General features: G+C 41.0%; 1 protein-coding gene across 3 annotated transcripts; it reads left to right on the plus strand.

The window, feature by feature from the left end:
- Positions 1 to 66,557: 66,557 nt before the first annotated feature.
- On the plus strand, positions 66,558 to 119,531 carry syt17 (synaptotagmin XVII). Of its 3 annotated transcripts, XM_063057456.1 has the most exons (9): positions 66,558 to 66,780; positions 67,011 to 67,081; positions 67,802 to 67,819; positions 68,207 to 68,355; positions 72,744 to 72,889; positions 77,068 to 77,687; positions 84,030 to 84,150; positions 84,339 to 84,494; positions 118,081 to 119,531. In XM_063057456.1, exons 2-9 carry the CDS (start codon positions 67,067 to 67,069, stop codon positions 118,275 to 118,277), a joined length of 1,422 nt encoding a protein of 473 aa, XP_062913526.1. In that variant the 5' UTR covers positions 66,558 to 66,780; positions 67,011 to 67,066; the 3' UTR covers positions 118,278 to 119,531. The 3 variants fall into 3 exon arrangements, with proteins under 3 accessions (XP_062913526.1, XP_062913525.1, XP_062913527.1); XM_063057455.1 differs by lacking the exon at positions 66,558 to 66,780 and having other exon boundaries at positions 66,891 to 67,081; XM_063057457.1 differs by lacking the exons at positions 66,558 to 66,780; positions 118,081 to 119,531 and adding an exon at positions 86,175 to 86,304 and having other exon boundaries at positions 66,891 to 67,081.
- The last annotated feature ends 2,365 nt before the right edge of the window (positions 119,532 to 121,896 follow it).

A 121,896-nucleotide genomic window follows, 5' to 3' on the forward strand; every position in this document is an offset into this window, starting at 1 on the left:
GATCTGATAGTGATAGGGATGTAGACATAAACAAGATCCATCGAATAATGGGATGGCAATGTAAATTAGCGGTTAGCATAACGCTATCACAGTGCCAGTGACCTGGGGTTCAATTCCAGCTGTTGTCTGTAAGGGGGCTGTACGTTCTCTCCGTGACTGTGTAGATTTCCTCCACGGGCTCCGATTTCCTCTCACATTCAAAGATATATGGGTAAGTAGTTAATTGGTCACATGTACAATTGGCTGTGCAATCTCCTTGGGCCAGAAGGGCCTGTTAGTGTGCTGGTTCTCTAAATTTTGTTCTATATATACCACCACATAATCAAATTTTATTTTCTTTTTATTTAGAGATACAGCATGAAATAGGCCCTTCTGGCACTTCGAGCTGCTCTGCCCCAGCAATCCCCAACAACCCAGTATAGTACAGGATGTACCTAATAAAGCAACTGCTGAATGTATATCTCTGGGTTCATGAAATACACCTTCAAACATAAAAGGCCTTTACTTGGCTTTTGTCATTATAATTAGAGAAGAGTGGCTGGCTGATCCCAGACAGGCCCTGATTTTGTATTTTCCAACATGTGGACCTTTGCATCTTCAAGTTGAAAGAGCCATGTAATGTAAAAACAAAATGGAGATGAATCTAAAATCCCTTGAATGTACAACAGTATCCCAAAGCAATTCTTTATGATAAAGATAGATCCCGACTAATCATAGAAGAGATTTAGGGGAAAACAGTTTATGCCGTGAATGCTTTTAGGCAAAATGCAAAACAGCAGTAAGGAAGAAATCCTTTGTGCAAGAGTATGGGACCATACTCTTCACACGAGAAATTCTGTTCAGATTCTGTCTAGTGTGTAGAGATTCCATCTGCACACTAGAGATTCTGCAGATGATGGAAATCCAGAGTAACACACACAAAATGCTGGAGGTACTCCACAGGTCAGTCAGCATCAATGGAAGAGAATAAAGAGTCAACATCTTGGACTAAGACCCTTCAGGAAGGGTTCTTGAAGGGAGGGGAAGCAGTAGAACCTAGAAGGTGATAGGTGGAGCTGGGTGGGTGGGGGAGGGAGGTTGAAGTGAGAAACTGGGAGGTGTTAGGTAGAAAGGGTAAAGGGCTGAATAAGAATGAGAGGGAAGGAGGAGGGACACCAGAGGAGATGATTAAGCAGGTGAGGAGAAGATGTAAGAGGGGAGCCGGAATGGAAGAAAAGAGGGGGGGGGAGAAATTGCTGGAAGTTACAGAAATCGATATTCATCCCATCAGGTTGGAGGGCACCAGGATGGAATATGAGTGTGGCCTCAGCAAGTCAGTAGAGGAGGCCATGGATTGACATGTCTCAGTGGGACTGAGGATTGGAATTAAAATGGTTGACCACTGAGAAATCCTGCTTGTGGTGGATGGAGAGAGGTGCTTGACAAAGCGGTTCCACCCAATCTATAAAGGGTCTCACTGATGTAGAGGAGGTCGCACCAGGTGCACTGGATACAGTAGATGACCCCGACGGACTCACAGATGAAGTATTGCTTCTTCTGGAAGGACTATTTGGGGCCCTGACGGGGGAAGTGTAACACTTATTCTAGCTGCAGGTAGAAGTGCTAAGAGACAGATTCGTGGGGAGAGATCAATGGAGAGGGGAATCACAGAGAGAGCAATTCCCGCAGAAAGCAAAGGGTGGGAGGGGAGGTAAAGATATGTCTGAGGGTAGTATCCCATTGAAGATGGCAAAGTTGTGGAGAATGATGTCCTGGATGCCAAGGCTCTTCAGGCGGTAGGTTAGGACAAGAGAGGCTCATCAGGTGGTAGGTTAGGACAAGAGGAACTCCATCCCCGTTAAGGTGGCTAGAAGATGGGGGAGAATGTCAGGGAAATGAGGGAGATGCAGGTGAGGACAGCATCAATGCTGTAAAGGGAGATCCCATTAATTGAAGAAGGAGGAACGCCTCATCCTGGGAACAGCTGCAGCACAGACGGAGTCCTGATGATTGGTCTCAGTCTGAAATGGTGATTTTTAAAATTCTTTCCATAGATGCTGCCTGACCTGCTGAGTTCCTCCAGCATTTTGTGAGGGACAATTAGCTGGAGACTTCCTCAGGGTGGGGTACTATCAGGGATAAATCCTGATCAGAGATGGTTATGCAGTGGCAGTCGGGTGTAGAGGGCGTTAGACATGAGGAGAGCCAACACTGAAGAAAGAGTTGAACATCAAAGTGGTGATTTTAAATCCTGAAAACCAATAAAAGAGAGGACATTGGACAGTAAGAACTAAAAGTCATGCACAATTACATTTATTGAGGATGAAATACTGACTCTTGATTCTCAGGAGAAAGAGATGCAGATGAGGATTGTAGAAGCAATGAAAGAAGACAAGGGTGATGCCTAGCAATATTCTAATTTTGACATTAATAGTTTACGTTGTTTGAAGTAAGCTAAGTTAAGAAAGGAAGAGAGACCTTTATTTATATAGTACCTTTCATCACCATAGAATACTTTAAAGCACTTTGCAGCCAGTAAACTTGGATGTCTTCCATCTCATTGCATTTTAGATCCGTATAGAGAGTAGATGAATTCTGGTTCAAATCTCATCCAATAACAGATTTTGAGTTGACACAGTCAGATAGAGAAAGCTTTTGGTAATCTGTGGCAGGATCTTGAACAAATAGCCATGAAGGACAATGGCGATAATAAAGTTGAGGATAGCAGTGAAGATACAGACTGCCAGGAGCACAAATGGAAGTCGACCCTCTGATTGTGAAAGCTTTTGCTGAGAGGCGTTGTACAGATAATTATTGTGGGCGGCCAAGAAAGGAATTATGGACTGCTGTATAAATCTATCAACAACTTCATGGGAGTCTGTTAATTTAAGAGAACTTTAGAAAGCTAAAAACCATTAAAGAGAGAAGTAGGGGTTTATCTTTCAACTGCAAAACACAGGAAATCCTCTCTCAGTATTATGCTTGAGCCACCCTCTCTCAAAGTCTGGTGATACTAAAATATACAAAAAAGCATTATTGAAATTATTCCAACTGCATTAACTGTGTACAATTTAAGACTCCCTTCTGCAAAGGGAAACATATGCACCCTGCTAGGATAATGGTTATTTACTTCATAAGTAGATGATATATAATGTAAATTAGAAGCCACCACTTGTGTTCTCAGTGTGTGGTTTCATATTAGTTCCCTTTTTTCCTAAAAGAATCGCGCAGGAGGAACAGATCTATGACACATTATCTGAGGCATTTCTGGCTTGCTGAAATATGCCAAATGTACTCACAGTACAGCCAACACATTTTCTTGAAGCAAACATATTTTCTCCTCAATATTTCTACCAAATCTCCATATATTGCAAGAGATTGAACAGTGCAGCCTTCATTGAGAAGTTAGCACACATGGGTAAACTGGATCAGTCTCAAAAATAAACTATTTTTAAAAAAATGAATGCTTATTTGTCTGGTTGAAAACTACAAAGTCGTGATGTGAGCCGACAAAAATACAGCAGATTACATGTTGGACATGAAAAGAGCCGCTTTTTCCAGCTGGACCAGACTTCATATCATCTGAGATGCACTGTGAGACTTGTGTTTATGTGTAAGTAGAGATTCTGTATTTGAAAATTTAAGGTTTCCAGTGTTTAACTTATTTTCATTTGCATTTCAATTGTCTCTGGTGGAGACACTCACAGTGACTGGATCTTGTCACTAAATTTTGGAACACTATTTTCAGCACTTGTCCACCAGTCAATGTTGATGCATTTTGCTCGTGGCCTCGCAATCTTGATATCACGTGACTCAAAATCAATTCCCTTTATGTCCAGAATTGCAATCGTTCTTTGTGTGGACGTTTCATTCTCCATCCTGTTTCCTGAAATTCCAGGGTCGTGTAGCTCAAACGCTGCGTGGGCACCTTGATTAAGCAGAGGAAAAACCTTTGAAATAACTGTGAAGTCACACTGCTTTTGAAGCGTAGACACACCGCACATTGGCCACAGATATGGTCATAATCGGGATTAGTTTTTGCAGTGTGAGCATTATAAACAATGGAGTATATCTTACGGCAGCACAGTGGCGTAGCGATTAGCACAGCACTTTACAGTGCCAGTTCCCTGCTGCTGTGAGAGGTTTGTGCGTTCTCCCTGTGAAAGCAAGGGTTTCCTCCAGCTACTCTTTTTCTGAAAACATACATATTAGGGTTAGTAAGTTATCAGTGGGCTATGTTGGCACCAGAAGCTGCCAGCACGTCCTCAGACAGTGTTGGTTGTTGACACAAAGTCCTGACGAAGGGTCTCGGCCTGAAACATCGACTGTACCTCTTCCTAGAGATGCTGCCTGGTCTGCTGCGTTCACCAGCAACTTTGATGTGGGTTGCTTGAATTTCCAGCATCTGCAGGATTCCTGTTGTTCACTGCACGTTTCAATGTTTCTTGGTACACATCGTTAAAGTTCATCATTGTCTTAAAATCAGCTGGTTCACATTGATTTGCCTGGTTTATGTGTTTAATTGGACAGAGGCTTACAATTCATGAGCACATGCCTGATTTTAGTCTTCTGCTCCTGTTAGCTATCATCCATGATGGTCTCCTCTTAGAGCGTAACAGGGCACCACAAGCTTCCTCAGATTTCCCAGCTCACAGATGCATGAGACCCTCAACACCTACGAGCTGCCTTCTCCAACTATCCTGATTAAAATACATGTTTGTTACTGTTATTGAGCGCTGTCGAGTTGTCGTCAATTGATGGCGACCGTATGGATAGTGCAGTTGTCCATAGGGTTTTTGTGGCAAGATACAGAAATAGATTGTCATGTGTGTCTTCCACGCAGATACTACTGCTGCCCAGGCTGGGCAACGACGTAAGGGCCAATATATATTATTAGCTCTTATTCATTTTTGGGTCTGAATTGTAGAATTTCCAACTCAACTACTCTGAGGGAGGAACATCACCAGAGTATCCGCAGGAGTTCATCAAGGTAATTCATTGGTACCTTCTCAGGGGTGGTTAGGGAAAATCAACATAATTTTGGCAACACTGCCCATATTATGAAAAAAAAACAGATATAGAAACATAGAAAGCATACAGCACAATACAGGCCCTTCGGCCCACAAAGCTGTGCTGAACATGTCCCTACCTTAGAACTACCTAGGCTTTACCCATAGCCCTTTACTTTTCTAAGATCCATGTACCCATCCAGGAGTCTCTTAAAAGACCCTATCATTTCTGCCTCCACCACCGCCGCCGGCAGCCCATTCCACGCACTCACCACCCTCTGCGTAAAAAACCTACCCTGACATCTCCTCTGTACCTACTTCCAAGCACCTCAAAACTATGTCCTCTCTTGCTAGCCATTTCAGCCCTGGGAAAAAGCCTCTGACTATCCACACGATCAATGCGTCTCATTATCTTGTACACCTCTATCAAGTCACCTCTCATCCTCCGTCGCTCCAAGGAGAAAAGGCTGAGTTCACTCAACCTATTCTCATAAGGCATGCTCCCCAATCCAGGCAACATCCTTGTAAATCTCCTCTGCACCATTTCTATGGTTTCCACGTCCTTCCTATAATGAGGCGACCAGAATTGAGCACAGTGCTCCAAGTGGGGTTTGACCAGGGTCCTATATAGCTGCAACATTACCTCTCGGGTAATGTTTTAACAAATCTGCCAGATAATTCTGTGCTGGTTAACCTTTCGTGAGTATAGTGGACTATTGAAATAAACAGGAAGGAACCGCTGCTGTGATAATGGTGGATAGACCTATTTTGATCAAGAGACTGCAGAGATGCTGGAATTCAGAACAGCAAACAAGGTGCTGGAAAAACTCGACAGGTCAATAGACAATAGGTGAAGGAGTAGGCCATTCAGCCCTTCGAGCCAGCACCACCATTCACTGTGATCATGGCTGATCATCCACTATCAGTATCCAGTTCCTGCCTTATCCCCATAACCTTTGATTCCACTATCTTTCAGAGCGCTATCCATCTCTTTTTTGAAAGCATCCAGAGACTTGGCCTCCACAGCCTTCTGGGGCAGAGCATTCCATATATCCACCACTCTCTGGGTGAAAAAGTTTTTCTTCAACTCCGTTCCAAATTGCCTATCCCTAATTCTTAAACTGTGGCCTCTGGTTCTGGACTCACCCATCAGCGGGAACATGCTTCCTGCCTGCAGCGTGTCCAATCCCTTAATAATCTTATATGTTTCAATAAGATCCCCTCTCAGCCTTCTAAATTCCAGAGTATACAAGCCCAGTCACTCCAATCTTTCGACATATGACAGTCCCGCCATCCCGGGAATTAACCTTATGAACCTATGCTGCACTCCCTCAATAGCAAGAATGTCCTTCCTCAAATTTGGAGACCAAAACTGCACACAGTTCTCCAGGTGTGGTCTCACCAGGGCCCTGTACAGCTGCAGAATGACCTCTTTGCTCTTATACTCAATTCCCCTTGTTATGAAGGCCAGCATGCCATTAGCTTTCTTCACTGCCTGCTGTACTTGCACGCTTGCTTTCAGTGACTGATGTCAGGCAGCATCTGTGGAGGAAAATGACCATTCGACATACTGGTGAAGATTCTTCTTCCAGACTGAAGGATAAATGGAGGTAGCCCGAATCAAAGGTGAAGGGAAGGGGTGGAGCAAGAGCAAGCGGGTGATAGGTGGATCCAGATGAGGAGAGGTGATAGGCATATGGAGAAGGAAATGAAGCTGAATCTGAATAATGTTTCAGGTCTTGAGATCCTTCATCAGAACATAGACTCTTCACTTTGACAATGGGTCTCAACTTGAAGCTTTAATTCTGTTTCTCTTTTTACAGATATTGCCTGACCTGCTGAGTGCTTCCAACACTTGCTGTTTTTATTTCAGATTTCCTGCTCTTACATGTTCTTTTTAATTTCCCCATAATAATGAAATGTTTATTTTGGAATTGTATTCATAAATCTCAAATAAATATGCATTGAAATTCACCAATGAACATATTTATAAAGTTAATTGTGAAAATTAATGAGGTCTGCTTAGAAGAGAAGCTATAAAAACTGAGATAAGTAATCAGACGAGGAGGAAATAAAGATTGTGCAGAGGAAAATGGTGATAGGTATGAGGAAGCAATCAGCCAACAAAAAGCTATTGAAAAATTATTGAGGATAACCACAAAGTAAAACAAAAAAATAAACATTTGAAAAATATAATCCTCATAGCAGGGAATATTAATCAAATGATACAGCTGCAGATTAAATACATTTGAATCTTCACAAGTATAACATTTCTTATTTTAATCATTGTGGTCATTGTGCCTCATCTGTTGAAGTTGTGCTGCATTTCATTCGACATCTCATTGTTGTTTTAAAGGAGTATGCTAAACAGGAAAGATTTATTGTAACCATATGCCACAATTGTTTTTTTTAATGCTGAATATTCTCCCAGTTCAACTTCATCAGTTAAGTGCAGTATATTTTACCATCCCCGTTAGCATGCATGTGTGTTTGCTGCCTTAATATCAAATTAAACAATGCAGTGGCTCCATAACTCCTAAACAGAAACCTTTGCCTTGCAAATTGCTGCTAGAAAGTGTTTTGATAGATTATAAATTAGTTTTATTTCTATTAACATGCATGAATGGTGCATTTCTTTCACAGAGAGAGCTGCATTTTTCTGCATTTAGTTTCCAAAAAACAAATGGGCCAGATTGTGTTTAGATTTATCTGGTACTCTGTAAAGAATCACAAGCTATATTGCCCCTGACTTCACTCACAGTGCAAAAAATGCACTATTTGGAAACAAATTGGAAGTCAGATGCCAAAGCAGCTGCAGTAAAGTGAGAAACCAGATGTGAAGTGCTTCAGCTTTAGGTAAGTAATTAGCATTTAGTGAAGAATTTACATAAATAATCACGCTTCACTTATTTTACTTAATTCTAGTTAATGTCCAGAACTTGAAGTTGTTCTCATTCTTTTTTTTTTAGCTTTTAATACTTTTTCCTTTCTAAACTATTTTTGTCTATACGAATGGTTTATATGAAAGGATGCTCTGACTGTCAGTGGTCTTTAAAAGCAGTTCAATGACCTATGACAAGCAATATGGTCGGTGGGGCGAAGGGAATGAAGAAGATACCCCCTGAATCCTTGTTTTCTCTCGCAGCCTTCTCCACTTTGAGGGATGGTTCTCGGGCATGGAGGGTTACGCTTGGCCTGGTCCTCTCTGTCCATAAAAAGGAAGTAGGGGCAGGCAGGCACCAAGGGCAGTGAATTCAGGCAGCAGGCCGCATCCAAGATGATCAGGCTATTGTAAGTACAACTTAACAATCTATAAAATCAGCCACTGTGACAAAAATTACCAACTTTAGCTTGCCACTTAAACTAAAATGGATGATCCTTGAAAATTCAGACATCTGTTTCCCGTTGGTTGCCAAACCATAGACTGTGACAGTAACTGGGATTGTGAGATGGTGCCAGGACGTCAGTTCTTTTGAAATAGATATGTGGAGTCTCTGACCATTGATCTGTCAAGGTCTAAGGGGTCAGTCTGGGGCCTTTAGTTAGAATTGCTGGCAGATAACACAAATTGTGATTCAATTAATTTGGAATGAGTATTCATTAATATTAAATGAAAACATATTTTCTTAGATGGCCCAAAATGCTTGACAACAAATTTGTGACTCTCACTGGGATACGTTCTCTAACCTGCATGACCATGCCTTAGTAATGTAATGCAATAACTAATGATCTGGAATTAAATTGCTGTGAATTAAATTGAAAGCACAGCAGCACCTCTAATTTCTTAGGAGTGTGTGGAGATTCAGCATTACATCTAAAACTTCAACAAACTTCTATAGATGTGTCTTGGAGGGTGTACTGACTGGCTGCATCGCAACCTGGTATGGAAATACGAACACTCTCGAACGGAAAACCCTACAAAAGGTATGGACGTGGCGCAGTCCACCACGGATAAAACCACTGAGCACATCTACTTGAAACGCTATTACAGGACAGCAGCATCTATTATCAGGGATCCTCGCCACCCAGGACATGTTCTCTTTATGCTGCTTTATCAGGGAAAAAGTACAAGAGCCTCAGGACTCACACCAACAGGTTCAGGAGCAGTTACTACCCATCAGTCATCAGACTCCTGAACCAAAGGGGATAACTTCATTTGTCCCACCATTGAAATGTTCCCACAATCAACGGACTCACTTTCAAGGATTCTTCATCTCATGTTCTTGACATTTATTACTCACTTATTATTATTGTTTCTTTTTCATTTTGTTTGTTGTCTTCTGCATGCTGGTTGAACACCCTACTTGGGTGGTCTTTCATTGATTCTGTTATAGTTAATGTTCTATAGATTTGTTAAGTAGGGCCACAAGAAAATGAATCTCAGGGTTGTACATGATGACATATATATGTTCTTTGATAATAAAAGTTACTTTGAACTTTGATTATCAGTGCCAGTTTGAAAAGTCTTGATTAAGGTACATTGTTGATGTTGGCAAAACAGAATTATTCTCCGCTAGAAATTCTTGAACTCATTAAATTACCATTATAAATCAGAATCTTATCTACATTGTGTGGGGCCTAGAAAAAATGACCTGGTACCACAACATTGTGGGCTGAAGGGCCTGCAATGTGCTGTAGATTTCTATTTTCAATGTTCTACCTATGCACAATGTGCAACGGTTGCATATTATGCATGCAAATTTTCATTTATAGATTAGATTTATGCAAAATATTTCAGGTGTTGCCTCAGCAGGGTACTATATAATTTCAATATTTACACTTGCAACATTCAGTGACATTAACATTGCCAAGCTCCCCTCCATTAATATTCTGGGAGTCGCTATGAAGCAGAAACTCAACTTCACCATCCACATAAATTCTGTTGTCATGAGAGGAAGGGTATCCCTTAGAGCATGATTCACTTCATGACACCCAAATCCTTTCCATTGTCTATAAGGAAACAAGGCAGGTATATGTTGGAATACCATCAGTTGTCTGAGTGAATGCAGCACCAACATCTCTTGAGAAACGCCAGAAAATAGCAGTCTACTTGCTAGGCACCCCATTAATAGCCCTAAATATTCGGTTTTTCATGACTGGTATGCACTGACTGCAAAGTACGTCATCTGTAATATACACTGCAGGCATTTGGCCACAGCATCTGCCAAACCCAGTAGATCTACCATCAGGAAAGGCAAGAGGGACAGAAATGTGAGAACACCACAAGCTGCAGGCTATTCTCTATGTTGCACAACATCCTGACTTGGAAATAGTTCACAGGCCTTTAGTTATCGGTGGTTCTAAATCATGGCATTCTCTACCCAGCAGCAATGTGAGATTTAGCATGCAGAGTGTTTGCCCGAGGATTGTCAATGTGATTTTGCTGATTTTGTAAGTAGAAATTTCTGGAAGAAATTAATCCGTTTAACAGGAAAATAAAAGGAAAGTATGCTTTTCAATAGTTCAATAACGCAGTAGTATCCAATTGCTCAGAAATACAATTGTTTTGGTTGCTGCCTTACCGGGTGTGGGTTCTTGCATTCTATTCACTCACCTGGAGCTTGGATCCGATGCTGCCTTTAAGACACCAAAGTCCCAGTCGCTGCTCCCCCTTTAAACTTATCAAGGTCTTCTTTCTCTCACTCCCTTTAATCAAGCAAATCTCGAGGTTGTATAGTTTATGTATTCTTTGATGATAAATGAATCTTGAATCTTGCTAAAAATTGCAAATTAAAAGTATCTTGGTGTATAAATGTTGAATAACAGCTAATAATCTTGAAAATCTGGCTGTCCAGCACCACCAAGGCCCTGAGCAAGCCAAATTAATAGGTTTTATAGTATATAGCTTGTGGCGCATGGTCAAGTGCTTAGAGTGTTGGACTAGCAATCTGAAGGTCGTGGGTTTGAGCCTCGGCCGTGGCAGCATGTCTGTCCTTGAGCAAGGCACTTAACCACACAGTGCTCCAGTCTACCCAGCTGAGAATGGGTACCAGCAAAAATGCTGGGGGTTAACCACATGACAGACTGGCGTCCTATCCGGGGGCGGGGAGTCTCGTATCCTCAGTCGCTTCACACCACGGAAACCGGCATAAGCACCGGCCTGATGGGCCACAAGGCTCGTGACAGACTTTAGTAGTACATAGCACATTCATGTGCCCAGGACATGCAGGATGCTTTGTAACCAACTAATATATTTTTATGCGTAGTCACCATAGTAATACAGGAAACTAATTTTCCCTAATAACAGGAACACAATAATTTCCAGATTGCTTGTTTTTAGCAATGTTGATCGAGGCATAATTATTGTGCAGGATACAAGGGTAACTCATTTGTACTTTCTTATATCACCATGAGATCTTCTGTATACTTAAAAGAACAGTTGAAATGTCTACTTAATATCTGATTCAAAGAGCATTTCTCCCACAATACACTAATAGATGGTTAATGTTATTTACTCTTTATTGTATTCAATCAAGTATTTATTTGTGCTACCATTCTCCTCCAGTGAATTTAGTCTAACCATTCAGATATTTTTTGAATGTAAGTGACTCTGAAGGTCATGGAAAGCAGTCAAATCTCAGACCAGATGATGAAGTTTTAACCGTTAAATGCTGCACTGTGATTATGTCGACCTGTGTGTTAATGGGATTATCCACCACCTCCATGCTCAAACTTTGGGCTCTAGGCTCTGTGCAAATGCCTGCAAATACTGTTTTGTTTCGTAACTTCAGAACATAAAACTAGTTGAAAGAAAAACATGGAGCTAGGAATAATGTGTGTTCTCTAGTTTTGTTTTTACTTTAGTGAGGCGCACACATAATGGTGACATAATGATATATGCCATTCACATACTTGTATATATAGCCTGTAATGTATTATGCAAACAACAAAGAAGACTTAATCAAATGATACATTTATAATATTACTCAAATATTACTGAAATATTAAGTAATGCATATATACAAAATACTATATAATGCAATTACAATACAACCATCCACAGCATAGTAAATTTAAAATTGTCCCATTCAGACCGAAAGATTTAATCTCTGTGGACAATTTCTTACTCTGTGGGATAACATTGTTCCTGACTGGGGGAGGGGAGTGGCAGGCGGTCACTCTGGTTGACAGGTGAGACTGTGGTTGTTGAACAATCTCAGGTTCTGGTGCCTCCTCCGTGGTGGCTGTAGGAGTTGACTCTGTGACAGCAGGAAGGAGTTCTGACAGCTCTGGACATCTCTCTTCTCTAATAATTGACTCTGCTCTCCTCAACTGACTGATGTGTTGCCTCCAGATGATATCAGGAGAGCCTCCAGTTCCATCCTTAATCTTTACAAGTACCCACTTTTCATTACTGTTGCAGTCCCTTGCCAGGACTGCTTGGCCAGGAGTGGAACATCAAGCCTTCTTGTTTGAGGAGCCCTCAATTTGTCTCAGCTGTCTGTCCTACAAACTCCGTCTGAGGCCTGGTTTGACCAGATTCAAGCATGAGCGTAATGAATGACCCAGGAAGAGCATAGCTGAAGAATTGTTGGTTGTGGAATGTGCTGCATTGTGATATGCAAGGTGGAAATTGGTGATCTTCTGATTCGATGCCAGTATAGTGCATTCTGCTAACATTGCTCGCAGTGTGTTCTCTTTACTCTGGACAAACCTTTCCCACCAAGCCACTTGTAGCTGGGTGGTACAGTGCAGATGTAATATGTCTTATTCCATTCATTTTCAGGAATGACTGAAATGGTTCCCTAACAAACTGTGGTCCATTGTCACTGACTAGAAGTTCTGGAACACCAGCTCTTGAGAAGAAGCTTCTCAACATATCAACAGCGTGCGAGACTGCAGTGGAGGCTATTGGGAACACTTCTGGCTACTTTGTAGCTGCATCCACTATTACTAAGAAAGTTGTGCCCATGAATAGTCCAATAAAATCCACATGAATCCTCCGCCAGGGTAATGCAAGACTTTCCCAGGGATGGAGAGGCGCTGCTATTGTTATCATCGGGACGTGTTAGCATCCCAGACAATGCATGGCAAGCTGCTCGGTCTGCCGATCGACCCCAGACTTTTTATTTTGAACAGGCCTAGATGACTGGCATGTTGCTCCTCCAACACTGTAGCTCTCATCTTGTGTGGTACAACAACTCTCAATCCCCACATAAGGCAATCTCCATCTAGGGCAAGTTCACTGGTAAAAATGAGGGGACTGGAATTTCTGCTGCACACTTCAGCCATTTTGGGTTGCCATGTAGACCTGAAAGAGTGTGGCATCTTTTCTGGTTTCCCTTTGGATCATCTCTGCTGTAATAGGGAAACATTTGATCTGCATTACGGAGAATACTTCAAGGTAAGTGCCCTCTTTTGTAAATTTTTCAGTTACTTTCTCTTCCAAGAGTAAATGAATTTGATCTTGCTATTGTGTCCTCCAAGAAATAGAGCCCATCTCTAATTCATGCTGCTGTTGTTAGAGGAACACCATAATGTGGATGGAAAATGGACACCAGTGCTTGATACACACAAAATGCCGAACGCTTCATTAGGACTGCCTTATCTATTCATCAGCAGTCCCGATGATGGGTTTTGGGTTGAAACGTCAACTGTTTACTCTTTTCCATAGATGCTGCCTGGCCTGCTGAGTTCCTCCAGCATTTTGTGTGTATTACTTTCATTTCCGGCATCTGCAGATTTACCCTTGTTTGTGACCAGTGAATGATGATCAGTAGTGAGAGCAAACTTCTCTTCCATCCAGTTACTGAATGAAACGTTTTACACTACAAACCAGATTCAAAGTCTCTCTGTCTATCTGTGTATAATTTTTCTATGCAATGGCAAGGGAACATGATGCAAGGGCTGTGGGATTTTCACTTCCATCACTCATAACATGTTACGTGATTGCACTTATACAATAAGGTAACCTGAGTGCAGGTGCAGATTTTACTCCAGAAATAAGCCTGTTATAGTGATAAAGCCCTTTGTGAGACTTTATGGTGAGAAACACTTTGGACTCTTCTTCCATCTGTAGGTAGGCCTCAGCTAAGTCCATTTTGTTGAAGCGTTTCCCTCCAGGAAGGTTTGCAAAGATAACCTCCATCCTGGGCAGATGGTATTCATCTACTTTCAATACTGGGTTGATGGTGACCTTAAAATCACCAGAACATCCATTCGTCTTGACTACTGAGACCACTGGCATTGCCCATGGGCTCCACTCATTCTAGAAAGAACTCTGCCAGCCTCCATGCATTTTAACTCACTGGCTACATTATCATGGATGGTATAAGGAATCAGATGGCCTTTGTAAAACTTGTGCGTGGCATTTTCATTTAACATTATTCTACCCTTGCTATGTTTTAGTTTTCCAATGCCATCCTTGAACATTGCTGTGGCATCATCCAGTACCTTTCTTAATTCTTTTTCATTGTGGGGGTGTAGCATGCAAATGGTGGATAGATCTCCAATTAAGTTGTGGTTTATCAGCCAATCATGTCCCTACAATGCTGGCCCACCTGCTCTTACCACATGCCAGCTCAATGTGGCTTGATGGTTGTTGTATTTCACTGTCACAAATGTCAGTCCCACAGGAGTTGTCTTTTCTCCAGTGTAAGTTCTTTGTTGGATATCTGCAGGCTTCAGTTCGGTATCTTTGAATTGTCCTTCAAATGCATTTTGTGGAATGACTGAAACAGCCGAATCAGTGTCCAATTCCATTTAATTAATTTGCCATTCACTTCTGGTGTAAGCCATATTGCTTGTCTATTGTTAGTTTTCACATTGTAAATCTTAAGACTATCCAGTTCTGTGTCATTTTCTGATTTTTCATGCTCACCATTTTCAGAGTTTTCATCAACAGCAAGCAGATTAGTGCTCTTTTTGAAACTGCAACTTGACTGTTGTCCTTTATCTCTTCCCTGTGCAATCCATTTATTTTTGTCTGCCTGATATGCTCTGCGTATTTGTGCTACTTTGTTGCATTTTCTGCAAGTTCCACCTTTAAATCTGCTTTGGTTTGGTGTAGGTGAGCCCTTGGTACAACAGTAACACAACTCGTTTGGCAAGGCAGATTTGTGATTAGACATTGCAATTTTGTTCATGCTCACATTCATTCTTGATTGCAACTCAACTGCATCTCTGGCTGCTGATTCAGTGATTTCAACTGCTCTTTTAACTGTGATTTGAGCTTCAGTTAGGAGATGTTCTTGAATACTTTCTTGTAAGATTCAATAAACTAAGCAATCTCTCAGTGCATCACTAAGCCCATCACTGAACTGACAATGCTTGGATAATTTCTTCAATTTAGCTACATAAGTTGAAATGGACTCTCCTTCCTTTTCATCTTCTTATGAAATCTGTAATGTTCTGCAATCAACAATGGTTTTGGGGCTAAATGTTCCTGCATTACTCTCATGATATCAGCAAAGCTCACTTCGGCTGGGTTTGGTCGGAGCAGTGAAACCTCTAAGTAAACTGTATGCTTTTCTACCTATTGCACTCAGCGAAACTGGCATTCACTCATTGGCTATTTCATTTGCTTCAAAATATTGCTCAATTCACTCATTACACATAATCCATTTATGTGTTGCAAACATATCTATCTTTCTGAAGTAGCCAGCCATTCCTGCTTTTTCTTTTATTTATTTATTATTATTATCATCTGTGAATTTCCTCACTCGTGAATTTTGTCCATTTTCTTTCTTTTATTTAACTCAACTTTCTTACTGCGCTTCTGAAGAAAAAAAGTGCTTTGCTTTTTAAAAAAACTTGAATGTCTCTCTCTCCCACTGTTGAGGAAAGATCATGTTATGCTTCAACATTTAGGTAGTCTTGGGTTGCTTTTAAACTTACTCATTGCCACTGCTATGTTTTGTAAAATATAAAACTAATCAAAAGAAAAACACGGAGCTGAAAATAACATGTGTACTCTCGTTTTATTTTTACTGTAATGAGGTGTGCCATTATGACATGATGACGTAATGACGTATGCCATTCACGTGCTTTTACATATAACCTATAATGAATTATGTCAACAAAGAATGCTTAATCAAACAATATATTTACAATATTACTGAAATATTAAATACACTGTAGTTTGGTTCAGACTCATTCAATATTCATGCATTGGATGGAAGCACTGTGGCTAAGCCTGGCTAAGGCTTTCATACAACCTAGAGCACAGAATAGTACATCAAAGGAACAGGCCCTTTGGTCCATGATGTTGTGCTGAACTAATTAAACTAGAATTTAAACCTGACTAAACTAATTTCTCCTGCTCATACAATGCCCATATTCCTGCATTCCCTGCTCATTCGTATGCCTAGTTAAGAGCCTCTTAAACACCTCTATTGTATCTACTTCCACTGTCATCAATGGCAGTGCATCCTAAACACCACCACTCTGTGTGCTAACAAATTTCCCCTCAGATCTCCTTTGAACTTACTCTCTCTCTCACTTTAAATGCATGCCCTCTAGTATTAAGACATTTTGACCCTGGGAGGAAAATATTGGCTGTCTATCATACTCTTTCATACTCTTATAAACTTCTGTCATATCTCCTTTAGCCTCTGCCACTCCAGAGAAAAGAACCCAGTTTTGTTCAACCTTCTCTTATAGCACATGCCTTCTTATCCAAGCAGCATCCTGATAAATCTCTTCTGCCACCTCCAAAGTGCAAAGTCTCCAAAGTCTCCGCATCCTTCCTATAATGGGGCAACCAGAACTGAATGCATTACTCCAGATGCAGCATAATTATAGCTTCATAAACCTTCATTAACTTCCTAACTCTTGAATTCAATTCCTTGACTGGTAAGGAAAGCACGCCCAATGACTTCTTTACCACTTACAGTATCAACCATTAACAGAGTGCAGGTTTGATCTCGCAAGGTGGAACACCTCAAATTTGCTAGATTAAACACTAGCTGCCATTTCTCCACCTCTAGCTGCAAATGTTCTATATTCCACTATATCCTTGGGTAATCTTGTACACTATCTCCAACACCACCAATCTTTATAGTGTCTGATTACTTACTAACCCATCCATCTACATTTTCATCTATAGTATTTACTTATATCACAAACAGCATTGGTCCCAGTATAGAGCACCTCTAGTCATGGTTCTCCAGCTAGACTAACTCCCATCGACCATTACCCCCTGTCTTCTCTGGGCAAGTCAGTTCTGAATCTAAGCAACCAAGGCTGCATGGATCCCATGCATCTTAATTTTCTGGATGAGCCTACTATGAGGGACCTTGTTAAATGCTGCTTTTATCATCCTTATCTTGTAAGAAAAGAACAGGGAAATCACAAAATCAAAAACCACTGTTGATGCTAGAATCCTGAAATAAAGACAGAAAATATTGGAACCACATCCTTCAGGTCAGGTAGTACCTGTGGAATATGAAACAGAGTGAACATTTCAGTTGATGACCTCTCACCACAAAAATAAACTCACCCTGTCTCTCACATGTAAGTTGGAAGGATTAGTGGAATAAAGAGGTAGTGTAATTGGAGGAGAATATTTCACCATTGTAATGTTTCATACCTCTGACTGGCTAGTCTTTAATAATGGTAGCTCTAGTGTTGGAAAGGCCTATCTTCTCCATGGTGGAAAGTTGAATCAAATGTGTTGGAGATCTGGTATTTACTCCAGCATATTTACTTCTACTCATCCTTATGGTCACCTTGCCTTGAAAGTGAGAGGCAAGTGTATTCATCGATGTTACATGATACATTTGATACATTGATGTGTTTTTTATGATTGAATGGCTGGAATTTGTCAAATCAGTGAGAAATGAGTCTGAGGATCACAGTGGATGAGAGTGCAGTGGAGGACATGGATGTTTGATATGAATCCTGACTCTAAGCATTGCTGATAGGTGAGTGATGGGTAATGTGTATGTTAGATGTGCTGTTAATGAGATATGGCAGTTGAAGTGCACTCACTGACCTTGACCGTTAGTCTTCCTCTAGCTCTGTATCCAAGACCCAAGAGCTTGACTCCTGAAAACTAACCTCCAGATATTTCTCCCATTGCTTTTTCTGTGTGTGTGTGTAACCTCCCAATCCTTGCAGAGATGTTACTCTTTTACCTTTTACCTGTGTCTCAAACCCACGCTGATCTGTGCAGTACTATTCTTCATTGTTTCACAAATCAGAAAGAATAGCAGAATGTTTGCCATCACCTGTTATAGCTGAATGAACATCTCTTCTTTAAGAAGTGTAAATTGTTTGTACGACACAATAGCCATTCAGGATATTAGATTCTAGTGTGCAGTATGGTAATAATTAGCTACGGACAGCGATCAATAGGAAAGCAACACAAAATTCATATGCTGACTGCACAGAAGTATTGAGTGTGGTTTGATTACAGATCACAGTCCCAGCTTTTGTTATCTACCTAATACAAATAACACTTTGTTCAGAAAAGTCCATTTGTTGTGCCTTAAGCCACCATTTGTGCCATGTGGAAATACCAAAGGTGTACATCATGTTTGATTGCTTCATATGCACAAGTAGTACAAAAGATACTCAATCACCACTTTATTAGGTATAGGAGTGCTGCTTACCGGATTTTTTTTGATTTTTTCACACTATTCTCTGTAAACTTTAGAGAAAGTTGTGCGTGAAAATCTCAGCAGATCAGCTGTTTCTGAGATACTGAAACCACCCTGCCTGGCAATAACAATTATCCACGGTCAAAGTCACTTAGATCACATTTCTTCCCCATTCTGATGTTTGATCTGGACAACTGAACCTGTTGAGGATATCTGCATGAGTTTAGGCTCTGAGCTGCTGCCGCATATATTTGGCTGATTGGGTATTTACATTGTGTGTGTATGTGTCATAACAAATACAAGTGATACTCTCTTAGTAGTTGTACTAAGTTCTGGTTTAAGATGGTGCTACTGAACGTGGGTGACAGCTGGTTCTCAAAGCAAGAAATTCAACTAACTGCTCTGTTACTAACACTTTTTATATGGAAAACTGTGGTAAATGATCACCGCAAACAAAGAAGGGGTGAACGAAGGTGAGGCTGATCCGAGGGTCCAAGTGTGTGGGTGCGAGACAGAGCTGGACCGAGGTCGAAGCGTGTTCCAGGAGAAGATGGGGTTGGAATTGGAGATGCAGTTGGAGTGGGCAGAATGGAGAGAAGCAGGAGTGGAGCTGTTCTGGAGCCTATCTGCTGAAACCGGAGGCGAGGTTTGATCTAAGCACTGCACCGATTTGGAGAGATCAAGTACAGATTGGAAGTGGCCCGGAGCATTTCGTAGTGATGGGGCCTGGGCCTGGGCCTGATTTCGGGGGACGAGCTGGTGCTGACAATTTAAACACAAGGCCAGATGGACTGAAAAGGCAAAGTGTTGGGACCGGAGGTAAGAATTGAGCTGGTTCTACTCTGCACTCTTTGGCGCTGAAGGCTGAGGCTGCATCATACCTGTGAGCTTTGCAGCAACTTGCCTCTGTGATAGTGAGACTGAGACAGACTATGAGCCTATTCTGGCTGCTCCTGGTTTCGGGTTTATGGACTCAGTTTCATTCTGGATGCTGATGCTTGATTTATTAATTTTTTCTCTCTCTGCGCATCGTGTGTTGGTCCTTTTTTAAAAATTGGGTTCTATTGGGCTTCTTGTTTGGTGGCTGCCTGTAAGCAGGCAAGTTTCAAGGTTGTATAATTTATACATACTTTGTACTTTGAACTTTTGACTAGTAATAACAGTGATGGTAATAATAACAACAGGACAATCCATAACCATCCAGATATAATATTTCAGGATAAGCAAGTAAGAACAACTTATTTAATAGATTTAGACATTCCACACATAACTTACAGAAATCACTAAGTGTACAACACCAGAAATATGCTGAATTAAAAGAGGAAATTGAAAGACTACGGAAGATGAACAGTGTATAGATTGTCCTGATAGTAATATTTAGAAGTGGTATTCTCCCAAAGTCACTACACAATAGCATTAAACAATTAGGCTTAAATCTCCAGAGCACCATGATACTAAACACCACTAAAATAACCCAAAAGTTTCTAGCTACCGAAAAATACGTGCGCTTGGCTATGTTCTTACTTCAGGTTTTACCAGCTTGAGTTGAGAAAAATTAAAAATACAGTAATAATAATAATGTCATTAAACTGGAAAGGGTGCAGAAAAGTTCATGAGGATTCATATGACTCTCACAGTTATCTTGACTATATCTCTTCCCACCCTGTAATTTGTAAAAATACTATTCCCTTATCTCAGTTCTTCCATCTCCACTGAATCTGTTCTCTGGATGAGGCTTTTCACTCTAGAACATCTGAGATAGCCTTTTTTTCCCAAGAACAGAATTTCCCGTCCACCACCATCGATGCTGCCCTCACTTGCATTTCCTCCATATCCCACACAACTTCGCAGCAGAGATAGGCTTCCCTTTGTCCTTGCGTACCACCCCATGAGCCTCCGTATCCAGCACTCCATTCTCTGCAACTTCCACTATCAACATCTTTCCCTTCCCGCACCCCGCCCCTGCAGGGACTGCTCCCTACATGACTCCCTTGTCCATTCATTCCTCCCACTGATCTCCCATGTGGCACTTATCCCTGCTAGCATGACAAATGCTACACCTCCTCCCTTAATGCTACTCAGGGCCCAATACAGTCCTTACAGGTGAGGCAATACTTCACCTCTGCGTCTGTCCGGGTCACCTGTTGTAATTGTGTCGCTCCTGCAACACCTCATATTCTGTCTGAGTAGCCTCGCCCTAATGGCACGAAGATTGATTTCTCTAACTTTCGGTTATCTCTGCTCCCTCCCTCCTTCTCTCTTTTTCTGTTGCCCTCTCATCCCTTATCTTCTCCTCAACTGCACATCTTCTTCCAGTGGCTTCCCCACTCCTTCCCTTTCTTCCATGGTCCACCGCCCTCTCCTACCAGATTCCTTCTTCAGCCCATTATCTCCTCAACCTCTCTGAGGAATGACCATACAGAGGTATAGATGATCATGTAAGACACAGGTAAAGTGCATGGTCATAATCTTTCACTGCAGGAATAGTGGGGTCTCTATCCAAAGAGCAGAGATTTAAGGTGAGATGGGAAAGGTTTAAAAGAGACCAGGGAGGAGACTTTTCCATCGAGAGGATGGTGGCCATTTGGAAAGAGCTGCCACTAGTGGGGACAATCACAATGCTTAAGAGATATTTACATACTGTGGATAGAAAAGGTTTAGAGCAGGGGCTCTCAAACTGGGGTCCATGGTGTAAAAAAGGTTGGGAACCCCTGGTTTAGGGGGATGTGGATCAAACACAGGCAGATATGACTATATCAGATTGATATTTTGGTCAGCATAGATAAGTTAGACTTGGTTCTATACCATACCTATTTATAACTTTAAAACAGTAAAAAATAGTGGTTTAATATGAACATAACTTCTACGAGTCTGTGGTGGCCAGTGCTATCATGTTTGCTCTTGTGTGCTCGGGCAGCAGGCTGAGGGTGGCAGACACCAACAGAATCAACAAACTCGTTCGTAAGGCCAGTGATGTTGTAGGGATGGAACTGGACTCTCTCACGGTGGTGGCTGAAAAGAGGATGCTGTTTAAGTTGCATGCCATCTTGGTCAATGTCTCCCATCCACTACATAATGTACTGGGTGGGCACAGGAGTACATTCAGCCAGAGACTCATTCCACCGAGATGCAGCACTGAGTGTCATAGGAAGTCATTCCTGCCTGTGGCCATCAAACTTTACAACTCCTCCCTTGGAGGGTCAGACATCCTGAGCCAATAAGCTGGTCCTGGGCTTATTTCATAATTTACTGGCATAATTTACATATTACTATTTAACTATTTATGGTTCTATTACTATTTATTATTTATGGAGCAACTGTAACAAAAACCAATTTCCCCCGGGATTAACGAAGTATGACTATGACTATGACTAAAACCTGGAACAGTACAGCACAGAAACAGGCCCTTTAGATCATAATGTCTGCACTGACCATAATGTCAATTTAAGCTAATTGCCTCTGCCAGCTCGTGGTCCATATTCCTCTAATCGCTGCCTGTTCACGTGCGTGTTCATCTAAATTCAAGGCCGTTATTAAGTCATTTAAAGAGGTTCTTCTTAGAATAACCTTACTCACATGGATAAATCTTAAGGCTGGTGAAAGGAACAGCAAAGATTCAACTGACTACCTACATGATTAAATTTCAGCAACTAGCTCCGTAACTGAAAGATTGATTTTAGAGAGGAGGATGACTTAGACCAGCAGGCAAGCAGATTGTATTTACCATTGGTGACTCATGAGCAAATATATTCCCACAGCTTTGCTGCTGCAGACAGACAGTATCAGATTGACTTATCGGAGATTCATGAAAATCTAATCTCTGTAGTAATGTAGTATTGTATGTGGTAATCATGGAAGCTGTCATTCTGCTGCATGCCCTAATACTTCCTCAAATTCAGAATTAGGTTTGGTATCCTTGTCTTATACGATGTGAAATTTGTTGTTTTGTGGTAGCAGTACAGTGCAAAGACATAAAATTACTATAAAGTACAAAATAAATAAATATTGCGATAAAGGGAGCAACGAAGTAGATTTCCTGGACCATTCAGAAATCTGATGTCAGAGAGGAAGAATTTGGTTCTGAATCGTTGAGTGTGGGTCTTCAGGCTCCTGTATCACCTCCTTGATGGTTAGTGATGAGAAAATGGCACATCCTGGGTGGTGAGGGTGCCTAGTGATAGATGCTGTTTTCTTGTGCTCCTTCTTGAAGCTGCCTCTGATGGTGGGAAGGTTTGTGCCTGTGATGGAGCCGGCTGCATCTGTAGCCTCTTGTGATTTTGTGCACTGGAGGTTCCGTTCCGCTAATATGGTGCCAGCAGTCAGAATGCTCTCCACCATACATCTATAAGAACTTGCAGGAGTCTTTAGTGTTATACCAAATCTCCTCTAGCAACCGGCCCCGTGACTGAAAGATTTTAAAGTGGAGGATGACTTAGACCAGCAGGTGAGCAGATTGTATTTGCCATTGGTGACTCATGAAGTAGAGCCACTGGCAAGCCTTCTTCATGATTGCATCTATATGTTGGGTCCAGGATAGATCCTCCAAGGTGTTGATACGTGGGAACTTAAAGTTGTTCACCCTCAACAACGACTGATGCGTGTTCTCCCTCCTTCCCCTTCCTTTAGTCCACAATTCCTTGGTTTGGTTGACGCTGAGCGCAAGGTTGTTGTGACCACACCATTCAATCAGCTGATCCATCTCGCTCCTGTATGTCTTTTCATCGCCATCTGGACTTCTACCAATGACAGTGGCAAACATTGCTTGTTTTATGTTGGGAAGGTGCATCTTACCAGATAATTCCCAATAAAATAACAAGCAAGGATGTTTTATTCATGTTGTAATTTTTTTTGCTTAGTCACTTATGGAATGTGGAATGGTGATGACAAGGCTAATAATTAATGCCCTATTGACCTTTGAAAGAGTAGTGATGAGCAGTCTTCTTGAATTGCAGCAGCCTGCTGGTTATGGAACTTGCACACTGTTGAACTTCTAGCACTATATTCATTGAAACACCAGTACATTTCTAGCAAACTATGTTTACATTCTCTTCCACACTATTGAACTTGGACTATGCTGATCACATTTTGCAGCTAGTAAACAGATGTGAAGAGGTCCTATAAAGAGAGCTAGCTACTGTATCAGATTAGCATCAATGCAGTCATCATATCAAGTCAGTGTACAGAGACACTTGAACATGTTAACAAATGGCCTGCCTTGCTCTAACTAGCATTCTCGGGACAAGTGTACACTGACCAACAGTCCTTAAAGGGATTATTGAGAATTTCCACCAAAATATTAAGCACAAAAAACTTCCAAGAATGTGGTAAAAAGTAAAAAGTCTACAGATGATGAACATCTAAAGCAAAAGGAGAAAAATCACCAGGTCAGGCAGCATCTGTGGAGAGAGAAAGAGAGTTGATGAGAACCTAGGTTCCTGTGTTCACCTCTGACATCTGAAATAATGCCACTCTTAGCTCACACTACTGTCCCTATCAGCCACACTAATCTCTAATCCTTTCACACCACAGAGAACTATGCTGTAGGGAGAAGTCAAAACAATCTCTACGCATAAGAAGAGTAAAATAAGTCTTTGAAAGCCAAATAGGCTATGCCCCCTGATTTAGTGGAAATCATCAAAGATCAATGCCTAAGAACGGGATCACATGTCACCATACTTGAATATGATACACAATTTGATTTCAATGAAAAGTACACATTAAAGGACAATTGGATCTTACAGCAAAGTGTAAAAGTTTCTGAGGAGATTTTCTTTCTAGGTTTTATCTGCCCAACATTTTCATTGATGAGGAATTAAAGTCACTGCTAGCTCTCATATTGTAAATTGATCTTGGCAATTAAAAATACCTTGATTATCAAATGCCCACTGGGTAAATAAATATCCCAAAAATTCTCTTTATTCAGTTACAAGATAAAGCAATTACTGGCAAGCAACACTTGTTGTTGCCCACTTTAAATGCACTTGAGAAGGTGATGATGAGCCATCTATCAAATTGCTGATGTATTTACCCCCCCCCCCCGCTGCTATGATGCTAGCTAGAAGTTTTCAACTAACACAGTGTTTTGCCAAATCTTCCCCACCTTCATGTGTGTCTTTGTTGTTGGTTAATGGTGACTTTTGCTGTAATTCTCTATCATCCAAAGACAATTTCTTGCTCAGCCTCATGCTGAAAACAGCTGCTAACTTAATGTCTACTACCCTGTCTCTGCTTTACTGCAGTAAGCTACCAGGCAAATAAAGAAATCATTAATGGTGTGTTCACGTAATGTTCCTAGTGATCTCACGGTCTTAACTCTCCTCCAGCAGCTCCGGCATCTAAAATTAAAAAAAAAATCTGCCCCGTCTATTAAACCAACATGGTTTGCTAGTTAGACAAATGAGGAAGTACCTATCCACCAACTCTGAATTGTTTTGATATTTCTCTAACAAATCCAACTGGTCCACATGATTGAAAGTGGGTGCTCTGCAGATGGTCCCTCCCTGAAGGCATTCAGCTTTTGAGAATAATCCCATGTTGCTTATTGAGAAGGTTAGTCACTTGATGAGAAGTTTTGGTCACCATGTTACAACATGACTGAGATTCCCATGACACAAAGAAGTCATTACTTAACTGCAGCTATCAGAATAACACGCTTAGCTTCTTCTTCCTCTTAGTGGCTCAGGATTGAGAATGACTAGCTTCTATTTTGATTTATGTTTTCTGAAATGGCTAATGAGGCAAATGTGGACTCTACAGACTTTCCTGCATAGGTGGCACAGAGGAGGCTTGATCGACCAAGCAGGTGGATAGTTTAACAAGTGGTATTCCCCTTCTGCCATTTATGCTGCACTCCTGTGTGCACACAATGGATAGGACTCATGATTCTGAATGTCCTACAAATTCGCTCTCCAATTTAAGCTTTCATTGGTTAAAAGTCAGTTATAATGTTTTTATTATCTCAACGAGGCATCAAGAATACCCTGAAATCTTTTCCTCTGTCTGCTAATCTCTTCCCATGACAGATTTGGAACAAAGAATCTGCTTTAGGAATCTGGTCAATTCACGCAAATGCCGTGGTCCTCCCTACCGAGCTGTCTGAGTGAGATTGGGATCTCAATACTGAGGGTGTTGACCTAGGAGAGGAGGTTGAAATTACAAATAAACTGTACTCGGGCTTCCAGCTGGTTGCCAGATCTCAATTTTAACCGACATTTCAGTGTTAAGCTCTGCCATCTTCATCCGTGAAGATGCCTAGACATGTCTAGTCTGGTGATACATACAGGGGAGGGGGGGTGATTGATAAGTTCATGGCCTAAGGTAGAAGGAGTCAATTTTAGAAAACCTAACACATTTATTTTTCAGCATAGTCCCCTCCTACATTTACACACTTAGTCCAGTGGTTGTGGAGCATACGGATCCCTTCTTTGTAGAAGTCGGCGTCTTGGACCTCCAGAAAGTGGTTCACAGCAGGGGTGATTGATAGGTTCATGGCCTAAGGTAGAAGGAGAAGAGTTATTAACTTCAAACTTTCTGCATAATCACTCAAAGAGTTGATCTGCATGTGCATGTAATGAGAGCTGTATAACTCATCTCCTTCCTACATTAGGCCTACTGTTGGCATTTTCTGGAGGTCCAAGATCCGTATGCTCCACAACCGCTAGACGAAGTGTGTAAATGTAGGAGGGGACTGTGTTGAAAAATAAATATGCTAGGTTCTCTAAAATTGACTCTTTTACCTTAGGCCGCAAACTTACCAATCACCCCCCCTGTAAATCCCCATTGTCCATCCCCCCCCAATTGGTTAGTCCTCATCTAATCAGATTTCTGCTGTTGCACCTTATTTACGGTCGAATTCCAGTTCTTACATAGAGCGAGACTTTCTTCTTTGTTAAAGTTCTTTTTCTCTAGTTTTATTTCAATGGCTTCCTTCACCAGATGGTCGGGGAAGACTTTGGTGTGGCACAGTGGTTTTGTGCCATCAAGGTCAATCCTACAGCCATTGCAAATGGAGTGTTCTGCTACTGCTGATTTCTCTGGGTAACCCAAATGGATACACCTCCTGTCCTCCTTGATGCGGGTTTCCTGGCCAATGGATGTTGCTCCGCATTCACACGGAAGAATCGCCAGGGTCCTGAAGAAATACCAGATTAATTCCATCCAGAAATCCTTAAGGAAACTCAAATCCCAGCCTGTCGGGCACACTGTTTCAGAGCCTGCAGCAGAGAATCCCTGGCTCGACGCCATGTGCACTTGTAGCATTGGAACAGCTGTTCAGCAGCAGGAGATCCCACATCAATCTCCTGGTCAGGGAAAGACAGTAGCTGGAATCCCTTCTGGCTTTCAAAAGGGGACATACCAGTGGAGGATGACTGGAGGTTATTTTGGGTGATCTCTGCCTAAACCAAATGGGAGCTCCAGGACATGGGTTGGAAGAGGCAAGGCAGCACAGTCTCCAACTCCCGGTTCACTCTCTCAACATACACTATGTCCTGAGGGAAGCCATACAGCCCAAACATATGCTGAACCATGAAGGCAGCAGTCTCACAAGACGATGGAAGCTTTGGGAAAGCAATGAAGTGGGTAACCTTGGAGAATTGATCCACAATGACCAGAATGGAAGTGTTTCCAATAGACAGGGGCACCCCAATGATGAAATCCTCCAAGAGGCGAGACCAGGAGCGGTGGAGCACAGGCAGTGGACAGTGCCAACCAGCATGATATCTTGTTCTGAGCACAGGTGGGAAAGGCAGAGACAAAGTCAGGGATATCCTGGGACGTCGGTAGCTACCAAAAGCATCTCGTGATGAGCTCCCAGATGCACTGAATTCCCTGATGGCCAACCAGATGGCAGGAGTGACCCCATTCAAACACTTTGGAGTGCACTGTAGCAGGTCGGTTGGGAGGTCCCCCATCAGGGCCTGGGTCCAATTGTTGGGCAGTCTTTACCTCTTCCTCTATTTCCCAGATCACTGGAGCATCAATGCACAAGCTAGATGTTGCTCCGCATTCACACAGAAGGATCGCCAGGGTCCTGAAGAAATACCGGATTAATTCCATCCAGAAATCCTTAAGGAAGCTCAAATCCCAAGCTGTAAAAGCATCATGTGAACTGCTACACTACCATGGTGTTTTCCCATTCTCCAATTAAATAAGTAGGAGAATCTTCAGATGCTGGAAGTCCTGAGTAACACACACAAAATGTTGGTCGAACTCTGCAAGGAATAAAGAGCTGACATTTTGAACCAAGACCCTTCATCGGGTCTGGAAAGGAAGGTTCAGTCTTTACCTTTTCCACCTATCATCTCCTAGCTTCTCTCTTCATCGCCTTCTCCTACCCACCTATCTTCCCCCTCACCTGGCTTCATCTATCATCTTCCAGCTTGTACTCCTTCCCCTCCTCTTACCTTCTAACTCTGTCTTCTTTCCCCTTCCTTTCCAGTCCTGATGAAGGGTCTCATCTCAAAACATCGACTGTTCATTCCTTTCCCCAGATGCTGCCTAACCTGCTGAGTTTCCCCAGCAATATATGCGTTTCTGTTTTTGTGTATTCAATTGCCTCATTTGTATCAGACACATAGTATTAAAGTTGAGGAAATATACTTTCAGTGGGAACTACTAAAAAAATATACAAACTTCAAACGTGGGGAAAAAGAAATAATTTCCAAAACAGGCTTGTTCTGAATACCCTTGTCTTTTGATTATGTTCCAACCTGAACTGGAGAAACACAGCAGGTCAAGGAGCTAGTGTGGGACAAAAGGAATTATTGAGGTTTTTGGTCAAAATCATGCATGAGGCCACTTGCTGCTACATATTCAAGCATCTGAGTCTCTTGTGACTCCATCACTTTCTGCGTAATCTCCTGAGAGACCAAAAGAAACAGATCATTAAAAAAAATGTCCTTTAAGAGTAAGCAAACATTTTGGCCATTTCCTCTCTTGAAGGCAGACAGCTCAGCCTAAATAGACAGCAATGCATGATATCAGAGATTATAGCCAATTTTCAGAAAACAGAGATATCCCCTCTTATCAGGAACATGTAATTCCCTTTTAAAGAGCTGCTGTCAATCTGTACTTAAGGACAAGGCTAGAATTCCAGAGTTCTATAATACTCAATAAAAATAAATGCTTCCTGGAAGTTTACCAAGGTTTAGCTAAATTATATTTGGTGTTCCTATGTTCTTAGTACATTTGTTCTTCCACGTTCTCTGATTCTCATCTTTTTTCAGATCTTTCTCCCTAATTTTCATTACCAGCTTTCTTTGCTGGGATTTCATTACTTTCAACGGCTTTTGTTATTAATTGGATTATTTTATACAATTAATCTGCATACAGACCACTATGATGTCAAAAGCTCTTACTTATTTTCCAATGTAATGCTGTAAACCAGAATTCTCAGCATTTTCAAAAATTAGTTTTTATTTGCTGAGAGACTCAAAAAGGATCTTGTTGCTGAAATGTTCACCCAGAGATATCAAATTACTAACTTTTTTTCGTATTTTCATTCTTCTTTTTATACTTTCAGACTGTTCCTTATAGATACTGTTGTATTTCAATAGTCATTGATAAAATAAAACACTTTCCAAAAGTAAATTTCATGAAGGAAATGTAGCACTTCTCCAAGTAGTTAATATTGCATAGGAGCAAATCAACTTACAATTAAGAAATTTTTTTTTCCAGCCCTTCAGTATCTGTGTTGAAAATCTTAAATGGCAAGGAACAGCCAAAACCTACTCAGTGTCCCTGATACCATACTTGGCATCGAAAAGACTTCACACAGAAATGTTGTTAAGCACATTCATTCATATTCCAAAGCATATACAGTATATGGGGAATATTTTCTTATCACACAGTGAAGATCTTAAATCTGTATTTACTGATAAAGTCAATTTGCACTAGTGCCTAACAGCAGCACCATAATATTCTCAAATTTGGAACATCCTGACATTCTATGGGCTACTTTTTTCAATCTGTAGGAAAATAACTTATTTTGTTGTTGTAATTTGCTCTGACATATGATATATCCTCTGAATAAATTGAAAATAAGACAGGTTCTCTATTAAAAGCTAATCCATCCATTCATTGGAATCCTGGAGGATCTTCTAGTTCTTAACATCTTTATTTAACTTTTGGGGACTATCTCCCAATCACCCTATCTAAGATGAGATCAGATGAGATATTGTAATATGAAGAATCTCGAACTTTGAGTACTTTATCTTCAAGTTGTCTACATTTATTCCAAAAGGCATGCTAGGCGCTTGAAGGAATTACAGCTCATCACCCCAGGAGTCATATGGTACAATGACTTAGATGATGGAATTGATGTCTTTGTTGCAAAGTTTGCAGACAATGTGATGATAGGTGGAGGGGCAGGTAGTTTTGAGAGGCTACAGAAGGACGTAGACAGATCAGGAGAATCAGCAAAGAAAGGGCAGATGGAATACAGTGTCGGGAAGTGTATGCTCATGCATTGTGGTAGAAGAAATGAAAGGGTTAACTATTTTCTAAATGGAGAGAAAATTCAAAAAACCTGAGGTGCCAAGGGACTTGGGAGTCCTTGTGCAGGATTCCCTAAAAGTTAATTTGCAGGTTGAGTCTGTGATGAGGAAGGCAATTGCAATGTTAGCAATTGAGCACTAGAATATAAAAACAAGTATGTTATGTTGAGCTTTTATAAAGCACTGGTGAGGTCTCACTTGGCCTACTGTGAGGAGTTTTGGGCCCATTAGCTTATACAGGATGTACTGAAACTGAAGAGGGTTCAAAAGAAGTTCATCAAAATGATTTTAGGATTGAATAGCTTGTCGTATGAAAAGCATTTGATGGCTCTGGGCTCTATTCCCTAGAATTCAGAAGAATGAGGGGTGACCTCATTGAAACCTATCGAATAGTGAATGGCCTTGATATCGTGGATGTAGAAAGGATGTTTCCTATGGTGAGAGAATCAAAGACCAGAGGACACAGCCTCAGAATAGAGGGGCATCCTTTTAGAACGAAGGTGAAGAGGAATTACTTTAGCCAAAAGTGATGAATCTGTGGAATTCTGTGCCGCATGTTTCTGTGGAGTTGCCAGATTCTTGGTTGGTCAGAACATGAAGGGATACAGGAAGAAGGCAGGAGATTGGAGCTGAAAGGAAAATTAGATCAGCCGTGATGAAATGATGGAACAGATTCGGCTCCTATATCTTATGGTCTTATGGGAGGAAATATTTCAGTAAAGTATCTTCCCCAGAATGTTTACCTGAACTTCCCAGGTAAGAGCTGGAAGAGGTTGAGTGCTTTCTCAGCTATGCTTGTGATCGGCATGGTGGTGGTGGTAGGAATGTGCTTTCCCCTAGTTCCTAAAGAAACTATTGGGGACAAACCTTCTCCAATCAAAATGTCTACAGTTGTGACCCAACGCCATGATCATCTATCATCTATTCTGGCACTTATTGCCTGCCGACTTACCTCCAATCATCTTTGCATTCCAAGCTATGCCAGCATCAGGCACACTTGCACCTGATCTCCATTCCTCCAGACCATTTGGTTATAGGATATGATCTGTTCTGAAGAGGAAGCGTTCAACCAACAGGTGAAAAACCTTTTGAAAAAAATGGCTGTTGTGTATTTAATAATTTAGTAACCTTTGAGTAATCTTGATATATATCATAAATATTCTTATATAATCTTGAATATTTGAGTAATCTTGGTTGAATAAGCATTCTTGTTCATTCAAATAATTAATTACCGGTTATATATATAAATACATGAACTGCATAGGTCTTCATGCCTCGCTTAAAGTAAACACAAAGTTACACCTGCATTCCTGGTCGTCCAAGTCATCCTCCAAATTAGTTTCATGTTTTGAAGTTATAATGAAGCAACCAGGTAGTTTTAAAATGAACGCGAGACGGCTACCAACCCATAGAAGCACAAGTTACACAGTGAGGAACGGCAAGTAAAAAATGCCGTCCAGCATGTGCAGACTGTTGATTTTTAAAAAATAGCAGCAGGAAGTGGAAGAATTTATGAGTTCAAAAAGAGTGAGTTGATAATAATCATGAAAAAAATCAGAAATGGCTGGCTACATTGGAAAAAAGTGATGAGTTTAAATACACAATGGGTAAATGGCTCATGTATACTGAGCTAATTCAACAGTATTTTGAAGCAAATGAAACAGCCAATGAGAAACAAGTACTAATTTTGCTGAGTACATTGGGCCTAAAGGGATATAGTTTGCTTCGAAGTTTAACCGCTCCAACTGACCAACAGAAATGAACTTTGCTAATATCATCAAAGTAATGCAGGAAATTTTAGAACTAAAACCATTGTTGATGTGGAAGGGATGTCCACTTGAGCATATGTGGTTGAAATTATGCTATTGTCTGAGCATTGTCAGTTTGGTAATGATACTCTAAGTCAGGGGTAGGCAACCTACGGCCCACGAGCAAATATTGGGATACTATGCTTATCCGGCCCACGAGCGATTTTTCCTTATTTGTTTCACATGTTTCACATGACCACACTGATGGACATGCATGGAGTCTTGTTTCACTGGCCCCAGGTTCCGTTTTGTTCCAAACCAAACACTGGTATATACGAATGACGGGAAGGCAGGCTACCTTATTAATATGTATTAGATACTCTCCGTGCATGCGCAGGTTTTCAGATGGGATCGTACAAATTTGTAAACAGAAACAGCGTCACTGTGTTTTAACAAGAAATCCATGCTAAATATCCAGATGTTTACATGTGCTAGGATACTTGTTGAGTAACTCGCGTTTCAAAATAAAATCGAAGAAAAAAATTCCAATGGCAATGGATGCAAAACACAGGAAGGTAGACACTGAGTGCCAAGATTTCCAAAACACTTGGACATTAGATTACTTCTTCATCGAGCAAGCTGGGAAACCAGTTTGTCTCATTTGCCTACAAAATGAGACAAAGGTCCAAGAATTGAGAAAAGAGTTTTCATCTCGTTTTGCTGATTTTTGCTTGCATGCAAATAAGTTCAAGCTGTTTGTTACTCCATTTGATGTGGAAGTGGACACTGCATCAGAAGTTTTTCAAATGGAATTGATTGAGATGCAGTGTGGCGCCATTTCAAGTTTGAAATTTCATTCTGAAGATGTGTCAGTACTTGACTTCTATAGAGAATATATTCATCCAAGTGGGAAGTATCCTAACTTAGTGGACCATGCAAAAAAGATAGCATCATTGTTTGGCAGCACTTACCTGTGTGAGAAATTATTTTCAAAAATGGAGCACCCCACGAACCATTTGAGAACAAGGATTGACTGATGCCCATCTGGATAATGTCTTGTCTTGGCATCAACAAGTCTGACACCCAATATTGAGAGGCTTTCAAGCAACAAACAGCATCAAGTTTCACATTGAATTATCAACTGTTTGCATTAAAATTCTCTTTTTTATTATACTTAACTTACCACCATTCAATGCATCATGTTCATACATTTTATGTTTAAAGATTCTTTGTGTCCTTTTAATAGATCAAAAGATGCCTTGATTGAAATAAATTGCAACTAAACTGAGTTCTTTGATTACTAATTGGCATCCCTGGTTAAGCACAAATGATTTTCTAGCATGGGTTATTCATAAATTTGAGGCAAAACATAACTAGATGTATTTAAATGGATAATTCCCATATTTCAATTTTTTATGGCATTTATCTGGCCCACTGTACACTCATTAATACGCGATCCGGCCCACAGAGGCAAAAAGATTGCCGACCCCTGCTCTAAAAGATCGTTTAGTTTGTAGAATCTTACAAGAAAGCATTCAAAAATGATGACTAGTTGAAGCACAAATTACATTTAAAAGAACAGTTGAAATTGCTGTTTCAATGGAAGCCGCAGACAGAGATGCAATTGAGTTGCAGTCAGGAATAAAAGCAAACCTGAACAAAATTGCATTGTCTAAACAGAAACCAGACTGGCCAGACAGATTGTGTTATTGTTGTGACAGGGGCTCACATTCTCTAAATAAATGCAGATTTAAAAGTGAAACTTGCAGAAAATGCAGAAGAGAAGGATACATATAAAAAGCATGCTGGGCAGACAAAAATAAATGGACTACACAGGGAAGATAAAAAGCTAAAAGGTCAAGTTGCAGTTTCAAAGGGGACACTAATCTGCATGCTGTTGATGAAAAACAGTATAATGATGAGAGTGCCACAGGGCTGTGGAGTCTTAAGGTTTACAGTGTGAAAATTAACAATAGACAAGCAATATGGCTTACACCAGAAGTGCACGGCAAATTAGTTAAAATGGAATTGGACACTGGATCAGCTGTTTCAATCATTCCACAAAATGAGTTTAAGAGGCACTTCAAGATACTAAACTGAACCCTGCAGATATCCAACTAAAAACTTATGTTAGAGAAAAGATAACTCCTGTGGGAATGACATCTGTAACAGTGAAATACGACAACCAACAAGCCACACTGAGCTTGTATGTGGTATAAACAGGAAGACCAGCATTGAGGGGATGTGAGTTGCAGAGACAACTACAACTTGATTGGAGATCTGTTGACCATTTGCATGCCACATCCTCTGCAATGAAAGCAAATTAAGAATGATATTGGTTGATGCCACAACTCTCTCCATGTTGTACACCATAAATTGTTGCCCAACAGGGGATAATCAGGTGCTGGTGCCAACCTTTGTGCCTCTGTTGGAAAGCACATTAGACCAAGGAAGGACTATGCTGCTTAGTGGAAGCGTGAAAGTGACAAAAGCTCTGTTCTGACTACAACAATGTATCTGAGAAAGCTTCTGATATGCTAATCAGGCAGTTACTTGCAAAACGTAGCTTGGTTTTAAGTTGGAAGAAAATTCAAGGAGCTTTAGGAAAGTTGAAAACATTTCGCTTTTGTGAGCATTAAGAACCAGAATCTTCTACTCTGCGTGCATTAAGGTTGTTGCATAAACTTCAAGTAGGAGACAAAAAGCTGCTTGCAAAAGTAGGTGAAAGATCAAAGCTCAGCTGGATGAATGAAAGGTCAAAAATAAACGAGTCAATGGAGATATAAAAATGGGGGATTCGTCAGATGATGTTGTGGATGAAGAAACCAAGAAGAGATATCAGATGGTAAAGGGAGCGATAGAAGGATTAATAAGAGAATTCTCCGGTGAACTAAATGCACTTTCCCAAGATCAAGATTCACAAACTAGAAGAAGAAAAAGGGAGCTCTCCAGAGCTGTCAGAGTCACTTCTCAGAATCAACTCCTGAGGAGACCCCAGAACTTGAGACTGCTTTCACAGCCTTAAGTCTCGCCTGCTAAGTAAAACACATATTAGATTCAATTCAGAATCATTGCTCACCTGATTGTACTGATACCATTGGTTATTCTCATGATCAGTATTAACCAAGCTAATGCACACATGCAATATTCCATAATTGTGCCGTGTACAGAGTGAACTCGTGGCGCAACGCTAACTTAACAGTGGTAAACAATAAACCTACTTTCTTCAAAGTACATCTAATAAATGTTTACCAATACTAAGAAAGCTTAAGCCTCACTGATATTGCTGTTTCAAGGGCAAGTAAAGAGAGGATGGAGATGGATGCACTTCTCGAGGCCAGAACAGATAGCACTTTCGTTGGTTTTCAGTGTGCCAAAATAGATCTGTTTACATGGAAAATAAGCACAGGAATTATTTTATTCATTTATTTATTTATTGAGATACAGCATAGAATAGGCTCTTTGAATCATGCTGCCCATGCAATCTCCCAATTTACTCCTAGCCCAATCACAAGACGTTTTACAATGACCAATTGACCTACCAAACTGTAAGTCTTTGGACTGCAGGAGGAAACCAGAAAACTAGGAAGAAACCCACGTTGTCATGGAGAGAATGTACAAACTCGTTAGAGGCAGCAGTGGGAATTGAACTCGGTCGCCTGTACTCTAAGATGTTGTGCTAACCACTATGCCACTCTGCCACCCCACCGTCAATCAGATTAGATCAAATTATGTCTGAAACAGAAGCTGAATTGCACTTAATGTACTATCATGGCTCATGATCACAAACAGGGTGTGGAGAACACACACTTGATGCAATATTAAGCCCTGCAAAGTACCTGAAGCGAAGTTCACATCCCAGAATGTACGAGGACCAAATAAGTCACACTCCTGGTCAGTATTTACAGCTGTTAATCTATGTTTTGACTTTTGTTTGTTTGCCTCTGCCCTTCGGTCTCCATAGAAACCTCTGCTTCTTGACCCCATTCTGCTCACTGATACTTTCCCATACCTTGAGTGTCCTGAACACACTATGCACAGCTACCTAGTTTTACCCAAATAGGCAGATCATTATTATCCAACACAGTTACTTAACTTCAGTATCAGGAAAGTGGAGCATGGTTCAATTGATTAGTAGTGTAGTGCAAATTACATTAAAGATTAATTACTGAAGCAGATTCTTTGATGGGGTTTTTAAATCAGCATAGAGATTTGATTTGTGTGAATTATTATGATTGCTAATTTATATGATAAAATATATTACTAGTTAGCATAATAGTTAATATAATAATTGTTCCCATTATTGGTTAGTGTAACCAGCATTTGCTGATTACTGCATTAATGGCTAATATCACGTAACTAAAACTTAACTGATACAAACGAATAGCTTTGATTTTAAGAAACTTTTTTTTTAATTTTTGGAAAATACAGACATTTGATTTATTCATTATTAAAATCTTGCAGCTGGGTTTCAGACACACTTCTTTACAAGAGAAGTAATCTATAGTAGATTTGCATGCAATATGATCTATTGAGAGGTGCCGGTAATCATATGCAAAAATGTAGACAGATCAGACTTCGAACCAACCCAATGGGAAATGGCTAGAACACACAAAATGATAGAGGAACTCAGCAAGCATCAATGGACAGGAATAAGAAGTTGGTGTTTCGGGCTGACACCAGGAAAGAAGAGGGGAACTGCCTTTGAATAGTGTGTATGCCAGCCTGTGTATTTTACTGCCACATTTCTGTTTGTGCCCTACAGTCTAATGTAACGAGAGTTTATTATTCCAGTTTAGTTAAGAAGACTAAGCATTCTTTTACCTGTGCTACAACTGTATAAAAATAAAATGAAAAAGTGAAGGTCCTGATGAAGTGTTTCGGCCCAAAACGTCAACCGTCTATTTCCCTCCATAGATGCTGCCTGAGCTGCTGAGTTCCTCCGGCATATTTTGTGTTGCTTTAGATTTCAAGAGGTTCAATAGGTTTCAATAGGTACATTTAATGTCAGAGAAATGTATACAATATACATCCTGAAATTCTTTTTCTTCGCAAACATCCACAAAACTAGAGGAGTGCCCCAAGGAATGAATGACAATTAAATGTTAGAACCCCAAATCTCCCCAGCTCCCCCCTCCCACGCATAAGCACATAAACATCAGCAAAGCAATGACCCCCACCCCCACAACCAGCAAAAAAGGCATTGGCGCCCCCCCACTGGGCACTCAAGCATGCAGCAAAGCATCAATAAAGACACAGACTTGCAGTACCCCGAAGACTACTCATTCACCCAGTAAATCGACAAACCGCAGTCTCTCTCTCTCCTTAATAAGGGAAAAAGAGGTGTTCCTGTTTCACAGTGAGAGGGGAGACATAACAAAACAACTCACTGATTTATGGTGCTCAAAGTCTGTTGCGTCACTTTTTCCAAGCTCTGTGCCCAAAGAACTCGGGTCTTCGGACACACAGCCAGCAGCCAGCTCGCTTCTTTCGATCTTCCATGTACTCCCACGACACATCAGGTGGCGGTACTGGCTTCGAATCCGCCCGCCTCCAGAGCCATGAAAATCCGGCACCCTGAAGGTGCGCTACTCTTCCAGGCCACGACTTTGGGATTTTGAAAAGCGGCCGGTCGTGAGGCACTGAGAGCGGGCCCTGATTCCACAAAGAACCAATGTCAGCGTGTAACTCCAGGTCAGGGTCTTCAAAAGAACCCTGAAAAGGGAAAAAAGAGATATTAAAGATAAAAATAGAGCTGTTTCCAAAGATGCAAACAAAGGAGTCGCCGTCAGGTGCCATCATCCCAAGCTCCGCCCTTCAACATTTGTAGAATATCTTCTGTTTATGAAAAAGTGAAGTTGGCAAAAGTCAATCATTCAGCCCCTCAAATCTGCCCTTGTATTTATACATGGTCTAAGGATGAGACAACAGTTCCAGAAGCCATTAAAAATTCAATGAGGAAGGTGTGCCCGAATGGTAAGAGAAAAGAATTAAGTCAGCAAAGGGGTGAAGAGGAAGGGTGGTGAACTAAGGATCTCCAGGTGAGATAGAGGAAATCAAGTGTACTGAAGATTTTAGATGGGATACACAGAAATCCAGGTTACAGTATTTGTTGTATTTCCTTATTTGGCAGTTCCTCACCCAGGCACTGGCCTGATAGAGAAGCTTCATCCTAGTGTAGTAGGGAGGACCCTGGAGCCATTTTCCAGAGCAAGCAGATCTTTTCCACTGTTGTAGCATGGATGAAATCACCAGAGAGACAGTCACTGGTAGATACAAAGCAGCTTTTTTATTCGACACAACAAGGTACAGCAGGCATCATACAGACGGAGACGCTTTTGGGAGAAAGGTCTGCTAGCTCAATGTGGGCTCGATATTTATATGTTAAACACAAAGGCAATCGCTACTTAAAAGGTTATAGACAATACATAGACAATGCTTCCTATTGAAGCTACATACAAAATATCACACCATCCTTTCCTTCCGACGCCAACATGTCTGGGTTGGTATCCACAGCCTTTAGAAATGTAATTTAAGTCTACGATACATTTATTTGGTATTTCCCATGCTAACATAGAAGACAATTAATATTTATAATGTATAGATACTACTGTCTTCGAAACTACAGCGTCAGGTCAAACTACGGCGTCAGAAGTATCTGGTATTCACACCCTTTTAGGAAGCGCATTGTCAAACAGTTAAAATAGAAGTCTGGTGGCCAAAGTCATTTAAGTGTTATCAAATCATCTACCCAAAAAAACTCACTCTAACATCCACCTGTTAGTCATTCAATTCCAACCACTGTGAAGGCAGAAAACACACCTCTATAAAAGGCCTAAAATAATACTGTAAAGAAGTAATACTGAACGTGTTGTATTTGAATGTGTGCAGTATATGGAATAAGGTAGATGAACTTGCAGCACAGTTGCAGATTGGCAGGTATGACACTATAGGCAACACTGAATCATGGCAGAAAGAAAACTACAGCTGGGAGCATAATGTCCAAGAACACAAGTTGTATTGAAAGGAAAGTGGGTGGGGGGGGGGCATTGCTCCGTTGGTAAAAAATGAAGTCAAATCATTAGAAAAAGGTGACATAGGGTCAGAAGGTGTTGAATCATTGTGGCTAGAGCTAAGGAACTGCAAGGGTAAAATGACTCTGATGGGAGTTGTGTACAAACCCCAAACAGTAGTAAGAATGTGGCCTACAAATTACAACAGGAGATGGAAAATGCATGACAAAAGGGCAATGTTACAATTGACATAGGGGACTTCAATATGCAGGCAGATTGGGAAAATCAGGTTGGTGTTGGATTCCAAGAGGGGAATTTCTAGAGTGCCTATAAGGTGTCTTTTTAGAGCGGCTTATGTTGAGCCCCTAGAGGATCAGCTATTCTGGATTGGGTGTTGTGCAATGAACCAGAATTGATTGGAGAGCTTAAGGTAAAAGAACCCTGAGGGGAAAGTGATCATAATATGATCTGTGATGAGAATACACATAAATTAAGATGTTAGCTGGCCTGGGCTGGCACCAGTGGGATCAGCAGTTGGTCTGCCACCTGTCTTCAGGAGAAAGAGAGATAAGAAAAACAATGGAGCAGCATTTGGAGATGTTAATGAAGGGACGGGAGAGAGTAACGGAAGGAGAGCTGTCAAGATCGGCTCCCCCTTTGAACCCTGAACTGTTTGAAGTGATGGACAGGCGATACCCCAGCAGGGGGATAAAAAGGGACAGGTTCGCTAAGGGAAGACACACACGACACCCCGAGGTAACGAGACCCTGGAAGCGGTGCGTCTCCCACAAGTTGGTGGGAAGTTTTGGACGGCTGGTCGTGGGATCAAGCCATAGACGCACAGGGTGGAAAGGCACGATCGGCGGAAACCTGGTGTGTGTCCACCCTTGCCTGGGTGCCAGGTTCACTGCAGAGAAACGATCGTATCTGGAAACGGAGGGGTCACAGTCGGTGACCTCAGATGACATCACAAAGGGCTCGCATGAAAGCTGACTGCGAAGAATATCGAAGGTCTGTGTGGAAGCCGTTTTGAATATTCATTTGTTTTGCTCTCTCTCTCCTTCCCCCCACTGTCCATCTCCCATGGCAGCGATTACTGCAAACTGAACTGAACTAAATTGAACTGAACTTTGCGTCACTTTGAAACTGGTCATTTACCCCTAGACAACGATAGAGCTTGATTGATCCTGTTATCTTAATTCTGTGTACATGTGTGTTTATCATTCTGAACTGTTGCATTTATTATCCTTTTGATTAGAGTACTGTGTTGCTTGTTTCTTTAATAAAACTTTCTTAGTTCTAGTAATCCAGACTCCAACTGAGTGATCCATTTCTGCTGGTTTGGCAACCCAGTTACGGGTACGTAACAGATCAAATTCACCCTGAAATTTGAGAAGGAGAAGCTAAAGTCAGATGTATCAGTATTACAGTGGAATAAAGGGAATTACAGAGGCATGAGAGAAGAGTTGGCCAGAATTAATTGGAAAAGAACACCGGCAGTGGTAATGGCAGAGCAGCAATGGCTGAAATTTCTGGAACCAATTGGAAGGCACAGGATATATACACCCCAAAGAGGAAGAAGTATTCTAAAGGAAAGATGACACAACAGTAGCTAACAAGAGAAGTCAAAGTGAATGTAAAAGCCAAAGAGAGAGCATACAATAGAGCACAAATTAGTGGGAAGTTAGAGGATTGGGAGGCTTTTATAAACCAACAGAAAGCAACTAAAAAAGTCATTATGAATGTAAAGATGGAATGGAAAAGTAAGCCAAAAGTTTCTTCAGATACATAAAGTGTAAAAGAGAGGCGTGAGTAGATATTGGACTGCAGGAAAAATGATGCTGGAGAGGTAGTAATGAGGGACAACAAAATGGCAGACAAACTGAATAAGTATTTTGCACCAGTCTTCACGGTGGAAGACACCAGCAGTATGGTGGAACTTCCAGGTGACAGGAGTCATGAAGTGTGTGAAATTGCCTTACTGTAACTAGAGGAAACGTTTTTGGGAAACAGGAAGATCTAAAGGTAGATAAGTCAATTGGATCAGATGATGTGCACCTCAGAGTTGTGAAAGAGGTGGCTGAAGAGATTGTGGGGGCATTAGTAATGATCTTTCAAGAATCATTAGATCCTGGAATAGTTCCAGAAGACTGGAAAATTGCAAATGTTATTCCATTCTTCAAAAAGGAAGAGAAGCAGAAGAAAGGCAACTATAGGTCAGTTAGTCTGACCTCAGTGTTTAGGAAGACGTTGGAGATGATTATTAAGATGATGTCTCAGGGTACTTGGAGGCTCATGAGAAAATAGACATAGCATGGTTTCTTCTTGGGAAAATCTTGTTTGACAAATCTGTTGCAATTCTTTGAAGAAGTAACAAGCAGGATAAACGAAAGAGATGTTGTGTACTTGGATTTTCAAAAGGCCTTTGACAAGATGCCACACACGATTCTTAACAAGCTATGAACCCATGGTATTATAGGAAAGATCCTAGCATGGATAAAGCAGTGGATGATTTTCAGCAGGCAAAGAGTGAGAATAAAGGGAACTCTTGTCTGCCAGTGACTAGTGGTGTTCCACAGGGGTCTGTGTTGAGACCAATTCTTTTTATGTTATATGTCAATGATTTGGATGATGGAATTGATGGCATTGTTGCAAAGTTTCCAGACGTTATGAAGATAGGTGGAAGAGCAGGTAGTTTTGAAAGGCTACAGAAGGACTTAGACAGATTAGGAGAATGGGCAATGAAATGGCAGATGGAATACATTGTCAGGAAGTATATGATCTTGCACTTTGATAGAAGGAATGAAAGGTTGACTATTTTCTAAATGGAGAGAAAGTACAAAAAAAACTGAGGTGGAAAGGGAATTGGGAGTCCTTGAGCAGAATTTCCGAAAGGTTAATTTGCAGGTTGAGTCTGTGGTGAGAAAGGCAAATGCAATGTTAGCATTCATTTCAAGTGGACTAGAGTATAAAAGCAAGGATGTAATGTTGGGACTTTATAAAGTACTAGTTCATCCTCACTTGGAGTATTGCGAGCAGTTCTGCGCCCCTTATCTCAGAAAAAATGTGCTGAAACTGGAGAGGGTTCAAAGGAGGTTCATTAAAATGATTCCTGGATTGAATGTCCTGTCACATGAAGAGTGTTTGATGGCTCTGGACCTATATTCGCTGGAATTCAGAAGAATGAGGACAGACCTCATTGAGATTTATTGAATAGTGAAAGACCTTAACAGAGTGGATATGGAGAGGGTGTTTCCTATGGTAGGTGAGTCTAAGACCAGAGGACACAGCCTCAGAATAGAGGGATATCCTTTAAGAACAAATATGAGAAGTAATTTCTTTAGCCAGAGAATGGTGAAACTCTGGAATTTTTTGCCACAGGCAGCTGTGGAGGCCAAGTCTTTATGTATATTTAAGGCAGAGATTGATAGATTCTTGAATGGTCAGGGAGTGAAGGGATATGGTGAGAAGGCAGGTGATTGGGGCTCAGAGGAAAACTGGATCAGCCATGACGAAAGGGCAGGGCAGACTCAATGGGCCAAATGGCCTAATTCTGCTCCTATATCTTATAGTCCTATGGTCATGGTCTAAAGGCTTTAATTTCTCCTTGAAACTGTTTCTGCGTCCCTTCACTTGCTACATTTCCATACCCTGGGAAGAACCATCTAACATTATAAAACCTATACTGCTAGTTATATCAGAACTTAACAGACTCAGTAAAATGTTTAAATTGTTAAACTGATTTGCTTCCAAACAAAATCCTGGAAACTGACTGGGTACCTATTTCTTGTCCTCTCTCAGGTTAATCTGAAAGTTGAGATGTTGGAGATGGTTTGATATCAGTTTTCACTTTTGTTTTTGGAATTTCAATGTGACTTGACTCCAATTTGCAGAAATCACTTCTGGCTGTATATTTCTGTCTCGGGGCATTTTCACCTAGTTGCTCTGATAACCTGTGAGGAAGCTGCCTATGAATCAGCCCTTTCTCACACCCCTGTAAAAGGGCAGTGAACTCTCTGCCTGTACATGGACCAAGCACATGAGTTCCCTTTTGCCTGACATGTCTTTCTCTCTCCCCTTCAGCTCTGCCAAAGACAAACACCTAATTAAAGAACCTTAACGTTTCCTGATACTTTTGGTCTTTGATTGTTTACATTTGCATCTGCTGAATTTGTCTTTGCCCTTAGCTCTTTCATCTCCCTTATTCTCCTTCTGAAATCTGAAATCAAAATGGAGCAAGTTCAAAATATTAGGTTAGGTAGAATCCATAGAAAAACAGCATATTTCTCCAACTTCTTTTTCATTGACCAAAATGCAAATTCTGTTTCCCTCTCCACAGAGACTGGCTGGCTTGTTGAATAGCTCCAGCATTCTCTGTTAATCCTTACTTACGGAGCTCACAAGGAATTAGCTTATTTTTGATGGAATTTACAGAAATAGCCTCCAAATCATTTGAATGGATTATCGCTGATGACAATTTTCAGATATTTTTCCATGATTTTAAATAATCAGATTTTGCTGCCAGCAATCACAGCTGCCTTTGCCAGGAAACCAAATTGGCAGGAGGCAGAAATTCATAGTCAGTAAGCAGTAAGATAGTCTTTTATGGAATTTAATTTTGATCTCCTGAACATTTTGTCAAAGGCTTGTGAAAAACAATGGATGACTAAGTTCGTCCGTGATCTTCTCAAGATATTGGGGACAATATCTCAATTTTATTGTTCAATGTATAGCTTGGTTTGGCTGATATTTGATTGGCATTTGAGTTGATTGATAGCTCTAGCCTCTTGAAGTTGATTTTTATAAGTTGTCCATATATTTCAGCTAACCTAGGTATTAAAGGCTAGAGTAGGATTTTCCTTTAATAACCCACTGAAAATTTGATAGGGTAAAGGTCTAAAACTGGGCAGCAGAGGGTGAGGTTTGCTATCACTTTTCCTCTTAGCTTTGAACACCTTCTATCTCTTTTATCTACTCAGTAATGATGGAGAAGCTCTAGAAGTAATGCACAATGCCTGCCTCTTGTTCTTTCTACCTCCATCAATCCAAGAGATTACCAGATGAAGAGCTGCACTAACTCCTTGGCCGTGGCAGTGAGTCCCCAAACTTGGTGAAAGATTATCCTTTTAAGGATAGTGGATGAAAGTTTAGGGGAAATATCAGAGGTGTTTTTTTTTAACACAGTGAGTGCTATGTACCCGGAACACACTGCCGGGGCTGGTGGCAGAGAATGATACATTAGGAGCATTTAAGAGACTGTTAAATAAGCACATGGATGTCAGAAAGATGACGGGTTATGGGTTGTGTACGAGGGAAGCGTGAGATTGATTGTGAAATAGGTTTGTATAGATCAGCACAACATAAGACATGGGAGCAGAATTAGACCATTTGGCTCATTGTGCATGCTCTGCCTTTTTTTCATGGCCGATTTTATTTTCCCTCTCAACCCCATTCTCCTATAGTTCCCCTGTAACCTTTAATGCTGTTACTGTTCAAACACTTATCAACCTCTGCTTTAAATATATCCACTGACCTGGCCTCCATAGCCGTGCATGGCAATGAATACCACGGATTCACCACTGTCCAGTTAAACAAGTGACTCCTCATCCCTCTTCTAAAGGGATGTTCTTCTATTCTGAGTATGTGCCCTCTGGTCCTACACTCTGTTAGACTATTTGAAAAATCCTCTGCATGTCTGCCCTGTCTAAGCCTAATTCACTAAGTTTCAATAAGGTCCCCCTCATTCTTTTAAACTTCAGTGAGTACAGACCCAGAACTCAATAATGAGTATACTGCTTTGGATATTGTTCTGTGTGTGGGCGGCAGGGGAGGACGACCTACCAGGGGAAAGCCGCAGTGACCAGGTGTCTGGCACCGAGTCTGGCTCTGTGGCTCAGAACAGCAAGGAGGGAAGAAGAGGAGTGTGCAGCAGTGATAGGGGAATCCGCAGTTAGAGGAGCAGACAGGAAACTCTGTGGACGTGAACAAGACACCAGATGGTATGTTGCCTCTCAGGTGCCAGGGTCAGGGATGTCTCAGTTGTCTTTTTTGCGATGGTCACCAAGCACTAGTCTTATTAGATCTTGGTACCATTTTCGATTTTTAAGGACACTATTTCTATCAGGGCTATTCGCTCCTATTTATCTGGAAAACTGCTTCTTCTGGTGCTATAACAACAGGAATTCTGCAGATGCTGGAAATTCAAGCAACATACATCAAAGTTGCTGGTGAACGCAGCAGGCCAAGCAGCATCTGTAGGAAGAGGTGCAGTCGACGTTTCAGGCCGAGACCCTTCGTCAGGACTAACTGAAGGAAGAATGAGTAAGGGATTTGAAAGTTGGAGGGGGAGGGGGAGATCCAAAATGATAGGAGAAGACAGGAGGGGGAGGGATAGAGTTAGAATTCCAGCTGATGGAGAATGATTGCCTAATATCTATTATCTTTTGTTTCACAAGAATTCCTTGGTGCTGCACATAGTTTAACATCATCTAAATCATCTAGGGCAGCATGATAGTGTATTGGTTAGCATAACACTTTATGCTAACCAATATGCTATCCAGTTGTAGGACTGGGGTTCGATTCTCACCACAGTCAATTATGAGTTTGTACGTTCTCACTGTGACCCCATGGGTTTCCTCCAGGTGCTCCAGTTTCCTCCTGCATTCCAAAGATGAACATTTAACGTCAGTTGTGGGCATGCTATGTTGACCTCAGAAGTATGGTGATACTTGCAGCCTGCCCAGCACAATCCTCATTGATTTGACTTGATGCAAATGACACATTTCACATACATTTTGATGTATTTGTGACCAATAAAGCTAATCTCTAAGTGAACCAATCTTGGGATACATTTGGTCTGAAGCTGTAATGTAGGTAGGAGTCAATTGGTTCCAGCAGAAGCTAAACTGTAAGTTACCATGCAGGTTACCTACAAGGGCTGCTGTGGACTCTTTCCATTGCGGTGCTAGTGATGAAATGTAAGCTGATGAAGTGGTATATGCCCAGGTTGAAATTACCCAGGCTTATGAGCAATTTTCCTAATTAAAGGGTAGATTTGAATTGCAACTGCATTGAACATTACCTACTGTTGGCTCAGCACATCTGTTACTCAAGATCCCCAACAAATATTTGCCATATTCAGATATGGATCACTGTTCTGCTCTTCTAGCAGGTGTTCACCTTACAGAATCTTTACATCTGAAACTCAATTGTCTATATCAGTAGCACTCCACTCGCTCTTCTAATCATCTCCTGGTCAACTTTGATCACCAGTTATCCAATATTCACAATTAAAATACTAATTCTCTTTTGACATCCTTCCTTTTCCTCAATCTGAAACCTTTTATGATCCCACAATCCTCCTAGAAGTATGGTTTCTAGTCCATTCCCCATTCCTTTTGATTTAGTTCTGGTACCTTGAACATTTCATCTCTCCATAAGATTCATCTCCTTGGCTTCAGGTTTTAGAAATAAGTTCCCATTTCCCTAGTGGCTGAACAACTTCAGATTTCACATATTTCTGTAAAGCTCCTCAGGAGGTTTTTTTTCAAAGAGGGAGGTATTATGTCAATGCATGTGACTGCTGCAGTTATTATTGTCCACCTTGGCTCAACAGCAGTACTGTCCTCTGACATGTAGGATAAAGTTTTGCTCTGCACTCTTGATAACTAGAATAACATTTCAGCACAGTACTGAAGGTATACTGCACTTTTAGACATACTGCCTGTTGAATTAGCTGCCAAACTGGGCTATGGTTTGTTGTCAGTTGGAAGGAAGAATTCCAGAGCATTGATGGATTTTTCTGTTACCCTGACTAATGCTTACAACAAAAGGAACAGCAGAAAAGCAAAATATATGATTCTTGGTTCTCTTTATATTGATGGCTGCTTGGATCACAGAAGCAACCACACTTCAGGACCTATTTTATTGAGTGTAAAGCACATGATAACCTCCTGAGCTAACAAATTCACATTACTGAAAGTCTTTTCCTTCAATGACTATTGCCTTGGAGAATAACTGCTTAAGATCCTTCAGACTACCTACAATTCTAGGCTACTTCAATGAAAACAAAAATACCATATAGCTTAAGACAGACAATTTAAGTAAAATTGCCCACTATCTATTGTGAGTTATCAGAAGATCGATGCTGATGAGAGAGATAAGAGAGACAAAGGGAGAAGCGTTCAAAATGTTAATGAGAGAAGAGAGATTAATGAAAAGAGACACAGTTCCGAGTATTGACAGACCGGTTGCTTTGAACCTGAACTGTTTGAAGTTTGATGGACAGGCGATACCCCAGCAGGGGGATAAAAGGAACAGGTTCACTAAGGCACGAGAGACACCACGAGATCACGAGATAACGAGACCCTGGATGTGCGGTGTGCCCCCACAAGTTGGTGAGAGTTTGGAGGTCTGATCGCGGGACCGACCATAGATGCACAGGGTGAAAAGGTACGATCGGCGGGAACCTGGTGTGTGTGTCCGCCCTTGCCTGGGTGCCAGGTTCACCGCGGAAGAACGATCGTATCCGGAACGGAGGGGTCACAGTCGGTGACCTCCGAAGACAGTAAAAGGGCTCGCCCGAAAGCTAACATCAAAGGTCTGTTGAATCGAAATTTGCATTTGCTCTCTCTCTCTCCAATGGCACAACAGCGATTACTGCGAACTGTACTCAGCTGAACTGAACTCTGCGTCACTTGAGACTGATCATTTTACCCCTAGACTGCGATAGAGCTTGATTGATCCTATTATCCTAGTTCTGTGTACATGTGTGTTTTATCATTGCTAACCTGTTGCATTTACATCCTTGCGATTAGAGTACTGTGTTACTTATTTCTTTAATAAAACTTTCTTAGTTCCAGTAATCCAGACTCCAACTAAGTGGTCCATTTCTGCTGGTTTGGCAACCCAGTTACGGGGTATGTAACACTATTATAACACTGGACTAAAATTACCCAGTTTTGGCCAAGAAATTTTACTTGAAACAAGTAAGTCCTGTTAAAAGATGAGAAGAGAAACTGAAACTTGGAATGTAAACTAAGACCAAAGCGCTGGATGTTGGATTCTGATGTCCATACTCTCTTTTGCTCGTGTTCATGTAGCATCTACATTTCTGTTTAAAATGCAGCCGTTATTTAATGGTTCTGCCTGACTGTATTTGGTTATGAAAATTGGGTAATAATGTGGAAAACTGTGCAGAATTTCCACTTCACAGAAAGCAAGGCAAATCCAATTACTACCCAATCAACCTCCTCTTAATCATCAGGAAGGTGCTCAACAGTATCAAGCTCAGATTTCAACAAGACTGCTCTGGTCTGCTCTACACCAGACATTATCACAATTTTGGTCCATAGAGCTGAGGTGAGAGTGACTGCCCTTGACACTGAAGTCAAGGGGCATCAAAGGAAAAACAATCCAGAAATTAAAAAGAAAGATGGTTGAAGTTGTTGAAGGGTAATCATCACAACACCTGGATATCACTGAAAAGTTCTTCATGACACTGTCCAAGGACAAATCATCTTCAGCTGATCCATCCATGGATCTTCTTTCTAGCATAAGGTCAGAAGTGATGAAATGATTGCATGTTATTCATTCTTAATGGTAATATCAAAGTTCATATTCAAAGTTCAAAGTAAATTTATTATAGAGCACATGTATGTCAACATATATGCCTGAGGTTTACTTTCTTGTGGGCATTCAGTAAATACAAAGAAACACAAAAGAATCAATGAAAAAAACACTCACAAAGACAGGCAAACAACCCATGTGTAAAATACAACAAATTGTGAAAATACAAAAAAAAATAGGTAAAATAAATTAATTAATACAGTACATACAAAAATACATAAATAAATGGAACATGAGTTGTAAAGTCCTTGAAAATGAGTCCGTACGTTATGGAATCACTTCAGTGTTGGGGTGAATGAAGTTTCCCACACTGGTTCAGGAGCCTGATGGTTGAGAGGTGATAACTGTTCCTGAACCTGGTGTTGTGGGACATATGACTCCTGTACCTCCTTCCTGATAGCAACAGCGAGGAGAGAACATGGCCTGAATGGTGGGGGTTCCTGACGATAGATGCTAATTCCTGTAACAGTGCTCTTTGTAGATGTGTTCAATGGTGGGGAGGGCTTTACCTGTGATGAACTGGGCTGCATCTACTACTTTTTGTAGACTTTTCAGTTCAAGGGCATTGGTGTTTCAATACCTGGGCCTGATACAACCAGTCAGTATACTCTCTACCGTGCAGCCATAGAAGCTTGTCAAAGTCTTGGATGACATGCCGAATCTTCACAAACTTCTGAGAAAGTAGTGGCACTTCCGTACCTTCTTTGTAATGGTACTTATGCGTTGGATCCAAGACAGGTCCTCTCAAATAATAAGATTGAGGTTTTTAAAGCTACTGACCCTCTCCAATTCTGATCCCTTGATGATGACTGGCTCGTGGACCTCCATTTTCTTCCTCTTGCAGTCAATGTCAGCTCTTTGGTTTTGCTGATGTTGAATGAGTGGCACCACTCAGACAGGTTTTCAATCTCCCTCCTATTTGCTGATTTGTCACCACCTTGGTCTGGCCATCAGCAGTGGAGTCATTAGCAAACTTAAATATGGCATTGGAGTAGTAGTTTGCCTCACTATCATTAGTATAAAGCAAGCAGAGAAGGGGGCTAAGTACACAACCTTGTGGTGCATCTGTGCTGATGGTGGTTGTGGAGATGTTGTTGTTCATCCAACAGTGCACACACGATGCTGCTCATACCTTAGGCGCAAGACCAAGACTGCATTTAACCATGGCCTGAAAGGTGGCAATTAACAGAGGTGTCACAACATACCAGGGAATGACCAGCCTCAACAAAGGTGATACTAACAACCTACCTTTGACATTCAATGATATGCTTATGCTCATTCCCCCATCATTAACTTCGTAATGTCACGTTGACCACAAGTTCAAAATTAACTAATAGATCAGGCAAAGTCTGGGCGAAATGCAGCAAATAATCCACTTTCTGACATCCCAAGGCCCTTCCACAATCTACAAATATACAAGTCAAGAGCATGATTGAGTGCTGTACACTTGCCCAAATAAATGCAACTCCTAAAAACTTTTTAAAAATTTGTCACTATCTATGTCCAAGCTACACGTTTGATTAGCATCCTATTCACCATCCTGGGCATTTCATTCCCTCCAGTACAGGAACACAGAGGCAACATTGTGTTTTATTTACAAAAGACAGTGTGGTCACTCACCTCATTAACTTTGACAGCCTCTCTCAAATCCTTAACTGCTTTCACCAGGAAAGACAATGCCTACTGCTGCACAGACACACCATCACCTGCAAACTCCTTCCCAGGGTATATACCACCCTGAATTACAAATGCATCACCAGAATTTCATCATTGCTGGGTGTAAGTCCTAGAACCTCTATCCATTACCTTCACCAAAAAGCTCTGCAACTGTTCAAGAAAGTAGTTCAAGAATTCTTTTAAATAGCTTTGTTAACTTTTGACCAGTTCTATGTCAGTTGCATGAATTATGACCGAAGCAGACCGTGATATTAAAAGTGATCAACAACTGGTATAAATAAATCAATACTTAGTTTATTTGACTGTTGGTAAACTGATATTGGATTTTTAATACTTTAAGCTGCGGTAACTGACAGTAATTGATTTTGTAAGTAATTTTTTGACTCATGAAAAGAGTTTAACCCCAGGCTGCTGGCAAACTTCCCTCTGCCTTCTACAGGTCTACTGATGATATTGAACTTATATCTGAAAAAGGAGGAGGAGATTGAGTCCAGAGTCTCACACGGAGAGATGAGGCAGGAAAGTCTTTCCTATGGGTCTTTCTCTCATAATGATACAGCAGATCATTCAGGCCATCAGATTCATGCTAGCCCCCAGAGGAACAATCCCATCAGTTCTATTTTCTCCTTACTACTTCCCTGTACCCCTGCAATTTACTCTGCCTGAAATATGCCCATAACTCACATTTGGTTTTCTTTTTGCCTTTAGCCTACACTCAAAGTGAACTTATAGTCACCAATCTTGGAAGTTCTTTTGCAAGTAAACTTTGCACTAGTTAATGGCATAAATTCCCAATACTAGTTGGTGATCATGGGCACTGACCTGAGATGAAGAAGTTTGCTGGACCCCTCCCAGGTAAGGTACCTCAGACTATCTTGGCTAGTAAACCTGGGCCAGAGAAAGAGCAAGGACAGAGAATGATACCTTGCTAAATTTGCTCAGCAATGGAACATTCATAGGGCTAGGGGATGGGACAGGCATTCTGATGAGATACTGATAAGAGGACAGCAGACATGGACCCACCACACTGGAAAGAAGCCTGCGGAACAACACACACAAAATGCTAGAGGAGCTCAGTAGGTAAGGCAGCATCTATGGAAAAGAATAAACAGTCAATATTTTGAGCCAAGATCCTTCTTCAGTACTAAAATGGAAGGGAGAAGACACCAGAATATAAAGGTGGGAGAGGGGACAGAGAATAGCTAGAAGGTGATGGGTGAAGCCAATGTGTGGAAAGGGTAAAGGACTGGAGAAAAAGGAATCTAATAAGAGATAGGAGTGGACCAGAAGAAAAAGGGAAGAAGGAGGGGGCCTGGAGGGAGGAGATAGGCAGGTAAGAAGAGGTAAGAGGCCAGAGTAGAGACTAGAAGAAGAAGAGGAGAGGGAAAAAAAGGAGAAATCAATATTCATGCAATCAGGTTGGAGGCCACCCAGACGGAATATTGCTCCTCCACTGAGGGTGACCTCATCTTGGCACAAGAGGAGGCCATGGACTGACGTGTAGATATGGAAATGGGAATCCAAATTAAAATACTTGGCCACCGGGAAGTTCTGCTTTTTGACAGATGGAGCAGAGGTGCTCGACAAAGGGGTCCCCCAATTTACGATGGGTCTCACCAATGTAGAGGAGGCCGCATCAGGAGCACCGGACAAAATAGACGACCCCAGTAGATTAGCAGACGAAGTGTTGCCTCACCCGGAAAGATTGTTTGGGGCCTTGAATGAAGGTGAGGGAGGAGTGAATGGGCAGGTGTGGCACTTTGGCCATTTGTAGGGATAAGTGCCAGGAGGGAGATTAGTGGGGATGGACAAATGGACAAGAGGATCACAGAGGGAGCGATTCTTGCAGAAAGTGGGGTAGGGTGGGGGGAGGTAAAGATATGCTTACCTCTGTAATAAATACTCAACTTTGGAAACTGTGGAGGGGAGGAAATAACAGGGGGAGGGGGAGGGTGAGGGGAGCCGCAGTGACCAGGTGTCTGGCTCTGAGTCTGTTGCTGTGGCTTAGGAGAGAAGAGAGGAGAGGAGGTCTGCAGTAGTGATAGGAGATCCTATAGTCAGAGGAATAGAGGCGAGATTCTGTGGGCGTGAGAGAGACACCTGGATGATATGTTGCCTGTCAGGTGCCAGGGTCAGGGATGACTTGGATCGGGTCCACAGCATTCTAAAGGGGGAGGATGAGCAGCCAGAGGTCTTGGCACATATTGACACCAATGACATAGGTAGGAAAGATAAGCAGGTCCTGAAGAGAGATTTTAAGGAGCCAGATAGAAAGCTGAAAGAAAGGAACTCCAGGGTAGTAGTCTTTGGATTGCTGCCTGTGCCACACACCACTGAGGGTGAAAATAGGATGATTTAGCAGATGAGTGTGTGGTTGACCAAATGGTGCAGGGGACAGGGGTTCAGATTTCTGGATTAATGGGATCTCTTCCAAGGGGAACCAATATCCTTGTGGACAGGTTTGCTAGAGTTGTTCAGGAGGATTTAAGCTGATTTGGCAGTGGAATGGGATGTAAGATTGCTAGCAAGGTCAGGTTGATGATAGGGCAAAATTGGAGTCAATGGGATGAATTGCAATGTAAAAGGGAGACAAGATCAAAAAGCATGATGAATTCAGGACTGAAGGTGCTATATTTGAAAGCATGGAGTATATGAAAAAGGTAGATGAACTTTTAGGGATTGTAGAGGTGAACAGTAACAGATTGACATGTATGACATTGTGAGCATCACTGAATCGTGGCTGAGAGAGGATTATAGCCGGGAGCTTAACATCCAAGGATTCACATTGTATCAAAAAGACAGGCAGGTAGGCAGAGGGGATGGGGTGGCTCTGTTGAAAAAAAATGAGCATAGGATTGGAATGTGTAGAATCATTGTGCATCAAGCTAAGAAACTGCAAAGGTAAAAAGACCCTGAAGGGAGTTGTATACAGACCTCCAAACAATAGCAAATATATGGTTCATTAACTACAACTAGAAAATGCATGACAAAAGGGCAATGTTACAATAGTCATGGAGGATTTCAATATGCAGCTATATTGGGAAAATTAGGTTGGTGCTGGATCTTAAGAGAAAGAATTTGCAGAACGCCTACAAGATGGCTTTTAGAGCAGCTCATGGTAGAGCCCACTAGGGGATCAGTTATTCTGGATTTTGTGTTATGCAACAAAATGGAATTGATTAAGAGAGCTTAAGGTAAAGGAAGATGGGGTGAGTGCAAATGTTTGGGAAATGGAGGAGATGCGAATGAGGGCAGCATCAATAGTGCAGGAAGGGAAGCCCCATTCTTTGACGAAGGAGGACATCTCTGATGTCCTGGAAAGGATGGCTACATCCTGGGAACTGATGCAGTGGAGACAGGGAGGGATGAGGTATGTTCAAGATAATCATAGAAATCAGTAGGGTTATAAAAGATGTTGATTGATAGTTTGTTTCCAGAGATGGAGACTGAGAGATTGAGAAAGGGAAGGGATGTGTCAGAAATGGACCAAGTGAATTTAAGGACAGGGTGGAAGTTAGAGGCAAAGTTGATTAAATTGACAAGCTGAACATGGGTGCATGATGCAGCAGCAGCGCAGTTGTCAATGTAGCGGGGGAAGAATTGGGGAACATTACCAGGGATGGCCTGGAATATGGACTGTTCTACATAGCCATTGAAGAGGCAGGCATAGCTGGGGCCCATGTGAGTGCCCATGGCTACACATCAAGTCTGGTGAAACTGGGAGGAGCTGAAGGAAAAATTGTTGAGGGTGAGGACCAGTCTTGCACCAAACTGAAAAGGGGAATGGTGGAGGGGAACTGGTTGGTTCATTTATTGACAAAGAAGCGGAGAGCTTTAAGGTCTTCTTGATAGGGCATAGAAGTGTATAGCGACTGGACATCCTTGGTGAAAATGAGGCAGTCAGAGCCAGGGAATTGAAAGTTACTGTGCAGATCGAGTCTATAGAAAGGTCTATGGAGCTGCCCTGATCTCTTTGTATAGCGTGAGTGATGAGAACACGGGGTCAGCCAACTTCAGTGTGCTAATACAAAGCTGCCAGAGAATTGTTGAATTAACTCAATTATAAACTGCAAAGTTATTACTATACCTGATACCGTGATTCCATTCCATGCATTGGTTGGAAGAACCTTAGAAAAATAGAGGGCTACTTAGAAAAACAGAGGGCTATGGGTAACCCTCGGCAATTTGTAAAGTAAGTACATGTTCGGCGCAGCATTGTAGGTTGAAGGGTCTGTATTGTGCTGTACGTTTTCTCTGTTCTATGTTCTAAATTCACTACATGCCCTAGTAAGGCATCTCTTCCAAGTATTTCACTGGCTTATAGGTAACTCTATCTTTTTGAAAACTAGAGTTTTATAAGTTTTTATTTCTATTCTGAAAAATGGTTAGCCTGTGAGCTTCAGCTAGCTAGACTGACCTCTCTTATTTTAGTTCCTAAATACCTACTCCATGCACCAGCCAGTGAAGACTGATTAGGTCTTCAGACAAATGTTGCAGGGGCGGCGGGGGGAGGGAGGGAGAATGACAATTTCTAGATTGTTGCTTCCCGGTATAAATAAGTAATGGTACATTTTCATAAACTTCTCCATTGTTAGTGTGCCCTAATTGTGGGTAATAGCAAAGAAAGCAATGAAGATAGAAGGGAGGGACATTGAAAATTATTGAACTGATTGGACGAGAGAGATTTGAAGTAGGTGAGGTCAAGTTTTTCATAGATATTATTATAATAAAGTATTTTAAGATTGTACTGAATGTGGCAATAAGACCATTCATAACAGACTTATTTATGGAGCCTGGGCCAGGACATTGAACCTTATCAAACACTGTTTCTTGGTACCAGGACCTAAGGAATTAATATTTACATGCTTCTTGGTACATACTATCTGCTGGTGGTAAGCATTTAGCTCTTCCATGTTTCCTGCATTAAAGCCAATCAGTAAGTGACTGTGCATCAGGGGTAGCCAAGACTGGGCATTATATGTCTGCCAGTGCACAGAAACTTCCTTCATTTCACATCCAACATGAGTACTCAATGCCTTTTGTGAAAGTTACTGGTGAGCAGGAACCGATGCAAAACCCTTCTTATCAAAGCATGAGCTGCTCAAATTCCAGTTTTTCAGATTCCCTATCAAACTTTAGTGAACTTGCAAAGGATTAATGACTTGCCCTGACTACTTTGCTCCTCATTTTGAGTGCAGGTTGAAGATTCAACACACTCTCCATGTTGCATAGATCCAAGTATAAAACAGTAGCTTGCCTTCACTGGTATTAAACATTGTTTGAATAGTCATGGTGGTGGGTTGATTATACCAACATATGTTGATGGAGGTGACGCTTTTATGCCTGCGGCAGATACAATCTGTGTGTGCTATTTTTATTAGTACTGTGGATGATGCTCTGGAATTAATAAAGTTCTTCAATACAGCAATGTCTTATCAAACTTTACTTACCACGTCTAAAAGGAAATGTTTTCCATGAGTGTGGAATCTCTTTGCTCTTACAGCTCCTGAGGGGGCAGGACATCTGGGTTTCTAGCACAGACCTTAGCTATTCTCCTCGGTCAAGGTTGTTTTATAATAAGGAGCAACCTCCTGGTAAGGACCCTGTCACCAAAGGGAAGTTGGTATCGACAAAGCACTCACACTGCCATAGCACCAGAAGCAACATACATCAAAGTTGCTGGTGAACGCAGCAGGCCAAGCAGCATCTGTAGGAAGAGGTGCAGTCGACGTTTCAGGTTGAGACCCTTCGTCAGGACTAACTGAAGGAAGAATGAGTAAGGGATTTGAAAGTTGGAGGGGGAGGGGGAGATCCAAAATGATAGGAGAAGACAGGAGGGGGAGGGATGGAGCTGAGAGCTGGACAGGTGATAGGCAAAAGGGGATACGAGAGGATCATGGGACAGGAGGTCCGGGAAGAAAGACAAGGGGGGGGTGACCCAGAGGATGGGCAAGAGGTATATTCAGAGGGACAGAGGGAGAAAAAGGAGAGTGAGAGAAAGAATGTGTGCATAAAAATGAGTAACAGATGGGGTACGAGGGGAGGTGGGGCCTTAGCGGAAGTTAGAGAAGTCGATGTTCATGCCATCAGGTTGGAGGCTACCCAGATGGAATATAAGGTGTTGTTCCTCCAACCTGAGTGTGGCTTCATCTTTACAGTAGAGGAGGCCGTGGATAGACATGTCAGAATGGGAATGGGATGTGGAATTAAAATGTGTGGCCACTGGGAGATCCTGCTTTCTCTGGCGGACAGAGCGTAGATGTTCAGCAAAGCGGTCTCCCAGTCTGCGTCGGGTCTCGCCAATATATAAAAGGCCACATCGGGAGCACCGGATGCAGTATATCACCCCAGTAAATAGTAATTGAAAGCAATTCATCTCAGATATTGCTCCAGCAGTTCCCCGGTGTTGTCTTTAAGCTCAGTCATTGCTTCATCATTAACCTTCTGCTTAACATGTCAAAATTGGCCCCACTAGTTGATTATTCCACAATTCTTAACTCTATGTTTACTTCTTCAGATAATGAGGTAATCTGCATAGCTCATTCAATGCAGAGATTTGAATCAATAGGTAGCATCAAATAGCAGTATAATTTTCAATTGGCCACTTGCAACATAGACTGTTTATCTATCCCCTAGATTGGGGGTTCCCAACCTTATTTATGCCATGGGCCAATACCAGAACGCCAGATTGGGAACCCTTTGCCTAGATATTCAATTATCAGCGACATTCACGTACAGTATCTCCAATATCAACTTGCACCTTTCCCCAAAAACTCAATTGAACTATTTTATTAATGTTAATGCAGTTTATTCATAATACCATAAGACATAAGAGCAGAATGAGGCTATTTGGCCCATCAAGACTGCTCTGCCAGTCTATCATGACTGATTTATTACCCCTCTCACCCCTATTCTCCTACTTTTTCCCTGTAACCTTTGACACCCATTCAAATCAAGAACCTATCAACCTCCGCTTTAAATATACACAATGACTTGGCCTCCACAGCATCTGTGGCAATGAATTCCACAGATTTACTACCCTCTGTCTAATGAATTTCCTCCTTGTCTCTGTTCTGTTCTGAGGCAGTGTCCCCTGGTTCTAGACTCCCCCACTAAGGAAACATCTTCTCCATGTCCACTCTAACTGGGCCTTTCAATATTCAATAGATTTTAATAAGCTCCCTCAGGATTCTAAACTCTAGTGAGTGCAGTCCCAGAGTCATCAAACGCTCCTCATAGGTTAACCCTTTCGTTCTCAGGATCTTTTTTGTGAACTTCCTCTCGACCCTTGCCGATGGCAGAACATCCTTTCTTAGACAACTGGCCCAAAACTGCTCACCATATTCCAAGTGAGGTTTAACCATTGCCCTATAAAGTCTCAGCATTACATCCTTGCTTTTATATTCTTGTCCTCTGGAAAAGAATATTACCATTGCATTTGCCTTCCTTACCACCAACTCAACCTGCAAAGCAACCTTTAGGGAATCCCACACTAGGACTCACAAGTCCCTTTGCACCTCTGATTTCTGAATTTTCTCCCCATTTAGAAAACAGTCTGTGTCTTTATTCTGTCTACCAAAGTGCATGATTGTACACTTTCCCAGACTATACTCCAGCTGCTACTTCTTTTCCCATTTTCCTATTCTGTCTATATTGTGTGTATGCTGGCTCCACAGCAACTATCTGCCAAATCCATGATGCAAAAATTAATGTTGGACCATAATCCGCTTGTGGGACCATCACAATGTTTAAGAGATCAACCATTTTCCAAGATAATGTCATTCAATTGACTGGTAACTGATCTTTAAGCCAAAATGTCAGCAGAGCGCTAAGTGTGGTGAATCTATTGTCCCCTGGGAAGTCATGCAGTAACTCATCAAGAATCCTTTGATGGCACCTTGCAAACCTGTAATTCCCACAATCTAAGAAGACCTAATCAGTAGAAGATGCAAAGGACATCTTCTACTTTCACTCAAATTTCACTACATTCCACTCTAATCACATACCATCTCGATCCCTGACCTTTATCGGTGTTCCTCAATTGCTGTTCAATGAAAGCCTGGAATTTCTAGTATTACTGCACTTAGGAGCATATTCGTCACATAAGCTCCTGCAACTGAATAAGTTGGTCTATGTCATAATCTTGGGAGCAACAAAGATGGGAAATAACTGAAGGCCTTGCTAGAGAAATCTACCCCTTGACAATTAATATTGTTTTATATTTGTAATGAAAGAAGGTAGTTGTTATGATAATAAACACAAGAAATGCTGCAGATGCTGGAAGTCCAGAGCAACACATACAAAATTCTGGAGGAACTCAGCAGGCCAGGCAGCATCTATGGAGAGAAATAAACAGTTGATGCTTCTGGCCAAGACCCTTTATCAGTTCTTGTGATCTAGAGGTTATAAGGTTAGAAGTTGGCATTGAGTTCAAATACAAATCATTGTCAACCATTTGGTCCAATCTAAGCATACAGCAGAATTAATTTGCTGATAGGAACATGACATTTCTGGGAGGTCTGGACAATATCACTTTAGACCTCTCGGATTTTGACTAGAGAAAAATATGGTGCAAGTTGGATGTAGAACAATCAGTCAGATGACACAAAGGCCATGGAGAGTTCTTTCAAGCAGTGGAAGGTAAACCTGTGTGCCATCAGTACACATGTGAACATGTCTTTGGATATATCAACAGGCGCAAGAGTAGCTGATGAAAAGAAAGGACCTGAGGATTATGCTGTTATGGATTCTGGTGAAATGAAGAGGAATGGAACTGAAGCAGAAAGAAAAACAAACCATTGCTAAAGATGCTCTAACTGTAGTTACATTGATAAAAACCAGGAAGACTCTCATCAGCTCCAGACAGTGCAAAAAGTTCAGTAGTAGGCTTAGTCAAGGGAAGAGAGACTGTTGCATCCCATTTATATGCAGGGAAATGAGATTTGTAATTTTGATTACAATAGATTCAGATTAATTTATATATCACATGTACATGGAAACATACAGTGAAACCCATTCAACAGGAATTCTGCAGATGCTGGAAATTCAAGCAACATACATCAAAGTTGCTGGTGAACGCAGCAGGCCAAGCAGCATCTATAGGAAGAGGTGCAGTCGACGTTTCAGGCCGAGACCCTTCATCAGGACTAACTGAAGGAAGAGTGAGTAAGTGAGTAAGCAATGAAACCCATTGTTTGCATGAACAACCAACAGAACCTAAGAATACGTTGGGGCAGTCCACAAGTGTCACCACACATTGCAGTGCCACATAGCTCATCCAAAATGTTCAGGAGAACAGTACAATAGAATAGGAACACCTTGATATATTGCAAACACGAGGAAAAGTAAAGGGTTTTGTTACATCGTTGTAAGTCACAAAATATGGGCATTTGTCATTATGTAGTACAAATCTGCAGGAGCTAGTGAATAGGTAACATACAGTTTGGAGAAACAGAAAAGAAAGGCAATTGAAAGCCTACAGTGTTGTATATTTAATATTTAAGGAATATTGTAAATATATTGTTGATTAAGCATTCTTTGTTTGATTAAATAATTTACTACCGGTTATATGTAAAAGTATGACAATGGTATACTTCATTCCGCCATCACATCATATGTGTGCACCACTTAAAGTAAAAACAAAGTTAGACACATTATTCCCAGCTCCTTGTTTTTTATTTCAACCAGTTTTATGTTTTGTAATGGAGGGAGGTATTTGTTATATAACAGTGGTGATGAGGAGGTTTTAAATGAACCCAAGATGTTGAAGTGCAGCAAGACTTTCAAGTAAAAAAAGTAGCACAGCAGATGCTTCTTCGGGAAGGGCAAGGTCAGTCGAGTTTAAAAAATGGCAGAAAATGGACAAATTCAAGGTTCATAAATAGGGAATCCCATGTGATAATATTTTTTTTTAAAAAAGCAGAAACACAAAAGATAACTGGCTGCTGTATACAGAACAAATTGAACAGTATTTTGAAGCAAATGAAATAGCCAATAAGAGGCAAATGTCAGATTTGCTGAGTGCATTAGCTGGAAGAGCAGATAGTTTGCTTAGAAGTTTAACTGCTCCAACCAAACCAGCCAAAAAGAGCTTTACTGATATCATGAGAGTAATATAGAAACATTTAGAACCAAAACATTTGTTGATGCGGAACACTTTGGGTTTCATAAGTGGAATCAAAACAAAGGGGAGTCTATTTCAATGTATGTGGCTGAATTGAAGAGATTGAGCATTGTCAATTCAGTGATAGGCTTAATGATGCACTGAGAGATTGTTTAGTTTGTGGAATCTTGCAAGAAAGTCTCCAAAAATGGCTCCCAACTGAGGCACAGCTTACAAAAAGAGCAGTTGACTTTGCTGTATCAATGGAAACAAAAGACAGAGACACAATTGAGTTGAGAAATGTAAATTGCAACATCTAAAGTTCCCAACATTTTTAATGCCATTGACCAATACCATTAAGCAAGGGGTCAATGTAACCAAGGTTGAGAACCCCCTGGTCAAAATAGAAATTGGCTAGGCCAAATAAATTGTGTTACTGTTGTGGCAGGGGCAAACATACACCAGACCAATGCAAGTTCTGAAGGCAAAATTAGCAGAAAGTGAAACAAAGTAGCACACATACAAAGAGTATGTCAGGCACACAAAAAATAAATGGACACACAGGAATGAGATCCAGATTCAAAAAGAGCACAAATCTGCATGTTGTTGATGAACAATCTGATAATGATGGGAGTAACACAGGACTGGGTAGACTTGAAATTTACAATGTGAAAACTGGCAATAGATACGCAATATGGCTTAGACCAGAAGTGAACAGCAAATTAATTAAATTGGAATTGGAATTTGACTCAGCTGTTTCAGTCACTCCACAAGATGAGTTTGAATGACATTTCGATGATACTGAACTGAAGTCTGAAGATATAGAACTAAGAACTTATACTGTAGAAAAGATAACTCCTGTGGCAATGACATTCACAACAGTAAAATACAACTGCCAGCAAGCTTCATTGAGCTTGTATGTGGTAAAAACAGGAGAGCCAGTATTGGGGGCCGTGATTGGCTTATACAACTACAACTTGATTGGAGATCCATCCACCATTAGCGTGCCACATCCCTGAAAAAGAGTCAAATGAAAGCGAATTAAGAAAGGTACTGGATGAAGCCACAACAGTGTTCATGGATGGTATTGGAAAACTCAAACATTTCAAGTGTAAAATAGTGATAAATGAAAATGCCACACCCAAGTTTTGCAAAGTCTGTCCGGTTCCTTGTACAATCTGTAATAAAGTAACCAGTGAGCTAAATTGCATGGAGGCTGAAGGAATTCATTCCAAGTTTGAGTGAAGCCCATGGGCAACACCAATGGTCCCAGTTGCCAAGAAGAATGGGTCTGTCAGGATCTGTGGTGATCTTAAGGTCACCATCAATCCAGTATTGAAAATGGATCAATTCCCTCTGCCTAGGATAGAGGATATCTTTGCAAACCTTTCTGGAGAGAAGTGTGCTTAGCTGAGGTATACATGCAGATGGAGATGGAAGAAGAATCCAAAATGTTTCTCACCATAAACATTCACAAAAGGCTTTATTGCTATTATAGGCTTATTTTTAGACTATCATCTGCATCTGCATTCTGTCAGAAAGCTATGAACCAGGTGCTACAACGCTGTCTAGACACTCAGTGTTATCTGGATGACATCATTGTTACTGGTGAAGATGACATCTCAAGACTTAAAAAAGATAAGAAGATTATGGGCTCAGAGCATGATGAGACAAATGTGAATTCTTTTAAAAAAAAAGTATCGCTTGCTGTGGTCACACAACTGACGCACAAGAATTACACAAGATTGCTGAGAAAATTCAAGCAGTGTGGGATGCCCCAAGGCCAGAGTACGTTTTACATTTGCAGTCCTTTTTAGGATTTGTCAATTACTATAACAGGTTCCTGTCAAACCTAGCTACTGTACTCATCACTTGACTCATTACTACAGATCAGCAGGAAATCACGATGGAGAAAGAGTGTGACGTTGCTTTCCAAAAGATACAGAAAGTGATATTACCAGACACTGTCTTCACACATTATGCTCTGTACCGTTCAGTGAAGTTTGCCTGTGATGCCTCACCTTACGGTACTGGTGCAATCATGTCACATGTTATTGGCAATGGAAGTGAATGTCCCATAGCCTTTTCATTACGATCCCTTCCCTTAGAGAAAAATTACCGACGGATTGAGAGGCCTTGAGTGGTTTAGGATATAAAACATTTCAATCAGTACTCGCAATGCAGCACACGCCACAACCAACAACTCACCAGCCATGCTGTTCCTCCATCATCCCTTGCATTCACATTTGGATCTCCTTAAACCCAGTCTCAGAAGGAGTATGTAGGACAAACAGCTGAGTCAAATTGAGGGCTCTTTAACCAAAGAGGTTCAGTGTTCATCCCAGGACGAGCAGTTCTCGTGAGGGACTATAGAGATGATCTAAAGGGTACTTGGAAAGATTAGGGTCAGAACTGGACCATACTCCTACACAATGGAAATTGCATCTGATGCCATCTAGAGATGACACGTCAATCAGTTGAGGAGTGTACAGTCAATTGTGAAGAAAAGGAAAGTGTGCAGAGCTGTCAGAACCACTTCCTTTAGTCCCAAAGCCAACTCCTACAACCACCACAGAGGGAGGTCCGAGAACCTGTTTCAGTCGCAAGTCTCACCTGCCAAGCAGAGTGCCCCCTCCCCGCGTCATGAAAGACGTTATCCCACAAGAGTAAAAAGTCTCCACAGCGATTAAATCTTTCGGCCTGAATGGAGCAGTTTAAAATTTACTATGATGTAGATGGCGATATAGTAGTTGTATTATATAGTGTACGGTGTATGTATTTGAATACATTTCATAGTGAGCTGGAGTTTATAGCTAAGCAGGGAGGTGTTGTGTATTTAATATTTCAGTAATATTTGAATATCATTAAACATTCTTGTTTAAATCATTCATTAACGGTTGTATATAAAGGTGCGTGTGGCATACGTCATTCCGCCAGCGCGTCATATGGGCGCGCCTGGCTTAAAGTGAAAACGAAGTTAGACGCCGTATGTTTTGGAGCTACTAAACGTAACATACAGTACCTACTGTACATTATGCTGACTTCAAAGTTTTCTTTCTACTTTCCAGATACAGAATTTACTAAGCCTGTTTTCCTGATACATCTAATAATAGTTTGTTTCAAAGGAGAACAACCTCTCAGTCAATTTATATTTTACAGATTGTTTAGATACAGTGGTTATTTGATTTCAATCTATATTTATTTATTTATCGAACGAAAGCACATTTTGTTTAAGACATGAAGTCTTTGGGAACCTGTAATCAGGTGTATTAAAGAAACAACCATGGGAACTTTCCGGGAGGTGGTGAGGGCGGTTAACTTTGCATGTTTCTTTTTAGTAAAGGAACTAAAATCTAAAAATAATTAACTTCAAAATTAAACTCAGCCGACCCAAAATAAAGAACTGCTGAGTACAAATATTATCTATAGCTTCCAAGAGCCTCAGAAGGTTTTGAATGTTCTTAATTCGTTCTTGAAAAGAATCAGCCAAAAAGCCAAATATTCCCCATTTAAAATTTAACATTAGCATCCTAACCCTAATCTGTTTTTTTTAATCTTCATTGCGTTGACTCCTGCGTAACATATGGAGACTAAATTACTGCAAAACACGTCAATACATGTGGTGAAGCTGGCTGGAATGGAGAATGCCTGCACGTCTTCCACTTCCAGTCAAAATGCAGCTCTGATGGCATTGTGTGCAAAGTGTTTACTGTTGACATCTTGCCGGACAAGCCCTTGATGCATTAGCTTGTTTCGTGCGGTTGGGGTCACTGTACCACAGTTCCTCTCAGTTTGTTACAAATTTGCTCTCGCTCCTCTCTAAACCTTATGATGCTTTGACGTATCTCGAATAATCATCCAGAACCGTGACTATGAACACTGATAAGAGAATTACTTATTGTTTATTCTGTGTGATTTTTTATGCTTGATTTTTTTCGAGGCTTTCGAAAACTTCATTTTAATTAACGCTATATTATTGCCTGCTTCTCTTTAAAAGAGTAACACGTTTATTAGATTATCGTCCCAATTAAATTACACTTTTCAATTTCAATTGCAAAATTTCAGTTTAAAAATTTCAATCCCTCCATAAACAAAACAAAAACGTTTTCCATCAATACATATTTCATATAGTTAAATTGTCAATGATAAACTGGCACTGGGTCTTACAGGATGGGCTCTGTGTGATGGCTTGACACTGTGTAGCAGTACAAATAAATTAACTTCCATCGCCTGCCTCGCTGTGGCATTTCTAATTATTATTGCTTTCAAAATGCTACCACAGCTCATCTTATAGGTTCTCTAGGTTACAGCTCAGCGTTCAACACAATCATACCCTCAGTTCTAATCAAGAAGCTCCCAAATCTGGGCCTCTGTGCCTCCCTCTGCAAGTGGATCCTTGACTTCCTCACCGGAAGACCACAGTCTGTGCGAATTGGAAATAACATCTCTCCTTGCTGACAATCAAGTGTGGGTGCTTAGGCCCACCGCTCTACTCCCTTTACACTCAGGATTATGAGGGTGGGCCCAGGTGAAATGCCGTCAACACAACTATTGTTGGCAGATGCTGTCTAGGCAGATCAGCTGTTGAATGGTGTTGCAACAATGGCTTTGTACTGAAAGTCAGTAACACCAATTGATTGTGGACTTCTGGAAGGGTAAATGGAGGGAACACACACCACTGCTCACCGAGAGATCAGAAGTGGAAAGGGTGAGCAGTTTCAAGTTCCTGGGTGTCAACATCTCTGAGGATCTATCCTGGGCCCAAGATCTTGATATAAATACAAATAAGTCAGGACAGCAGCTGTATTTCATTAAGAGTCTGAGCAGGCATGATATGTCACCAAAGTAACTCACAAATTTATACAGATGTACCGTGGAGAGCGTCCTAAACGGATAGCATCACCATCTAGCTTGGAGGGACCATTGCACAGGACCGGAAAAAGCTGCAGAGAGTTGCAAATTCAGCCAACACCATCATAGAATTAGCCTCCCCAGCATCGAGGGCATCTTAAGAAGGAGATGCCTCAAAAAGACGGCATCCGTCATTAATGACCCCCTTCACCTAGGACGTGGCCTCTTCCCATTGCTACCATCAAGGAAGAGGTACAGGAGCCTGGAGACACACACTCAACATTTCAGGAACAGCTTCTTCCCCTCCGCCATCAGATTTCTGATTGGACAATGAACCCGCGAACACTGCCTCACTATTTTCCCTCTCTTTTTGCGCTACTTAATTAACTTCATTTCTTTATATATATATACTTACTGTAATTTATAGTTTTATTATTATGAATTGCCATGTACTATTGCCGCAAAATAACACATTTCACGACATTTACCAGTGATATTAAACCTGATTCTCATTTTAAATCACAGGTTAACCTGGTAAAATATTCAAAACAGCGGTGCAAATGAGATTTGCATTCACGTATGCTGGTGTTTCCTAATGGAATTTCTAGGCGTTTGGACTTCTGTTTACGGCCGTAGACTCTGAGCCAATCACTGCTAAACAAACCCGTCGCAGCTTTCCATCCACATTGTGCGTGACTTCTTTACCAGAAACATTATAACATCGGGGTTTAAACCAAATTGCTCAGTTTTTCCAAACCCCACCTTTTAAATTATTTAGTAAATCAATTTGCACTTAAGGAAGTACCAGCCGCCTCCCAGGTAATCAGGTATAATCGTAAATACATCGCAACCCTCCAACACTTACTGTAAATCTTTTTTTTGCGTCCCGGGGCGCCAGGTTGTGATTTTTGCACGTTTCAGTGCGTTCTGGAAGTTTTGAACTTTATACCGTTTCAAAGCACGGAGAACGCCTGTCCTGACTCACCTCGACAATCCTCAAAGTTTTTTAGTTAGTCCTCGAGATTTTGGATTTCGTCTGCTTCTAACTGTAGATCTGTAAGACCAACGAATGGGTAACCCCGTCGTTCGCATCCCACCCTGGGACTTTGTTTCACGATTATTTATCTAAAAACTCATAAGGAACGTATAAATGTTGTCATTTAAACCTTTCTTATGCGCTTGCTTCTGATACACTGTGGTCATTAATTTGGCCGGGAGTATATAATTGGGTGTGAGCGATAGGGAGGCAGCTTCGTTCTAGTTTTATACTAGAACTCAGTATGACTACTGATATAAACAAATATTGGAAACTGAGACTTTAATAATAGTGGCATGTTCTTATCGTTGCCCGTCTCTACTTTCTGACCATCCACCTTAAAACCCGATGGGAATCCCAATCTGAACGATGTGATTTTTAGTTGTGCCGCTTAACACATTCAATCAACACAAGACCAGGCACACTTTGCAGAGCTCTACGTGTTTCTGATACACTATGGAAGCTTGTTGGCACGGCAAACATACAGTGCCTTTGTCACTTCCCCGCACAAGAGTTAGTTCTTCCACTACCTTCATGGCTTGAGTTGGACAGTCGAGGATGCGGACACACGGTTGCGCCATTCGGAGCCAGTTGTCCGCGACTGGTGCGCTGTTGGGGTGACGACGCCTGGGGATTCCTTCCCTTCCTGTGTCTCACTGAACGGCAGATGCCGGCGGGGGAAACGACTGGTCTCAAAGTGCGGTATTTCTACTTTTGTATTGCCCGTGTAAACAAGAGGAGCGGTTACTGTGGGTGGGAATCTACGGGGCGGGGAAGTGCGGGTCGACTGCGCAAAGAGATCGCAACTCAAGGTGGTTTAACTGGGTGAAGAGGGCGAGGTGGCGGCGGTAGCGGCTCGTCGAAAGAATCTAAAACTAAAATCGGAATGGCCAGTACTATCACTCATACAAGTCACGTCTTTTTGAGAGCAGAGAGGGGAGACGCCATGCGCAGGACGAGGCATGAAGTAGTGAAGCACTGAGCGAAGATGGCGTATATACAGGTAGGTTTGGAAACACTTAAAGGTAAATTTGCAGAGCAGGGGGAACCGTTTTAAAAGGTATTGGGGATTTGAATGGAACGGCGGCATTCAACCAGCAATGTTTGTTTTTCTTTATCAAAGCAACATAGAAGTGCTTATAACAAACATGTCTAGGTAATGAATTCACACTGCAAATTGTTTTTTTTGTATGATTGTCAGCTAATTGTCATTGTTTTCGGTGCCCCTTTGGCTTCCCTGAGGTGTTCCATTGAAAACTGACATATTCCGCAACAAATTTATTTTGACATCCTAGTTTTGAATGCATCGCGCTCATTGTGTTAAAACGCCTTTCTTTCCGCGAAAGCAACAGTTGCTGTCTGCACAGAAATGCTTTGAAAAATGACACATTCTATCGGTTTGCACCTTCAATATCTTTTTTAACAGAGGTACCGATCGGGCGATGCGTCAGAGTGCTGGCCGCAGTTTCCATGGTGACAACCACAGCTAATTGGGAAGGAGATATACCAGTCCTAAAGCCCACGGCTACATCCGTAGTCGAAAGATCATTGACACCTTGCAGTTCTGCCCCGTTAGTACTAGCATCAGATATAACAAATGTCAAATGTTAGACACTGGCATATTTTTACAGTACAACTGGGAAGCTGTCTGCATTTAGAACGCTAAACTGATTTAATTTTGTTTCCTCCCTTCCCCTCTTGACACGGATCTCTAAAAGGACAGTTGGAACCTATAAGCCAGGTGAGTGTTTTCCTCTCTGAACGTGATACAATACCGCACTTTTAGTAACAGCTGCTCAGATCAGATCCAACTGTTCCTTATTTATTGTATTCTGAAAGCAATTGGTTTACACAAACGTCGGGGAACCCCTTCCTCTCCACCCCTCCCCCCTCCACCACACACACTTTCTTTTGCAAGTGTGATTGATGCTTGAATTGCTCCTGTCAGCAACCGTGATGGCGTATAACGATCAAAATCCGGCAGAAAACGGGTCATGGTCGAAGATTAACAACAGCTGTCCCTTCGCATCACTGACTGAAAAGCCCACGGCACAGGGAGACAGACATTAGGGCCAGCCGCACGCGGAACAACGCATATTAATTCCCTTTCGTTCTCTTCGTTAAACAGGGGTTTCTGACCAGAATATCAGATTTTATTCTGTGTAGATGGACTTGTAGGAAGTGCTGTCAAAAGTGCTATGACTGCAGCTGCTGTCAGTCCAGTGAGGATGAGGTGGAAATTCTGGGACCGTTCCCCGCACAGACCCCGCCGTGGTTGTAAGTCTTTTTTTTTGAAATTGTACGCATCCTCGAGCGCTGAAGCTTGGCTTGTTCAACAAGTGGCCGCGCTAGAACTTGTACGGTGGCAAAATACATTCGATGCGAGGGCTGTTGTGTTTATTTCCAGGATGTTGTCAGTTCTCCGCTTCTAGATGTCTGCCATGGTGCCTATGTCGTGATGTCGCGCGGAGCCCGTAAAACGATGGCGGGGAAATGCGCTTGGCTGACAAAACCGTGCGTTCAGCATGGCCGCAGACTGTAATGATAATTCACGATATGTGAAGATTCGTTACCTGAAGCGATCATGAATGATCGTGGCACCACAGATGCCAAGGTGATAACATTATAAATGATGAGACTTTTTATAAGAAGGAAACGCTTGGGAAGGAGAGATAATCGAAATTAGCTGGAGTTATTTTGCTTCAGTGTGGAATGTAGAAGCAAATTTTAAAATCTATTAGATTTATCTGAAAATATATGAGATCCAAGTACAAAGGCGATGTAAAAATGACGCATCAACATTATAACACAGTACACAAAATATGCTTATCTATGATCTTTCAGACAACAATCTCCGTACTAGGTGTGACCTACTTTCTGTTATTCCTGCCTTTAACTCAGATAGTTGGAAGCACGTAAAGCTCTTGGACAGCTCTGGTATTTTAATGAGAAGTTAGAAGTCTTACATCAAGCCCACTCCCCCCCCCCAACCATTTCTTTTCTCAGACAGGTATAGTAAGAAGACTGAGAAGCTGTTTGAAAGATGAGGAGAATTATTCCTAGGTAATAGACTGAATCAAGCTGCCGTGACCAGCAGTTCAGAAGTATTCAGCCACTTGCAGAGAGCTAAGCTCCATCATTCTCTTCTGTCTCTGGACTCCATATGCAGTCCCATGGCAGAGCTCAGGTGTAATCGGGTTCCCTGGCATTATGCTGGGGAATCTACCTCTCCTGTATAAGACCAGGATCCTGATCCACTGGAATAGAAATTTTCAGTTTTGTGGAATAAATGGAAAATTGGTAGGAAGTTAACATTTTTAAAATTATCTTATTATTTTTACTGCTTTAAAATTTTCTTCAAATGTTTCCTTTAATATTTGAAATATTTTAATAACTTTAGCAATAGAAATGACTACTTCAAACCATTTTAAATGGTTTTAAGGTCTCTGAATATCAGATTGTAATAGAAGAATGAAAAAGGAAATTACAGAAGTGATTCCTTGGTCTCTGGCACAGGTATTTGCATGTACATTAGCTATAGGTGTTTTTCTGTCTGGAAGTCTGTAACAAGTAGTATACCTCAGTAACACACACTAAATGCTGAAGGAACTCAGCAGGCCAGGCAGAATCTATGGAAAAGAGTAAACAGTCAACGTTTCGGGCAGAGACCCTTCTTCAGGACAGTTTTCAGCATCTGCAGTTGTTCTTGTGTTTGTGTATCAGAGTGCCTTCTTCTTGAAATACTGCCTTTTGAAGATAGGCGCAACGGTGGGGAGGCTAGTGCCCAGGTTGGTGCTGGGATGTTTGTTGTTTGTTAAATGTATACATTATTTTTATGTTGCCTGATTACTAGGTTTGCAATAAACATGAAAATTGGTGCAGTCGTAGATAGTGAAAATTGGCTAAAGATATAGATCAGAAAGCTGCAGGTGGAATTTAATATCAAACTTTAAAAGAAATTTAATTGAATCCAGACAATTATGGAGTGATATAGTTCAGGAAGTCAAATTCTGGTTGGACATGTAGAGTAATTGATAAGGATCTCAGGTGTGCTGATGTGCAGAGAGTCCTTGGGGAACAAGTCCATACTCACTGAGTGAAAGCATAGGTGGATGGGCAGGGAATAAAGAAAACATTTCGTATATTTGCCTTCATTGGCTAGAGCATTCACTGTAGGAACTGAGATTTATCTTGTAGTTGTACAAGACGTCAGTTAAATTACTTTTGTCCACAGGAAGGATGCAGTAGCAGTAGAAAGAGTATAGAAGGCCAAAGATATTCACCAGGACGCTGCCTGGACTGGAGTGCTGAATTTATAAGGAGAAATTCAAAGGGTGGAGTTTCTTCTCACCAGAATGAAGATGCTGAAGGAGTGACCATATGGAGGTTTATAAAATCTGATGGGCATATATAGGACAGAAAGTCAGAGTTTTGCTTTTTGCAGGGTAGGGGAGCCTAGAATTAGAATCTGGTACTCAATTGTTCAGAGATCCTGATGGTTCAGTATCTTGCTCATTCATTAGTCTGGAATGTGAGCAGGCTGGGTATGGATAAGGTCTGGATTTGGTGTGCGACCAAGGCAGGAAGCAACAGCATTGGACTGTTGTGTACTGAAGTATAGTTGGGGTTCCAGAACACCAGGGCTCAGGAACATGGACAGGTTTGCAGCTGGAGCCACGGTTGGAATGCTTGCATATTGTTCACTCCTTTTAAACTCACCGGATTCCAGGAAAAATGTTATATTACTGTGGAATAAATAGAATAAAAGTAAACCTGGAAGTTAGCATCCAAGAATCAGGAAAATATGCTCATTGAGGACTACCAAAGTTTTACTGTATATTGTTCAAAGAAGGTCACAGCTTTGTATATGCAAGAAAAATAGAGTGAAAATGTTTCAGGGAAATCAGAATAAGACCACACAGAATTATCATCCTGTGCAAAGTCTTAGGTACTGTAGATTTTTAATATAAATTTGGTTTTGACACTTTTTTGTCTTCCGCATTAGTGTGTCAGTAGAAAAGAGAAAATTTTAGATTTCCAAACTTCCATTTTCCAAGAAACACTAAATATTGCAGAGATTTTTTTTGTATTTCTTTCAAGAAAGTAACATATTAAGTAATACCATTACTTTTCAAATGAAAAATTTATTACTTTGTAGTCCAGTGCATGATTAAACAAATATAATACACGGCATGTTAATGATCAATGACATAATGAGTTGAATCAACTAACCTGATTAACTGAAACAGAAACGGGTGAAGAAGGAATCAAACTGACGAAGAACAACCAAACTAAAATGTGAGGATCTGGCAGATGTGGCAGTTTAACTTTCAAATCATCAATTTTCACACCATGGCAAGAAAGAGCATTGCAACAAGACACAAGATGGTCATTCTGCATCAACAAGGTCTCTCCCAAGCAGAAGTTTCCAGTTGAGTTTCAAGATGTGCTTTCCAAGCCCTTCTGAAGAAGCACTAAGAAATGGGCAAGGTTGAGGAACAGAAACACAGTGGTCAGCCTTGGGAAGTGAGTGCAGCAGACCAGAGATATATCAAACTGTTATCCCTTCTAAATCAAAAGAAGTCCAGCACTGCAATCAGCTCTGAACTCACAGAAACCACTGGAACACAAGTATGCCCTCTACAGTCTAGAGAAGTCTTGTCAGAATAGTCTTCATGGAAGAGTTGCTGCCAAAAATCCATTCCTCTAAAGTGGAAACAAAGCCAAGAGACTCATCCACACACAAAAAATGCAAGGACTGGGGTGCTGAATGAGTGCTCTGAACTGACGAGTCAAAATTTGAAGCTTTCTCTCAAACAGGAGGCAACTTGTCCATAGAAGAGCTGGAGAGCGCTACATGGATGAGCGTCTGCAGCTTACAGTGAAGCACAGTGGAGGTTCCCTGCAGGTTTGGGGCTGCATTTCTGCAAACTGAGTTGGTAATCTGGTCAGAACTAATGGAATCTTCAATGTTGAGAAGTACAAGCAGATTCTCATCCATCAGGGAGGCATCCATTCAGTCCTAACTTCATTCTGCAGCAGGACCATGACCCTGATAACATGGCCAAGGTCATAAATAAGTATCTTCAGCAAAAAGAAGAACCAGGGGTTCTGCAGCATGTCCTCCACAGAGCACTGACCTCAACATCATCAAGGCTGTCTGAGATTACCTGGAGAGACAGAAGCAAGTGAGACAGCCAAAGTCTGCAGAACTGTGACAAATTCTCCAAGATCCTTGGAACGACCAACCTGCTGATTTTCTTATAAAACTGCATTACAGTGTACCTAAGAGAATTGTTGCAGTTTTTAAAGCAAAGGGTGGTCACAGCAAATATTGATTTGAGTTAGCTTTTTACTGTTTATTGTTCTTTATAAATTTTCTTTTGATATTCAGAAACTTCATTATTTTTAGCAGCATCTTCACTTTACAGAATGTTTTTACATGTGCCTAAGACTTTTGTATAGTACTATATGTTTCAATATCTTTGTGAATCATTTGATGTGATTATAACAATGTTGCATTGGGCCAGCGTGAGCCTGAGTCAAAGAAAGTTTTTTCAACAAAATAAATATGAGAGAAAATGTTGAGTAGAGGTGTTTTGTAACATTGTTCAGAAAAGCTGTGATTGTCAGGAACCTAAAATTGTGCCTTTTTAATGAAACAGAATAAATGACCGTAGCAATGATCGAGAAACAGATCTCGAGAATACCAACAGTGATCCTCCACCAACGCCTCAAGGCATCTCACCCGACAGAAAGAGTTCCACGGCCACATCGCGATCCACATACAGCCTCACAAGGCGGATTTCAAGTAAGGCTGAGGAATATTATGTACATTACAGTTTACATACTTTATTCAACAGAGTAAGAGATGGTTAGTCAGCCTCCTTAACCTGTTTTGCCATTCACTTCCATCATAGCTGTTACAAAAATGAAAGCTTTTTTATCCTCTTGGGTCCATATTTCTTAATAATTGGTATTGGTGCGGGTTTATTATTGTCACATGTGCCTTGACAATAGTGATAAGCTTATCTTGCATACTGTTTATAGAGATCAAATCGTTACACAATACATTGAGTTAAAATAAGGTAGAACAATAACAATGTAGAATAGAGTGTGAAAGCCACCAAAATAGTACAGTGCCAGTAAATGACAAAGTGCAAGGTCATAACAAGGTAGGTTGTAAGACTAAGAGTCCACCTTATTGTACAAGAGGCCTTTCGAACAGTGGGATGGAAGTTGTCCTTGAGCACGGTGGAACGTGCTTTCAAACTTCTGCATCTGCTGACCAATGGGAGAGAGGAAAAAAGAGAATGTCCAGGGTTGGTGAAATCTTTGATTTAATACTCTCACTTAGTAAAGTCTATTGAACTTTGGTACGAAATTCTTAAATGACCTCAGCTGTCCCTTTGGAAGAGAATTCAAGTTTTCTACTCCTTCTTTTGTTCAGATGTGCCTGACATCATGTCTCAACAGCCAAGCTCTAATTTCTGCCTCTCTGTCCTAAAGTTCCCGACCAATAGAGAGATTCTTTTCATCTATATTGGGAAACTGTTTAATCATCTTAAGTATTTCCATTAGATCACTCTTTTGATCTCATACAATAAAGGGAACACTAATCTAGCCTGTACTCTGAATTAATTGCTTTCATATGTAATATTTTAGATGTGGTCAAGATTAATAGTTGCCACATTATCCCAAAGAGCAGATATCCGCTTAAGATGAAGGCTGAAATATAATGTATAGGTCTGATTGAGGAATTATGTAACATATTGTTATACATGTTTTAGTGATATCTACACAGTTTTGTGATATTTGCAGTATTTTGTTTCCTAATTTTTTCATTTTGACTTTCTATGAATGCATTGGGAATAATAAATATGTGATTTTATAGAAAATTGTTTAAGTCACTAGGTAGTCAGTAACACCATTCAAAATTCCTAGAAAGTAATAAGTATCTTAAAGCAAACAGACGAAGGATAAAAGTAATGAGAATATTTGTATAAAATAGTAGATAACACAGATTAGAAAGATGGGCAGTTTGAAAACGAATTGATTAAAAGCAGTAAGGAAAGCAGATGACATCATAACCTCTGAGACTGAGACTCGTGTAGTTTGCAGTTAGCCTGGAATAAAGATAAGATGTTGGAATTACAGTGCTACATATGCTGTAAGCTGCTGTACATTGCAATTGATGATAGAAACATTGCAATGCAATGCAATGCCTTGATTATGGCTGGAAATGCTGAGTTGCTCCCTCACTGATTCCCATCTGTAGGCCAAACTTAGAGGATAGCAGTGGCTTGTCTATAAAATTGACGTTCATGGTTTTGCAAAGTGGACATATTTTCTTTATCCCTTCTTCCTGCCTTTACTTCTTGAGTCTTGCTGTGAGTTGTGACTCACACAAAGCATCTCTGCCAAACTCACATAGTAAATACTTTCAACGTCAGGATCTGTGGTTTTGGAAGCAGGTGGGATCAGTTATTATTATGTGTCAGGCTAAATGTTATCACTTGGTCTTGTTGTACCTCTGAAGATTCAAGGAAGAAGATGCATGATGATTTGCAATGCAGTTCAGGACAATGCCCTGCAGAGAGGTAAGACCTCAGAAATATCCCATGATATACAGCTACTTGATCTCATCTTCTTCCTGGTGCTATTGCATTGCATATGAATGAATTTGAGGTCAGTGGTTTAAAGAATGTCAGGTTTGAATGGTAATGGTTACTATGATCAATGCAATTGTGCCCGCCATCTTCTTGTGTAAAATCATGTTATGAAAATGGACTGTTCTGGAGGTGGAGAAGATGTTTCCAAAAGTGGGAGAGCCTAGGACCAAAGTGCACAGCTTCAAAATAGAAGGATGTCTCTTTAGAACAGAGAGGGGGTGAATCTGAAATACATGGCCACAGATGGCTGTAGAGGTCAAGTCAGTGGGTATACTTAAAGTGGAGATTAATATATTCTTGAGTAGTAAAGGCATGAGTACCTATGGGCAGAACACAGGAGAATGGGGTTGAGAAACAAAATAAATCAGCCAGTAATGAATGGCAGAATAGGCTCAATGGGCTGAATGGCCTAATTTTGCTTCTATATCTTACAGTCTTGTAGTCTTACGTTATTACAGTTCCAAAGATTGTGAGGGGTTACTGATGTAGGCAGCAGTGAGGTTACAATAAGATCAGCCATTATGTTATTTAATGATGTTTTTGGGAGACTGAATCCCTCTCTTGCTTTCACTTTGTCTGTTTGCATACTTGTGTAAGTTATGTTATCCCATTCAAAACTTCATCTTTCATCTAGATACAGATTTTCAAGCCCCTGAATATTAATCACTGGAAAGAATTCTGTCTTTATAATGGAGATAATATTTCATATCCCTTCTCCCTTCTCACCGAGTTAAGGTCACATTTTTAACAGTCGCATCAAACTTCCCAATGCTTGGAAGTTAAGAACACTGAAACTATTGCTTCTTGTAAATGCCAAGATTTGAGATAATTTTAATCATGTCTTAAACCCTTGTTCGCTACTTTAATCACAATAAACCAGGTGTATACATCAGTATGCTTCAGAGCTGAGTTCCAAATCTCGCATATTATAACTCAATGAGGTTAATTTCCTGTTCTGTTAACATTGCTTATTCAGTGTTTGACATTCTCTATTTCTCAGTTAACCCTTTTTGATAACTTTGTCACAGCTAGGCTCAATTTCCCCCTTTCTTTCTTTCCCAATCTCCTGGACACCAAACTGCACAAAACTTTATGAGACAGAACTGTAACAATGTTCCCATTTTAGTGCTGCCTATGTACGTGGTCCAAGCTCTTCATTTGCTAATCACACAGATAATCCTTCAGCCATCAACTCTACACCCTGCCACTCACCTGCTTCACTTCCTCAAACAATTTTAAATTCTTCTTCCCCATCTGGAGACTACATTGTAGCTCTGCACCAGTGTGATTTTTCAAACACATCAGCTGATTTTAGCCTTCTGTGTGTCTTTCCTTCCTCTAATTATACTCTGCTGATGGAACTTTCAGTTATCTCAGCCCTAATTTTTAGTGCTGTTCATTGGATGGTGGACCTTCTGTACATTAGCAGAGTTCTTGTATACTTTGCACCAAAGTTTCCAGCTTTCTCTCCAAGAATAGCTTTAATAAATTGGAATTGAAATTGGAGTTGGCTTATTATTATCACATGTATCAAGATACAGTAAAAAAAAGCTTGTATGTTGTTCATACAGATCAAATCATTACATAGTGCATTGAGGTAGAACAAGGTAAAAAAGTAACAGATTGCAGAACTAAATGTAACATTTACAGAGAAAGTGCAGCACAGGTAAACAAGATCATAACAAGGTAGATTGTGAGGTCAAAAAATCATACCTAGCAAACCATTTAGTAGTCTTTGGCAGTGACATAGAAACTTTGAGCCTGATGGTACACACTTTCAGGCTTTTGGATTTTCTGCCTGATGGAAGAGGGGAGAAGAGAGAATGTTCTGGGTGGGTAGGGTCCTTAATAATGCTGGCTATGTTACTGAGGCAGTGAGAAGTAATGACAGAGTCCATAGAAGAAAGGCTGGTTTCTGCGATATGCTGAGCTGTATCCGCAACTCTCTGCAATTTCTTGGGGTTATGTGCAGAACAGTTGCCATAGCAAGCGGTGATGCATCCCTATTATTGGTTATTACTGTATAACAGAAAGGAATGAATACCTTCTTGGTGCTCTCAGTAAGGGGGAATAATGAAGTGACATAGAAGTTGCCACAATGGTCATGATCAAATAGGTTATATTCTGGAAAGTTTGGCCAAAAAACCATTTCTGAAGAATTTATGGTGTTCTGCAAGTGCCTCACTTGTGTGCTAAGATCAAACGATTCATTATAATGATTCACTCTTCAGCCCGTTCCCGGACAATATAAATCCCAGGAATTTGAATGTTTTCTTAGTTCTAATGGTTCTGTTTGTTTGGATTTCCAATTTTGCAGATTTCGATTCCATTAGGCGACCAAGCTCCCCTCTGGTTGATATCAAGCCTATTGAGTTTTGGGCAATAGGATCAAAGAAGGAAATAGTGCAGCCAAAGGTTTTCCGAAAGCCCACGTCGGAGGACTATTTTCAAAAATTTGAGCCCAGGCTCTACTCTGTTGATTCAAGCAGTGATGATGTAGACTCTTTGACTGATGAAGAAATTCTCTCCAAATATCAGCTTGGCATGCTACATTTCAGTACTCAGTATGATCTCCTACACAACCACTTGATAGTGAGAGTGATTGAAGCCAGAGATCTCCCTCCCCCGATCTCATATGATGGTTCAAGGCAAGATATGGCTCATTCAAATCCTTATGTTAAGATGTGCCTCTTGCCAGATCAGAAGAACTCAAGACAAACAGGTGTTAAACGCAAAACACAGAACCCGGTTTTTGAGGAGCGATATACATTTGAAATCCCATTTTTAGAAGCTCAACGGAGGACTCTCCTTTTAACGGTTGTGGACTTTGATAAGTTTTCACGTCATTGTGTCATTGGAAAAATTACAATGCCCTTAAATGAAGTAGACCTTGTGAAAGGTGGACATTGGTGGAAAGCGCTAATTCCAAGCTCTCAGGTAACATGATTTGTTTTCTATGTCTTACATTTCTACATAAATGCCTTTTGTATCATTCTGCATCAAGGCCATTTCTATGTTTTTGATAAGCGAAAAAAATGTGCACTCAGTAGCTACTTTTTAGGTAGACCTGCTTGTTAATGCAAATATCTAATCAGCTAGTCTTATGGCAGCAACTCAACCTACGGTCAAAGTGATCAGTTTTTGTTCAGACCAAACATCAGCATGGGGAAAAAATGTGATCGCAGTGACTTTGACCATGGAATGAGTGTTGGTTCCAGATACATGGTTTGAGTATCTCACAAACTGTGATACATAGAAACATAGAAACATAGAAAATAGGTGCAGGAGTAGGCCATTCGGCCCTTCGAGCCTGCACCGCCATTTATTATGATCATGGCTGATCATCCAACTCAGAACCCCGCCCCAGCCTTCCCTCCATACCCCCTGACCCCTGTAGCCACAAGGGCCATATCTAACTCCCTCTTAAACATAGCCAATGAACTGGCCTCAACAGTTTCCTGTGGCAGAGAATTCCACAGATTCACCACTCTCTGTGTGAAGAAGTTTTTCCTAATCTCGGTCCTAAAAGGCTTCCCCTCTATCCTCAAACTGTGACCCCTCGTTCTGGACTTCCCCAACATCGGGAACAATCTTCCTGCATCTAGCCTGTCCAATCCCTTTAGGATCTTATACGTTTCAATCAGATCCCCCCTCAATCTTCTAAATTCCAATGAGTACAAGCCCAGTTCATCCAGTCTTTCTTCATATGAAAGTCCTGCCATCCCAGGAATCAATCTGGTGAACCTTCTTTGTACTCCCTCTATGGCAAAGATGTCTTTCCTCAGATTAGGGGACCAAAACTGCACACAATACTCCAGGTGTGGTCTCACCAAGGCCTTGTACAACTGCGGTAGTACCTCCCTGCTCCTGTACTCGAATCCTCTCGCTATAAATGCCAGCATACCATTCGCCTTTTTCACCGCCTGCTGTACCTGCATGCCCACTTTCAATGACTGGTGTATAATGACACCCAGGTCTCGTTGCACCTCCCCTTTTCCTAATCGGCCACCATTCAGATAATAATCTGTTTTCCTATTTTGCCACCAAAGTGGATAACTTCATATTTATCCACATTAAATTGCATCTGCCATGAGTTTGCCCACTCACCCAACCTATCCAAGTCACCCTGCATCCTCTTAGCATCCTCCTCACTGCTAACACTGCCACCCAGCGGATGATCTGGGATTTTTACACACAATATCTCAAGAGTTTTCAGAGAATGGTGCGAAAAGCAAAAAAAAAAAAAAATCCAGTGAGTGGCAGTTCTGTGGGTGAAAATACCTTGTTAATGAGAGAGATCAGAGGAGAATGGCCAGACTGGTTCAAGCTGACGGGAGGGTAACCACGCATTACAGCAATGGAGTGCAGAAGAGTAGCTCTGAATGCACAGCACGTCAAACCTTGAAGCAGATGGGCAACAGCAGCTGAAGACCATGGACATACACTCAGTGACCACTTTACTAGATGCAGGAGGTACCTACTAAAGTGGCCCCTGAGTGTAGATGCTGATAATTTGAAATACATTCAAAAAATACTGCAAATAATCAACAGCTCAGGCAGCACCAGTGAAAATAAAATAAAGTTAATGTTTCAGGTCTTAAGCCCTTCATCAGAAATTATCTCAGTGAGCTTGTCTGCAAATGTCTGGTGTAAAAGCAAATCCTGGCAATGTTGGAAAACCCATCACAGTGAATACTGGCTGAACAGACTGGTCATTTTGCAAAAAATGTCCTCCAAGGACTGGAAACATTCCTTAACTTGTTTTGTGAGGCCATGTTTAATAAATGTGAAAAAGCAGTACTTCTATGGTGAATTAAAATTGTTATTTTGATACGTAAAATTTTTAACCTGTCTTCAAGTATATTGTGATTACACAAAAGAGCGCAATAATACATTCATTACTAGGAACATGAAACTCAAGAAATTACTTTGGGTCTTCCAATTAGCTATAACTGGGCATACCCACAAAGCTATAGTACTGTATTAGACTTGCAATTCAATATAAAGAACTACAATTATAGTTTGAAAATGTGAGTCTGTTTTCATTGAGTACAGTATTGTCAATTGTATCCTAAAGTTCAAAGTAAATTTATTAGCAAAGTACATATATTTCACCATATAAAACCCTAAGATTTATTTTCTTGCAGGCATACTCAATAAATCCATAATGGAATAATAACCATAATATGTAGAGTCAATGAACGACTGCACCAAGTGGGTGTTCAACCATTGTACAAACTACAACAAGCTGTGCAAATACAAAAGGAAAGAAACAATAATAATAATAATAATAATAATAAATAAGCAATAACAATCAAGAACATGAAATGAAGAGTCCTTGAAAGTGAGTCCATAGGTTGTGGAAACATTTCAGTTATGAGGCAAGTGAATTTGAGTGAAGTTATACCCTTTGGTTCAAGAGCTGGACTGTTCCTGAATCCAGTGGAGGGAGTCCTGAGGCTCCTGTATCTTCTTCCTGATTGCAGAAGCATGAAGAGAACGTGGTCTGGATGCTGGGAGTCCCTGATGATGGATGCTGCTTTCCTGCGACAAAGCTCTTTGTAGATGTGCTCAGTGGTGGGGAGGATTCTACCTGAGATGGACTGAGCCATATCCACTACTTTTTGTAGGATTTTCCATTCAAGGGCATTGGTGTTTCCATACCAGGCTCAGATGCAGCCAGTCAATATACTCTCCACCACACACCTATAGAAGTTTGCCAAAGTTTTAGATGTCATGTTAAATCTTTGCAAAGTCCAAAGGAAGAAGAGGCGCTGCCTTGCTTTCTTTGTAACTGCACTTAAGGCTGGGCCCAGGACAGATCCTCTGAAATGACAACATCGAAAAATTTAAAATTGCTGACCCTCTCCATTTCTGATCCTCTGATGAGGACTGGCTCATGGACCTCTGCTTTCCACTTCCTGAAGTCAACAATCAGCTCCTTAGACATGGTTCTAGCAATATATTGAAAAAAATGTAATATTATAAAGTATCGAAGACAGGAAAATGTGGAAGTGATTATTCTTTCCTGGGGTAGCCTACTGGTTACTTTCATCCCACACTGTTTCTTCTTTGTAAATCTAAGGCTGTATCATAGATCTTATTTAAAGTGGAACATAGATAAATAGAAGTGGGAGAAATATGTCTGTGGGACATAAAGACCAGCATGGACCAGATAAGCCAAATGGTGTAAATAAAACTATCTTGATTCCTCTTTCCTTATAATCTTTCATTCTATCTCCAACATTTCTTGTCAAAGTCCTTAAACGTGTTTTTGTGCGTGCTATGTATATTTATAATCCACTGTAAATGTCAGAGGTATGATTAATAAGGTTGCAGTTGACATGAAAGTCAGTAGTGTTCTTGATAGAAAGTAGAGTACTCTCCTCCTGCAGAACAAAATTGATGATTTGGTTGGATGTGCAGAGAGATGGCAGATGAAATTTAATATTGGAAACTGTGAGGTAATGTGCATTGGGAGAATTATTAAGACTAGGATGTGCATAATGATTGGTAGATCACTAAGAAATACTTTGGAATAATTACCGTTCTAAGGATACCCGAAGGCAGTAGCATATGAGATAAGGTAACGAAAAACAACATACAGACAGTTCCCACATTATATTGCCTTGGGTGATGAAAAGTTGCTTTTATAGGATTCACAAATCATACCCAAAATTTTGAGACACAGCATAAAGTTCTTTTTCTGTGAATTTATACAAAAAAGTAAATAAAACACTTTCTTTTCAACTCACGTTTCTTGTTACATGCACAGATGAAACAGCTTTGCATTATGGAAAGTTGTGATAGGAACCATTTTCTAGGAAAGCAGGGATTGCATATATAGGATATTTGCCTTCATTGGTTGTGGCATACAATGCAAAGCCAGAGAAATTATAGTATGATGCTATAAATCATTTATTAGGTCATAGGTGAAGTACTCTGTGCAAGTTTAGTCACACGTAATAGGTAGGATGGAGGACACTGGAAAGGGGGCAGAGGAGATTCACCAGGATGTTGCCTATGATGCAATATTTCATTATGAGGAGAGACTGGAGAGGCTAGGTTTATTTTGCTTGGAGTGGGGGAGCCTGAAAGGGAACTTGATTCAAATTGATGAAGGGCATAAGTAGAAGGGATAGTGGGAAACCTTTCCCCTTAGTGATTGTGCCTATAACCAGAGGACGCAAGTTTAAAGTAAGAATGATTTTGAAGGGAACTGAAGAAGAAATTTTTCACCCAAAAGGGTTTTTGAAATCTGGAACACACTGCTGACAGGGCAGTGAAGGGTGGTACTCTCTCAACATTTAGGAATAATCTATTTCAGTATTTGAAATGCTATGGTACAGGAGGCTATAGGACACGTTCTGGGAAATGGGACATGGATACTTGATGGCCTGTATTGTCATGATGGGCTGAAAGAGCTGTTTCTGTGCTGTACAATTTGTTGAACAATCCAATTTTAATTGTTCCACTACGAATAATCACAGCTTTAGCTCTCTGGACTTCCCTTCCTAAGAATACTGCTTCTTTGGACAGCTTCTTCAATCCTTTTGGTTAAATATCTGCTAACCTGACCTTACCATGAGCACCGGTTTCTACTTGAAGTGTCCCAGGATGCATGACTGTGTAAAAGGTGCAAGTTTTGCTGTTCGAGACAATCATTGTAATCATATGTGAAAACAGTTATTGAGGAAAAATAACACCACCACCAGTCTCCCAGTGAAATCATGAATAATAAATTCAGTGTTAATACCATTGTCATCCATATTCTAATTACAAAGCAAATTGCAGCAGATGGGATTTTCATCGATGCAAGGGGATGGAGTAAATCCTCGTTGCACTTCCAGAATGTTGCTTTTTAAATAACTGTAGAAGGAGATGGATAATGTATTCCAATGCATGGTTACGTGTTCTGTGGCTTCAAGGGCAACCAGTACTTGCAGAAAGGTGTCTGTTCATGAACAGCAGGTCATTTAAGTGAGATAGTGAGTACGAAGAATAGCCTCGTAGACGGTGCTCAAAACCGGTCCAAATAGTCAAATGCTTAAAATATCCTTGTATAAAATATTACTTTAAAAGGGAATTCAACTCGTTCAAAAATGTTAGATGTTTACTAGCCTGGCTATTTTGTTGCATTCCAAATTCATAATGTTGATCTCATTGAGATTTTCAAGAGACAAATATGTGTACAAAAATTATAAACACAAGAGTCCTACAGATGCTGGAAATCCAGAGTAGCATGCACAAAATGCTGGAAGATCTCAGCAGGTAAGGCAGCACCTATGGAAAGGAATAAAGAGTCGATGTTTTGGGCCAAGTACCCTTATCAGGGTAATAGGAGTAGGAGAACCTCTATCTTCATATTATCACACAGAATGTTGTAAAGGTGGCTCTATTTGCAATGAGTTCTCCCTTGTGATTATAGAAATCGATTGGCAATAAAATATTCCAGGTGTTTCAAGTCATAAGTACATAATCTAGTTATCAGCTGTGATTGATTTGGTACAACTCATGCCTTTCAGTAGTTTAGGGGTTCATGTCTACCTCAAGATTCAGCATGCAAAAATATGAGCTGATGTACTGAGGAAATGTTACACCAGTGTGGATGCAAACTTTTGGATATGGTGTTAAAATGCTTTTGGGTACTGTCTGAGTCAGACATCTCTTCTTTTAAAGATGAGCAGGAGGATTACCTAAGCAAAACACACAAAATGCTGGAGGAACTCAGCAGGCCAGGCATCATCTATGGAAAAGAGTAAACAGTCGACGTTTCGGGCTGTTTCCCAAAGTGGTGTTCCCGAAGTTTCAGGAATTTATTATTCAGGATTTCATTGGGATACTGGTAGTGTTATTTTTTGCATTCACATATTACTACAATGATTGCATCAGGACTGATGAAGTGTCTCTGCCTGAAATGTGGATTGTTTACTCTTTTTACATAGATGCTGCCTGGCCTGCTGGGTTCCTCCAGCATTTTCTGTGTGTTGCTGTGGATTTCCAGCACCTGCAGATGTTCTGGTGTTCAGGAAGATTACCTGCAATGCCCTGGCCAAACTATATGCCAAATGAACTTTCCTAATAGTTATTTCCGGGTGTTTATTGTGCATTCATTGGTCACACCATTTCCTTTTGTCTACTGAAACTTGCTTGGCTATGTAATATTTTGAACAGGAAATATGCTAGGAAACATGTCTTTTTCCATAATTATGAGTGTACATTTATTAAATTATTTGATACAAATCTTCTGTATTCTAATTCAGTGCTTTTCTTTTTTAGAATGAAGTTGAACTAGGGGAACTATTGATCTCTCTTAATTATTTGCCAAGTGCAGGAAGACTAAATGTGGATATTATTAGAGCAAAACAACTCCTTCAGACAGATATGAGCCAAAGATCAGGTAAAGAAGAGTTTTGTTAATACCTAATAGTGATTGTTAGGTAAAAATCTAGTAAGGCATTCATTTTCAAACATATTTTATACTAGTCTGTATGCAAAATGCAAGTTACAGTGAGTAGAGGTAATTATATTTATAATGAGAGTTATTATGACTGCTTTCAACTTGTTTTACATTTAAACTTCTGATAGATCCATTTGTTAAAGTTCAGCTGGTGCATGGATTGAAACTCGTAAAAACAAAAAGAACATCTTGCATGAAGGGCACCATAGATCCATTCTACAATGAAACTTTCAGTTTTAAAGTTCAAGTAGAAGAATTGGAGGATATCAGCTTAGTTTTTACAGGTTGGTGCACACATTATTTATCATTTGATTCTAAGCTAACTGAGTTAAAAATACATTTGTCAGTGACTTCAAACAGAAAGTGTTTTTTGTTATGTATAATGCAAATATCAATTTCCCATTCCTGGCTTGAAAACTATCTTTTAACTTTATACATTTCTAGAGATAGCATTAGGCTCCAGACACTTCGTCCCAAGTGAAAGAACTTAGTAGTTAGCTGTGGCAGACTATTCCATTGCTAACATCACACCTAAGCCCTTTCATTGGACAAATTACAGGTGTTCAGTATCCAGCAGTTTCCAGCCTCCGCTCCCGCACCAGCAGGCTCGGAAAGAGCTTCTTCCCTGGAGCTGTGACCCTGCTGAGCCTCACATCACAGCGCTAAGCAGTATTGCACCCATATTGGACTATCTCAGTACTTTTATATTTGTGTGCTGTAGCACTTACTTTTTATTCACAGCTATTTTGTAAATAATTCTATTCTTTTGCACTTCCGTTCAGATGCTAATTGTATTTCATTGGCATTGTATCTGTACTTGGCACAATGACAATAAAGTTGAATCTAATCTAATCTAATCTAATAATAATCGGGTACAAGAACTGCACTTGACTCCTTTCCAAAACAGAGGTGCTGCCATCGTGAGGGCATCAAAGTTTACTAGAGGAGGCAGGAGAAGGGGATTGAGAGGGATAATAAATCAGTTATGATGGAAAGACAGAGCAGAGCTGACAAGCCAAATGGCCAAAATCTGCTCCTATTTTTATAGTCTCATGGTCTTATCATTCGTAGTGGCCAATTGCTATGCAGCTAAGATTATTTAACACAGCATAGCAGGAACATTTTGCAAAATAATTATGAAAAGTAAGATATTATTTTCCTTCTTTAAGTCAATTAATAGATAAATGAAATGCATCTTCTCAGCTGATAAATCTTGGGACATCATGTCAGAAGTGGCAGCTGCAGATTTCTCAGGCTTTAATTCTGTCGTATAACAGATACCTATGAAAAATGAATTAGCAACTTTACTGGAGGTTATTTTCCTGGCACCAGGTCTCTTGGACAGCAACTGGTATTGGTGGTCTTACAAAACATCTTTTGCCCTTGGTACAGCTGGGACATTATGGAGCTCTTCGGACAAGTCTCGTTGACTTATAAATAGTATACATTGCAGCCCTGATGAAGTGGTACTATAGGGAATAATCGTAATGGATAGAGAGCCAATAGAATATATCACAATCTAAAGGGCTACCTGCATATCCTGGATGAAGTAGGCTGCTTAACTTGGAGTTCTACTCTTCCCTGGCGTGTGTTCTATCATACTTTTCGCCAGTGTCTTGCAGATACTGGAAAACCTTTGAGGAGTCATTGACAGCAGATGGCCTAGACTAGGACCTGGTCTTATAGCCTCAGTATTTCTGTAGCTGGTCAAGTTGAGTTTCTGGTTAATTAGGACTTTAGGTTGTCGATACTGGTAAATGAAATAAAAACTGCAGACACTGGGAATCTGAAATGATAACAGAAACACTCAGCTAGCCAGGCAACATCTGTGACTCCACCACCATCCTTGTAACTTAATAGCAACTGGTTTCTCTCATCGCCAAATCTGACAAAGGGTATTTAGCGGCTTGAAATGTTGACTCCATCTCTCCATTGATGCTACCTCCTCTGCTGATTATTTCCAGAGTTCTCTTTCATTCGTGGAAATGTTGTTGATGAAGCTAATCTCATATTTGCTGGAGATGAATAATGCTTGATACCTCTGTAGAACAAGAGGTTCCAGCCACTTATCCGCTGGAGCCCAAACTTTGGCTTGACTTTTCTGCAAGTGGTTTAGGACAGCTTATTTACCTGAGCTGCTGCAAATGAAAAACCACTTCTAACCTTCTGATGGAGGAATAATCAATAAAATTGTTCAGAACTCCATCAATTGAGATTGAGACACGACTGCACAAGCGCCTGGACATCAGCGAGTTAGACCGGCGGGAAGGGTTTAAAAAGAAGACAGTTTTATAACGCGGAATTCAGAGAAACGGGCAACGGAGTGGAGAGAGTCAGACTAGGACGGCTTTGGCTCAACGGGGCTTCAGCAATAACGAGTCGAGGCGAGGTAAGTTACCTGTGAGGAATAAAAGCAGGAAGTATGGCTGTGAGGCTGGTGTTCTGTACTGGGTGTCAGAAGTAGGATGTCCGGGAGACTCCCAGCCTCCTGGACAGCCACACCTGTGCCAGGTACGTCGAGCTGCAGCTCCTTAGGGACCAGGTTAGGGAACTGGAGATGCAGCTCGATGACTTTCATCTGGTCAGGGAAAGTGAGGAGGTGATAGAGAGGAACTATAGGCAAGTAGTCACACTGGGGCCTCAGGGGACAGATAAGTGGAGAAGAGTCAGGAGAGGGAAGGGCAAGAGTCGGGTACTAGAGAGTACCCCTGTGGCTGTCCCCCTTAACAATAAGTACTCCTGTTTGAGTAGTGTTGAGGGGGACGCACTACCTGGTGGAAGTTCTCTGGCACAGAGTCTAGTCCTGTGGCTCAGAAGGGTAGGGGAAGGAAGAGGATGGCAACAGTGATAGGGGACTCTATAGTTAGCGGGGCAGACAGGCAATTCTGTGGCTGAAGGAAAGAAACACGGATGGTAGTTTGCCTCCCAGGTGCCAGGGTCCATGATGTTTCTGATCATGTCCACGATATCTTGAAGTGGGAATATGAACAGCCAGAGGTCGTGGTACATATTGGTACCAATGACATAGGTAGGAAAAGGGAGGAGGTCCTGAAAACAGACTACAGGGAGTCAGGAAACAAGATAAGCAGCAGGACCTCAAAGGTAGTAATCTCAGGATTACTGTTTGTGCCACTTGACAGTGAGTACAGGAATAGAGTGAGGTGGAGGATAAATGCGTGGCTGAGGGATTGGAGCAAGGGCAGGGAATGATTTCTTGATCATTGGGACCTCTTTTGGGGCAGGTGTGACCTGTACAAAAAGGACAGTTTGCACTTGAATTCGAAGGGGACCAATATCCTGGCAGGGAGGTTTGCTGAGGCTATTGGCTAGAGTTTAAACTGGAATTGCTGGGGGGTGGGAACCGAACTGAAGAAACGGAGGAAGGGAAGGAAGGGAGGAAGGAAATTTGTGATATTTCTCTATCACAAATAGAGAAAGCTTGTAGGCAGTGTGAGAGGGAGGATAGGCAGGTGATAGAGAAGGGACGTGCTCAGACCGACGGTTTGAGATGTGCCTATTTTAATGCAAGAAGCATCATGAACAAAGCAGATGAGCTTAGAGCATGGATCAGTACTTGGTGCTATGAAGTTGTGGCCATTACAAAGATTTGGATGGCTCTGGGGAAGGAATGGCTACTTAGAGTGCCAGGCATTAAATGTTTCAGAAAGGATAGGGAGGGAGGCAGAAGAGGTGGGGGCATGGCATTGTTGATCAGAGATAGCGTCACGGCTGCAGAAAAGGAGGGATTGTCTACCGAGTCTCTGTGGGTGGAAGTTAGGTATAGGAAGGGGTCAATAACTCTACTGGATGTTTTTTATAGACCACTCAATAGTAACAGGGACATTGAGGAGCAGATAGGGAGACAGATTCCGGAAAGGAGTAATAATAACAGGATTGTTGTGGTGGGAAATTTTAATTTCCTAAATATTGATTGGCATCTTCCTAGAGTGAGGGGTTCAGATGGGGTGGAGTTTGTTAGGTGTGTTCAGGAAGGTTTCTTGACACAATACGTAGATAAGCCTACAAGAGGAGACACTGTACTTGATCTGGTATTGGGAAATGAACCCCTAGTCAGGTGTCAGGTCTCTCAGTGGGAGAGCATTTTCGAGATAGTGATCACAATTCTATCTCCTTTACCGTAGCATTGGAGAGGGATAGGAACAGACAAGTTAGGAAAGCGTTTAATTGGAGTTAAGGGGAAATATGAGGCTATCAGGCAGGAACTTGGAAGCTTAAATTGGGAACAGGTGTTCTCAGGGAAAAGTACGGAAGAAATGTGGCAAATGTTTAGGGGATATTTGCATGGCGTTCTGCAGAGGTATATTCCAATGAGACAGGGAAAGGATGGTAGGGTGCAGGAACCATGGTGCGCAAAGGCAGTTGAAAACCTAGTCAAGAAGAAAAGAAAAGCTTACGAAAGGTTCAAAAAACTAGGTAATGATAGAGGTCTAGAAAATTATAAAGCTAGCAGGAAGGAGCTTAAGAATGAAATTAGGAGAGCCAGAAGGGGCCATGAGAAGGCCTTAGCAGACAGGATTAAGGAAAACCCCAAGGCATTCCACAAGTATGTGAGGAGCAGGAGGGTAAGATGTGAGAGAATAGGACCAATCAAGTGTGACAATGGAAATGTGCGTATGGAACCGGAGGAGGGAGCAGAGGTACTTAATGAATACTTTGGTTCAGTATTCACCACAGAAAAGGACATTGGGGAATGTAGGGATGACTTACAGCAGACTGAAAAGCTTGAGCATATAGCCATTAAGAAAGAGGATGTGCTGGAGCTTTTGGAAAGCATCAAGTTGGATAAATCACCAGGAAAGGATGAAATATACCCCAGGCTACTATGTGAAGTGAGGGAGGAGATTGCTGAGCCTTTGGCAATGATTTTTGAATCATCAGTGGGGACTGGAGAGGTTCGGGAGGATTGGAGGGTTGCAGATGTTGTTCCCTTATTCAAGAACGGGAGTAGAGATAGCCCAGAAAATTATAGACCAGTGAGTCTTTCTTCAGTGATTGGTAATTTGATAGAGAAGATCCTGAGAGGCAGGATTTATGAACATTTGGAGAAGCATAATATGACTAGGAATAGTCAGCATGGCTTTGTCAAAGGCAGGTCATGCTTTACGAACTTGATTTAATTTTTTGAGGATGTGACTAAACACGTTGATGAAGGTAGAGCAGTAGATGTAGTGTATATGGATTTCAGTAAGGCATTTGATAAGGTACCCCATGCAAGGCTTATTGAGAAAGTAAGGAGGCATGGGATCCAAGGGGACATTGCTTTGTGGATCCAGAACTGGCTTGCATACAGAAGGCAAAGGGTAGTTATAGGTGGGTCATATTCTGCATGGAGGTCGGTGACCAGTGGTGTGCCTCAGGGATTTGTTCTAGGACACTTACTCTTCGTGATTTTTATAAGTGACCTAGATGAGGAAGTGGAGGGTGGATTAGTAAATTTGCTGATGACACAAAGGTTGGGGGTGTTGTGGATAGTGTCCAGGGCTGTCAGAGACTACAGTGGGACAGTGATAGGATACAAAACTGGGCTGAGAAGTGGCAGATGGAGTTCAACCCAGATAAGTGTGAGGTGGTTCAATTTGGTAGGTCAAATATGATGCCAGAATATATTATTAATGGCAAGACTCTTGGCAGTGTGGAAGATCAGAGGGATCTTGGAGTCCGAGTCCATAGGACGCTCAAAGCTGCTGCGCAGGTTGACTGTGTGGTTAAGAAGGCGTACGGTGTATTGGCCTTCATCAACCATCAGATTGAGTTCAAGAGCTCAGAGGTAATGTTACAGCTGTGTAGGACCCTGGTCAGACCCCACTTGGAGTACTGTGCTCAGTCACCTCACTACAGGGAGGATGTGGAAACTATAGAAAGAGTGCAGAGGAGACTTACAAGGATGTTGCCTGGATTGGTGAGCATGCCTTATAAAGATAGGTTGAGTGAACTCGGCCTTTTCTCCTTGGAGTGACGTAGGATGAGAGGTGACCTGATAGAGGTGTGTAAGATAATGAGAGGCATTGATTGTGTGGATAGTCAGAGGCTTTTTCCCAGGGCTGAAATGGCTAACACGAGAAGACACAGTTTTAAGATGCTTGGAAGTAGGTACAGAGGGAATGTCAGGGGTAAGTTTTTTACACAGAGAGTGGTGAGTGCGTGGAATGGGCTGCGGGTGACAGTGGTGGAGATGGATACGATAGGGTCTTTTAAGAAGCTACTTACCTGGATAGGTAAATGGAGCTTAGAAAAATAGAGGGCTATGGGTAACCTGAGGTAATTTCTAAAGTAAGTACATGTTCAGCACAGCATTGTGGGCCGAAGGGCCTGTAATGTGCTGTAGGTTTTCTATGTTTCTGTGTTTTTCTATGATGCTTCAGGGCTGGGAAGATAGTGTTCCGACCGCCACAAGTATTTTGCTTGGAGCTAGGCATGAGTTCAGTTCTGCCAACACATCAAGGACAGTCACTCTTAGCACATTGCTAAAATCTAACCATCTGATTCATGTTTTGACCAGTTCATAGAGATCAACGGAAAAAAAAAGGTATTTTTTTTCAATGAAACATCTCATCCTGGTCTCATTTTCTGATTAGCTTCTGCCTTTCAAACTCATCTGACCAAAGGTTTGTTTAGGTAAGGTCAGTAGACACCCAAGTGTGTATATATCACCACCCAACACCATAATCGTGTTGAACACACAGTGCTTCATTACAAATTCTCAATCCAGTCTATTCCCAGCTTTACTAGTGCATAGTCATGATCTGTAACAGGGGTTCCCAACCCTTTTTATGCGACGGACCGATAACATTAAGCAAGATGTCTGAGGACTCCAGGTTGGGAACCCCTGACCTATAGCCTTAAGAGGTCACTGGTATGACTCACTGAAGGCTAGTACTATACAAATATCTGAGGCATATACTGAATTTATATTTATAGCTAGGATGTGTAGGCCCTCTGCACATTACTGTATTTGTCAACATGGAGCGGAGAGCGTGTTTGTAAATCTGGTGGGAGCAAAGGATGTTGGGAATGGTGAGAGTGGAATGCTGTGGGAGGGGTGTGGGACAGGTGGCAGAGAAGGCGTACCAGGGGCGAGATGTGACATGGCTGGAAACACACCCAGCCCTGAGATACCAGGCAAAGTCACTTGATTCCAAACTATTGGTTATTGATCATTACAGAATGTCTTGTTGGTGCTTTCTGCTGTCTCTCTGTCCCCCTTCCATTCTCAGTCCTCAATAGGGACCCATATCAGAATCAGGTTTATCATCACTCACATATGTCATGAATTTTATTTTTGTGGCAGCAGTACAGTACAGTACAATACATAGAATTACTACAGTACTGTGCAAAAGTCTTAGGCACCCTAGCTATATATATGTGCCTAAGATTTTTGCACAGTACTGCTCACCCAGTAACTATTGTGAAAGGAAATTATTACAAAAGTTGGTACATTATACTTCAGTTATATTTGGTACTGGTACCGTATTTGAATTATCGATCACCTTATTCAAGAAAGGGTGGATGCATGAGATGCTGAGTGGTCTTGAAAAGGTGGGATTGAAAAGGATGTTTCCTTCTGTGGAGGAAATTAGAACTGGAGGTCACTGTTTAAGATAAAGAGTTGTCAGCTTAAAACACTGCTGTGATTTTTTTTCGAAAGGTTATGAGTCTCTTCCCAAAAGGCTCTGAAAGCAGAGTCTGAATACATTTTAAGCAGAGGTGCAGTTTTTAAATTGAAGTTATAAGGAACGGATAGGACAAAGGGAATATATTTTGTAGGTTAAAGCTATAGCTAGATCTATGGCCTTATCCTACCAAATATATTCCCTTTGTCCTACCCATTCCTTATTTCTTTTTTGTCCTATCCATTCAGATAGATTTCTGATTGAATCTATCGATCAGGATTGTATAGGTTCCAAAAAAAAAGTGGAAATAAGTCAGTCTGTGTATTACAGATCAGAACTGTTACTGAAATCTGAAATCGAAAGGAAAGCACTGGGAATGCCCAGCAGATCAGGCGGTGATTGTGGCAAGAGAAAAACTGAGTTAAATGGCAGGTGGATAATCTTACAGCAGAGCTGGGGAGTGATGTGTTCTTCCTCAAGTTTAGGTGTGATTTTGTTGCAACAAAGCAGGAAACCACAAGCAAATGGGTCTGAATAGAATTGGAATGCAGAATAAAGTGACAGACGTAGGGGCCCAGTGTCTCCCTTCCCCCACCCTGCAATTTAAAATGAACTTGCTTTCTCATTTTCCTGGTCCTTGTAGGGGTTCCTTGAGCTGGAGTATTAACCCTGTTTCTCTTTCCACAGATACAGTGTAATTTGCTGAGAATGTCCAGCAAGCTTTTTACTTTGTTCCCTATAAATATGCAGTGTGGTGCTCCTTTGGTGAATATCATTATTCCCAGCTGTTTTTCCAATGAAATGAGAAAACATTATTTTCCTAATAAAGTAAGCTTACTTAAATAACCAACTTGTGCAAATTTCTACTTCCAGTTAAGAAAGATCCCTCTCCTCCTCAGTTCTTCTATTTCTCACTCTGGCCTCTTTCCTCTCCTCACCTGCCCATCCTCTTCCACTGGGTCCCCTCCTCCTTCCCTTTCTCCAATGGTCCACTCTCCTCTCCTATCAGATTCCTTCCTCTCCAGCCCTTTACCTTTCCCACCCACCTGGCTTCACCTATCACCTTCCAGCTACTCCCCTTTCTCACCCTCCATCTTTTTATTCTGGTGTGTCCCCCTCAGTCCTGAAGAAGGACCTCGGCTGGAAATATCGACTGTTTATTCATTTCCATGGATCCTGTCTGACCTGCTGAGTTCCTCCAGCATTTTGTGTGTGTTGCTTTTCTTACTGAAGGCAATTTCAAAATCATACCTTAAGAGTTTGTGAAGAAGCTTGTCAAAATTATGTACAAAATATAAAAACAATTGGCCCTTTGAGCCTTCAGTTAGAGTGCAATCTCATTCTTCTTTGAGAATGACTTTGAAATTCAGCAAATCTATTTATTACAAAGTAATTAAAACATATATTTAAATAAATTATCAGTCCTATTATAGTCTACCACCATTTCTTCTAAAGTAAATAAGACTGTCTCCCATTAATTAGACATGCTTGAGCGTGTTTAGATTTTTACTTGTTTTTTTCTCTCATAAGTTAAACAAGGCATCTGTTCTTGCCTTAAGTTATTAAACTATCTGCGCATGTATAATAGAAAGTGCATTTTACTTCACCATAAATTTTGGCAGATTGTTTTTAGAATTGAAGGATGGATAGCAGCATGGATAGAAATTGTTTTAATTAAAGGCATAAATTGGAGAATGGTGGAAAATATTTGTTTTACAGATTGGAGGATGTTAGACAGCAATATTCCTCTAGGGTGAGTACTGGGAATATATCAAACACTGCTTTGCTTGATTTACTGTATATTAAAGCTTGGGAGTGTGGTGAGCAGTGAAAACCATGGTAGATACGAATAGCTGAATAATGGACCGACAGGTGGCAGATGAAATTTAATGCATAGAAGTGTTGCGTGATGTTTCTGGCCCTCTTAAGCAGTCCCTCATAATCAAAAGATAGCGCATCTGTTTGCTGCTTAGAACACATTACCTACAACACCACCCTGATCCTCCTTTTCCACTTTGAATGATAGTGGGTGAGAGATTTGCAAAAATGGCTGGGGTTGCAATTTTTTTTCAGAAGCCTTAAGCACATCCTTCAATCTTTTCCTCTGACCACCTAGTAATCTCTTTCCATTTCAGAGACTGGAAAAGAGTATTTCTTTTAGGTGTGTGATGATGTACTTCAGCAGAAAGAATAAGCAGAGATGATTTAAACTAAATTGCACAGTTGTGAAGAATGCACACAAACAAGGCTAACTCTGTATACATGTTCATAAATCCTTAAAAAATGCATTGAGAGATTGGTAAAGGTGTGGGATTTTGAGATTCAAAACTGAGATCTAGAGAAGAAAAGCAGTACAACTACAAACACGAGAAAGTTGGCAGATGCTGGAAATCCAAAGCAGTACACACAGAACAGTGGAGGAACTCAGAAGGCCAGGCAGCCCCTATGGAAAGGAGTAAACAGTTGACATTTTAGGCCAGGAGACTTCATCGGGACTGAAAAAAAAGAGGAGAAGTCAGAGTAAGAATGTTGAAGGTGGGGGGAGGGGATGAAGAAGTACAAGGTGAAATCGGGAGAGGAGGAGGGGTGAAGTAAAGAGCTAGGAAGTTAATTGGTGAAAGAGATAAAGGGTTGGAGAAGGGGCAGCTTGATTGGAGAGGACAGAAGATCATGGGAGAAAGGGAAGGGGAAGGAGTGCCAGAGTGAGGTGATGGGCAGGAAAGGGGAGAAGAGAGGGAAATGGAATGGGGAGTAGTAAAGGAGAGGAGTGGGCAAATACCGGAAGTTTGAGAAATTGATGTCCATGCCATCAGGTTGGAGGCTACCCAGACGGAACACAAGGTGGTGCTAGTGTGGCCACATTGCGGCAGTAGAGGAGGTCATGGACTCTCATGTCGGAATGGGACTGCAACCGAAATATTGTGTCCGTTTCTCATTACCAAACTTCAGCAAATTTGTGAAGGTTCTGTCAAATGTGTGGAATAGTCCCGCGGTTAGATATTAATTCGGCTGGAGTCAATGAATCAAAGGTACCCGAGAGGAGATTTCATTGAGGTGTATAAAATCAATACTGGTTTTGGTTAGATTAGGAAGTTCTCTCATTAATGGTTGGTTCAAGAACAAAGTTTGAGAATTTTCGACAAAGTTGGAAGGGAGATTTCCTCAGAATATTATTAGTATCCGTGATTCACTGCCTGTACAGATGGTGCAAGCAGAATCAACCAGTACCTTCCAAAAAGAGTTGGATCAGTAATTCAGAATAATTTTAACACTAAGGGGAAGTACTAGAGAAGAGGTAGGATTGCTCAACTAGGAGTTGGCATAGACTTGATGGGCTGAGTGGTCTCCATCTGTGCCACTACAATTCTGTGACTCAGTGGTCTACTAGACACTGGAAGGCTTCCAATGCCACACATAGTGGCAGCAAGCTATTTCATGGGTAGGGAGAGGTAGGAAGTGGGTATAAGAGCCCAGACCAAGGCAGGCAAACTTGATCTCATTCTGCAACTGACAAGCGCACACACACAAACATTTTGCAGCAGTTATCACTAGATTGTACCAGCAATAAAATCCTGAACTGATTTTCTTCTTCCGGACCCAGCAGCATTAAGCTGATTTGGAGTAGCCCAGCTGGTGCCATGGCTGAGATCAATTAATTCAACCCAGCTGGGTCTGTTTTCAATAAGAAACAATTCGTACTGTACTGTATAAAATGTTGGTGCTTTGGAAATGGACATTAATAGCCGGCTCACAACTGGACCCTGTCTAAATGATCAGCTTACTGGGCTTGATAACACTTACTTATTTGTTCACAAGACCTGGGCATTTTGACCAGACCAGCATATATACAGCATTATCCATTTTCAACTGTACTTTCCACAAAGTTCTTTGTTCAGAGGGCAGTTCAGATTCAACCACCTTGCTGTTACAGATAGACCAAGCTGCATAGGGACACAAATATGGTCTGGGTCAAAACTAAGCCAAACTGGTTAAAGACAGGAGATTTCTTTTAGATTTTTTTTAATGATAGTCCAGTAGTTTCAGTGTTAATGACAGTAAGCTAATTTTTATGTTCCAGATTTATTTAACAATAAATTTAAATTCTACAGCTACCACAGAGAGATTTAAATTTATGTCTGTCAAGGTTTTTTTGATACCAGTCCAGTAACTTAACCAATTCTGCCACTGAACACTACATTAAATTAAGTTGCTTGAAATAGTCTTTTATTCTGCAATAAAAATTTGAGATGAAAAGAAAGTGGTTCGTTTTCCTATGTGATAATCAATTGCTGAATATGTTATCATTATTTAGTTATGTGTGGCATATATATCAATATATACTCTACTTAAATTTGACAGGAGGGGTGTATTTCATAGCTTGCATGCTATTATAAAGCAAATTTAAAATCGGATTTCTCCCCTCCTTCTCTCTTTTTTGATGCCCCATTCTGGCTCCACTTTTATTCCATTTCTCCTCACCTGCCTATTACACCCCACCCCCTTCTCCTTCCCGTTCTCCCATGGTCCACTGTCCTCATCTATCAGACTCCTTCTTCTTCAGCCCTTTACATGTTCCACCTATCACCTCCCAGTTTTCACTTCTCCCCACTTTCCCCTCCCCTCATTGCACCTATCACCTTCTAGCTTGTATTCTTTCCCCTACACCACCCTCTTATTCTGCTATCTTCCCCCTTCCTTACCAGTCCTAATGAAGGGTCTCACCCCAAAGTTACATTCTTTATTCCTCTCCAGAGATGCTGCCTGAGTCCCTCCAGTATTTTGTATGTGTTACTCTGGATTTTGAGCAACTGCAGAATCTCTTGTGCTTATAACATTTTCACTAATTTACAACATACTTGTTTTATTTGATAGTATTCAAGCCATGAACCTAATCAATGGGTCTGCAAAAGAAACAATTGTAGTCGTCAAACAAGGGTTTATCATTTCTTCAACACTGCTGTCTCTAATAAATTTCCTGTAGAATAGAGTTGAACTTCATACTCTATGGGAACTAGTTCAAGCTATGATGCAAGATTACACAAACCTTAGAAGTTGCTCTATAGAATTCAGGTAGCATGCATATTTGTGTTTACTCAAAGACCATGGTCAAAGCCATTGTTGACTCATTCACCAAGGCATACACCAGCAAGGCAAAGGGCCTCTGCCAACCTACCTATGCTATAGCACACTGTCTTTTAACAAATAATGTTGATTGCAAGATTTGGAAAATGTAGACCATTTGAATCCATCTCTCAACAAAGACAGACATTGATAATGAAACTCGGCATCACCTTTGGACAAATGAGGAAAAGGATATTTAAAGAGCCTCAGATCTATCTCATTTTCTTCTGAAATCTTGATTACCGACAATAGGCATCTCAAGTCTTTGGAAATTTCCAGCAGAACGTTCTAAATTCTCTCTAAGGATGGATAAACCAAGGTCAGTGTACTGTACTGGTATCAGAGCCCTAGTTATACTCAGCAGAATATACTAGGGAGATGGCCTGACTCTAGACCTGTGAAATAGAAACGGTATTCCAAATGCTATTATAGGAAGAGACTGCAAGGTGAAGGTAAAAAATGGTTTCAACAAAACTCCTCAAATACTTGGAACTTGCTCCCGACTCCTCAGAATTTCTGGTCATGGTAACTCCAGTAGAGATCTGGAACTAGGCATAGAATTGCTTTAAGTGATGAAATGCTTTGAGAGGTTGGTTATGACTAGACTGAACTCCTGCCTCAGCACGGACCTGGACCCATTGCAATCTGCCTATCATCACAACAAGTCAACTGCAGATGCAATTTCAATGGCTCTCCACCCGGCTTTAGACCACCTAGACAACACAAACACTTATGTCAGGATGTCGTTCATCGACTATAGCTCAGCGTTTAATACCATCATTCCCACAATCCTGATGAGAAGTTGCAGAACCTGGGCCTCTGTACCTTCCTCTGCAATTGGATCCTCAACTTCCTAACTGGAAGACCACAGTCTGTGCAGATTGGTGATAACATTTCCTCCTCGCTGACGATCAACACTGGCGCACCTCAGGGGTATGTGCTTAACCCACTGCTCTACTCTCTGTATGCCCATGACTGTGCGGCTAGGCATAGCTCAAATACCATCTACAAATTTGCTGACAATACAACCATTGTTGGTAGAATCTCAGGTGGTGACGAGAAGGCATACAGGAGTGAGATATGCCAACTAGTGGAATGGTGCTGCAGCAACAACCTGGCACTCTACATCAGTAAGATAAAAAAGCTGATTGTGGACTTCAGGAAGGGTAAGATGAAGGAGCACATACCAATCCTCATAGAAGGATCAGAAGTGGAGAGAATGAGCAGCTTCAGGTTCCTGGGCATCAAGATTTCTGAGGATCTAACCTGGTCCCAACATGTTGATGTAGTTATAAAGAAGACAAGACAGTGGCTATACTTTATTAGGAGTTTGAAGAGACTTGGCATGTCAACAAATACACTCAAAAACTTCTATAGTCATACCGTGGAGAGCATTCTGACAGGCTGCATCACTGTCTGGTATGGAGGGGCTTCTGCACAGGACCAAAAGGAGCTGCAGAAGGTTGTAAATCTAGTCAGCTCCATCTTGGGCACTAGCCTACAAAGTACCCAGGACATCTTTAGGGAGTGGTGTCTCAGAAAGGCAGTGTCCATTATTAAGGACCACCAGCACCCAGGGCATGCCCTTTTCTCACTGTCACCATCAGGCAGGAGATATAAAAGCCTGAAGACACACACTCAGTGTTTCAGGAACAGCTTCTTCCACTCTGCCATCCAATTCCTAAATGGACATTGAAGCTTTGGACACTGCCTCACTTTTTTAAATATACAGTATTTCTGTTTTTGCACATTTTTAAAAAATCTATTCAATATATGTAATTGGTTTACTTGTTTATTTATTATGTTTTATTTTCTTTATCATTATTTTTTCTTTCTCTCTGCTAGACTATGTATTGCATTGAACTGCTGCTGCTAAGTTAACAAATTTCACGTCAAGTGCTGGTGATAATAAACCAGATTCTGATTCTGAGAATAAAGAACCAGAAATCCATTTCTCAGTGGCATAAACAACCCTGTGGAAGTGACAGAAGGAGTTCACTGCCTCGCAAGTTTCCACCAGCCTAACTGATTAGGGACCTCTTGTCCCTTCTGTGTATCCAAAATTAACTCTCCTGACACCTCTTTCTCACAAAATTGGAGTAGAAGCAAGTCATTCATAATCCTAAACAAGGCCTAAGAAGAAGATATCATTATGTCATAGGTATGTGATATGTAATGTGGCAGATGGAATACCGCATATGGTCATGCATTTTGGTAGAAATAAATGCATAGACTATTTTCTAAATGGAGAGAAAATCCCAAACTCCGAGGTGCAAAGGGAGTTTTGAGTCCTCATGCAGGATTCCCTAAAGGTTAATTTGCAGGTTGAGCTGGTGGTGAGGAAGTGTGATGTTAGCTTTCATTTCGAGAGGACTAGAATGTAAAAGCAAGTACATAATATTGCGACTTTATTAAGCACTAGTGAGGCCATCCTTGGAGTATTATGAGCAGTTTTAGGCCCCTTATCTAAGAAAGGATGTACTGACTTTGGAGAGAGTTCAAAGGAGATTCATGAAAATTATTCTGGGATTGAAAGGCCCGTTATATGAGGAGTGTTTCATGGCTCTGGACCTCTACTCACTGGAATTCAGAAGAATGAGGGGTGACCTCATGGAAACCAATTGAATGTTGAAAGGTCTCAATAGAGCTGATGTGAAGAGGATGTTTCCTATGGTGAGGGAGTCTAAGACCAGAGGATACAGCCTCAGAATAGAGGGACGTCCTTTTGGAATGATGAGGAGTAATTTCTGTAGCCAGAGAGTGGTGAATGTGTGGAATTTATTGCCAATGGCGGCTGTGGAGGCCAAGTTGTTGGGTATATTTAAGGCAGAAGTTGACAGATTCTTGATTGGTCGGGGCATGAAGGGATACGGGGAGAAGGCGGGAGATAAGGGCTGAGAGGGAAAATGGATCAGCTATAATGAACTAGCAGAGCAAACTCAACAGGCCAAGTGGCCCTAATTCTGCTTCTGTACCTTATGGTCTTACGGTTTCCTCTATTGGAACACTGTTAAAATGTATTGCTTGGGGAATAGAGAGTTAAAGTCATTTGAATTTCAATCTGGGATTATTAATGTTTACATTGAATAGGATTTGTAAATTTTATCTTCTGTATTACCTAAGTGACAAACACATTTATTTAATTATATTTGACATTTTACATCTTCCATACCTCGGTGCAAATGGAGGAATTGGCTTGGCAACAAGCTGTGATTGATATTTTTTCTTTCTGATATGCTAAATGAAATTACTGTTGTTGCTTCAAAGAACTAACTGCATTATGAAAATTGAATTAGCTTAAACATAATGATACAGAAACCAATTTTTAGTGCCTTAATTATTTCTGTCATAGTTAGTTTTACCATGGCCCAATTTCAAATTTGTTTTTAAAATACTTGCTGTGCATTATTTCATAAGACAATATCGATAGTTTTTGTTCACACATGTGTGACTATGGTTTCAATTTGGCTGTAAATTTAGTGTGTTAAAGACAATGGCCTAGAAGCAGAATTGTTATTGCGACAGTTTCACAGATACAAAGGAATCCAGTTTGGAATTTTTTTCCTTTTTATCCAGATCTCAACTGGTTTGGTATTGGTTATGGGGTAACCCTTCCCCACCTTGTCTACCTATGGAATGAAAACTAAACCTACTGCTGATGTTTTGGTTTGTACCTGGCTTAACGTCAGTTTGTTTATGCTAAATGCAGCAGGTATCAAGTTTCCAAATCGATATCCCTAAAAGGAATGTGAAGGAAAGCTAAAAAGCTACAACATTAGCAACATTTTGTGACTGTACTAGATCACTTCTGTGGTGTCTAATTTTTTAAAAATCATTCATGAGATGTGGGTACTGTCTGCAGGGCTAGAACTTATTGTTCATCCCTCATCGTTTTTGAACTGAACAGCACGCCAATTTTTTTCCAAAAAGACGGAAAGATTGAGCCACATTGATAAGTGGTCTGGTATTACCAAAAGGCCAGTTGGTACAGCAGATTTCCTCCCCCAAGTAAACCACATGGGATTTTACAACAATCTGGTCACTGATGTTTTTTTCTCTGATCTAATTGATTAACTGAAATTAAATTTCTCAGCTACGTTGTGGTGGGAGTTTAATTCTGGTCATTGGATGATTATTAATCCAAACCAGGGCAATGATTTAATCACAATGTTCCCATTGTACAGGTGGTTTTCCAGGAGGTGTTCAGATTGCTGTTGGACATGTGTTTAAGAATCTCCTTCTGAGTATTGGGCAGCAGTGAGTAGGCGACTGGGTGGTGTTTATTCTTTTGCATTGTTTGATGTGCTGCCAGAATGGACATAGATTCCCTGGTGGCATTAGTACCATTGTCTGTCTCCAATGGAGGAGAGTAAAGCAACAGGCTCCCTCTGGAGGTGACTGCAGAATGCTGCAGCTATTCAAAGAAAACGCCAGACCCAATTTCAAGTCCTTCTAGGTCTTTCAACTTCTCATGTGCTCTTTCTGCATTTTATAACTCAGTGGTGGCCTAAACTAACTTATATAAACAAAGTTTAAACATAACTATTTATAATACAGTTCTTCCAGCGGTCTTGTGCATTTATTTTTTAGTCTAATTGCTGCGAACACTGGAAATACTATTGAAAGTCCAACAACAGATAACCAGCATTTGTTGCATTAACTCTCCTCAAACTTCTTAAAATCTCTGCTGTCTCCACTACTCTTCAATTTCCTCTTTGATCCTTTCAGCACCATAGTCTAAATTCAGCATTTGTAAGCCACAATTTTTTGCAAGTAAATCTTGCAAAACTTGAATTAGCCATCACCTTCATCTCAGCATGCTTCTCCTCCTCATCCCAGTCTTGAATTAAATCAGACTGTTCCCAACATTTGTTAATTTTTATAACACACATTGAGTTTCCATCCCTGGTATCCTGATTCATACAGTACATATGCATTCTTCTTTATAGGCAAACATAATCTCATATTCTGTTGTGAAACAGTCCATTTGGCCCACTGGGTCTATTCCATCTCACAGTGAAAACACGTGTATTTCCGCTACATGTGGGAATGGGGGTTGAATATTACTTGCTTGCACTGCAGTCCTGTGAGTTCTGAAGTGACTGAAAAACCATCTGAAAACAGTGCCACAATCAGGGTGGGTGAATGACTTGATTGAACTACAGTATACAACTTCTGCTGCCTAAACCTGATCTCCATGAGCTTCCAGCAGGTAGACCTGAAGTGTGAAGATGCATCCTGAAAGTTCCTCCACCACTTGTGTTCAAACTTCAAGGCTCAAAGTACCAACATATGTATATGTCACTATATACCACCTTAAGGTTCATTTCCTTGCAGGCATTCACAGTGGAAGAAAGAAATACAATGAAAATCTACACACAAAGACTGACAACCAATGTGCAAAAGAAGGCAAACTGTGTAAATAAAAAAAACAAAGATAGGATAAATAGATAAATTACACTGAAAACATCAGTTGTAGAGTCCTTGAAAGTGAGTCCATAGCTCACCCAGTCCCACTACAACAGCCATGTATCCTTTCTGTGAACACGTCTTCGCCACCAGTTTGTACCACACGGTTTCCAGATTTGTTTTCAGGCTTCTCGATCCCCAGGTACTCACATTCAATTGACTGCTTCTCCCATCATGTTCTATGTGCCACGCTTTCCGCCATGAGGAGGTACCTGGCATCTCTATCCCAGTCACTTCCACAACTCCAGCATTCTCTCTCCATCGCCTGTAATGAACTTGTGTGCTTCTGTATCTTCCGCCGGATCCACGCTTTCGATCGCCGGTTCTTTGACTAAGGATCGGAAGATCGCCTGTCTACAGACCACAGGACCTGCTGTCTCCAACGCCAGCAGGCCCGGGTGTCTCCAGAAAAACAATCCAGAGCAGATTCCACCATCATCAATGTGGGTTCCAACAACCTCAAAGATCTCCAAAGTGCTGATTATGCAACCTCCAACTCTGACTCCAGCCTTGGTCTCCAGGCTGGGTCTTCACGCACTGCCATTGGATCCCCCATCTCGTCTTCCCCACCACCACTCCGCAATCCAGTCCTGCCGAAGGGTCTCGTCCTGAAACGTCAACTGTACCCTTTTCCATAGATGCTGTCTGGCCTGCTCAGTTCCTCCAGTATTTTATGTGTGTTGCTATAGGCTGTAGAATCAGTTCAGAGTTATTATTCTGCCAGTTCAGGAGCATGATGGTTATAGACTACTAACTTCCTGAATCTGGTGGTGTGGGACCTAAAGCTCCACTACCTCCTTCCTGATGACAGCAGCAAGAAGAGAGCATTGCCTGGATGATGGAAGTCCTTGTTGATGGATGCTGCTTTCTTGTGTAGTCTTGGACAATGAATTCCGATGGCACAGTGACAATAGTGCAAATTTTCAGAGATTTTGAGGACACTGTGTTCTTATAGAAACTGTTCTCCTCAATGGAGCTCAGTGTAGGGAGCATGTGTTGGGAATTGCAATGTGCTTGTTGACCAACCTTGTCACTAACTCCATCAGCAGTCACCATTTGGCCGAGGTGGTACAAGGTTTTAAACGAGCTCAGGACCTTTCGGGATTTTTCAGTGGGCTGCAATCATAATGTTTTCTTAGGTGCTCAGCAAAGGCCAATAAAATGAAGCGAAGTGTAAGTGTAGTGGCCACTGTGTGAGTGGACAGTGTTAAAGTTGTCTGAATTTAGCTCAACAGTCCTAAGCAAGAACAGGTGGAGTGAGTTTCTAGAAAGTTTTTTTTCTTTCTGTCTATTAGTACATAGTTAGTCCGGTGAGAAACAGCCCAGGGTTAGTGGTGTGCTCTTTGTGTGAGGTATGGCAACACCAGAGGTCCCAGATGTGGAAACTCTGAGACCTTCAGTCTCCCTGATACATCTGGACAAAGTGAATCGAGCCGCTGCTCCTTAAAGACCGTGTTAAGGAACTGGAACCGCAGCTGAATGACCTTTGGGTCATAGGGGAGAATGTGGAGGTGATAGATAGGAGCTACAGAGAGGTAGTCACTCCCTAAGTTGCCGGAGGCAGATACCTGGGGGACTGTCAGGAAAGCAAAAGGGAATAGGCTGCCAGTGCAGAGTACCCCTGTAGCTATTCCCCTCAATAATAAGTACCACATTGGGTCGACGACTGAGCAGTTGGAAGCTGCAGTGACCTGGTCTCTGGCGTTGAGTCTGGCTCTGTGGCTCAGAAGGGTAAGGGGGGAGAAGAAGAGTGCAGTAGTGACAGGGGAATCCATAGTTAGAGGAGCAGACAGGATATTCTGTGGCTTTGAAAAAGACACACAGATGGTATATTGCCTCCCAGGTGTCAGGTCAGGATGTCTCAGATCAGGTCCACAGCATTCTAAAGGGGGGGGGGGGCGGGTGGTAGGCATGGTACTTATTGGTACCAATGGTGTAGGTAGGAAAGGGGAGGAGGTTCTGAAGAGAGAATATAGGCTATTAGGTAGAAAGTTGAAAAGGAGGACCTCTAGGGTAGTAACCTCTGGATTGCTGCCTATGCCACATGTCAGTCAGGGTAAGAATAGAATGATTTGGCAAATGAATGTGTGACTGAGGAATTAGTGCAGGGGGCAGGGTTTCAGATTTCTGGATCATTGCTATCTTCTGGGGAAGGTATGACCTGTACAAAAAGGACAGGTTACAGCTGAACCTGAGGGAGACTAATATCCTTGTGCACAGGTTTGGTAGAGTTGTTGGGGAGGGTTTAAACTAATTTGGCAGGAGGATGGGGACTGAAGTGATAGGGCTGAGGTTGGTAGAGAAGCAAAGGCCATGTGTAGCAGGACGGTGAGGAACAACAGGCAGATGTCCTGAGCTCTTTTCAGTCAGTGGGATGAGATGAAGTGTAACATGGAGGAAAAATAGAAAAGGGTAATGAGCACAGGACTGAAGGTGTTATATTTGAATGCACACGTATGTGGAATATGGTAGAAGATCTTGTAGCCCAGATAGAGCAGTTATGACGTTGTGGGCATCACTGAGTCATACTGAAAGGGATGGGGGTAGGTTGAGGGTGTGAGTGGTTCTGTTGGTAAAAACTGAAATGAAATCTTTAGAAAGAGGCAACAATCGGAAGATGTAGAATATCTTTGGGTATAGTTAAGAAACTGCGAGGGTAAAAAGACCCTTATAGGACTTATATACAGGCCTCAAAACAGTAGCCAAGATGTGAGCTAAAATTACAAAGGGAAATAGAAAATGATGTCAAAAGGGCAATGTTACTATAGTCATAGGAGATTTCAATATGCAGGATTCAAGATTCAAGTGCATTTATTATCTAAGAATGTGTAAATTATACAACCTTGAGATTTGCTTGCTCACAGGAAGCCACAAAGCAAGAAACCCAAAAGAATCCAATTTAAAGAAAAAAAAGAATTAAAAAAAATAAAAGACCAACACCTGATGTGCAAGAGAAAGAAAAAAAACAAATCATGCAAACAATTGAAGCCAACAACAGCATTCCAAACTAAAACTGAGTCCTCAGATCCGAACCCCGAAGCAGCCCAGAGTAGGCCCAAAGCCTCGCTTATCAGTTCATCATATTAGCGGGCACGGAGCACAGCAGACGGGGCGGTCTTCATAGCCACAGCGTCACGGAGGTGACCATCACAGAGAATGAAGGAAGTCAGCTCTTGTTCCGACCGAGACCCTGTCTTTTCAGTCTATCTGGGCTGGCATTTAAATTGACCCAACAACGGAACAGTAAAAGTCTCTGCACCCTGGAGAGAGGAGTGAACATCACTGAGAACAAGCGAAATCATCTCTCGCCTCTGATCCGGGCCAATGCTTAAATTGTCTAAATGGTGCATTGCACCTTACACTAGGACCCCGGGCACCGGATTTAGACCACACTGCCCAGCAACTCGCTCTGGGCCCAGGTTCTGTCGCGCAGCTTGAAGCTGCTCTCAAGCTCTTCAAGTCAGCTCAGCGACTAGAGCAATCCAACCTCGCTCCAGGCCAGTTGAATGAGCAAAGGAACTTCTTCACCCAGGCCCCGACCTCTTTTGGCACCCAGAGCGGTCCAACCTCACTCCCGGGCTGGCTGTACGAGCATTGGAACTCCAACTGCAACAATTCTGCAACAAACCACCTTGGCTCATTCTCTGAACTCGCCTCACCATCACTCACTCCTTCACTGTTTGTGGAGATAAGCTAACATAATTAATATCCCAGTAGATTGGAAATATTAGGTTGGTACTAGATCCAAAGAAGGGAACTTGTAAAATGCCTACAAGTTGGATTTTTCAAGCAGTTCTGGATTGGGTGTTGTGCATTGAACCTGATTTGATTTGGGAACTTAAGGTAAAAGAGCCCTTCAGAGACGGTGATCATAATATTATAGAATTCACCCTGCAGTTTGAGGGGGAGAAGCTAAAGACAGATGTATCAGCATTACAATGCAGTAAATGGAATTACAGAGGCATGAGAGAGGAGGCGGCCAAAGTTGATTGGAAGATGATACTAGCAGGGTTGACAGCAGAACAGTAATGGCTGGAGTTTCTGGGAGCAATTCGGAAGGCATTGGATCGATTTATCCTAAAGAAGAAGATTTCTAAAGGGAGGATGATACAACCGTCGATGACAAGGGAAATCAAAAACAGCATAAAAGCCAAAGAGACTGTTTGTTGGCTTTTGCACGTTAGTTGTTTATTCATCCTTTTGGGTGCAGCCTTTCATTGATTCTACCATGTTTCATGGATTTACTGAATGTGCCCGCAAGAAAATACATCTCAGTATTGTATATGGTGACATATATGTACTTCGATAATAAATTTACTTTGAACTGTGATATCATATAGCAAAAATTAGTGTGAAGGTTTTAAAAACCAACAGAAGGCAACAAAAAGGTATAAGATGAAAAATGATGGCAAGCTAGTGAATAATATAAAAGAGGACACTAACGGTTTTTTCACATATATAAAGAGTAAAAGAGAGGCAAGAGTAGAATTCAGAGTGGAATTGATGCTGGAGAGGTAGTAATGGGGAACAAGGAAATGTCGGATGAACTTAATAAATATTTTCCATCAGTCTTCATTGTGGAAGACCCTATCAGCATGCCAGAAATTGGAGATGTCAGGGGGAAGAAATGCTATTACTAAACAGAAGGTGCTTGGGGAGCTGAAAGATCTGAAGGTAGATAAGTCACCTGGACCAAATGAACTACACCCCAGGATTCTGAAAGAGGTATTTGAAGAATTGTGGAGGCATTAGTAATGATCTTTGAAGAATCACTTGATTCTGGAATGGTTCTGGAGGACGAGAAAATTGCAAATGTTACTGCACTCTTTAAGAAGGGAGAGGGCCAAAAGAAACGAAATTATAGGCCTGTCAGCCTCACTTCAGTGGTTGAGAAGATGTTGGAATCCATTATTAAGAATGATGTTTCAGAGTACTTATAGACACATAATAAAATAGGCCAAAGGCAGCATAGTTTCCTTGAGTGGAAATCTTGCCTGACAAATCTGATAGAATTCTTTGAGGGAATAACAAGCATGATAGACAAAGGAGAGTCTCTCAATCTTTTCAATGACTTTAGGTTCCCTGGCCCAAGTTGTCTCATTTTCATGATGGATGTCCAGTCCCTATGCACCTCCATCTCTCATCAGGAAGGCCTTACAGCTCTCCGCCTCTTTCTCAACAATAGACCCAACCAGTTCCCCTCCACCACCACTCTCCTCTGTCTGGTGGAACTGGTCCTCACTCTCAATAATTTCTCCTTTGGCTCCTCACACTGCCTTCAAACCAAAGGCATAGCCATGGGCACTCATATGCCTGTCTTTTTGTCAGCTACATGGAACAGTCTGTGTTCCAAGCCTACACTGGTACCACTCCCCAACTCTTCCTACACTACATCAATGACTGCATTGGTGCTGCTTCCTGCATCTATACTAAGCTCATCGACTTCATCAACTTTGCCTCCATCTACCATCCTGTCCTTAAACTTACTTGGTCCATTTCTGACACTTCCCTCCCCTTTTACAATCTCACTGTCTCTAACTCTGGAGACAGTCTATCCACCAATATCTTTTTCTCACAGCTACATGGACTAAACTTCTTCCCAACCTGGCACTTTCAAAATGCCATCCACTTCTCTTAGTTCCTCCGTCTCTGCTGCATCTGCTCTCAGGATGAGGCTTTTCATTCCAAAACAATGGAATGTCCTCCTTCAAGAAAGAGACTTCCCTTCCTCCACTACCAACGCTGCCCTCACCCGCATCTCTTCCATTTCGCACATATCTACCATCACCCCATCCTCCCACCACCATACCAGGGATAGGATCCCTCTTGCCCTCACCTGCCACCCTATTAGCCATCGGGTCCAGCACATAATTCTCCCCAACTTCCGCCATCTCCAACGGGATCCCACCATCAAGCACATCTTTCCCTCTCCGCCACATTTCCACTTTCTCCAGGGATTGCTCCCTACACGACTCCCTTGTCCATTTGTCCCTCCCCACTGATCTCTCTCCTGGTACTTATCCTTGCAAGCGGAACAAGGGCCACACCTGCCCCTACGCCTCCTCCCTCACTACCATTCAGGGTCCCAGACCGTCCTTCCAGGTGAGGCAATACTTCACCTGCGAGTCAGTTCAGGTTATCTACTGTATCCAGTGCTCCCGGTGTGGCCTCCAGCATATCGATGAGACCCTACGCACATTGGAAGACTGCTTCACCGAGCACTTTCACTCTATCCACCAGAAAAAATGGGATCTCCCAGTGGCCACCCATTTCAATTCAACTTCCCATTCCCATTCCAACATGCCAGTTCATGGCTTCCTGAGGCCACGCTCAGATTGGAGGAGCAACATCTTATATTCTGTCTGGGTAGCCTCCATCTGATAGCAGGAACATTCGATTTCTCGAACATCCAGTGACATCCCACCCTCTCACTTCTTTTCACCATTTCCCATTCCTGTTTTACTCTCTCACCTTTTTCATTGCCTGCCAATCACCCCCCGCCCCCACCACCACTGGTGCTCCTTCTTCTTCCCTTTCTTCCGTGGTCTTCTACCCTCTTCTATCAGATTCCTCCTCCTCCAGCCCATAATCTCTTTCACTGATCAACGTCCCAGTTCTTTACTTCACTCTTTCTGGTTTCACCTATCACCTACCACCTTGTACTTTTTCCTCCCCTCCCCCCACCTTCTTATTCTGACCTCATCAGTTTTTCCAGTCCTGATGAAATGTCAACTGTTCATTCCTCTCCATACATGCTGTATGGCCTGCCGAGTTCTCCACCACTGTGTGTGTGTTGTCTTGGATTTCTAGCATCTGCAGATTTTCTCATGTTTGTGAGTCTGTAGATGCTGTTTACTTGGATTTTCAAAAGGCCTTTGACTAGGTGCCACGTGAGGCTGCTTCACAAGTTAAGAGCCCATGGTATTACAGGAAAGATACTACCATGGATAGAAGATTGGCTGATTGGCAGGAGGCAAAGTTTGGGATTAAATGGGACCTTTTTTGATTGGCTGCTGGTGTCTAGCCGGTGTTCCACAGGTGTTGTTGTTGGGACTGCTTCTTTTCATGTTAGATGTCAATGGTTTGGATAATGGAATTAATGGCTCTGTGGCCAAGTTTGGAGACAATATAAAGATATTGTAATTGAAGGGTCAGGTAGTGCTGGGGAAGCAGGGAATCTGCAGAAGAACTTAGACAGATTGAGAGAATGGGCAAAGAAGTGAGATGGAATATAATGTAGGGAAGTGTATGGTCATGCATTTTGGTGCAAGGTATAAAGGGAAAGGCTATTTTCTAAATGGAGAAAAAATTAAAAAATCAGAGGTGCAAAGGGACTTGGGAGTCCTCATGCAGAATTCCTTAAAGGTTAACTTGCAGGTTGCATAATTGGTAAGGAAGACAAATGCAATGTAAGGACGTTAAGCTGATGCTTCGTAAGGCATTGGTCAGACCACATGGAGTATTGTGAGAAGTTTTGTGTCTCCTATCTAAGAAATAATGTCTTGACATTAGAGAAGGTCCAGAAAAGGTTCACAAGAATTATTCTGGGAATTAAAGGAATGCCTGATGGCTCTGCATCTGTACTCACGACAGTTTAGAAGAATGGGGGGGGGGGGATCTTATTGGAACCTACCAAATATAGAAAGGCCTAGGTAGAGTGTATGTAGAGAGGATGATTCCTATAACAGAGTAGTCTTAGACCAGAGGCCACTGCCTCAGAATGGAGGGACATCTATTCAGAACAGAGATGAAGAGGAATTTATTATACCATAGAGTATAGAATCTGTGGAATTCATTGCCACAGACGGTTGTGGAGGCTAAGTCATGGGTATATTTAAAGTGGACATTGATAGGTTCTTGATTAGTCCGGGCATCAAAGGTTAAGAAGGCAGGAAAATGGAATTGAGAGGGAGAATAAATCAGGCATAATGGAATGGTAGATCAGACTCGATGGACTGAGTGCACTAATTCTGCTTCTATGTTTTATGGTCTATTATGTCAGATTTAAAAATTAGATCCTGATGCTGAAATCACTCATTAAGACTATCCCTAAAATTCACAATGAGCAATGTTTTAGTCACCCATCTTGCAAACAGAGGCCATGCTCTTTTCTTGCTGCTGCCATCAAGAAGGAGGTACAGCAGGTCCCACACTATCAAGTTCAGGAACAGCTATTACCCTTCAACCATCAGGCTCCTGAACCATCATGGACAAGTTTACTCACCTCAACAATGAACTAATTCACTTTCAAGGATTCTACAACTTAAGTTCTCAGTATTATTTATTAATTTGTTATTATTTGTTTTTTTTTTGTATTTGTAAAGTTTGTCATTGTTCACACATTGGTTGTTTGTCTGACTTTTTGTGTAGTTTTTCATTGATTCTATTGTATTTTTTGCTCTACTGGGAATGCCTGCAAGAAAATGAATCACGGGGTAGTATATGGTGACATGTACATACTTTGATAATAAATTTAATTTGAACTTTAATTCTTTAGCTTGTTATTAATTTCTGATTATGTCCCTGCAGTGTGCCATGAAATGTTTTATTGTATTAATAATACTAACTAAACGTAAGAGATTGTTAGTAGTTAAAAGGAGGACAGGAATCCTTTAAATGAAGCAGCTGTTTCATGGAGGGTTCTCTAGGGAACATTGGAGATAGGAGTTGATGACTCAGACACCTTCCTTGTACAGCTTACTAAGAAACTACTTCTATTGCTTGTTTCTTTGTTCAGAAGGGAATTTGGATAGTGATGCTGAGGAAAGGTATGGAATCAAATGATTCACAGAGTATTTTGGGGGTATATTTTGGAGGATATTTCTGTGCCTCACTCTGGCAGAAGGTGAATAAGATATTTGCAGATTTAATTAACCCAAGATGACATTTGAATCTTTTATCAATACCAATACTTAAAGCTGCCTGCTTCTAACTCCATAGCATGATCTAACTCCCCTGCTGCAGCTCATGTGCTGCGGAAACCATTACTTACTTACTGCCCATTTCACCTGCTGGCATTTAGGACAGTGATGAAGGTCCTTCACCTTTGTCTGTCCCTCCATTGCTATTTCCATAACAGTTTTGTTTGACCAGTCATGGTTGTTAGCCCTGAATTGAACCCCCAAATCTGGAGGACTGGTGGGCTACTCTTAGCATGACCTCTACCCTTTGACCTGTTTGGCATGGGTGACCCTACCAAGAGCCAAAGCATAAAGCCCTGATTCCAGCCAGCATGGGTTTCTGGGTCATTAAGGCGTGCAAGCCTCCAAACTATGCCAGGATTGGAGTCTTCTTGGAGGGCTGAAACCATTATCCATTGTTATATTGCCTGCAAGCTGAACTATTATAGTGCACTCCAGGCTGGTTTCATATTCTACTTGATGTAAAATTGAGCTCATCCATATCTCTGCCACTGAATTTAAACTCACGTCAGATCTTTGTTACCCCTCACTGCTAGGTTTTCTCATGTATATTGGCTCCAGTTTAAATGAAGCTATAACAAAAAAATTCTTAATCCTTTTTTCAAATCCCTTCATGGGATCCTCCCCAATATCTCGCTCCTACCACCACTTTTTCTCTGTATCTTCTTTCGCCCTGTAACCCTTCAACATCTCTGCACTGCTCTAATTCTGTCTTCTAAATCAAGTTGTATGTTGCCTTTTATTATAAGGCATCTGAGTAGAGAAATAAGAAAGTTATATTGAAGTTGTAGAGTACTTAAATGAGATTGCACTTCAGAAATGTTTTAGTCACTCCACAAGTACTTGTTTGCCCTGGTGATGGAGATTTACTGGACTGGTTCAAGGATTGGCAGGACTTCTGTAAGAGAGTGGTTGCATCATAGCCTAGTACAGGAACACCAATATCCTTAAAGCAGAAAAACTACAGAAAAGGAGTGGATATAGTGCAGTCCATCACTGGCGAAGCCCTCTCCACCACTGAGCAAGATCTTATGTCACAGGAAAGCAGCATCCATTTTCAAGGGCCCCCACCATCTAGGCCATGCTTTCTTCTCATTGCTGCCATTGGAGGGAGGTACGGGAGCCTCAAGTCCCATGCCACCAGGAACAGTTATGACCACCACCAGCCACCCCAGCAATCAGGCTCTTGAACCAGAGGGGAGAACTTCACTCAGCCCAACACTGAGCTGATTCCACAACCTATGAACTCACTTCTAAGGACTCAACAACTCATGTAGTTAATATTTATTGCGTGCTTGCTTATTTATTTATATACTTGTTTTTTTTTGTATTTGCACAGTTTGTCGTCTTTTGCACATTGGTTATTTGCCCATCTCTGTTGTTTGCAATTTTTCATCATTCTTTTATGTTTCTTTCTACTTACTACAAATGCATACAAGAAAATGAATCTCAGGGTATTATATGGTGACATATATATACTTTGATAATGTACTTTGAACTTTTAAACCTTGAGGGACTGAAAGGATTGGAGTTATGTTCTCAGAAGTTGAATCGAAGAGATCTCGTTGAAGCTTGCAGATTCTTGGGCAGCATTCAGGCAGGATTGCACGTTTGAGGAGCCTAGTGCCAGGAAGCATATATTGAGAATAAGGGGTCAGCCTTACATGGCTGAGGTGAGGCGAAATGTCTTTATACAGAAGGCAGTGAATTTGGAATTATCTACTCCAGAGGGCTTGTGTTTCTTCTTAATAAAGATAGACAGATTACCGAATTAAGGGAAATGAGTGCTGAATACTGGCACGGAGGTAAAAGATTAGCCATGATCTTAATTGATGGTAAAGCAAGCTACAAGGCCTGAATAGTCTACTTCGCCCTGCTTTCAGTGTTTCTGTGTTAATTGGAGGCGGGATGGAAGGTAACACGGGTAATCAGGCGAAGTTTGCCTGCTCTTTGAGAACGCTTCAATCTGACAGATATTATGCACACATCTTCAAACATGCCTGTTCTATGTGAGCACCATGATTATTAGAGGGATTTAGTACTCATGACCCTGACATCCATTGCAAAAGACAAGGTCCACCCCTGCGTACCGCCTTCTCTTGGGAGAGCAATAGATGCCAAGCCTCTTGTAAATTGTGAGAGAGGTGATTGGAATGATCCGTACCTCCCTCCAAAGATGCAGTGAGCAGTTGGCTCTGTGCTACCAGACAGATGCTGTTAGGCGGGGCTGACTTCATTATACTCACTGTCCTGTCCAGCTTGAACAACCAAACTGCTCCAATGATCTTGTCATTCAGATCTTACTTTGGAGGAGCACTGAAATAGGTTATAGACTGGTATGAATAGTCATTTTTCCTGGAAAGTGGTACTGCACATCAGGAGCATGTTTGCATTTTGCAGTTATTTATTGGAGAAAGACTGCACATTTTCCTATAGATTTGTTTACTCAGGTAATGATTACTTGCATATTGCAGAACATGGAAAGTTACAGCACAGTACAGGCCCTTTGGCCCACATGTTGTCCTCACCTTTTAACCTACTCTAAGATCAATCTCACCCTTCTCTCCCACGTAGAACTCCATTTTGTTTTCATCCATGTGAAAGAGTCTCTTAAATGTTCCTATTGTAATTGCATCTACCACCACCCCTGGCAGCGAATTCCAACCACCCATCATTTTCTGTGTAAAAAACACTTACCGCTGACATCCCATCTATACTTTCCTCCAACCTTCTTAAAATGATGCCCCCTTGTATTGGCCATTTCCACCCTGGGGAAAAGTCTCTGGCTATCTACTGGATCTGTGCCTCATTTGTTGAAAACCACAAAGGAGAATGAAACTATCTTGTGGCAGAAGAGCTATTTTTTATTGTTCATTTACAAGTGAGGAGAAGGGTAAGGTTGTGATGTAGTAAGTTAAATAGAGGAAACCATTCTTGAGACAACTTGTCCTCTGATATACTTGTACTAAACAGAATAACAGCCTCAAGAAACAATTGTAACAGGGAGTCTAATGACCCCTTGCTACCCTGGCCATGAAACCCACAGTGATAGAATTATGAAGTGTCCTGCAAGCCACTATTATCCACAACATCCAATTTGTAATATCCTTAACCGACCTGTTCAGTTTTTATCATCACCTATTAGAAAGTTTCCTGTACTGTTCAAGCTGCTTTGAGCGCCATCAATGTTCAAAACAGCAGGAATTAGATTTTGCCAGCCAAAAACCATCCACTAATTTGTTTGATGATGGCTTCAGGGCTGTCTGTGGAATCAAGTAGAATTATTTGGTGCTGTTTCATGAGGGAATGCAATATCTTTCTATTTGTGTAGTTGAGTTCTGTCCTTTGGGCACTCTTACGCTAGTGGATGCTGTTAACTATTATAATAAGTCAACTGCTCCTCTTTTTCTGGCTGTCTGAAATCTCAGGGGTTATGTATCAAGCTTCTCTTGTGCAAAGAACAATCCTATGTTACTTGAATAGTTTCTGGATAATCTTAGATATCCCAGAACTGCCAGAAATGAACTTCTACTATAAAGTGATGATGGAGACTCTTGCAAGGGGAGATAAGTGAAAGATTATTATACCGAAAATTATTATACTGAATTCCATGAAAGTGATTCATTAAAAGAAATTATTAGGGGATCTAATATTTAGATACGTTCCATACTTCTTCATTAGGGGATCTATATTCTACACAGGGAAAATTTTAACATTGCATTTCAATTACATGTGAACCATTCCTCCCCCTGGAAAGGGCAGTTGGTTTCATGTTTGTGTTATTTTCATTTTACCTACAGCTTTGTTTTATCTGTATTCAAAACAAATTTGAATGATTGCTTTGATTAATTAATGAGTTCATCGTGTCACATGTACTGAGGTACATTTAAAAACTTGTATACTATCGATACAAATCAATTCATCACTGCAGTTTATTGAACTCGTGCAAGGAAAAACAGTAACAGTGTGCAGAATAAAGTTTTATAGTACAAAGAAAGTACAGGCCATGTGGACAGTAAGAAGTACATCATGAAAAGGTAGATTGTGAGGTCTTGAGTCCATTTTATTGCTTTAGGAAACTATTCAATTGGTTTAATGCATTACTCTTATGGAATTCATAATAATAATTTTCCTTTTGTCAGTGTCTTCAGCAACGTTCCATACTTCTTCATTAAGCAACAGGGGGAACATGGCCTCTAGCTTATCTTGCTTCATATGAAGGAGACAGTTTGATTCCTTTAAATATTTCAACAGATGCGTGGTCTGGCATTTCATGATGTAAGGAAATGTGTGTGAAAACACAAGAATGCAGAGTACAGCTGCATCAGCAATCACTAATCATTTCATGTTTAAGCAGTGTACACCAGAATATATCAGCTGTTGTAAGGGGAGCTCACCATTTGAAAGAACCTTAAAAGTAGCTTGAGATGGAGAGAAAACCACATTGAGACAAGATACTGAAATTAGTTCATGATTAGCATGGTTACAGGAGCATCATTTAAATGTCCTAAGAAGATTGCTTCTATTTTTTTGAAGCTGGTTTCATATTGCTTTTCAGAAATAATTATTTGAAAGGAAATAAGGTGAATTAGAGTTGAATCGGGAATAGAAAGAGCAATAAAGTGAGAGTAAAACAAAATAAAGAACTGCAACATTCAGAAAGAGATAAACCGACTGTACCCATTGTTTTCCTCTTCTCAGAGATATGAACTGCTACTGTGGATATTAAATCACTCACTGCCCTAACTTTCCACAATAGTTAAATGTGTAATTAAAACACAAATGTAACAATTTCATGAAACTCATGGGAGTTCGATGGCAAGCTATTGGTTTCTTGATGCTTACAGTGAAAATTGGCAGCAATTTGTGATGGCTTGCCAATTATCCTGTATCTATCTATTCTTTGCCAAAATGATTGTACACTATAATCAGAGTGTGTACTAAGCTTACCATCGTTTGGTCAGTAAATTGTGGGTGAATTATCTAAATGGACCAGTGTGTAATACACGTGCATATACCAGTTATATGGGATTCATGCCACTAAAGATCTCATAGAATATTACAAATAGTTTTGCTTCTTGCTAACAGAATGAATTATATGCCATTTCAAATTGACTGTCGGCATAATTATGAAGTTACCCTCTTAGGAAGTCAAATCAACAAAATTGTATAAGTCAGAGAATGGTGTACTGGTGCAACTCACCTATCCTGACTCTCAGATGAAGAATGGTCCATATCAGAAGAAAAGGTTATTTAAAAAAAAATTGTCCTTGTTCATATTTGCTTAACGAGTGATAGCACTCTGCATTTCTTATTGCTCTCTATAGAACCATATGTCTGAGTCGAGCCATTTTCCATCACAATTTCAGTGACTTCAGATATAAGTTTATTGGTCATGTTGCAATTTGAAATATTGGATGCAAAATACAAAGTTAAATGTGTTCCATTTGGGTTGTTGTTCTGAACAGCTGCATCCTACTTTTTCTCTTGAAGTTATTGGGACTAATTTATCTCTACTGAGTAATATTCTTTCACTGAATATTGCCTACACTAGGCTTGTTTGACTCTTCTAATATGTTGATGTTTGCTCGATATCCATATTTTAGTAGAACATTTCTATCTAAATATGAAATTAATCTTGCAACAAACTTTCTAAATGCTGCACTTCACCGCAGAACCTGTTGAGGGCAGCAGAGGTTTTAATGGGGATGTTATTTGTTTCATTTATCTATAACTATAATCCTTTACCAACTTTAATTTATTACTAAACTTCTTTTTTTTCCTACCATTTGGTTCGTAGATAATTATCTTTATTTTCCATTCTGATTTAATGAGTTATTCATACACAATATTGAGTTTGAATGTCAGTTACTATTTTTTTTAAATATGGTTTCTACATATTGGAGAATACTGATTAATTATAGGCAAACATTTTCAAAATTCATTTGAAAATATTTCATTTTAATTTTTAATATACATTTTAAAGCTATATTTTAACTGCTTATTTTCTTTTGATTGAACAGATTATTTGCTTGTCTAAATTAGCAGTGAATAATCTGATCCAAGACGACTGAATTGTCACCTCTTGCTAGTGGATTGCTTTGATAAGAATATCATGCATTACTTTTACTACTGGGAAATGCAATCCTGTGTGCAAAACTATTAAGTGTATTTGCTTCTGCTAAACACAAATTACATTAATCTGCTAAAGCTTTCTTTTTTGTTACATTTTTAAATATGTTGATAGATTAAATTAAATAATGATCTTAACAAAATTGAAATCTAGAAGTATTTTACTTGATATTCATGTGTACAATTGACACTTGGTAAATACATTGAAGCTCAATCTTGCTGTGGCTTGCTGTGGCTTGCTGTCTAATAATGATTATAATTAGTTATTGTTTTCAATAAAATTTGGAACTGAAATTTCAGCCTGCTTCACTGCTGAAACCATGTAGCATATACCCTAGAAAATCCTTGCTAATGAGATTTGATAACAGAATAATTATTTTAGCAAAACATTCAAATATTTTAATTTGGAATAATTACAAATACTACAATCAATATGGACAATTGATGAGATCACCATTGGTGTTTCTGAGCTTTTCCAGTTGGAGCACTGGTTGGAGTTTGGCTTTGAACGCAATTGATCATAGTTTAAACTCGGTATGTTTAAGCTTATTATTTTACATTTTAAAGTTCTAATTGCGTTATTTCTTCCTTTTTAGTCTATGGTCACAACATGAAAAGCAGCAATGATTTTGTTGGTCGGATTGTCATTGGGCAGTACTCTACGGGTGCGCCCGAGTCCAATCACTGGCGTCGGCTTCTGAACCTACACCGGACCTCATCTGAGCAATGGCATAGCCTGCGTTCACGTGCTGAGTGTGACCGTGTATCGTCAGCATCACTGGAAGTAACGTGATGGAGCCACCTCACCTACTCCCACCAGGGTGAAGCTTGCTGTTGTTACTACCGGATGGATAAAGAAAAGGCAGTATCAGGTCACACAGCTTGACAAAGAGAAATAAAAGCTTCTATGCGGCATTAAACAAATGTATTAGTAAATTAATTTTTGAAGTGCTAAAAAATGATTTGTAATGGCCCATATTGTTAACATACTGTCATAAGCCAGTAGTGCAAGAAATAACTTTAAGGTGAACGTGGCTGTCCCTATTGTACATTTAAAAAGATCAGTATGAGCTTACTTAGTGTAAGTAGTGAACTAGCTTAGATTTGAATTTTCTTGATGGGGGCTCATAATTGTGGAAGCCATTAATATCTGAAGGATTACTGTTGTGTGGATATGACTATATTATCTCTAGTGCTGTATTTCTTTCCACCATGCTTATCAATAATCAGAAGCTGCTATCAATAGATTATTGATATATTAGATAGATATTTGAGCACATTATTGTTGTAATGATGAGCTGAGATTCATAGAACTGTTGCATAAATTGTGCAGAGCAGCTGTGAGCACTTGTATTCCTAATGTCAGGACTTCCTGCTATTAATATTTTGGTAGAATAATATATTGAGGCAATGTATTTACAGAGTCTTGTGTGTTGGGTATATGGTATTTGAGTCTTTAATTGAAAGATGTATGGATATAATTCTAATTATGCAGTCAGAAGGTTGCTAGTAATAAACTATTGACATCTCTGTTTTAATAGATGCTTCATTGCAAATTTAGAGCATATTGTTTCGGTTCAGAGTGTATATGCCCAATAAAGCAAATGTAGAGGTGTAATGCATTCATCTTGTTGTGCATTTCTGATGATCAAGTTCGTTGATATTGACCCAAGTTATAAATAACATGATGAAGCAGAAGTCAACGATACATGCATCTGTTATGCTTAAAGGAAGAAATGGTTCGTTTATACATGGATATCACAGATACTTGTTCTCTGTTTTGTTATAAATGTACTGTACTTGCATTTGATGGGCTGAGACTGAGGATTAATCACAAAATCTTTCTATTTACAATATATTGTTTGTTGATCACTTGAATGTATTTATCTGAAGTCAAACTGTAGAGAGTACTTTAAAAGTGAATGAATCCAAAAGTAGTTTTAACTAATATATTTTGAAATGAAAAGATGTTGCCCATCTTTTAATGTGTGTATGTGTTTATGCATATGTATGTGATGTGACAAATATATTAATTCATTAAATTAAATTCAACCCATGTTAAGTTAACAGAGAAAGAAATGTCATTTAAAATTGACAAATTTGGTAAAGTTGCTGATTCTGAGAAGGGTTGTCTGACTGCAGAGTGATCTCAGTGATGTGGGAAAAGCATCATATATGACATGTTCGAGGAACACAGCAGGTCAGGCAGCATCTATGGAGACGAATAAAGAGCTGGTGTTTCAGGCTAAGTACTCCAGATTTTCTGCATCTGCAGAATCTCTTGAGTCTATGACAGGCAGATGAAATGAGATGTGAAGTGATGCATTTTAGGAGGACTAATCAGGATAGGATATGCACATTGAATGATAGGACTGCATAAAGTACTGAGGGCCAAGAAGTTGGCAGTACAGATAAAAATAGGTGATTAAAAAGGCAAATGACTTGATTAACTGGGGCACAGAATTTAAGCAGGGAAATTATGGGACAACTTTATGAAAATTAGTTAGGCCTGAGCTGTGAAGACCTCCAAGTTATTCGAAGGTGGGCTGGAGAAGGTGCAGATGTTACCTGGGATGGGGTATTTCAGCTTGATAGATTGGGTTTGTCCTCCTTGTAGTGGAGACAGAGAGGGGGCCTAACCTAATACGTCAAAGTTACAAGGGGCACAGGCAGGCTAGATCGTGAGACACTTTACATATAGAACAGATGACTAAAACCAGAGGGAAGAGGTTTCTGATGAGGGTTGGGTGTTTTGCATAAGTTTTGAGGAACAATTCTCCAGGTGGGTAAGCTCTGGGATCTCTACGGCAACCGACCTTGTATCAGCAGTGGAGTGGGGAGTGGGGAGGAAGTAGGGACAGGGGTGATGCATGAGCAAGGGAATTTACGTAACCTACTAATTAATAGTGGCAGAGCTTTGTACATTTGTCTGACATTTAATGCTTTTAATAGAGATATAAACCAGAAAGACACTTCTGGTAGTCCTGTTCAGGCATTCATTTTCGTATTTGGCATGGTAAAAATTTAATCTACTTGGTCAAAGTGAGGATATGGGGCATTTGAAGTCCTTAGATCCCTGAATTTTGGATTCTAAAAACAGAGGTGGCAAATTTAATTGCTTTACTTAAAGTAATAGAAATAAAAAAATGTTACAGTTGAAAAACAAGCGATATAAGCAAAAATCTTTCTGCAGATACAAATAGGTCACTTGGTGACCAAGATTGTGCACTGCCAAGAGTGAGGTACAGCCATAATCATTCACAGTAACTGGAAGCATTCAACAATTATTTGAATTGTAGCTTCACGTGAGCTTTATCAAATAAAATTTCAAATCAGTCCTCATAAGAGGTCAAAGAAGCGGGTGTTATGGAGTGTCTACAGGGCCAAAAAGTGTCAGGCCTTCACAGACACCTTCCAGTCTCAATCCAGCTGACAGGAGTCACCTGCCACTTGTTTCCAGCTCATCACCTGCAGCCTATTTAAGCCCAGCTCTCATCAACAGTCCTGATTCACCCATCGAACCAGCCAGCCTTGTTGTTTTAAGTACCATTCTCTATGGTTTTTATGGCCCCTCATGGCTTGTTATTTTGTGACTTATTGATAAAGTGGTCGCTCACTGCTAAACCATCCTTGCTGCTTTGCATCTGGGTCAAGCCTCCTCTGCATTTCCTGACAGAAAAGGAGGCAGAAGAGTGGAAAAGTTTTGAATCCTGGGTCCTTAAAGGCTGAAGCCACAGTCTTGTAATTTATCCCCATGATTCAACATCGTTCAAGACTGCTGTGCCAAAATGGAAAGCATTCTACCTGGTTTTTATCTGGCAATCATGTTGTGACTTTACTCTATCTACTTTTTTTTTTAAACTCCTTTGTTGATGTCAGTGAAGACAAAAAACAACAGGGAAGAAGAATAGTGGAGTACAGAGACCAAGTGCCTGATAATACTGAGGGCAGACATTGCTAACTCCCACTGAGTAGGCACTCATACTCTTCCAAGACTCATGAAAATCAATTTATGGTCTTTTCATCTGGAATGTTCGTCTCTAGCTTTGTCTTGTACTATCTTCTGAAACAGTAACAGATGGATGCATTCTTTGCCCAGTTGAACCCTATGGTGTCAAGCTGTGTTCTGTGTACTTTCATTTGCTGCCTTACCACCCCCCACCCTCCCTGAGTTCCTCCAACATTTTGTTTGTGTTATTTTGGATTTCCAGCATCTGCAGAATCTCTTGTTTTCATAAAAGCCTGGGTCAGATCCATCTTAGACTGATGGAATGGGTCTCTTCCATCTTTTGGCTGGGATAGGAGGAGATACTGTTTGGCATGAATTTCACTTTAAAGCCAAGGGATAACTGGAATGAGAAATACAAAAGTGTCATATTGGTGCCATAAAGGTTATTGAAACCAAAGGTTAT

Source organism: Mobula hypostoma, chromosome 9 (genome assembly GCF_963921235.1).
Source record: "Mobula hypostoma chromosome 9, sMobHyp1.1, whole genome shotgun sequence".
In the NCBI taxonomy this organism is placed as follows: Eukaryota; Metazoa; Chordata; class Chondrichthyes; order Myliobatiformes; family Myliobatidae; genus Mobula; species Mobula hypostoma.

What these genes read in the sequence shown, in the direction of transcription:
- syt17 (XM_063057456.1), top strand. An exon ending in GCACAGACCCCGCCGTGGTT is followed by an intron (nt 68,356 to 72,743) that starts GTAAGTCTTTTT and finishes TTAATGAAACAG; the next exon opens with AATAAATGACCGTAGCAATG. An exon ending in TATCAGCTTAGTTTTTACAG is followed by an intron (nt 84,495 to 118,080) that starts GTTGGTGCACAC and finishes CTTCCTTTTTAG; the next exon opens with TCTATGGTCACAACATGAAA.